Source organism: Nyctibius grandis, chromosome 3 (genome assembly GCF_013368605.1).
Source record: "Nyctibius grandis isolate bNycGra1 chromosome 3, bNycGra1.pri, whole genome shotgun sequence".
Classification (NCBI taxonomy): Eukaryota; Metazoa; Chordata; class Aves; order Nyctibiiformes; family Nyctibiidae; genus Nyctibius; species Nyctibius grandis.
In genome coordinates, this window is record NC_090660.1 from 51,128,108 (window position 1) to 51,272,286 (window position 144,179).

The window sequence follows — 144,179 nt, forward strand, 5'->3', positions numbered from 1 at the left end:
AATTTATAATGCTGATTTTTTGAAATAATCCAAATTCTGGTATTTAGAAGACACAGTGGTTTCTTCTGAAGATCTCTCTGCCATTTTACATTTTTCCCTGTTTAGTAAAATTTGAAGTGTTTTGCCAACAGTATAGCACAACAATACAAATAAACTAGAATATACATGACAGTTTCTTCACAAAGTAAATATTGATCTTTCCTTTAAATCTATTACAGTAAACCAAAAGGAATAAGAAATATCAGAAACACCAGAATACCAGCACTGACAATAGTTTGAAACTTAAAACATAGAGAGAATCTGAAACAAGTTTTTTAGGGAAATGATCTTTTACAAATGAAAATGTAAATTTCCTACTTAGAGAATGTAAAAGTAGAATGCTTTGACAATTTAAAATTTGCTCTCAATTTTTTTACTGTTTTTAATCAAGACAATAGTTTTCTGGGAATAATTTCAATTTTGACAATTTAGTGTCAGAAAAATTTCAGTGAAAACTTTCCAATCACTTCCTAAGCTCTTTTCTAAATGCTAGCATCTAATTTCCCTATAATATGGTGTCCATCAAAAACATAAGTGCTAGTTTCTGTCTTTAGCTAAAAATCAATATTTTTTTTGTAATAAAAGTTTCAAGATTAGATTAAGAATCTCTGAAATAAGATGTTATGCTCATTTTTCACAGCTTACAGGCTCTATGCAAGATTTGGCTTGTTCTTGTCCTTGTGATCCCCATCCATGAAATTTCTGGATAAAAAATTTGCTGTCGTGCTATTGCCTCTTTACATCATTTCTGGCTGCATGCCTGCTTGATCTTCTTTCTATTTTCTGAAGGTTTATGTGGTAGTTCAGACACTTCCAGTGTGTAGATAGAATGAAGCATCCCACCCGTCATCTTACATTGTCTGTCTAAATATCAGGGAGCAGTGAGGGCAGGTAGCTCCATGAGGGAGGTAAGCCAGCAGCCATGGGTGACAGCATGGCTGTCAGGGCAGGGACCTCATGGAGGTGGGAAATGGTCCCACAGCTCCCAAGCAAGGGAGACAGAGCAGGAATGGTGCCAGAAATCAGGGGCCGATGCAGCTCCATGATGGCTGGGCAAGCCTGTGGGGACCACAGCAGTGAGCAGCTGTCCAGGTCAGCAGAGGCACCCCTACAGTGCAGTCTTGGTGAGGGCCAGGGCTGAGGGCCTGAGCTCCAGCGCAGTCCCCACTGAAGGAGGAGAGGTCCTATGGAGGTTGATCCCAGACTTTGCTCACTGCAACCCTTCCCCAGGTCACTGCTGCACTGCAGCAGAGATGACCCTCATCTTTTTCATAGACAGTTATTTTTCTCATCTTTTTCATAGACAGTTATTTTTCTATTCATACAGTTCCATGTATAATTTTCTTAGTTATTATTGTTTTCTCAAAGTCTCTCTTTCAAAAACTTTTTCTAGAGAAACCATAACAGAAGTCCAGCTGAGGATGACTGGCAGTCAGGTGGGGGTTTGTTAGTGACAGTACACTGTCTTCCTAGTCCCCAAGACAGACTTTCCAAAACTCTCCCTTCAGAAAAACCTCATGTCATTCTCCCATCTCTTCTTGCTGTACTAGAAAGGAGGAAAAATGAGCAAAAAAAATGCGCAAAAAAAATGCAAGTTTTTCACATTTTCTCTGTGCTGTAACCATATGAGTGACAGCTAATCCTTTTCTACAGCTGAATTCAGTGTGAATATTTCTATTTTTCTATAAACTGATGAAGTGGGTACTTGAAGGATCATAGTTAGTGTATAGTCTTTCTCCAACTGTAACAGGAAGAAAAAAGATATTTGGGAAAGGGTAGGTAGGTAGCTTCACACTACCAAAAGTATTCCACATACTCATGGAGGCATTAAATGTTTCTCCTGCTTTCCTACTCACTCTTGAAGGCATTATGAGTAACTGTTAAGGTTTTTTTTCAGGAGCTTTGCACTAGAGAAAAATCACAACTGTCCAAGAGAGAAAAAAGAAAATATCCCTAATATTTTAGGAAGTAATTAAAATATTGGGAATTGATCAGACCAGTACATAAAGAAAGCAGAGTGAGAACCACAAAATCACAAATCTGAATTCCTTTTCCTATGACATTCCAAAATTTCAGGAGAAAAATACCTATTTTCTAAGAGTGAATTTCAAAAATAATTTGAAAAAGGACATTGGAAAATAATGTCTAAAAAAAAGTTTCATCTTAAAAAATGTTGGCACAAAATCCTTTATATAGGTAGTTCTCTGAGACTCTTGACTTTTTTTTTTTTACCTCATTAACGCATTGGGAGACAGAGGGTATCTGGCCAATATTCTATAGCACAGGGCTTAGAAAATCAAGTCTCTCCAGGGTTTAAGGCACTCTGCAGCAGAGTCAGAAACCTAAATTTTGAAAACCTCACTGCAAGCTTGTATCGATCAGGATCTCAGGGAGTCCAGCTGTGCTACAAGGGCCCTACCTTTAGACAGCTTAGACATCACGACTGTTTCCCTGTAACTGACAATGAAAGCCACAGCTACCCAAATCAAAGGCATTGCTGAAGTGATAGATTAGCAGAAACTGGTGGATGTTACTGAAGCCTGGTTGTGGCTAATTAAAAAAAGTCAAAAATTCAGGCCAGCCCATGGAAACTTTAAATTACGGTTACCCTATATTTTCTAGCAGAAAATCAGTCATTTGAAAAGTTACAGACACATTCATATTTTGCCATTAATTTTATCCCTACGATTCATATTCTATCATACAGTAGAAAGTATTTGGGGAAAAAAAAACAAACAAAAAACTAGAAAATAATGCCTATCTGGTTTGGTGCAGAGAATCATTGGCAAGCATAAATTGTACATGAAGGTCCTGCACAAAACACCCAGAACTTAGTGACAGGATACTTCCCATCTTCTCTTTGCAAAACTCGGGCCAACACTCACAGATAGAAAAGATGTCATGTCTTCATTATAAGTACTAGTACAGTAACAGTTAATATCACACTGAATGGAACAGTTTGCTCCTCATGTTACCCTGGAAATTTCACAAGTATCTGTTCAAACACAATGAATATAATGCATTTCTTATATACTGAGGAAAGATGCAATAATCTTTAAGAAACTACATCTCTGATGTTCCTTATTTGAAGGACTTGACCTACTCATCCTTTGCTGTGAAGCCACCCTATGTGATATGATTGGTACTGCATATTTAAGAGAGTTTCTCAGAAGGTAACTAACTGATCCATTTGATAGAAGTTAAAATACATACAGTGGATGATGTACTTTCAGATGCCATGGAACCTGATGTCTGTATATGAGGTGTAATAACGATTGGCTTATAAAAGATGCACACAGTGTGGACTCAAGCTGAAAGCTAAACTAAAAATAAACATTTGGTTTCCAACAAGTGTGTTGAGTGCAGATTGGCTAGTCTTTTATACTAGGCTTGAGTGGCTGCCATACAATAGTCACTCTCAGCAGATATATTAGTCAATGGTTATGTGGGAAAGGGATTTTTAAATAGGCATTTCTTTTAGTATAGATGAGAGCGAAACACATTTAATAGAAGAAATATTTCTCCTTTGTGGGGGAAACAAACAGCCTTTCTCTGCCCATTATTGTTTTGGTGAAATTTCTTACATAAGCCAAAATTTTCATAAGTTTTGATGAACGTAATACTACCAATAATGCATAAAGATCTTAGAATGTCAATTAGTCAGAAAAATCTCCAGAAAACCAATACTTGGTCCAGTAGACCAATGCAAGTACTTGGAAAGATTTATTCCTTACCTGAGATTTTCCAAAAGTGGAAAAAATTTTTGTTATATTTGTGAAGCTATATAATATTCTATGAGTATTCACTATGTTACTCTTTTCTCAAGAAATATTCTATTTTTTTTTTTTGTGTTCTGCAAACAGCAAAAAAATAAACATATGTGGATGAATACGGTTTCCCTGTAATAGAAAAAGCGGGGTAAAAATAGATATTTCTTAAGAACAGCAATAGCTGTTAAAATTATATTTTTGAAGAACAATACAAATCAACCTGCAGTGAGCAAGATTCATATTTGTTGAATAAGAGCCACTTACAGTATGAATTGAAACTAGTCCTTTTTTTATCTTAGAAGATGTGGCTTATGCGTTCATAAGAATATTTTAGGTGTTACTTAAATATAATGTGGTTTGCATTATGAATGCATAAAAGAAGAGACAAGGTTGCAGGAATCTACTAATTCTGTGGCAGCCAATTTGTTTGTTTATTAAAATGTTTCTATTTATTCTATCAGAACATGAATATTCACACAGTCTCTTTCTCCCTCTCTTTCTTCCTCTCTTCCTCCCTCCATCTCTCTCCCTCTCCCCACTCTATTTCTCGTCATTTGAATGACAGTGTTTGGCAATATAATGCTAACTAGTAGGCAATAAGCCACTATGAGATATCTCTATGATGTGATCTGATGTTCACATTTTATAGCTAAATTTCATATGAATATTCCCTGCTGTACAAACATATGATTCTATTTAGCATACAGTATTTTTTTTTTTAAAGTTCTCTTTACCATGCTGGTACCCCTCAGTAGAAAATACATTTCCTTTGATTGACCACTAATGCAAGTCTGGAATTCAAGTTTCATTCTCTCTGTCTGTGCTGATCTCCCCCCTTTCATATTCAGGTGAAGTTAAAATTATTAGCATGGTGCTGACAGAGATGCTGACATCAGGTGTTTGAAACAAAAGTTTTTGAATTATTAACGAAATTACAGGGACAAAATCAGATGATTCAATGGAAGTCGAGATCTTAAAAAGACCAATAATGGGTACAAAATTTTAATGAAGTTCCAAAGTAACCATTTCGTTTGCCGTTAACCTTTTTGATATGCTGCTCTTTGCACTTTAACTTCTTTAATACAGGGTGCCTCTTAATGACAAGGACAGGTGGCTGTTCCATTTAAGTGAACATGCTTAACTGAAGCATGGCAGGGGAGTTAAAATAAATGGGGGCTAAATATGAAGGGATATAGCAGGTCTAGAAGATATCACCAAAGCCAGAAAGGAGAAGGAAGAGCTGTGTAGAAATAGGTAACACTGGGTCTCCTGAAAAAAAAAAATCACTCCAAAACAGAACAAATGTATCTTGAGAGATAATAGACAGGTCTAGATGTCTTCACTGAAGAGGTGCTGAGGACACTCAGTTCTTAAAAGTTTTCGTGAGCAAATACGGCTAGCCCTGATGGGGAAGAGACCACACACTCTAACGTCACTTGAAGGCTTAAGACTGGGAGCTAATCTCATGCTGTGTCACAGGACCTGGGATCTGAATTAAAATTCTTGCCTTTCTGTGTGTCTTTAAGCAATAAATAAGAACTATTTGTATGTTTAGGGAGACTGGTATACCTAGTAAGCAATGCAGTTAAGACTTAAAAAAAAAAGAGGAGGTTATAATATTGGTGGAATGCTCTCCTACTGAATGAGTCCAACTTGGTTAAGTTTTTAAAGCAAAACTGTAGGGAATTTTATGAAAGTTTATAAATGAAATTACAAAGGATATTTCAACAACTGGCACAAAACAAGAGAGTTCTCACTGCCTGAAGTTTTTCTGAACAAAAAATACCTAAGGTTTCAACTGCTCCCACAGAGTTGTTTAATAGTCCTCTGATTTCTGCTGGGGATTTTGTTGAGCCTGTGATTTGGGGAGCTTTTGGGGATGATACTTTTCTTCATGGGAACAGCATGAAAAATTGCTGACAGACTAGTAAGAATAGTCTTACCTGAGACTAACGTCTATCCTTCAAAAATGTACTCACAGAATCACAGAATCACAGAATGTTAGGGATTGGAAGGGACCTCGAAAGATCATCTAGTCCAATCCCCCTGCCGGAGCAGGATTGCCTAGACCATATCACACAGGAACGCGTCCAGGCGGGTTTTGAATGTCTCCAGAGAAGGAGACTCCACAACCTCTCTGGGCAGCCTGTTCCAGTGTTCGGTCACCCTCACCGTAAAGAAGTTTTTCCTCATATTTAAGTGGAACCTCCTGTGCTCCAGCTTGCACACATTGCCCCTTGTCCTGTCAAGGGATGTCACTGAGAAGAGCCTGGCTCCATCCTCATGACACTTGCCCTTTACATATTTATAAACATTAATGAGGTCACCCCTCAGTCTCCTCTTCTCTAAGCTAAAGAGACCCAGCTCCCTCAGCCTCTCCTCATAAGGGAGATGTTCCACTCCCTTAATCATCTTCGTGGCTCTGCGCTGGACTCTCTCTAGCAGTTCCCTGTCCTTCTTGAACTGAGGGGCCCAGAACTGGACACAATACTCCAGATGCGGCCTCACCAGGACAGAGTAGACGGGGAGGAGAACCTCTCTTGACCTGCTGACCACACCCCTTCTAATACACCCCAGGATGCCATTGGCCTTCTTGGCCACAAGGGCACACTGCTGCCTCATGGTCATCCTGCTGTCCACTAGGACCCCCAGGTCCCTTTCCCCTACGCTGGTCTCCAACAGCTCTGTCCCCAACTTGTACTGGTACATGGGGTTGTTCTTGCCCAGATGCAGGACTCTACACTTGCCCTTGTTATATTTCATTAAATTTCTCCCCGCCCAACTCTCCAGCCTGTCCAGGTCTCTCTGAATGGCTGCGCAGCCTTCCGGAGCGTCAGCCACTCCTCCCAGTTTTGTGTCATCAGTGAACTTGCTGACAGTGCACTCTAATCCCTCATCCAAGTCATTAATGAATATATTGAATAGAACTGGTCCCAGTACCGACCCTTGCGGGACTCCGCTAGACACAGACCTCCAACTGGACTCTGTCCCATTGACCACCACTCTCTGGCTTCTTTCCTTCAGCCAGTTCAAAATCCACCTCACTACCCGATCATCCAGACCACACTTCCTCAGTTTAGCTGCGAGGATGCTGTGGGAGACCGTGTCAAACGCTTTACTGAAATCAAGATAGACCACATTCACAGCTTTACCATCATCTATCCACCGGGTAACATCCTCGTAAAAGGCTATCAAGTTGGTTGAGCATGACTTCCCCTTGGTGAAGCCATGCTGAGTGCCCCTAATGATCCCCCTATCCTTGATGTGCCTAGAGACAGCACCAAGGACAAGTTGTTCCATCACCTTTCCGGGGATGGAGGTGAGGCTGACCGGTCTATAATTACCCAGGTCCTCCTTCTTGCCCTTTTTGAAGACTGGAGTGACATTCGCTTTCCTCCAGTCCTCAGGCACCTCTCCCGTTGCCCACGACTTAGCAAAGATGATGGAGAGTGGCCTAGCAATGACTTCCGCCAGCTCCCTCAGCACCCGCGGGTGCATCCCATCAGGGCCCATGGATTTATGGACGTCCAGATTGCTTAACTGGTCCCTGACCCAGCCCTTATCAACCAAGACAGATTCCTCCTCTATCTGATTCTTCTGAGGCCGCAGGGGTCCGGGGCTCCTCAGGACAGCCTCCAACAGTATAGACAGAGGCAAAGAAGGCTTTCAGTAACTCCGCCTTCTTTTTATTCTCTGTCTCCAGGGCCCCCACCTCATTCATCAGTGGGCCTACATTGCCTCTAGTGTTGGCTTTACCTGCAATGTATTTGAAGAAGCCCTTTCTGTTGTCCTTGACCTCTCTTGCAAGGTTGAATTCCAAGGAGGCCTTAGCTTTCCTAGTTGCCTCCCTACATCCTCTGACAACAGACTTCTATTCCTCCCAAGTGGCCAGCCCCTCCTTCCATGATCTGTACACCCTCTTCTTCCACTTGAGTTTGCCCAGCAGTTCCCTGTTTAACCATGCAGGTCTCCTGGTACCCTTCCTTGACTTCCTACCTGTTGGGATGCTCTGATCTTGAGCTCGGAAGAAGCAGTCCTTGAATGCTAACCAACTATCTTGGGCCCCCTTACCTTCTAGTACCCTGTCCCATGGGATTTCCCCTAGCAATTGCTTGAAAAGGCCAAAGTTGGTCCTCCTGAAGTTCAGCGTTGCGATTCTGCTAGCTATTCTGTTCCTGCCACATGAGATCCTGAACTCTACCAACTCATGGTCACTACAACCAAGGCTGCCCTCAACCTTCACCTCTTCAACCAGACCCTCCTTGTTAGTGAGGATCAGATCCAGCAGCGCTCCTCTCCTAGTTGGCTCATCCACCATTTGCATCAGAAAGTTATCATCAGTGCACTGGAGGAACCTCCTGGACTGAGGATGGCTGGCTGAGTAGGCCTCCCAGCAAATATCAGGGTAGTTGAAATCCCCCACAACAACCAGGCCCTGTAATTGCGAGACTGCTCTCAGCTGCCTGTAGAAGGCCTCATCACCCTCCTCATCCTGATCCGGTGGCCTATAATAGACACCCACAACAGTATTACCCCTGCCAGCCTGCCCCTTAATTCGCACCCACAAACTCTCAACTCGTTCCTGATCCGCCCCTGGACAGAACTCAATACATTCTAGCTGCTCACTCACATAAAGAGCAACTCCACCACCTCTCCTTACTGGCCTGTCTTTCCTGAACAAGACATAGCCATCCATGACCACATTCCAGTCATGCGAGGCGTCCCACCAAGTCTCTGTAATTGCCACTAAATCATATCCCCCCGACCGAACACGGATTTCCAACTCCTCCTGCTTATTCCCCATGCTGCGTGCATTGGTGTACAGGCATTTCAGGGAGCGAGCTGAGCACACCGATTTCACCCCAGGGGGATGGGAGGCCTCCTGGTCTACCTCAACACTAGAGCGTTGCCCCAGTGGTGCAAGCCCAGCTACTACCCCATCCCCCTTCGAATCTAGTTTAAAGCTCTCTGAATGAGCCCTGCTAATTCCTGTCCCAGAACCCTTTTGCCCCTACGACATAAACCTTTCCCATGTATTACCGTCACGCCTGTGTAGTACGGGGAAAACCGGGGGAGGCGCGCTCGCGGGTGCTGGGGAACGGTCTGGAGTAAACTTCACGATCTCAATGTGAGTATGGAAGCTTCTCGTTTATTAACAAAGAAAGCAGTAGTTATATAGACTATGCATATGTTAATCGCGCGCCCCGATCGCACTTGTGATTGGTCCATAGGTTTACATATTCAGAGCCGTGACCGCCCCCTCCCCTCCCGGATGTAGTTTTGCTTCCCGCGAAGCAGGCACCATGAGGTTCTTTGTTCTGCTCCGTGCAAGGGGAGTGCAAGGTCGCTAGCTCTGGGCTTAACCCTTGCTCAAAGCCTGGGTTGCTCAGACTGCTCGGTGACTGACACAGGATCGTGCCCCTTCTCACTCAACCAAACCTCTACAATTCCCCCTTCTTGTTTGTGAGCAAGCCAGGCCTGATTCACAAGTTTCATTAACGCTTTCTGCAAACAAGAAAATAAACATGGTAACATTAACAAGATAACTGCAATCACAAGAACTCCTGTAAGAACCATTTTTACCAGTTCCATCACCCATCCGATCTCTCGGGGAGGTGTGGTTTTACTGATCGGCTCGGCACCCAAAGTGGTCCCTGGTCAGTGGCCACGCACATATATCCCCGGCCACTAAGGATCACTGGCACCGGTCCTTTCCACTCCCCTGTAGCAGGTTCCCGATAAATCACCTGTAACTGAGGTATAATGGTGTTGTTATTAAATTTCAACTGCTGGTGATGTACAACAACCGGTGGTTCTTCTCCGTCCCCTGTTAAACACAGAAAATTCAAAGTAAACAACACTTTATGCAACCGCGATGTTGGATCAGTATCTACCTCCTTCTGTCTCCTTAAATATTCCTTTATGGTTCTATGGGTGCGTTCGATGATCCCTTGACCTGTCGGGGAGTGTGGTATACCAGTAACATGTTTCACTCCCCAGCGTGTTAAAAATACACGAAACTTTTGGCTGGTGTATGCTGGCCCATTATCTGTTTTGATCTGTTCTGGCACCCCCATAACGGCAAAACACGCCAACAAATGTTTACAAACCTGTTGCGCCTTTTCTCCAGACATTGCAGATGCCCAGATTAACCTCGAGAAGGTATCTACTGTGACATGTACATATTTTTGTCTCCCAAACTCTGGAATATGTGTTACATCCATCTGCCATAGCTCAAGTGCTGCCAAGCCCTTCGGGTTTACACCAATACCAATGCCTGGTCCCTGAGCCCCACACCTCGGACATGCCTGAACAATAGATTTTGCTTCATTTTCTGTTATTCCAAATTGTCTCTGTATTCCTTTTGCATTTTGATGGAAATGCTCATGACTTTGTCTAGCTTGTTGAAATTTGTCTAAAGGAGGAATATGGCAAGCAGGGCTAACTAGAGAGTCTGCCACCCGATTGCCCTTCCCCAGACCAAGATCCCATTGATGACTCCTCACATGTATTATGCAACAAGGCGCACTGCGTTGTCGCATAATAGACCGTAATTGCAAGAATAACTGCCCAAGGCGGGGATTTTGTGTGTTTCGGAGCAATGCCTCCTCCAATCGTGGGATGACACCTGCTACGTACATAGAATCTGTGACTATATTTATAGCCCCATCCAGCCAATTTGTTAAGGCCCAGCCTACGGCAGATAGTTCCAGAGTCTGTAAGGTATCATCGGTCTGACCATACAGCATGTGGTGTACCCAATTCCCTTTTTCCTGCCACACACACACCGCTTTGCGCTGTTTCTTTCCCGCATCTGTATAGACCGTTAACCCTTCCACTACTGGTGTTTTCTGTACTTTAGATTTTTCTGTACTTTAGATTTTTCTGTAATATCTGCCATAATTTACCTTTCGGTTGCTGTGAATGGACTCTTCCTTCGTACCCCAAAAACGCCTCCTGAATGGGTCGAGAATTGCGGAACCACCATTCTAGGTCTACAGCATTAACAGGAATACTAATGTCCGCTGGATCCAGTCCTGTTAATTCTACAATCCTAGATCTACCCTTTCTCACTAGTTCCCCTATGGCTTCTGGTCTAGTCTGTATGCTTGTCTTTGGTTGTACACTAAGAAATACCCATTCCAACACCCAAAAAGCTTCATCTTTATCGTGGCATTTGTAGTGGCATTGGTTGTAACCCTGGGGGAGTTCCCCCTTTTTGTTTTGCCACTGACAAATGACACCACAAACCATATTTTCACTGTTAATTACAAGCAGAGACACAGGTAGTTCACGAATGCGTCGCGACGACCATGCAGTTTGTAATTTGGCGATGACTGACCGCAACGCGCTTTGTTGAGTCTCAGACAGCTGTATGGTGTCAGCAGGGTGTGATCGTCGCAGCAGTTCGGTGAGGGGGGCAATCTCGGTGTTCGAGATACCGACACGGTTACGGACCCACTGAATATCTCCGAGAAGTGTTTGTACATCCCTCAGGTTCTTCAAATCTGTATGTAGCTCCACCTTTTGAGGCCGGATTTGAGCATCCGAAATTGTCCATCCTAAGTATTTCCAGGGATCAGTTCATTGAATCTTTTCTGGTGCAATCACGAGACCTTTCTCCGCCAACGTTGTTGTTAGTTTGTGGAGACTTTCTTCTGAAAAAGGATCAGCCTGACATAACAAAATATCATCCATATAATGATAGATGATAGTCTGTGGCCATAGCTGGCGCAATGGTTTCAGTGCCCATGCCACATAAAGCTGACATAACGTAGGTGAATTTTTCATGCCCTGCGGCAGAACTACCCATTCATACCTTTGAGCTGGTTCCGCTTTGTTGATAACAGGAACAGAAAAGGCAAACCTCATGGTGTCCTGGTTGCAATGCTCCCATTGCTTGCATTTGCTCATTAATTTTCCGTAAATCATGTAATAATCTCCACTTTCCACTTTTCTTAGGGATGACAAAAATGGGTGTATTCCAAGGACTAACTGAGGGTTTGATATGTCCTGCTTTTAACTGTTCCTCCACCAGTCCCTTAGTAATCTGCAGTCGCTCTTCAGTCATAGGCCACCTCAAAGCAGTTGTAACATTAGGTTGGTAAATTTAAATACTGTGTCTCCCTGTTGGATATACACACAATCTTTACACCCAAACATTAATGCATACAAAGCAACAAGGCATTGTTGAATAAATCAGCAACAAGTTAATTACTGCAACTTAGGCCCTATAACCAATTACACATGACTAAAATTACTTCCCACATTCACATCCACAGTACTCCTCCACCATTTAACATCTCAACCAAAACCTTACACATGTAAAACATTCACTAACAGGCAAAAAAAGTACTAAACCTGTATATTTGGTATTGCTACAGCGTCTGATTTTACTCCATACTGTGTAGCTGCAGCTTTTGTTTGTTAAAGAATTTTCCAATCACGTGATTCCCATGCCGGGAATCGAACCCGCGCCGCCGGGGTGAAAACCGAGAAAGCTAGCCGCTAAACCACTTTCGCAACGGCGCTTGGCGATTTTGATTGACAGGGCCAAGGCGGGAGGGGCGGGTACTCTGGCGGCGCGGAGGGGAGGGGCCGGCCCCCCCTCTCCGGACGCAGGCTGAGCAGGGTGAGGGGCTGACCACCCCTCCCCCTCCTGTTTCCGCTCCCTTTGCCACGCGGTCCTAGGAGCGCCACGTGGTTCTTTGTTCGCAGCCTCCTCCTGTAAATTCTTACTGCGCCATTTCTCCCGGGAGTTCGCCGCTTCTACCGCCGTACGAACCTCCGCCACGGATGGCTTTATGTTTGCCGACATGCCCTTAACCACCGGTAACCCGAAGAAACGAGCCAGAACCCCAGGTTTTTCTGTTTTAGCGGGGGGGTTGGGCTCCGGCAGCGCCGGCCGCATCTCAGCAGCCGCGCGGGCGACCTCTCCTTCTGCCCTCATAGTTTTTAAAGTCTCTATCACGTTTTGCCAGAGTTCACGCACCTCCTCAATTTCTTCTTCCTCGGGGTCCCTCTCAACAGTCTTTTCCCACATAATGTCTCCCACTTCTTTCCATTCCTCCACAGAAAATACAAGCGCTGTGTCTTTAAAATGTCCCCAGCGCTGGCCCAACTTTATCAGCTTAATTAGCTGTTTCTCCGCTGTCTTGCTCCTTCTCTTAGAGAAGATATATGCAATCAGCACGACTGCAGCCTCTATTTCCATGGCTGCCCTTTTTCCAGTGTCTGCTCTGCCCTTTTGACCTGAACAGCACCTGAACTCTGGGAGCTGGGTGGCCAACCCTTCCAGTGTCTGTTCTGCCCTATTTGACCCGAACATCACCGCTCCCAGCCGTTTTTTTCCCAACACCTCCTTTTCGCTGCTTACCGCAGTCTCGGAGAGAGCACGCCGAAGGGAACCATCCTCCGCTACCAGTTGTAGTACGGGGAAAACCGGGGGAGGCGCGCTCGCGGGTGCTGGGGAACGGTCTGGAGTAAACTTCACGATCTCAATGTGAGTATGGAAGCTTCTCGTTTATTAACAAAGAAAGCAGTAGTTATATAGACTATGCATATGTTAATCGCGCGCCCCGATCGCACTTGTGATTGGTCCATAGGTTTACATATTCAGAGCCGTGACCGCCCCCTCCCCTCCCGGATGTAGTTTTGCTTCCCGTGAAGCAGGCACCACGAGGTTCTTTGTTCTGCTCCGTGCAAGGGGAGTGCAAGGTCGCTAGCTCTGGGCTTAACCCTTGCTCAAAGCCTGGGTTGCTCAGACTGCTCGGTGACTGACACAGGATCGTGCCCCTTCTCACTCAACCAAACCTCTACACGCCTGTTGTCTAATAAAACCAGCCATTATCAAAGAACCCAAAGCCCTGCCTGTAGCACCAGTCTCGTAGCCAGGCATTAATAGAGAGAATCCTACTATTCCATCCCACGTCATCACCTGAAAATGGAAGGAGGGAGGAGAAAACAACTTGTGCCCCAGACTCTTTCACCAACCGTCCTAGGGCCTTGTAATCTTTCTTCATCCCCCTCAGACTACGGGATGCAGCTTCTTCCCCACCTGTCTGGAAGATGAGCAGGGGGTAGTAGTCTGTGGCCTTCACCAGGTTGGGGAGTTGCCTGGTGATATCCCTGATTCGGGCTCCAGGCAGGCTGCAGACCTCCCTGTGATGGGGGTCAGCTCTGCATATTGGGCCCTCAGATCCCTTTAGGAAGGAGCCTCCAACCACTAAAACTCTTCTCTTCTTCCTTGTGGAGGAGGTAGCTATACACCTGTCAGGTTTTTCTGACTGTGGTGGGACCTCTGATATAGGTTGCCTCTCCACCACATCCCCATTGGACCACATACTCATTATAGGATAGTTGCTGCTGGTCCTTCAAACTGCAGGCATATATACATAGCTACAGTCAGCAGCCCCAGAGACAGCTTATTTTCACTTCTTAGTCACTGGCTTCAAAAAGTACCCTATCGTCATGTTGGGTTATCTCTAATCCTTCACAGATGAACATTTTGTAATAATTCATTTTATATTTGGGTCACTAGCTCACAAACCTTTTTATCTAGGGTCTTTGGGGAAAACTTGTGATGCTTGCACCATGTTTTTAATTCCCACTAATAATATCCTGACAAATTTTATCATCATTCCTTCTTTATTCTCCATTTTTTCCTCTTGGTTCTTTTGTGTATATCTCCTTTTCCCCTTTTGTTCCTTTTTTTACAAAATACAATTTTACAAAAAAAATTATACACAAGAAAATTATGTCGGAAAACCCTCTCACTAAACTGCTAAGGAATTATGTTCAATTTTTATTTTTTTTTTTTTTCTATTTCATTCAATAATTCCAGCTTTTCTGCCATTGGAAAATCATGAACTCTTGACCTATACTGTTTATACACTTCATAATCTTGCTGATGGGTTTGAAAAACCTAGTTACTCGAAAGGGACAAATAAAATTAAATTTTCTCCAGCAGAAGTAATTAAGAAGAATCTAAGTTTATACATGGATATAATTTCTTACACAATATGAATGAGCAGAAATAAGAACAACTAGGAAGACAGTCTCTGCTGGAGCTGTGTGTGGTGATTGAAAGGCAAATGACTATGAGACATACTTGGAAACAGAAAGGAGTGTTCAAAGCATCTGTTTCTTAAAATCTCCTCTCTTTTGTGATTCTTTTTTTAATAGTTATAGTTCCCATCGTGCACCTGGAGATGAGAAGTTGCCTGCTTTGTATAAGTGTATCATAGAATCACAGAATGGTTTGGCTTGGAAGGGACCATAAAGGTCACCTAGTTCCAAATCCCCTGCCATGGGCAGGGACACCTTTCCACTAGACCACGTTGCTCAAAGCCCCATCCAGTCTGGCCTTAAGCACTGCCAGGGAGGGAGCATCCACAGCTTCTCTGGGCCACCTGTTCCAGTGTCTCACCACCCTCACAGGAAACAATTTCTTTCTAACAGCTAATCTAAATCTGCCCTCTTTCAGTTTAGAACTGTTACCCCTTGTCCTATCACTACTTGCCCTTGTAAAAAGCCCCTCTCCCACCTTCCTGTAGGCCCCCTTCAGGTACTGGAAGGCTGCTAGAAGGTCTCCCCAGAGCCTTCTCTTCTCCAGGCTGAACAGCCCCAACTCTCTCAGCCTGTCTTCATAGGAGAGGTGCTCCAGCCCTCTGATCATCATCATGGCCCTCCTCTGGACTTGCTCCAACAGTTCCATGTCCTTCTTATGCTGGGGGCCCCAGAGCTGGACGCAGTACTCCAGGTGGGGTCTCACGAGAACAAAGGGGCAGAATCACCTCCCTCGACCTGCTGGCCACGCTTCTTTTGATGCAGCCCAGGATACGATTTGCCTTCTGGCTGCAAGTGCACACTCCTGGCTCGTGTTGAGCTTCTCATCAACGACCACCCCTAATTCCTTCTCCTCAGGGCTGCTCTAAATCCGTTCTCCACCCAGCCTGTATCTGTGCTTGTGATTGCCCTGACCCACATGCAAGATCTTGCACTTGGCCTTGTTGAATGTCATGCGGTTTGCACAGGCCCACCTCTCAAGCCTGTCAAGGTCCCTCCGAATGGCATCCCTTCCCTCCTATGTGTCAACCACACCACACAGCTTGGTGTCGTCAGCAAACTTGCTGAGGGTGCACTCAATCCCACCGTCCATGTCACCAACAAAGTTGTTAAACAGGATCGGTCCCAATACCGACCCCTGAGGAACGCCACTCATCACTGGTGTCCACTTGGACATCGAGCCGTTGACTGTAACTCTTGAGTGCGACCATCCAGCCAATTCTTTATCTACCGAGTGGTCCATCTGTCAAGTCCATGTCTCTCCAATTTAGAGACAAGGATGTCATGCGTGACAGTGTCAAATGCTTTGCAGAAGTTCAGTTAGATGACATCAGTTGCTCTTCTCCTATTCACCAGCACTGTAACCCCATCATAGACGGTCACCAAATTTGTCAGGCATATGTGTAGATATGGATTAGTTTAAAATGTCCATATAAAGTCAATTAAATATTTAACAACAAAAGGATTTTAATTTTTTTTTATCTTTCTAGGAACAGTGAATCAGAGCATTTACAGCTTCTGACCAGAAACCAGTGAAAGTGATACAGGAGGGGAATATGCTAAATGAGGAGAGGCTATGAGTCCAGAGGTTGAATAGAGGACGGATTCAATCACAAATATGGATTTGTCTTGGATTATAATTATTACTCACTCTGTTAAAAATATCTCTTGAAAATTATTTTGAAAAATTAATCTGAACAGTTGCTAAGTGGGGAAGATTTAATAGAAAATCTGTAAGATTCTCTGCTCCAAACCTATCACTGTTAATACTTACTGTAGGTGGTTTTAATCAATAGACACTTACATAAATATCCCTTACAGGAATTTACTATAGCACCTAGACACAGGAAACTTTATTACTGTATTAAACGCTGATGCTGCCTAATAAGAACATTTGTCTACCTCACATCACTTTTACAGGACATCAATATTTAACTATTTGCATAGTGTTCCTTTTATTGCATAGTCATATGAGCCTTATCCAGAAACCCTTCAGTTCTTGTTCAGTGACTATGAGCATGAGAACTGAAAAGTGCTGTTAAGAAAATATGTAGCATTCACAGCTTCTACACATTTGGAAGGAACTGTTTTGTAAGATTAGAAATCTAAGCAAAATTAAAAGATCCTCTCTAAAATATGTCTATAGTCAAATGCAAGCACTTTTATTTTATAAAAATGTATTTAATGCCTTGTAGACACATCAAATCAATAGTGATTTTCCAATGCTGAGAACTAACAGAAGGTCAGAAGTAACAGTAAATAAGGTGGGATTATAACTGCTAAGAAGTCCAAGAGGTGGTACTCTCTGCTCTCCACATGTACACACTGCATCTTGCAACTGGAAAGTGAAAATTATTAAAAAAACATGACATGTTGCACTTAGATGCAGCTTTATCACTTTATCATCTTTTTATTGCTTGCACCTAGAACAAACAGTAGCCTTTCCTGCCAGCCTTAAGTTATTTAACATATTTGCTTATTTTTTGCACCTAAAAATTGTCATTGCGAACACAACTACTGCATGTGACTATGTAGGAGGATGGCTACTTGTTAAAAGTATGGACATCTGCAAAACTGACGAAGCAATAAGGCAGTGCATAAATAAGAGGATTTGCAGTCTTGGGCTCCTGCCTGTGTTTACTGTCCCAAACAAGTAGCCTACCTTCCAAAATCTTTGAATCCCAATGATTTTACTGGGAAGTACAAGAAACCTAATCATCTTGATATTCACTGAAGATTAACATTTATCCTGTACCTTTTACTAAAAACTAAACATAACACTGATTTCTACTAATCCTATATTAAATGAGGGTTTCTTCATACCCAGATCATGTGTAAGAACCTCTTCAATATTTATCTCTAACAAAGGAAATGTCTTTTTTTCTTACATATCTTTAGGAGTGTAATCAAACATTAGATAGTTATCTGCTTTGTGTAATAAGATATTATAACATAAAAAATAAGATATTAAAACATACAAAATAAGATTACTTAATATTCTTGTTTGGGGAAATAAATTAATGAGCTCTTTGGCTTTATTTCCTCCTAACCTAATACTACAGCATATTTGCTCCAATTTTAAAAAGGTTTAGACAATAACCCTAAACTGTCATTAATAGGTGTGTCCCAAAAGGAGAAGTCAGTGATGTTCTTTCAGTATCTCTAGGGCTTTTAAAGGCTTATGCATTCAAAGGAGACTTCATTGCTTGGCAAAGGTAGTGTTAAAAAGGAGTTGAAAGGCTTAGGAGCATTCGGGAGGCTGAAATGGAGATAGACTGGTGGAGACAAGCTTTGCCCTCCCTGCAACAAAAATGGGAGCACCTGCCAGAGAGCTCCCAGGATCGAGGGACCCCTGTACTCTGCCCCTCTCTGGTGCAAAACAATAACCTAGAGGAGAGGAGTGAGTGGAGGCAAGTCTATGGCCGTGGCAATAGGCGAGTGCCCTTGCCTACTTTGCCTCCACAGGTGCCTCTGAGCAATAGATATGAAGCCCTAGTGGAATACAGCCGGTCCAATGGGGATGTGGTGGAGAGGCAACCTATATCAGAGGTCCCACCACAGTCAGAAAAACCTGACAGGCGTATAGCTACCTCCTCCACAAGGAAGAAGAGAAGAGTTTTAGTGGTTGGAGACTCCTTCCTAAAGGGATCTGAGGGCCCAATATGCAGAGCTGACCCCCATCACAGGGAGGTCTGCAGCCTGCCTGGAGCCCGAATCAGGGATATCACCAGGCAACTCCCCAACCTGGTGAAGGCCACAGACTACTACCCCCTGCTCATCTTCCAGACAGGTGGGGAAGAAGCTGCATCCCGTAGTCTGAGGGGGATGAAGAAAGACTACAAGGCCCTAGGACGGTTGGTGAAAGAGTCTGGGGCACAAGTTGTTTTCTCCTCCCTCCTTCCATTTTCAGGTGATGACGTGGGATGGAATAGTAGGATTCTCTCTATTAACGCCTGGCTACGAGACTGGTGCTACAGGCAGGGCTTTGGGTTCTTTGATAATGGCTGGTTTTATTAGACAACAGGCGTGACTGTAATACATGGGAAAGGTTTATGTCGTAGGGGCAAAAGGGTTCTGGGACAGGAATTAGCAGGGCTCATTCAGAGAGCTTTAAACTAGATTCGAAGGGGGATGGGGTAGTAGCTGGGCTTGCACCACTGGGGCAACGCTCTAGTGTTGAGGTAGACCAGGAGGCCTCCCATCCCCCTGGGGTGAAATCGGTGTGCTCAGCTCGCTCCCTGAAATGCCTGTACACCAATGCACGCAGCATGGGGAATAAGCAGGAGGAGTTGGAAATCCGTGTTCGGTCGGGGGGGCTATGATCTAGTGGCAATTACAGAGACTTGGTGGGACGCCTCGCATGACTGGAATGTGGTCATGGATGGCTATGTCCTATTCAGGAAAGACAGGCCGCTAAGGAGAGGTGGTGGAGTTGCTCTTTATGTGAGTGAGCAGCTAGAAAGTATTGAGTTCTGTCCAGGGGCGGATCAGGAACGAGTTGAGAGTTTGTGGGTGCGAATTAAGGGGCAGGCTGGCAGGGGTAATACTGTTGTGGGTGTCTATTACAGGCCACCGGATCAGGATGAGGAGGGTGATGAGGCCTTCTACAGGCAGCTGAGAGCAGTCTCGCAATTACAGGGCCTGGTTGTTGTGGGGGATTTCAACTACCCTGATATTTGCTGGGAGGCCTACTCAGCCAGCCATCCTCAGTCCAGGAGGTTCCTCCAGTGCATTGATGATAACTTTCTGATGCAAATGGTGGATGAGCCAACTAGGAGAGGAGCGCTGCTGGATCTTATCCTTACTAACAAGGAGGGTCTGGTTGAAGAGGTGAAGGTTGAGGGCAGCCTTGGTTGTAGTGACCATGAGATGGTAGAGTTCAGGATCTCATGTGGCAGGAACAGAATAGCTAGCAGAATCACAACCCTGGACTTCAGGAGGGCCAACTTTGGCCTTTTCAAGCAATTGCTAGGGAAAATCCTATGGGACAGGGTACTAGAAGGTAAGGGGGCCCAAGACAGTTGGTTAGCATTCAAGGACTGCTTCTTCCGAGCTCAAGATCAGAGCATCCCAACAGGTAGGAAGTCAAGGAAGGGTACCAGGAGACCTGCATGGTTAAACAGGGAACTGCTGGGCAAACTCAAGTGGAAGAAGAGGGTGTACAGATCATGGAAGGAGGGGCTGGCCACTTGGGAGGAATAGAAGTCTGTTGTCAGAGGATGTAGGGAGGCAACTAGGAAAGCTAAGGCCTCCTTGGAATTCAACCTTGCAAGAGAGGTCAAGGACAACAGAAAGGGCTTCTTCAAATACATTGCAGGTAAAGCCAACACTAGAGGCAATGTAGGCCCACTGATGAATGAGGTGGGGGCCCTGGAGACAGAGGATAAAAAGAAGGCGGAGTTACTGAAAGCCTTCTTTGCCTCTGTCTATACTGTTGGAGGCTGTCCTGAGGAGCCCCGGACCCCTGCGGCCCCAGAAGAAGTCAGGATAGAGGAGGAATCTGTCTTGGTAGATGAGGGCTGGGTCAGGGACCAATTAAGCAACCTGGACCTCCATAAATCCATGGGCCCTGATGGGATGCACCCGCGGGTGCTGAGGGAGCTGGCGGAAGTCATTGCTAGGCCACTCTCCATCATCTTTGCTAAGTCGTGGGCAACGGGAGAGGTGCCTGAGGACTGGAGGAAAGCGAATGTCACTCCAGTCTTCAAAAAGGGCAAGAAGGAGGACCTGGGTAACTATAGACCGGTCAGCCTCACCTCCATCCCCGGAAAGGTGATGGAACAACTTGTCCTTGGTGCTGTCTCTAGGCACATCAAGGATAGGAGGATCATTAGGGGCACTCAGCATGGCTTCACTGTCCTGGTTTGGCCTAAACCAGGCCGATTTTCCTTTCAGTGATTTTTACTTTCAGCTAAGTCTCCTCTAAGTAACTGCACTTTCTGAAACTAACTGCACGTTTTTGCAGACAGTGTCTGCTTCCAGGACGGATAACGCTCGAAGTTTGTAGTTATCACTGAGGCACCGGTAGGGATGTTGTGCAGAAAGGCTCTTGCTGTACTTGTTCTTGAGAGAAACCAAGGTCACTGCTGAATTCCTCACTGCTTACGAGTGAAGAGCTGAAGGGGGGTTGCAGCTGCAGGGGGGAGCGGACAGGGCAGGTGACCCAAAATTGACCAACGAAGGTATTCCATTCCATACACATCATTCTCAGTATAAAGCGGGGGGATCACGAGGGTCTCGCTCTCTTTCTGCTATGGCCGGTGTCCAGGGAGGACTCCGTCTGTTTTCCTGCTGCCCCCGATCCCGATCCGTGCATCCCTGAATCCAGCTCTCGACCGTCGCTAGGCCCAGGCTGGGCCTTCCCGGAGCCTGCCCTGCAGTGCCGGTGGTGACGTGGCTGACTTCAGGGGAGCTCAGTCTTCGTTTTGTATATATATTTGTATATATTTGATTATTTCTATTATTGTTACTATACTCTTTTTCATTATTACAGTTTATTAAAACTGTTTTAACTTTCCAACCCAGAAGTCTCTCTCCCTTTTCCCTTTCCCTTTCCCTCTGGGGGAACGGGGGGGGATAACAGAGAGCATCTGCCGCAGGTTTAATAGCCGGCCCAGCTTTAAACCGTGACAGATTTATTGGCGCCCAACGTGGGGCTCAAGAGAAGCTCCGACAGGTTGCTCTGATAAGTCGAATCCCAGCTCCAGTGGGAGGAGACCCGGAGAGCTCAGCCAAGAGAGTATCAGATTTCTTCCTTTGAGATTTACGAGGGGCTGGAAATTAAAACAGATAGTGAAGATGGTAATGTCATTTGTGAACCTTGTGTTACCTCTTTTCTTTATAAAGCTTGTTTTACAGTTAAGTGTAATGATACCTTACTTGCCATATGCACTGTGTGTTAGTGCTTACATGTGGTTTAACAGGGCGTGCTGGTCAAAATGTGTCTTTTCGGTATGGGTTGTGATACTGATTTATTTCGTGATAAACTGGGCAGTTATTATTCCGATCTCTTATCTCTATGATACAATGATGGGCAGCTTTAATCGCGAATCCGTAGCTGCGCACACCGGGCGTCTTTTAACTGATTTTGATAGTATCTGCTCCTTTTTTGCCAAGCTGATTCCTGCAAAATTCGAACAGGGCATGTCGTTATTTTCGTGTGTCCTGAATGTGTTACTGGTGTGCTATGTGATTAGATGTCAGTGCAGCAACAGCGGGAGGTATCATGCTGCCCCTGTAACCAGGAGAAAACACCGAAAGAAATCAGCCAGTAAAGTGAAGGATGATGACTCAGAGGCTTCTAAAGCAGAACAATCACAGGAGGACTCGGACTCGGAAGTAGAGATAACCTACCACTCCTTATCCCTGAAAGAACTGCGAAATATAAGAGAAGATTTTAGTCGTTATGACGGTGAGCCAATTATTACCTGGTTGCTCCGATGCTGGGATAATGGGGCAGACAACATGCAATTGGATGGCAGAGAAGCCAGACAGCTGGGATCCCTGTCCAGAGATGGTGGTATTGATAAGATGCTTCCAAGAAGGTCGAACAGTATCAGTCTCTGGAGGCGACTCTTGTCAGCTGTAAAGAGCAGGTATCCCTATAAAGATGATGTTATGAGCCACCTGAGCAAATGGACCACTATAGAAAAAGGTATTAACTACCTTAGAGAACTGGCTGTGCAAGAGATCATTTATAAACACCCTCAGGACATTGTAGATCCTGTAAATCCTGATGAAGTGGAATGCAACCGATCCATGTTCCGGAAGGTTGTGAAGAGTGCTCCACCAACACATGCCCATACATTGTCAATATTAGTCTGGGGAGAAGATGCTATGGCACGACCTAGTGTGGGCGAAATGGCTAACTATATGCGACAGTATGAAGATAGTATTTCTTCCCCACTGCAGGCCCGTGTCTTGGCTGTGGAAAAACTGACTAAGGAGAACAAGGACTCATTTAAACAACTGTCAGACAAACTGTCCAGGATCGAGAATAAACTTGACTCTCTACCTACACAGGCCCGCATTGCAGCCTTTAGGAGGAAACGCCCTCCTACTGGACCGGCTCAAAGGAAACGGAACACGTCACGAGGTATCCTGTGGTTTACCCTGCGTGATTATGGGGAGGACATGAACAGATGGCATGGACAACCTACCAGTACCCTACAGGCACGAGTACGTGAGTTGCAAGCTAACAGAAATACCAGAGAGAATTTTCCTAGGAGGATGGCTGCTCCAGCTACCAATGAGCAGGACCCCAGTCAGGGTAGATGGGCCTCAAATCCCTTTTTTCCAAGAGTGAATAGGGGAAATGAAGGTCCAATCCCCGTGAGCTGCACGAATCCATTTTTTAATTAGAGGGGCCCTGCCTCCAGCCAGGAGGAGGAGAGGGATAACCGGATTTATTGGACTGTGTGGATTCGATGGCCTGGCACATTAGAACCGCAAAAGTATCGAGCCCTGGTAGACACTGGTGCACAGTGCACCCTCATGCCATCGAATCATAAAGGGACAGAATCTGTCAGTATTTTGGGAATAACAGGGTGTCCTGGTTTGGCCCAAACCAGGCCAATTAGTCTTAGAGAAACCAAGGTCACTGCTAAATTCCTCACTGCTTATGAGTGAAGAGCCGAAGGGGGGTCGCACCTGCAGGGAGGAGCAGACAGGGCAGGTGACCCAAGATTGACCAACGAGGTATTCCATCCCATACACGTCATTCTCACTTTCCTATTTATCACTAACCCACTGCCTCCTGGAGGTGGGGCCCAGGAGGGAGGGGCCCTCCTGTCTCCCACTGATTGGTACCAGCTTTGCCAATTCTCCAGTTAAAAGCCTGCAGGTGTGATGGCAGGGGAGCTACTGCATTTTCCCATCTGCCTGTGCTGGGGGAGCAACTTTGCCTGAGAAGGATTTCCAAGCTCTCAGTCTTGGTTTTGTATATATTTGTATATATTTGATTATTTCTATTATTATTGTTATTATACTCTTTTTTTCATTATTATAGTTTATTAAAACTGTTTTAACTTTCCAACCCATAAGTCTCTCTCCCTTTTCCCTTTCCCTTTCCCTTGGGGGGGGGAGAGGGTTAACAGAGAGCATCTGCCACCTGGTTAATAGCCAGCCCAGCTTTAAACTGTGACAGATTAATTGGTGCCCAACGTGGGGCAAGAGAGAAGCTCCAACAGGTTGCTCTGATAAGTTGAATCCTGGCTCTGGTGGGAGGAGACCCGGAGAGCTCAGCTGAGAGAATATCAGATTTCTTCCTTTGAGATTTACGAGGGGTTGGAAAGTTAAAACAGATAGTGAAGATGGTGATGTCATTTTTGAATGCTGTGTTATCTCATCTTTTATGGAGTTTCTTTCACAGTTGAGTATTGCAATGATGCCTTACCTGCCGTGGGCACTGTGTTATTGCTTGCTTCTTATGAATGTTTACATGCAGTTTAGCAGTGGGCGCTGGTCGAAATGTATTGTTTTGGTATGGGGTTTGATACTGATTTATGCTGTGATGAACTGGGCAGTTAATATTCCGATCTCTTATCTCTGTGACACAATGATGGGCAGCTTTAATCGCGAATCAGTAGCAGCAACTTCATCTGCACGTTCCAGGCATCCTTTAGCAGATTCTGTTAATGATTACACTTCTAGTTTTACTTTGGGAAATAGTACCTTCTCCTTTTCTGCCAAGCTGATTCCACTACATTTTGCGAAATTAGGATGGTGCTGTCTAGGTGGCATGTTTTTATTTTTGGTTGTCCTGAATGTGTTTCTGATGTGGGATAAGATTAAATATCGGTGCAGGGACAGTTGTAGGTGTTATGCAGCCACCTCAGATCCTACAGTGTGTACTGCTGCTACAGCCACTAAACCCACTGAAGCCTTGGCAGCCTGTACCACAGCTGCTACACCCCCCAAGATGGCCACTGCAGCTACTCAGACTCTCAGCACTCCCACGACAGCCACTGCATTTACTCAGACTCCAGCATCTATCTAATCTGTACCAATTGCTCCTGTAACCAGGAAGAAATACCAAAAGAAATCAGCTCGTGAAGAGAAGGATGATGACTCAGAGCCTTCTAAGGCAGAGCCATCATATGACCCAGGTGAGGGCCCTTCTCAGGCAGAGTTAGGGCCTGACACAGATGGGGGTTTCCTCGATCGTCCTTTTAAAGCAGACCCATCACAGAAGAAAGGTCCTTCTAAAGCAGAACTATCACAAGAGGAGGACTCAGACGTAGAGATAACCTACCACTCCTTATCCCTGAAGGACCTGAGAAATATAAGGAAAGACTTCAGCCGTTATGACAGTGAACCTATTATTACCTGGTTGCTCTGATGCTGGGATAATGGGGCAGACAACATGCAATTGGATGGCAGAGAAGCCAGACAGCTGGGATCCCTGTCCAGAGATGGTGGTATTGATAAGGCGCTCGCAAGAAAGTCAAACACTATCAGTCTCTGGAGGCGACTCTTGTCAGCTGTAAAGAGCAGGTATCCCTATAAAGATGATGTTATGAGCCACCTGAGCAAATGGACCACTATAGAAAAAGGTATTAACTACCTTAGAGAACTAGCGGTGCAAGAGATTATTTATAGACACCCACGGGAAGTTGTAGATCCTGTAGATCCTGATGAAGTGGAATGCAACCGATCCATGTTCCGGAAGGTTGTGAAGAATGCTCCACCGACATATACCCATACATTGTCAATATTAGTATGGGGAGAAGATGCTATGGCAAGATCTACTGTGGGTGAAATGGCTAACTGTATGCGACAGTATGAAGATAGTATTTCTTCCCCACTGCAGGCACGCATCTCGGCTGTGGAAAAACTGACTAAGGAGAACAAGGACTCATTTAAACAACTGTCAGACAAACTGTCCAAGATCGAGAATAAACTTGGCTCTCTACCTACGCAGGCGCGCGTTGCAGCCGTTAAGAGAAAACGTTCTCCTACAGGACCAGCTCAAAGGAAACGGAACACATCACGAGGTATCCTGTGGTTTGCCCTGTGTGGTTATGGGGAGGACATGAGCAGATGGCATGGACAACCTACCAGTACCCTACAGGCACGAGTACGTGAGTTGCAAGCTAAAAGAAATACCAGAGAGAATTTTTCTAGAAGGATGGCTGCTCCAGTTACCAGTGAGCAGGACCCCAGTCAGGGGAGATGGGCCTCAAATCACTTTTTCCCAAGTGTGAACAGGAGAAATGAAGGTCCAGTCCCTGTGAGCAGCACGAATCCATTTCTTAATTAGGGGGGCCCTGCCTCCAGCCAGGTGGAGGAGAGGGACAACCGAGTTTATTGGACTGTGTGGATTCGATGGCCTGGCACATTAAAACCACAAAGGTATCGAGCCCTAGTAGACACTGGTGCACAGTGCACCCTAATGCCATCGGATCATAAAGGGGCAGAACCTATCAGTATTTCAGGAGTAACAGGAGGATCTCAAGTGTTATCTGTATTGGAGGCCGAAGTGAGCCTAACTAAAAATGAATGGAAAAAGCACCCCATTGTGACTGGCCCAGATGCTCCGTGCATCCTTGGCATAGACTACCTCAAGAGAGGGTATTTTAAGGACCCAAAAGGGTATAGATGGGCCTTTGGTATAGCAGCTGTAGAGACTGAGGACATTAAACAGCTGTTTACCTTGCCTGGCCTCTCAGAAGATCCTTCTGTTGTGGGGTTGCTGAAGGCTGAAGAACAACAGGTGCCAATTGCTACTACCACAGTGCACCGACGACAATATCGCACCAGTCGAGACTCCCTGATCCCCATTCATAAACTGATTAGACAATTAGAAAATCAAGGAGTGATTGCCAAGACTCGCTCACCCTTTAATAGTCCTATATGGCCAGTGCGAAAGTCTAATGGAAAATGGAGATTAACTGTGGACTATCGTGGCCTAAATGAAGTTACGCCACCGCTGAGTGCTGCTGTGCCAGACATGCTAGAACTTCAATACGAACTGGAGTCAAAGGCAGCCAAGTGGTACGCCACCATAGACATTGCTAATGCATTTTTCTCTATTCCTTTGGCACCAAAGTGCAGGCCACAGTTTGCTTTTACCTGGAGAGGTATCCAGTATACCTGGAATCGACTGCCCCAGGGGTGGAAACACAGTCCTACTATTTGCCACGGACTGATCCAGACTGCACTAGAAAAGGGTGGAGCTCCAGAACATTTGCAATATATTGATGACATCATTGTGTGGGGTGATACAGCAGCAGAAGTTTTTGACAAAGGGGAGAAAATAATCCAAATTCTTCTGCAAGCTGGTTTTGCCATAAAAAGAGGCAAGGTCAAGGGACCTGCCTGGGAGATCCAGTTTTTAGGGATTAAATGATTATTTGATTATTTCTATTATTGTTATTATACTCTTTTTCATTATTATAGTTTATTAAAACTGTTTTAACTTTCCAACCCAGAAGTCTCTCTCCCTTTTCCCTTTCCCTTTCCCTCTGGGGGGAGGGGGGGGAATAACAGAGAGCATCTGCCGCAGGTTTAATAGCCGGCCCAGCTTTAAACCGTGACATTCACCAAGGGGAAGTCATGCTTAACCAACTTGATAGCCTTTTATGAGGATGTAACCCGGTGGATAGATGATGGTAAAGCTGTGGATGTGGTCTATCTCGATTTCAGTAAAGCGTTTGACACGGTCTCCCACAGCACCCTCGCAGCTAAACTGAGGAAGTGTGGTCTGGATGATCGGGTAGTGAGGTGGATTGTGAACTGGCTGAAGGAAAGAAGCCAGAGAGTGGTGGTTAATGGGACTGAGTCCAGTTGGAGGTCTGTGTCTAACGGAGTCCCTCAAGGATCGGTACTGGGACCAGTACTATTCAATATATTCATTAATGACTTGGATGAGGGATTAGAGTGCGCTGTCAGCAAGTTCGCTGATGACACAAAACTGGGAGGAGTGGCTGAGATGCCGGAAGGCTGCGCAGCCATTCAGAGAGACCTGGACAGGCTGGAGAGTTGGGCGGGGAGAAATTTAATGAAATATAACAAGGGCAAGTGTAGAGTCCTGCATCTGGGCAAGAACAACCCCATGTACCAGTACAAGTTGGGGACAGAGCTGTTGGAGACCAGCGTAGGGGAAAGGGACCTGGGGGTCCTAGTGGACAGCAGGATGACCATGAGGCAGCAGTGTGCCCTTGTGGCCAAGAAGGCCAATGGCATCCTGGGGTGTATTAGAAGGGGTGTGGTTAGCAGGTCAAGAGAGGTTCTCCTCCCCCTCTACTCTGCCCTGGTGAGGCCGCATCTGGAATATTGTGTCCAGTTCTGGGCCCCTCAGTTCAAGAAGGACAGGGAACTGCTAGAGAGAGTCCAGCTCAGAGCCACGAAGATGATTAAGGGAGTGGAATATCTCCCTTATGAGGAGAGGCTGAGGGAGCTGGGTCTCTTTAGCTTAGAGAAGAGGAGACTGAGGGGTGACCTCATTAATGTTTATAAATATGTAAAGGGCAAGTGTCATGAGGATGGAGCCAGGCTCTTCTCAGTGACATCCCTTGACAGGACAAGGGGCAATGGGTGCAAGCTGGAACACAGGAGGTTCCACATAAATATGAGGAAAAACTTCTTTATGGTGAGGGTGACTGAACACTGGAACAGGCTGCCCAGAGAGGTTGTGGAGTCTCCTTCTCTGGAGATATTCAAAACCCGCCTGGACACGTTCCTGTGTGATATGGTCTAGGCAATCCTGCCCCGGCAGGGGGATTGGACTAGATGATCTTTCGACGTCCCTTCCAATGCCTAACATTCTGTGATTCTGTGATTCTGTGAAAAACTCATAGAAACTTAAGGTCATGAATGGGGAAATCTGGTGAAAAAAATACCTGCTTCACTGTTCTCCTAGTTACAGTATCTTCGAAAGTATGAAGCTTCTATGCCTGATGTGGAGAGAAAAGCACAAGAAAATCAATAGCTTGTTAAGAAAATTGTTGGGATGTCAGTTAGTTTCCCAAAGGATAATTCTTTATGAAAGATTTTGTGAATGACAGCTGTTCTTATCATCAGTAACTGATGAAATGGAGATGACTGCTCGCAGAACAGTAACAGCAGTATTAGTTTCAAAGGAAAAGACACGGCAAAATGTATAAGTAATATAATTTTGGGAAATCAGAAGTAGAAAAAAGTGGTAAACATACTAATTATTACTGTCTCAACTCTTTCTATTCTTCAGTTACTTTTTAAGCAAAAGAAAATAATGAATCAGATGAGATACCAGATGAAAAATGTAGTAGAATTTCAGTGAGTTATTTAAAACTTAAGATAAAAATAAATTAAAAATAGCTAAGGTCACAGGGTTTTGAGAATGAGCATTAAATTCACTACTGAACAGAGGCCTGTCCTCATCAAGTTCATTATAATTCATAGGAGCATAGATAAGTTTAGGTTCAAAGGAAACTCTGAAGCTCACCTAGCCCAGCCTTCTGCTGAAAGCAGGGTTAAATTCAAACTGATATCAAGATGCTGAGAATCTTGTCCAGCTGAGTTCTGAAAAAGTGTCATTAATTATAGCAATAATGATAGCAGACAGATTGGGAAATTCCAAAACTATAAACATGAATTTTGACAGCTTGAGCTAAAAAGCCAATCTTTTAACAAGTCTTTTGTACTTATATATATATATTCATATTTTTTGTGAATTGAGGAAGGTTGGATGCTTAGCCCACATTCACCAGTCTGCTATACTTGTAATTCATCTTTAAAAGAGATTAGGTTATCTCCAGCCTCTACTGTGTAATAAAAAGTCTTGTGCCATACAACTAGGTTTCATAATGCTGAGAGTTATGCTGATGAGGGCAACATCAAGTGTGTCTGTACCTGACACTGTATACTAAAGAAACAGAAGCCCAGCACCATACCAGCTGATTGGAGGATATACTCTGATTCAGAATGAAATTTGGGAAATAAATTAAAGGAATTGAAGGACAGGAGAAAGTAATTTACATTTTAAAAGTGAGGAAGACCTGATGAGATGGTAAGTATCCAGTAGAGAAAATTCTTTGCTCAGACATTTCAAAAAGCAAGAGGTAGAGGATAAGCTATTGCTAAGGAACACTCCACGTTCTGTTGCCAGCACAGGCATAACATTAACAATAGCAGATGGGGAAAGATATTGGTTATAGAAGAAACCTGAGAAACCTAAAAAGAAAAATTAATATTTTGGGAAGTGCTGATCCAGACCCAGGTTTGGTAAATTTTTTTCTTTTTTTTTTTTCACTTTCAGTGAAAATTTTTCCCTTCAAAACCTTTTTTCTTTCCCTGAAAATTAATATTAAAAATCAAAGCCTCAAGAGGGCTATTCTTTTTCTGCTGTATGCATTTTCCCCCATCCTTTCTTTAGTGAAGTTTTTAATGTTTCTCAGGTGATAATTGGCTCTCCCTCTTCCACAGACTAAAACACCTTTCTTACTTCTATACCTAACATTTTTTTCTGCTTGACACAAATGAAGTCTGAAAGCATATAAAAACAGTAAACATAAGTAAGTTAAATTCAGGGTGTGATCTGATGTAGTTCTTTCCACATTTGTTAGTTCCCAAGGCTTATAATTATTCTGGATCATTTGACTCATCTGGTTTACACTGGTGGCCTACAAGCATTTACTGTTACAGCTGAGGTACCCACAAGTTGTATGAGGGACCCTGGGAAGTAAAAGCCAGGGGCACGAGATGCCAGGGGAAGGCGTATGAACCTTAACAGTCACTACTAGCCTGGCCTTAGTCTGAGGTTTGCTCCTTTTCTTTTAGATAAAAAGAAGAGGTGATGGGTTCAAAAGTTTAGTTTTCACAACTCCATTGCTTTTTCTAATTAAGAATATTAGTTGTCACTACAGCCTTGTCTCACTTTCTTCTACTAAGTGTTTTTGTTTAGAAAGTGCTGTCTTCTCCTCCCCCGTTTTAACTTCAGAATAAATATTTTGATTTTCAGTTGCTAAAATCCTAGTTGGAAAACAGAAGAATTGAACAGTGTTCAGTTGTTAAAAGCAAGGAGGACAGACTTCTTTTACGGTTATGACTATGTCTTGATTGTGCTTGGATTCTTGTAATTAATAAGAAAAAAAATGTTTGCTATCAAAATTTCCTGAAATATAACTTCCTGGAAAGCTTCTGCTTTTCCATATCTGGGTTTTTATGGAGGTAGGGGTCCCTGGGCTGGACGATGATCACAAACTGCACTGTCCTTGTTCTGCTGAGCGCCCTGGGACACTAGGGACCTTCACGTGGAGCAGCTACCTCATGCTGGCAGAGACCGGTCTTGCCTTGTAAGTCCAGACCCTCCATAGGTGGAGGAGAGGAGATGAAATGGGAAAAGGGGGCCTCATATCACACCTGCCCGAAGCAGGGATGGAAGGCAGCCTTCCTGGACCTTGAGTAAAAGCCTACAGATATACCTCTCTTTGAAATGGTCACAGCAGGGCCTGGAGTGCAGGCCAGCTCAGTCCTGTCCCTCTGGAGCCCTGAGGAGAGGCCCTGATGCCCTCTGGGAACACCCTGGCCTGGCCTCAGACCATCCTTGTCCCCACAGTCCATCCACAGGCTCATGTCCCAGCCCAGCCTTGGTCTGTCCCTATCCCCAGGGAGGTGCCCGATGCCCAGGGCTGCCCTGCTCCTGGCTGGGGTGGTAGGATGGGCCTTGGCTGCCAGGCCCTGCCATGACACAGCCCCCGGCCCCCACAGTGCCCTGGCATGCTCCTGCAAAGAAAGAGGAAGGAAACTGCAGATCACTTTCAGCTTGTTTTCAGCCCATGCATAAATTTACTATAGTAGTAATACCACAATTAAATGAACACTGAAGAGGGAAAAGAAGATGGGAGTTACTTAATTATTTTCAGTTAATTTTAGCTGCTGACATTTTGAGCAGCAAGTTAGTTTTCTGAGCTCTTGCCTTCCCCCTCTCTGGATTACATTGTGACTTCTGCCAGTTTTTTATTGCTTTGAGTTCCCTCCGTGCTGTTTGAAAAAGAAGAGCTTTAACAGGTGAAAAGTTTAAAATCCATTTTAGTCAAGTGACTGCATGGAGGCAGGATAGCATTTGACAGCTCAGCAGTTTATTTCAGGGAGGGACGAGGGATAAAAGGAGCCAGCTCATCAGCAGTAGGCTGAAATCCACCTTGCCAGTTTTGTGTACTTATGTTATATATAGCCACTTGCAGCCGCACACACATAATACACTATACAAAAAAAGCCTCTGGAAATGTTTGGACTAATAAAAATAAAGAGGTTTGTCTGGCATAAAAAGGGGGTTGATTGTTTTTCTTCTCTTTGGCTTCTGCTGCAGTTGTTAAAATAAGATAAAAATTTTAAGGTAAATCTTATTAGACAAGATGGAAGAAGACCAGCTGCCAGAACTGACAATAAAAGGCATGTGGAGTTTTAGATACCATAATCCATTTATAAGTATAGTAATTTTCAGATTAATATTTCTTAAGAAGCCACTTGCAAACACTTGCAAAACTCCCTGCAGTTGTCAGCTAGATTGGGCCCACATACTCTCCTACCCTTCACTGCATAAATGCTGACACCCTGTTTTTTTCTTAAATCCACAAGCCATTAATTACTGACAACTTGCCTTCTGCCTCTGAGGTACCTTGGTGACTATAAGATCTATTCCAAGTTCAAAGTTAACCATCTTATGTTATGTCAAGGTTTTGCTCCTGATGTGGTGGTTTGCCGATAAATAATTGAAATGTTCCACCTATCATCTCATCTGAATAACATCTCTGATTTATTCTACCAGTATAGCTCCACATTGCTGATTGATAGATTTCTTGGTGCCAGTGTTTCCAGCATTATAGCCAGCACAGTCATTGACTATGTACATTAGCCATCATGATCGAAAACTTCATTAATCTTCTTGTTTCCTGTCAAGACATACAGCTAAAAAAAACCTCCTGTATAGCTCTCATGGTCAAAAATTGCTAAAAGATCAGTGATGGGCTCACTGAAAATGGCAATGACTCATATTGATTTTCCTGAAAGAGAGTGCTTTTTTGTATTAAACATAAATAAATAAATTACTGAACATTCCTAAACTTAATCCTGCATTTTAGCAGTTACAAAATGCTTCTACCAAATGTCCATATTTATAGAAAACAGTCACATATTTTACTTAGACAAAAGCACAGCTGGATATTTATGAGGCACCAGTTTTCTATAAATATAAAAATTCGGTAATTATCACTGTTGTGCAGTAGCAATAAGTACAGCTGGGGAATGCTGCTGCTGTTGTTTCATTGGCTACAAAGCTAAATTTCATACTTGCAGGTCCTCTCTTGTTCTCGTCTGCTTTTTTATTCTACATGATAAAAAACAACTTCAGGACACCAGAGTTAAATCTCTGCCTGGTCCATACATCTGGCTGTCAATGGCATGTTCCAAGGCAAGTGGAGTCAGCATGAATGCTTCTGTGCCTTTGGATCAAGCCATGGACAGTCTGAATCACTTAAATGTCTAAGCAAAAAGCTGAAACTGAAAACAACAGTACTTCCCACCCCCCAATATATAAGCTTCCTAGCTGTTATAATAAAAAACTGGAATTACCTCATGGATCTTAAGTCTTGCATGCTTGCTTCCTTCCTTTCTGTCTCCTTTCCTTTCCTCCTTCCCTCTTTTTTACTGAGCAATCAAATACCAGTGGTGTTGAAACTAATGGGCAGTATAGTATGGAAGAACACTAAATATACAGTGATAAACAGCTAATCTGAACTAATATTCAGGAGGTTCTAATTGCTTTGAAATTATCTGGACACATAGGCAGCTGGTGGTTAACATGCCAAATTGTCAACTAATTAAATGTGAGACATTCAAGTACAGACTTCATTTATAGCTTGTAGGTCTTGGAACTACCTGACTTCATAGAAATGGCAGTATGGTTTTGTTGTGGTTTTTTTTTTTAAAAAAAATGCTTTTAATTGAGGTATTTCATTTTATTTTCTCTCACTTTGGACTTCCAGAACTAACAGGGGACTGGTGTCTTTTGTCTACTTCCTCCAACATGCTGTGATACTTAAGAGCATCAAATAGCCCTTTTTTGGAGTACATCCTTCATGACCTGATACAATTATCCTTAACATCAGAATTTACTTATCTATGCACCCCCCTTTAGAAACAAGATGTCCCCAAAAGCTGATTGGAACAGTGGCCTTTGATGCCCCTTTGCACTGGCCTTCCAAGCTGGCTGGCTGTGCAGAGCACAGCTGCACTTCACACTGTGAAAGCCATTGTAGATGTGTTTCATTCCACTTCCTTTTCTACTTTTATAACCAAGAAATACTTTTTCCTTCTTGAATCTGTGCCTTTGACACATTTTCAATTTTCTGTGAACTACATAGATGGAGAAGTTATGTAACCACCAAGTCAGACTAACCACTGAACCTCTATTGGATTCCACACAATGATTTTCAAGACAGTCCTACAGTATCTATGAAGTGCCAAAAGTCATAATGAATTGGATCCTCTTGACGGAAGGCATCTTGTTTAAAGGCTGTTAAAGAAGACATTTTTGGAACTTTTTCGTAGTCTGGCTGTACTTCAGTTTTTGTCATTCTTTCCCGTAAAGCTCTATGGCTGGAAAGTGCTATCTGTGAAACAAATGTTTAGGGACCACATCTTGATTGGTTATTTGGGGTGTTTGGGGTTTTGTTTTTGTTTGCTTTGTTTTGTTTTCAGCTCATGTAAAAGGAGGATATACGATAAAATAGAAAACAAGCAAAACAAAAGAGAAATAGAGAAGGTAGGAAGTAATGTCATAACGTAGTAACAAAAATGCAGCAAAACTTAGTGCAGGTCTAGGAGGGAAAGGCAGTTTTATTAAAAACCAAACGAAGCCAAACAAAAAAAACCCAACTAATTTAACTCATTAATGCTCACACTTACACTTACATACTCATAGGCATCAAGATCTTTGTGTCCTAGCAGCCTCTTCAGCATACAGTGACCAACTTCTTGTACAATGGCAATTGGTTCCAGGATGATACAGGTTCCAGGGAACACCAGCTACTCATCATCTCCTCAGTTTTTCTTAGGTTGGTGATTATGTGCTAGTCTTGTATGTGTCTGTGAGACTCTTCAGAGATTAATCTCTCCATGCAGTCCAGCCTCTACGAGTCTTCAGAATTTACTCAATTATTTGTCTATTGTCACGAATGTTTTGAGAATCAACATGTAGATGTGTGTGGGTCTTGATGACCACCTGATAATCTACGTGCAATCAGCACAATCTGTTCTTATAGGCCTCACTTTCTTCTGCTTTTCCTTCCATTGTTTCTATAGCCGAAAAATCCTGTTCATTCTCCATTCACACTAATCTTAATGATTTTACTGCAGTTCCCTACAAATGAAAGTTGCAGAACCAGTTTCCTTTGTTTCTGTTTGTTTCTCTTGTGTCAACTAATAGATTAAAGCCATTTATCTAAATGCAATGGTATGTTTTTTACATAGTTTGCAAGCAAACTATGCAAATCAGTAAGTATTACGGTCTGGTCAGATGTGACGGCTGAGGAATATGAGTGAACTGGTAATGGTCCATGGTTCACTGACTAGTAAACTGATCGTTACCAAGGAATATGAAGTCCTGTTTAACTTGTTTATCAATGAGCTGGACGAAGGGACAGAGTGTACCCTCAGCAAGTTTGCTGATGACACCAAACTGGGAGGGGTGGCTGATACACCAGAAGGTTGTGCTGCCATTCATGAGACCTGGACAGGCTGGAGAGCTGGGCGGAGAGGAACCTCATGAAGTTCAACAAAGGCAAGTGTAAGGTTCTGCACCTAGGGAGGAATAACCCCACACACCAGTACAGGTTAGCGGTTGACCTGCTGGAAAGCAGCTCTGTGGAGAAGGACCTGGGAGTTCTGGTGGAAAACAAGTTCGCAATGAGCCAACAATGTGCCCTCGTGACCAGGAAGGCCAATGGTATCCTGGGGTGCATTAGGAAGTGTGTGGCCAACAGGCCAAGGGAGGTTATCCTGCCCCTCTACACTGCCCTAGCGAGGCCACACCTGGAGCACTGTGTCCAGTTCTGGGCCCCTCAGTTCAAGAAAGATAAGGTTCTACTGGAGAGAGTCCAGCGGAGGGCTAAAAAGATGATCAGAGGACTGGAGCATTTGTCTTATGAGGAGAGGCTGAGCGCGCTGGGTCTGTTTAGTCTGGAGAAGAGAAGACTGAGGGGGGATCTTATCAATACTTACAAATACCTCAGGGGTGGGTGTCAAGGGGATGGGGCCATACTCTTCTCAGTGGTTCCCAGCGATGGGACAAGGGGCAATGGACACAAACTAAAACACGGGAAGTTCCATCTGAATATGAGGAAAAACTTCTTTACTTTGAGGGTGACAGAGCACTGGAACAGGCTGCCCAGGCAGGTTGTGGGGTCTCCTTCTCTGGAGATATTCAAAACCCGCCTGGACACTACCCTGTGCAACGTGCTCTAGGAGAACCTGTTTTGGCAGGGGGTTGGACTAGATGATCTCCAGAGGTCTCTGCCAGCCCTAACCATTCAGTGATTCTGTGAAGTCTCTGAAGCACAGTATGTTTGTACAATGACGAGCAGATTGTCTTTAGGAAAACAAAGTCTGACTGGGATAAAAGGCAAGAAAAACATACCTGTGTAGAGACGTGAAACCACTTCCCTCTCCCAGCTTTCATTTGCGTAGTACAGACAAGCACATATCAGCTGCCTTGAGTCCTGGAACTGCAATTCTTATTGCAAGGCTGGGAAAACCTTTTGAGAACATTTCAGCACATCCTCTCCTTCCTAGATTTCTTCTGTATTCATTCTTCACATTTGATTTTAGGGCCTTTAGCCTGAACTATGGCCATTCTTATGTCCTTGTGGATATTAACTTCTTATCTCATCTGTGTCCTGACATACCTCTCCAAATTTTCAAGGCTTCTTTGAATGACATTTTACCTAAAATGCTGGTGTAATATTAAAAATTATTCACATACATATATTATAATTTCTCAAAAATACAGCAGAACATGGATATTTTATATTCTCTGCAGTTTCTTCTAGACTACAATTATTGCCACGTAAGAACAAGAGCGTGTGAGGGGGGAGGGAGGAGGATATAAAGGATAGATGATTACTCTCCATTATAGTGCTGAAAGTCAACCAGTCACATCACAGTCCTCTGCTTTCAATATGTGAATGAAAAATATAGGTATGAATGAGAAACAAATAGTTAATCACATCTTGAAAAGCTTTTGTGGGACTTCATGCAATAATAAGCCCATAAAAACCATTAAAATTGTAAATCTGCAGTCCTTCAGTGTAAACTACCCTTAGAGTATGTGACAAATTGACTAAAGTGCAGCAAGATATACTCAAAGACTACAAAAGACTAACAAGTAGATGTTCCATATTCATTCCATGTATTGTTAGATATTTCAGTCCACCAGCACGCTGAGCAAAGGACTAATTAAAGGTACATTATAACACCCAAAAGTGATACAGCAGGAACCTAGTTTTCTAAATCTGTGCATAGGTTTTAAATAGATCTTCTTCAGAGATGTTAAGTAACAGTTTTTGTAGGTATGCTACAAAAATGTAATTTTAAGTGGTTTGAATGCATTGGTAATCCATTAGAAAATTTTATACAGTTTGAATATTTTAACACCTGCCTGAATTCATAATTAAAAATTGATTAATGCTATTGCAAACACTGGAAAAGAGGTAAAAGCTCATGCAAATGCATGTGTTTGTTATTATTCTGTATTTTCTCACTTAAATATCGATCACAAGGAAAGAGTCCGCTTCCTTGTCTTTCTTGGTTTGATTCCACACTGCCTTAGGTAATCACTATCTTGTGTGCTAAAAAGTGTAAGCACAATCAGAATAGTGATATTTTACATGCACTCTGAAAAGCTATAGGAAATTACACAGGCTTCAGCCAGTAGAGAAGTAGATTCCCTGTCTACGGAGCATTGTACACTACTGGTTAGTGCCCAGTTTTGCAAAGGTAAAAGATGCACAAAAGATTTACAGCCAGCTGTTCTGTCAAGCAGTGAAGCCTTAATCAAATACTCTTTCTTGCTCCTCCTGAATTTCTTATCAACTTATTTTTCTTCTTATTTTTACCAACATACACAAGAACAGATCAGTCTACAGGAAGCAGAGACAGAGATTGCCAGAAGACTGCACTTATTTTCCTGGCAAACTTTTGCTAGTGATTATATAAAAGCCTGTGACAAGGAAAAATTCACCTAAAATGACTAACTGCTGGTGTTAGAAATGTTATGGGTCTGATTTTTTTTCTCCACTGACTCATCCCTTGAAAGTTACACCTGCTTTTGGGAATTGCTGTTCAGAAAAGCACATTGTGTTACCTCGGAAACAGCTGCGACTGCATGTGTATATTTAGATAGAAGGTATTTCACTTCCTTCGCATTTCTGTCTGATATGCCATTTACTTTTTATTTAAGCTGTTAACGCAGTCAGTCCTTTGCTATCACATCTGCTCGCTTTTACCCTTAAGTCTACGCAGCTGCAAAAGATGATGTTGTAAGAATGCACCTCTGGTGACACTGCCACATTTCTGTTCTATCCAAAATTCCTACAGGAAAAAGAGTAAAAGAATATTATTAACATATTTTGGACCAGAAAGATAAATTCTATGCACCATCTTCAGTGGATTCAATATTTCATCAAGACAATTCAGCTAATAAAATCACACAAGGTGACTTCATTCCCTTTCATTTCACTTCACCATTGAGAAGAAGGGTATTTGTCTATAAGACAGGTGCTTGGCAGGAATAAGGTGTAGCTAGGAAAAAATGAAACTTAAATTATGGAATTGTATTTTTGGTACTGGAATTGAATTGTTGTGTGGTCTTGGGTAAGTCACTTAAGTTGTCTATGCCCTGATTCTTAGCTGCTTCTGTGTAAACAGACCTCTAATACTTAGCTAAATGATATTAAGCTTGAAAAATACTACATTCATTCTACACTGATCTTTCCCTAATTAGGGGAAACAATTGCATTACTGATTTAAAGGTAGCATGATTCATCTGTCAGTGAATCTAATATTATAAGGCATTCTTTTTTTCTGTAGATGAATGATATTAATTTCAAAAATACATACTTTATAAAGCTATTATGTATAAATTACTAAACACTGCTTTAAAACAGACAACAAAAGAATTCAGAATATAACCTATAATTTGTCTTGATAGAGCAGAGAAATTAGTGGGGAAGACAAAGATTAAGAACCAAAAAAAATATTGTCATACAAGCCTGTTTCCATACTGATATACTTTTGTTTATTTTTGCATATAAGAATAGTAAAACTGCTGATTGAAATTAGGAAAATCTTACGTTTCCTCCTCAATATTAAATATATCAATTTCCCTTTGCTTAATCTCAATTTATCAATTATTTTTCTTTCTAACAAAACCTCTTTACTTTTTCAACCATTTCTCGTCTGGACCACCGTACAAAAAAAATGCTGGAGATGCCTTCTGAATTTCTTGCTCTTTTCTGTACATGATATATGTACAGAAATAACATCAGCCATGATAACTGAGTGATAAAGACCCCTGTGTGCAAATATCATGAGGCTAGAGCCTGACAGAGTGAGCTCACTTTTCTCAATTAACTACTGGGAAAATGGTCTTGAGTGACATACAGTAAGGGAATGATAACAGATAGTTTCAGATACTCAGCCAGAAATGACAGAAATTAGGAAAGGTGAGATAAGTATCAGTAAAGTGAGAAAAATATAAGTCAAAGTTGCTTAACTAAAACAAGTGATTTTGTAGGTGTATACATATCCATTTTTTAAGACACTCTAACAACTAGAATTTTGTTCTTCACAATATCAATCCTAAATTTTAAAATATTACATGGATTTCATCTAATCCCAAATCAGATTTATACCCATTCAGTAACACAGAGTCAGCATGTTGCTTTAATACCTCAAAGAACAAGCATTACACAAAATTTGGTATGACTTCTGTTATCAAGTTGGAAAAACAGTCAACGACACAGCTTAAACGCATAAATAAATACAAACTAATAAGGAAATAGAGCTTGTGAGGAAAAGAAAAAAAAAAGAGGTATAGCAATAGAGCCCAGTGCTCACCAGTTATAGATTAAAGAACATCTATTTGGATAGGCACCAAAAAACCTTAGCTGAAGGTCTCACAAGTCACAGCACTGTGTTCTTTCAACATACCGAAGACTTCAGTATTTCAACATCAGATCAAAAGCTACAAAATGCATCAAAACATAGCTGAGATCATCAAAGGCATTGACACTGTCCTAGATTCCTGGAAGAATGTGATTATTTGTCAGTTGAAGCCATCCAGGTAGGGACACTGCATAGCAAATTAAAACAACTTTCCAACGATTTCTGCCAGTCAGTCTGAGATGACTTCCTGACTACTAATTTAATGATATGTGACAATCACTTGAATATCTAAGCAAGAAATACCATGTAGGCACTTGAAAAATTTTCAATATTGCTAGAGCCACTTGTGTACCTGTACAGTAGCCTGTGATCGGTCTCCAAGTCTTTTTCAGGATGGAGAGTAAAAAACAGAACACAAAAAAAGAGCCAATTTATTCATCTAGGAGGCAATCTCAGTGACATGTAACTTCTGTGTAGTACCAAATAAATAGGCTCCATTTTTTGTGATCAATGAAACATTTAAGTTTATTTCAACAGCCTTTGAAAATTCATATGAATTGAATACACATAGTCTTTCATCATGACACTTATTAGGACTGATATGTTTTTGTCTTATGTGATCCCTTCTTCTATAATCTTTTCAACTTTTGTGTTAAAGCCAAAAACACTAGAAAGGCTATCCCAGGACCTTACTTAGAAACAACTTCCTAACTGTGGTAACAGCATTATTCATGACTATTTTATATCCATATGGTCATGCATAGCACTGTCTTCTAAAGCAGATCATTCTTGTCCTTCTTATATTTGCTCACTTAAAAAGAAAGTCATCTTCTCTCAACATTTATTATCTTTTCTAACATGATTTCACAGGGATTTTTCCATTCTCATAGTCACCCTTATAGTCTTTTTCTGCACCTAATTTGGGTTAATTTCATCATTATCAGATGAGTAATACCGTACAGAAGTAAGATCTTGCCAACATGTTACAAAATGGGAGCAATGTTTTCCTATCTGTACTGAGAATACCTTGCTTGATGCATCCAAGGATATCATTAGCATTTTCACAGTGATGTCACAGTGTCATCTTATTGCTGACCAATATATTCAGATTTTTCCTTTCCTTTGTCATATAAAAATTTATGTACTTTACATTTATAGGCTCAAATTCTCATTAATCCTGAAGTATATATCTTTGTACTTTGTATTATTAAATTTAATTTAATTTCCATTGCTTTAGTCCACAAGTTCATCTGATTCTTCCACTTTTTGATCCGGTCTTGCGGAGTATGGATAACACTTTCCACTTTGTATCACCTGCACATTTCAGAGCACCCATTTAATTCCTGCATGAAGGTCTCCGATGAAAATATTAGACAAATCTACCCCAAGAATAATGACTGAGGAAAATCACTGTCTAATCTCTTTCCAGCCTGATCTGTTTGATGTAACTTGTGTCACTTTCCTGTTACCTAGCTATTTATAATTTCTGATGAATGTAAGTCCATTTGAAATATCACTTTCTATAGGGAGCTGTATGAAGTGCTTTTGCCAGTCTAAATAGATTGGACTGACTTGACTACGATGATCTAATAGATCAGCTGTCAGGAAATATGCATATATATGTACTGGCAAACATATATATACGGAGTGAATCTAATGTGATGTCTCTTCAATACAATTTTGTAACTTACTCAAGGGTCTGCGGAGTTTCATGGATTTGGTATTTTTTTCTCCAAAATACATTCTAAGCCATTATGCAGCACTGAGGCCTATTATGTACATACAACTGATGTATATGCAGTGCTGTATTTGCTGCTCTCCACTCAGAGAGCATTGCCATCATTCATTCATAATACTGGACTTTCAATTTCAAGTGATGATTCTTTTAAAGAACAGATTCTTCAGGGGTAGATACTAATGGACTATCTTGATTTTGTTAGAATATGTAGTCTAAGCTTTGTTTCCATTTCAGATATCCTTATTTCTGTACATATTTCTTTTTTGTTTGTTTGTTTGTTTGTTTTATGATAGGTTACCATTATTTTCTCTGTATAGCAGTCATTAAAAAAAATCTGATGCAAAAATACTCCTTTGGCAACTAGAATAAATTAATGTTGATCTTTACTCTTTTATGAGCACATATTAGTACCACTTTTCTTGTTTCCTGTCTCTGCTGACCCTTTTCTGTTTTTATATTTGTCACTGACATTTGTAATTTTCTTTAAAAAGTTCAGCTTAACTGTATTTTGACTATTTTCACTTTGTTTCTGTACTTCCTTGCAATGGTGTCATAGGCATCCTTCCTGCAGATTCTTTTTCCGTACTTTGTGCTTGCCTTCTTAATATTCATTTGGACATGTTTGAGGTTGTTTTGTTTTTTTTTTCATTCAGTAAGCCTTGTGCTTCTTCCATATCGCTTATTTTGTTCTCCTGCTTTGAATAAAAGATCCTTTTCAAAATTGCCCTTTTTATAGAAAATAATTGTTTGCTTGTTCCACATTCAAATCCTTGTCTTCCTCGTTTAAGCCAATCGACATCACCAATTAGAAGAAAGTAAGAAGTCAGAGGCTTAGTTTTGCCTTGCAACACGTCAGTCACAGGTTACATTCTGTGCCTAATTCTGTTATAAAAATACTTTCTGATCTAAAAGAATTTATTTCACTGTTTCATTCCAGTATTTGGTAGCGACATCTGACAGCTCCATGTACAAGAATATCTTGTCCCTACAGTTATTATGATATCTATTTCACAGTATATGTGTCCTAAAAACTCTAGAGTTTCACAATTATGTTACTTATTACTTCCAGAATTTTACTGAGATTATTACATACTGAACATCGGCAATTTCATATAGGTTGAAGGAAAAAAAATGTAAGAAAGAAGGAAGACATTGTAACTTTGTCAAAAATTGAATCTAAGTTCTATCTAAATACACCCCTGTTTTTTTGACCTGATTTGAACGTAACTGCTAGAAGATGCAGATTGTAGTTTCTAGAAAGGGAAAGTCAGTAGAAGAGATTGTGTAAAAACGAAAGTGTATCCAGCTCAAATTAACAATCTCTCATCTTCCTACTGTAAGTGGTCATTTATCAGTCTCCCCTAACAATGTATAAATCTTTACACTTCTTGAAAGCCATAGGGAGGTCTGCCAAGTACTTCAACATGATCAAGATTTCACCTAGCATTTTTTAGGTGCATCAGTAAACACTTATTTCGCCATATAATTTCAACAGTGTGATAATAATAAAGGATGTTTTGATCATTAAGGAAATATAAGGACATTAAAATTCAGACTGACCATTCTTGTCAGACTCAAGCGGTCTAATGTGGCTTGAATGTCTGGCTGGATATCACACTGTTCGTACTTGATGAGTAGTTAGTTTCAATGAGAGGAAAAGCTATCAATGTATTAGGGAGTACTATGGTAGAGCAATAATTAAAACACTGCATGAAAAGTCAGTACACATAGGGGCATTTTATACTTGTGCTGTTCTACTTTTGTAACTTTTCCCTCTTTTTCTGTGCATCAAGACCATGATATGAATAATAATGATGAAACTGAGCTACAGGTAACAAACCCTGACAATTCTAAAATTTTATTTTGCTAAATGTGTAAAAATTGCTGATGGTAGTGCCAGAAAACGACAGTATATTTTAAAGTTGTAAGATTAGACCCATGTCATGATTTGAATGGTGTTAATGGCAGCTTAACTATAGTGTTTGCGAGCTCGTGTTTAATGAAAATGACAGATTAGTTTCACTGCAGTCTGTTGATGCTATGTTTAGCTTTTTTTCCATAGCTTCTTGACATCAGAGAGAAGGAACGTCTATCGACTTTCTTTTGTGTTATTAACAGAAGAGAAAAAGGTGGGTTTGAAGTCAAAACTGAAGAAAAGCCAGGATATACCTGCCTGGTATGTTTTTGACCAAAGAAAAAGAAAAAGAAAAAATCCAATGAAAAGTCAACTCATCCAAACATAAGCTTTTCACCAAGAATACCAGTTTTAACAATAACAAAAAAAAAGAAAAAAAGCCCAACAATTTCACAGGTCTCAGCTAGCGTGACCTAGGAGTCAAGACATCATCAGACAGGAATAATTGAATAGAATGACCTAGTAAATAATCTTTTAGCCTTTGTGAGGAGGAGAGAAAGATCCAGTTCCCTACTGTGTCTAACTTAGACTCAACATGGTTTTGGTTTGATGTACAAAGAAAAGAAATTCTGACTTTGGCAGAGACGGTGGGGAGTAGAAGGAGAAAATAAAATCCTTGACTTTTTTCTAGCCCTGGTTTAGCATTCAGGTTGCTGTTACGATGCACAATAGGTTTATGATCTTAGTTAATCAACCAAATATTAAACTCTATTAAACTTTACAAATTTCTAGGAACAGGAATTTCAATCTGATATTTTATTATAAAATAACCTATGGCTTTAAAACACTGTGGAAATAGCAGTCCTTGCAACACTTCTAGCAGCTTCTAAACTACTTTGGGTCAAAATAGCAAAACAACTTGCTTTTATTGTGGGGGCAATCTTAAAAGTTTTGCCTGAGTCTAAACTATATTTTTCTACATCAGACATTAATAGGGATAGACAAAGTTTTTGAGAGTAGGGTTAATTTTTTTCAGATACTCTCTGGTTAAATAAGGTGTTTTAAAATAAACAGTGTGTGGGTGGAATGTTTAAATATACATACAGTTTTAGGAAATATGTTTCACATACGAGATAAGAGAAGCAGCATGCATATGATACACCACTGTAGCTTCAAATCATATTTTCTTCTTATTTCCCAGAAATTCCTATGCTGTTTTCTGCTTTCGTTGTGTTTCATTAGATACGTAAAGACTCCATAACAATCTTGTGTCATATAACGCTTAAGCAAATCAAGTTTTTTCAACCAATATATTTCTGTCTGCAATTGTATGGTCTAAGGTTTCACAGATTTTATGTACCACACTGAAAGATTTTTTCTCTTTTGTGAGAAATGATAAACTATAGTCACAAAGCAAAGTATAGCATTCATATGTGGATTTGTTTTTATTCCCTTCATCTAGGAAAAAGATTATTCCTCTTACGTACCGAGATTCTCCTAGTTCAAAGACCAAAACTGCAGGTAGATATCCCTAAAAAAATTCTCAATAAACAATACAACATGTTTTTAGCTGCATTGATACTGAGCAGAGGAAGAATTCTTGGTGTGGAAGAAATGGTGCTGGGGTGTAACTATATTTCAGGATATATGTGGGAAACTTAGTGATGTCACAGTTAAGACTGTAACTTGTAGACCTCTGGTTATCCTGTAGACTTTCCTGTTTCTGTCAAATAAATAAAATGACATTTCTATCTATCTATCTTTTGCAATTCACTTTTAGAGTCACAGACCAATAAAAATATACTTGACTCCATCTAACTGTAAGTAATGAGGTGAATACAATGTTGTCTCAAAGCAATATTGCTTTAGATAGATTCTAAAGTAGAGGAAAACTCTACATATAGAAAAATAAATTCAGCTACATGACAGGCTGCAACCAAGAATTTAATACTAGATTTGATATAGGTAATTGTGTTAGCCTTTCAACTCTTTAATGATCTTAAAAGTCTATGTAATTGTGCGTTTTATAGTACATTTATTTCTTTTTCAGAATGACAAACTACTACTTTTCTTTATATTATACAAGAGTACTTGTCCATAAAAATAAGATGCTGCCATTTCATATTTCATATTTCATACCATGCTTTCATCCAAATGTCTAAAAAAGAAAAAACGACATGAAATATTTTGTTCTTGATGAGTGCCAGCACCTGAAGGATAAATAGGATAAAATAACTGAGAAAAGACCTTAACTTTAAAGGGAAATTCCCTTTTCAAAACAACAAAGAAAACAAGTAAAAAGGAAGCTTTTTTTTTTCCCCTCTTAATTCTGAGGGAGGAGGAGAGGTTTCGGTTGGTATCGTCAAATTTCATGAGTCCTGCAGTGATTGTATTAACCCAGCCATCAGAATTAGCAGGCTTAGGAAGGCCTGTGTTGTGTCTTAGTGGGCATATAACTTGCTAGAGTAGTACACTAAGTTTATTCTTTTGAATGTAACTCAGAATGTCCACTGCAACTCTGTTGAACTTTGTAGATTTTACACTGGTGAAAGCAGAGTAAGGAGTCCTGCCTTAAATTTTCTTCAAACGGGTTAACTTTACATCAGTTTTTTTAGCAGCACTCTTAAAATCATGTGCTTTTCAAGGTGGTTGGAAATTTCAATTTAAAATAAACCTATTCAATTGTCATATGGTGGAAGGAAAGAGGTGTTGGCATTTCCCTATAAGATGGTAGTGGTTGCAATGTTTGACATAGTTTTTAAGGAAGTCTGGTGGCCTCTAGTTAGATACTGGAGCTCTTCAGAAAGTTAAATAAATAAATAAAATGGGAAGCCTTTTTAAAAGGTCTTTCTAATTAATTTGCTCAAATAATTTCAAAACCTTTCCAGGACAGAGAAGATGTTTCTTATATTTTACACTATTATTTAGTCAGTAGAATATACTTTATGACATCAGGCTATGCAATATAAATAACACTCAAATAAAGAATTTGAAACAGATTATAAGCTGTGAAAATCTATAGTCATGGTAATTTATGGAGAGCATTATACAGTATGTGTATTATGCAGACCATAAGTATATACTATAGTAATATCTGTCATCAAACATAAGGGAATTCCACCTTTCTTTCTTACTGCAATAATATAATCAATAGGTAAGCATATATAACGTAACAACAAATTTACTCAATTATTTTAGTACTGTGCAACAGAAAACATATATATGCAAGGGTTTTTATGGCATTAGAGTAAATCATATTTCTTTCCACAGAAAACACAACAAAAAAAAAATAACTTAACATAGTTTCATAACAGGGGAGCTTTTTGTTTTTGTACAGATATAGGAGGTGGAAAAGCAAGGGAATTGTGCTGTGTACTCTAAATCACATTTAAATCTCCTTTGAGTGTTACTTGCTAAAATCAACATTTTTGATATATTAATACAGATGCATGAATTATCTTCCCACAAACAACAAAGAGATTAATAAAAAACTGTTCTCTCAGCACCTTGCTGATTTAATACCTGCTTAACTCCTGCAGCATATCTCGCTCTCATTAAACTGGATACACATGGTTCATTTTCTTTTTTTTTTTTTATTTTTTTATTGAAAATCTTACATGTATGACTAAAAGTCATGGGCGATATCTTTCAGTTCCATTACAAAATCTGTCATATATATATACTTATATATATATATATATTTAATACAACTAGAAGCAAATCTACTGAATTATGAAACAATGATTGTCTACCAAAATGTAACTCAAATATGTTGCAGATTATTAAAATTATTTTGTTTTCTCTGATGGAGCTGAAGGTGACTTTCACATAATTGATAATGCTGGGCTGCAAAAATTACAAAGCCTTAATTATAATTTCCCATCTCTCAGCCTGGTGTCACCCATACATTAGGATTTTAGTACAAGGATCCTTCTTTCAGAAAGAAGTACTTTTAGAGTGAGCATCATCCTCTATGGAGTACCTTCTATTCACAAATACAGTCCTGCAAACAATTCTGTATGCCTCTCAGTAACTGCAGGCAAACCAAGTCATTTCAAGTTAGGTACAAGTGAAAAATTTGCAGGAGCAAAGTCTAAATTAGGATCTCATCTACAGCTTATCTAAAATAAAACAATCTGAAATAATACTTAAACCCACTATTTTACTTGAATATATGCCTTATTATCTAGTAATAAATCATGAAAGATGAAGTATAAATATTGTCAGAATCATAAAAAAGTTGTCTTATTCTAAGAAATCCTACTTCAGAATCTTACGGTATTTTAACCAACAGCAGTTGCCCTTCTGTTTTGGCACTCCTGAACCAGTGTAGAAATTATGTGTAGTGAGTTAATACCTTTGGGGAAAAATACTTATATGCAGCAGGATCTAAAGATGACTTCTGAAGTTAACAGCATTACATTGCTTAACACAAAAAAGAAATTGAAAAGAGTCTTTTACTGTGATCCATCAGCAGCAAAAGAGAGGGGGAAGGAGAAAAGCAAGGTGTTTACAGTCTTTGAAGCACATAGCATGTTTAACCTTGAAAATTAAATCTTGCATTAAAGACACTCCCAGCTACCTCTGTAGTCTTCTTTCCAAAAAGTCAATGTACAAATATTTTATTTAAATGTCTCAGACTTTGTAATGGCTCAGAAGAACAACTGCATGTCCTTGTAGTTGCTCTCCTTTCTGAGAAATGAACGGTGGGTGAGATTGCTTTACTGTAATTTCTCCATTTCCATGCTTCATTTCCTACATTTATCTGAGACTGGGGAAAAATCAGCATGTTCTGACAAGTCTAACACCATGAGGCAGTAAAATGGACCTGAATTTAGTGGAGAATGGAGCTCCAAAATAAATACAACACTTTATGTCAAATAATAATAAAAAAGGATAAATTCTCCTGTACAAATCAGAAGAGATAATAAAAAATAGCAAATAGATAGCAACAACTTTTCTATACCTCCATGGGCATCACAAAACTTTTCAACCATAAGAATACCCCTCCATATTTCTCATTTTATGTGGTTTGTAAACTATTTCAGTCAGTTGATGACAAACATTGAGGAATTTCTTAGTACAAACAGTAATTTTTCATAAACTACCCAGAAAATTACAGAGACTTCTAATTAAATAGCTCTGAGAACAAACAAGGAGAAGAAAAAAATTATCTGCTGGGCTTTTTTTTGGTTTCATGTCTGTCCTGCTTTTGGCGTAGCAAGCTGCATGCAACACTGTAACGAAAATTTGTTAAAAAAACCTTGCATCTGTAGATACTATATATTGCAATGTTGTATCGAATTATATATTATATTTGTCAATTTGTTTCTTCTTACACTTATCTCATACCAGAGACTCTGTGTTCTAGATACAGCAATACTGCAAAGCCATCTACAGAGTATTATTGGCTCATTGCGGTCACAGTGCATAACATACTCTTGAAAGTGAGTTGCCTCTGCACGTATCTGAGGGTTGCTATCTATTTGAACGTGGCTGAGCATTTCATTTTATCAAAAATGCAACCAAATGCTCATATTCTGTGTGGTCAGTGCAGTCCCTAGGACAAGTCTAATGAAGATATATTCCACCAAGGCAAAAAAACCTAAAAGGTTAAAAATGGAGAAATATTTACAACTTTCTTCAGTCTGTAAGGTTGAGTTTTCTGTTTAAGTATTCATCAGTGCATTTTCAGAGAAAGGTTCCAAGGCTATGAGTATAAGCAGTCTGGTCCAGTCCCATACATATCCGCAAGCCTTTTAAAGCGAGGGCCCCAGTCACTGAGGTAATCGTAGTTCTGGTCAGAGTTTGAGCTGATTGAATCTAAAGAACTGAGTGACTCTGCCACCGAGTCGTTCCCCTCAAATGCGTATGTCTGCAGGGAGTCGTAGGGTGGCGCGCAGGGGTCCACGTCAGCTTCTTTTAGTCTTTCCCAGATAAACTCCCTAAAAATGACATTATCTGGAATGCTTTTAAAAGTTGGTCTGCTCAAGAACTGAATCTCAGGTGTCACATCCCTTCTGGTCTTGGTGTCTCGGATAATGTTGAGGTTTCTCAAGGCAGCCATGTCAAAAGCCTCGGTATCTTCTTCTCCACCACCCTCATCATCGTACCTGACAATGTTCTCTCTGATATCTCTCTCTTCATCAAAAATGAGGGGCTCTTTTTTCCGTCGTCTCATGGTGACAATCAGCAAGACAAGAACTGGAATACAGAAAAACTGGAGTTTTAGCAATGCTAAAATTTCCTCATATTTTTCCTAGTGGTAGAAGTACTCATTAATACACATGGCAAACACCCAAGGAAATAGCAGGCAGTTTACATAGTTAGATTTGAAACTTATCAGGCTCTGAAACAGCTTTTAAACCATAAGCTTTTTAGACATTAAAGAATCTATTTTCAAAACCATCACAGAATCACAGAATCACAGAATGTTAGGGATTGGAAGGGACCTCGAAAGATCATCTAGTCCAATCCCCCTGCCGGGGCAGGATTGCCTAGACCATATCACACAGGAACGCGTCCAGGCGGGTTTTGAATGTCTCCAGAGAAGGAGACTCCACAACCTCTCTGGGCAGCCTGTTCCAGTGTTCAGTCACCCTCACCATAAAGAAGTTTTTCCTCAAATGTAAGTGGAACCTCCTGTGTTCCAGCTTGCACCCATTGCCCCTTGTCCTGTCAAGGGATGTCACTGAGAAGAGCCTGGCTCCATCCTCTTGACACTTGCCCTTTACATATTTAAAAACATTAATGAGGTCACCCCTCAGTATCCTCTTCTCTAAGCTAAAGAGACCCAGCTCCCTCAGCCTCTCCTCATAAGGGAGATGTTCCACTCCCTTAATCATCTTCGTGGCTCTGCGCTGGACTCTCTCTAGCAGTTCCCTGTCCTTCTTGAACTGAGGGGCCCAGAACTGGACACAATATTCCAGATGCAGCCTCACCAGGGCAGAGTAGAGGGGAAGGAGAACCTCTCTTGACCTGCTGACCACACCCCTTCTAATACACCCCAGGATGCCATTGGCCTTCTTGGCCACAAGGGCACCACTGCTGCCTCATGGTCATCTGTTGTCCACTAGGACCCCCAAGTCCCTGTCCCCTACCTGGTCTCCAACAGCTCTGTCCCCAACTTGTACTGGGACATGGGGTTGTTCTTGCCCAGATGCAGGACTCTACACTTGCCCTTGTTATATTTCATTAAATTTCTCCCCGCCCAACTCTCCAGCCTGTCCAGGTCTCTCTGAATGGCTGCGCAGCCTTCCGGCGCATCAGCCACTCCTCCCAGTTTTGTGTCATCAGCGAACTTGACTGACAGCGCACTCTAATCCCTCATCCAAGTCAATTAATGAAGTATATTGAATAGAACTGGTCCAGAAACCGATCTTTGGCGGGACTCCGCTAGACACAGACCTCCAACTGGACTCTGTCCCACTGACCACTACTCTCTGGCTTCTTTCCTTCAGCCAGTTCACAATCCACCTCACTACCCGATCATCCAGACCACACTTCCCCAGTTTAGCTGCGAGGATGCTGTGGGAGACCGTGTCAAACGCTTTACTGAAATCGAGATAGACCACATCCACAGCTTTACCATCATCTATCCACCGGGTAACATCCTCATAAAAGGCTATCAATTGGTTGAGCAAGACTTCCCGTTGGTGAAAACAATTCTGGATTAACGTCTTCATCTCTAATTCTATATCCTATGTTGTCTGCTAACCATAAATTTTAGGACTGGTTCAGTCTGACTATTACTATCTCACAGCCATGAAATAAAAAAAAAAGACCTTTTCCTGAACTCTTAATTGCCCAAGTGATAAAAGCACATTCACAAAGTAACTGAATAGAATTTAACAACCATGGTTTGAGAAGTGACTGAATTAAAGTATATGGCAAATCTCTGCTGAAAGAAAAATTAAAAAATCATAGATTGGAGAACACTGAATTTTTAAGCAGCGTGTAAAATAAGACTGCCTTAGTTCATGGATTAAAAGTATCTCTATATAAGACCTCACTTTCCTATAAAGTGGAAAGTACTGTACTTGAGGTTTATGAATTACATCTAATGATAACTGCTTGGGCTGGAGTTTATTGGATCAGCCAGTACTAGAAAGTACTTTTAATCCTTAAAGGTTTCTTTCAGCTTGAAAGCTAATACTAAATTGCAGTGACAGCCAAAGAACTGGGAGAAACTAACTCAGGCTTCTCTTGCTCAAGATACAGTTTTCATAGAGAAACATCATTGCTGACACACAAATATGGAACCAGTAATATGAATATTGCATCCATCTGTGGGACATGATGGAGTCTGAATCATTCTCCTAGAAAATGATTAATACTATATTGTAGCATCTGGATAACATTGATGAGCTAATGATAATCCTAGAAAATAGCAAGTATCATGACTGTAAAATAACAAGTACGTTGAAAAGTAGGTGTCATTCCACATTCAATTAATCTCCCTCTGATTTTATGTTTTATTTTTAATCTTAAGAATATGCGATTATATGCATTCATATGTCTACGGTTTACAATTTACTTACAGTACTTTGAGTATGCCAAATAAATGCTGTACAAACATCTGGAGAAAGCAAAAAGATGATATAGATAAAATTAATCTTGAGCTTCCTTACGTAGTCTCAAAAGTGGCCACCATAAGTTGTATGTTGCAGGACTGCCATTCTTGAAAGTCCTTCTTTTCGTGGAGGAATTTTTAATATCAATAACAATCTAGTCATTGTGAGGTATGATTTAATATTGGGCTCACTGGGTTAAAACAAATAAGTCATTCAGAGACTGTACATGCAGAAAACTATCATACGTCTACAGATGTTATGGAATTGGCTAAAGCATAAGGTAACTTTAAAGGCGGACTTTCTGCAATTCCTTTTACTTTCCTTTGGAGCCATGTATGTCTAAAAATAAAGCTGGAACAAGTTCATTTTTTTTCTAAACTTTTTGACAAATATATTAGGCAATATTTTTCCCCCTTTTTTCAGTAGCTACCAGGCACGCATCTAATGATCTATCTATCAACAGATGCCTTGTGACTCTATATTACTGCAGCATCAGCATCACTCTCACTTTTTTACCCCCAGCATCTCCCTGATTCATGCTTTATGTACTGAATTCAGAAGCCACTAGTTTGGGGCATTTTGCTTTGAACAATATTTACATAAGCAGTTTGACAAGATAAGATTTTGACCTTTAAAGTGGCTTTTGTGAAATTTCAAAACATTCTGATATTTGTATAATACAAACTGAGCTGTAAATTATACAGCAGAGAACAAAAAATTGTCATCATAGAGACAACAATTGCACTCCACTCCTAATGTTTTTCCTTAGTATGAAAGATATTTTAAAGTGAAAGACAAATTAGGTTGCTGACAGTACAAATATACACTTAAGCCAAGATTTCTATTGACATAACTTTTTAATTATTATTTTTAGCATTACTGCCACAAGTTTTATTGCCACATAAGTAAGCAGCTAATCATTTCCTTTACTGAAGTGTAAATGCATTTTCACACCACTGTCCCTCTTAACATACTTCATTTTGAAAGTTAAATACCTTCTAATAAGTGAAAAATATGAAACTTAGTAGGCAGGTCCGCCTAAAGATATGATAAAAATCAAGATACAATGAATGTTTTATATAGTATTCGTTGTACATCTCACACTTGCTTGAAGCCAAGAAAAACACAGTCTTTCTAAAGGTTAAATATTTTAGCATTTAGATGGCTTTATGAGATTATTAATTTCTAGCCTTTCCAATAGCTATGAACAATAAAGTTTAACCTCTAAATGAACAAAGTTTTAGTTGCATTGCAGGAACTGCAGAGACGAACACAAGCCCAAAACAAATTTCCCTGATATCTAACTGCAAATGGTTTTAAAGCTTATCCATTTCTCATTTTCATGGTGGTTTTCTTTTTCTACATTTATCACAAAAGCAGAGATTAAGTCACTAATTAGTGACTGGCTAAACATGTAGAAATCCTAATTTTATGCATTTTAGAGAAGAAATAATACAATGAAAAAGCTTTAGGGACATATATATTGCATATTGAGGCCACTAGTTTGGCTCCATACTGGTACACAGAACTTATGCTAAAGAGATGAAATGGCAATACTGATTTCATATGTGATTTAACAAATAAATAAACCAATCAATATTAGAAGTAACTAATTATAAAGACTAAATAACCAGAATTAGTAAAGATAGATCTAAACTAACCTTTTTGTTCTGATTTACGTGAATTGTTAGAAATGTTGATTTTGTTTAACAGGTACAATAGCCAAGAGAAAATGTTATATGTATTTATATTTATGTATATTTATATGATGGCTCCTATGACTGGAGTGTTGGAATGGGAGGATACAGGATTTTTAGGAAGGACGGGCAGGGGAGATGAGGAGGGGGTGCCGTCCTCTATGTCAATGACCAGCTGGAGTGCATGGAGCTCCTCCTGGGAATTGAGGAGAAGCCAACCAAGAGCTTATGGGTCAGGATTAAAGGGAGGGCAGGGACTGGAGACATTATAGTGGGGGTCTGCTACAGGCCACTCGACCAGGAAGACCAAGCGGATGAGACCCTCTCCAGACAGATAGGTGCAGCCTAACGTTCACAAGCCCTGGTCCTCATGGGGGACTCCAACCAGCCCGATATCTGTTGGAAAACCAACTGTATCCTCGGCTGTATCAAAAGAAGCATGACCAGCAGTCAAAGGAGGTGAATCTCCCCCTCTACTCAGCTCTCATGAGATCCCACCTGGAGTATTGTGTCAGGATCTGGGGCCCCCAGCAGAAGAAGGACATGGAACTGTTGGAACAAGTCCAGAGGAAGGTCACAAAGATGATCAGAGGGCTGGAGCACCTCTGCTATGAAGACAGGCTGAGAGAGTTGGGGTTGTTCAGCCTGGAGAAGAGAAGGCTCCAGGGAAACCTTCTAGCAGCCTTCCAGTACCTGAAGGGGGCCTACAGGAAGGTGGGAGAGGGGCTTTTTACAAGGGCATGTAGTGATAGGACAAGGAGCAATGGTTTTAAACTGAAAGAGGGTAGATTCAGATTAGATATTAGGAAGAAATTGTTTCCTGTGAGGGTAGTGAGACACTGGAACAGGTTGCCCAGAGAAGCTGGGGGTGCCCCCTCCCTGGCTGTGTTTAAGGCCAGGTTGGATGGGGCTTTGAGCAATGTGGTCTAGTCGAAAGGTGTCGCTGCCCACGGCAGGGGGGTTGGAACTAGATGATCTTTAAGGTCCCTTCCAAGCCAAACCATTCTATGATTCTATGATATTAGCTGTGATAATATGTAGTTTTATCCTTATATCAATATACATGTAATGATAATATCAGTAGTTTCAGTTCACCTAAATCAGTCTTTAAACAAACATTTTTGAATACAAGAGTGGATTTTTGCTTTGCCATCTTGCAGTGTGTTTTATGGAATTATTATGAAACTTCCATTTTTGTATGATTTGGTAAAAAGTCAGGTTTAGGTCACCTGAACATAATTCTCTGTTTTAGTATTAATCTTTCCTTTTGTACTCAAGGCAACTGCAATATAACTGCAAGGAAGCCATAAAAGCCCTGAAACAACCTGAGGGAGAAGACTATATGCAGAGCTATATAGTAAGGGGCAGAGCTAAATCACAAGCATTATCATGCCTTGTATATGCTACACCCCTAAGCCTGGCATTTACTATAGCAATAAGCTGCATCAGCTGTGAGCAAATCTGCACATTGGTTTATGCCTTAGGTGTGTCATGATTCATAAAACTGAAGACTGAAGAACCTGAGCCATCTAAGCAGCACACTAATAAGCTATTTAGTAATACCTTGCAGTTGCCAGGGCACTCAGCTGAGATTCAGGGATTATAGAGGCCAAGACTCAGGAAACTCGCATTTAATTCCCAGTTAACAAGCTTCATATATAACTGTTGTTTAGTTAGTTTGGATTGATATTTGCAAAGTGACCTTTAAATGCCCACACTGAATGACCCTAACAAGCTCTATAACTTTCAGAAAACAGCTTCGGCATTGCATACTCAATCACCTTTTAAATTAATTAATTTGGATACCCCCAAATTAAAACAGTTATAGATTTATCACCTTGTTAAAACTTCAAGATCAAACCCCACACATACTAAATAGTCATATTCTGTACACATTTTACCTATTTAGAGAATGAGATCCTTATGACTAGGGCTGTTTCTTCTTGTTTACAAAACACAGTTATGTGTGCTGATTTAATTGTGTTCTTGTAGGTATTGTGACAATAATAACAAATTCCTCGTCTTCCAACTGAAAAAATAATAATTTGAAATCTGTGTTTTTGAAGCATAATCAATGTATTATTAACTTTGTAAACCTAGTACCACACTAACAGAAGGCCTTCTCTAGTGTTCTAAGAAAATAGGTGGTACTAATAGATTAATATTCAGATGTATGAAAGACTAAAATCATGAAAAGCATTATGTCAATCTAGCTTTCCATTGTTTCAATACAAACAAAATCTTTAACCTCATCCAATATGATTGGGTTATCCAGAGGTGAACATTCTTTTTCTTGTGATTTTCTGTACACATTTTATGTTTAAACACTTGTTACAAAAGCAATTATTGTGTCTTGAAGATGCTAACTGAAAACCAAATTACCTTGAATTAAATTACATATAATTCTCAGAGGAGTTAAAAAAATCCTTCTTACTTTTCTAAAAATTATGTAAAGTCTAAAATGAATACAAACTAACTAGCTTTCATATGCTTTTTATAGGAATCAATTGCAAGCATTTTTTTTTTTAGGGTTTTTTTTTCTTTAAAACATAGCCTCACTGCAGAGCTGATAATTATAAAGCTCTTTTCAGTAATTAACAAAGTACTGGAATTTTCTTGTGGAATAAAATTTAGAATTTAGTCTCAGTCAATATGAGGAGGGGAGAAAAGATCTTGGTTAAATGTTTTTAACTTTTTAAAAATATTTTAGCTTGAAAAATAGTATACACCATGTTATATGTAATTATAACCGATTGTATGATTTAGTAACATTCTTCCTTTCTTAATGCCAGTGAAAACATTGTGTATATCTAAAATTAATTGGTGGCTTAAGTAAAAAATGATAACACTAAGAAATCCCACTGAGACAATCTGAGCCTTGCCAAGACAAATGGTTTATATTTATAGGACAAAGGTAGTTACGGGGCAGAGAAAAAATACCAAAGTACATCATACAAACTTTAACAAGAATTAAAGAAGTTGAGAATTCAAGATACTAGTGCCAGAATGCATGTGCCCATGACACCAAGGCAAAGCTCATGCCTCCTCTGCTTTACAACTGGCATTCACGTTGAGATGACATTGATGAATGTGACTGGATTTGGCACTGCATGTTAATCTTGGGTCAGAAAAAAAATTTTGATCCGCTAGCCTGTCTCCTTTTTTCACAGATAGATAAACTCTTACACAAATAGGTGCATCCCTTGGTCCCGGGCTCTGGAACCACTTGCCAACAGCTGAAGCCTATTTGTTACGCTGTACTTAGTAGTGGATCTTCAGGATTTTTTCTCAGGAATGGATGTGAAAAGAAAAAGGGAAAAAGGAGAAAAATAAGTTCCTAACAGTACTACCATTCAGCTGATCCCAGAAAATGTCTTCTAGGAACAAATGAGAAAGGCTCTGGGACCAGACAAGCAACAACACTTGGCTGGGGTTTCACTGGGCAGCAGTGATGCTTAGGCACCTCTTTCTTGTGAAGACTGGCACCTGGCTGGGAACAAAACAGCAGAAGGATACAGTACCAAAACGCAGAACTCAAAGTCAGGGTTAGCATACAAAACGCAGCCTAAACTGTGCCTGCAGCTTTGAAACTGTACCCAAAAGGAACAGTTTAGATTGGAAGTGATGAGAGCACATACAAATGTCTATTCAGATAAACAGCGGTGATGCATTCAGACAGCTGTATTTGAAGTCCAATTCTTTGACAATAAAATCAATGGTAAGGTTGGTCATATGTCAGATTCCTCTTCAGTGCACAGCCCATTATTCAAATACTATGTTCAGAGAGCTTATCCTCAGTTCTTTACCAAATGCTTGTTTAGCACATTCTAAAAATGACCAGAATAAAAAACTCAGGTTCTTGGTTTATTGGTTGTATTTGAACCCTGGTGTACTGAGTAGCATAAGCAAGTTATTGCCTGGTAACATGCTGTGTCTCCATTCAATGCTCTTCTTCAAGACATATGGTTCCTATTTAAGAAAAAGCATATGCCCAGCCAGGCTACATTGTATCTACAGTAGTTTCTTACTTAATCTTTAGAAACTATCTTTTTATATATATAACAGAAATGGTGACATTTCAATTTGAGATGAAGTGAATTGCTACTGTTACAGAACTTTTCTTCTTAAGGACATTGGACCAAGGTTTAAAATGGGTTGTTTTTGCGCTAATGCCAATGCCAATGCAGTTATATGACAGACTCTTTTGTATTCCTTTTTGAAACCCTATCGTTTAGCTTCATGTCCAAATAAAGTTCATTTGGGTGTATAATGGCCTAGAAATGCTACTAGGAAAATGGTTATCAAAAATATTCATTAAAATTTTGGCAATCATTCCCTTCTATTTCTCTTTAAACCTAGGCCTAACCATGTGTTGAAGCAAGTGCTTATGTTGTTAGGTTTTTTTGTCACAAGGATGGAAAACTCTGGAAATGCACTCCTATACATAGCTATTGAGTAAGTTGGTTAGGTTCATTGCAGAGGTAGTGATTTTTCTTACTGTGGTAACAACAGTGCAAGGAGGATTTCCTTTTTGAGTCCTTTAGAAATGCTTGTAGCAGAAGGGACATTTCCTTCTAATGGTTTACAGTGAGGTGAATCAAAGTCAATAAGAAGAGAAGTCTATACATTGTTGGAATACTGGCACGAACAGAGGTGTAGACAAAAGTCTCTTGATTTGACTTATTCAAATTACTTGGATAACAATGACAGACGAATCACCACTGGGAATATACCAGCCTGAGAAGGCTATGGTCTTCCCCTTTCTCATAGACTGGTATGTACAGCCAGGGAATAGAAAAATCTCTCCATTGATAACAACACTCAAGAAAATTCTTGTGTTGCTGAACAGTACCCTTGTTAACATGGGATCTGACAGTAAGTAAAACTGCACTTTTTTCTCCACCTGCAATGATACAGGATGATCCTTCATCTTTACTCCTCGAATTAGGCCTTTTTTACTACTACCATGTAGTCATTTTGTTTAAAGACTAGGCATGAAAGGAGAAATGCTAACCAAACCCGGATGTGACACTGTTCCAATGTTTTCCACTATCTTTATCTAGTTGCAGTTCTTCACTGCACAACTAAAATTCAACTGTGCCTACCAGTTTGCAGAAGTAACAAAAGATCATTCTGCAGAAGATGTTCACATTAAACATGAGATTCCCTTTAGTAAAATTACATCTGTCGTATTTTCTGTATGTCTTTTGTTCTATGCAAACCAATAAAGGTTTAAAAATAGTTATATCTCTAGAAAAAGGCACACACACTGATAGTGGTTTATACAGTGAGTATGCTAAACCAAATACTCCATAAACTGTATTGTCTATCTCTTAAATATTGCATCTGATGCAAGTGATCTTTTCTTATTTATTATTATTTCATATATACATCTGGAGGCAGCTTGACATAGAAATAACGTCATCTGAAACTTGAAAATGCCAACTAAAGGTTTTGTGTGGCTCCTGATACAAAATGCTGTTCTGCCTGGAATGTTAGTTGTCACCTGTTCACAGAAATCTGTGGTGGAAGGGGACACATGATGATGAAGCTTATATACATACATATATCTATCTTTTGCTACTATACATTGGATGGAAAATAAGGGTAACAGGAAGAAGACGTACCTAGCAGTGTCAAGACACAAGCCAATATTGCTATCAGGGCTCCAGTGCTAAGTCCTGCAGGCAAGATATATGCTTCTGCATTGCATGTCTGAGCAATACCATCTGCATCACAATCACAGACTCTGATGGTGAGGGTATTAGTGCTACTAAGTGAAGGTGATCCACTGTCCACAATGAATATGGGCAAGTAGAAAACAGACTGTTCCTGTCTTCGGAACCCATTTCTCCTGGTTAATACTGTTGCAGTGTTATCTAGATAAAGGAATAAAAAGATAAATATAAAATACATGATCTTTCTAAAACACGAGCCTACAAATAATAGAGTTTTTCACATAAAAGACTCTATAAACACATTTATATTATTTCAACAAGTTTATCTTTCCTGATCATACATTTTTCAAGCTGCAGAGATAGGAACAGCTGAGAAATGATACCCAACTAAAAAAAAAAGATTTCTATTTTCCATGAAAGACTGCTTCAAAATTGCAGAAATCTACTTAGTTTTAGTTAAGCTCATAGTTCCACACTCTTGATATATAGTTGAAGATGAGATCATTATAAAAAAAGAAAAATTTCACACTTCAGTGATCAGATTAAGTATCTATATACCTGTTTCAGGTATAATTTCTAAGGGTCTGTTGCAATTATTTACAAATATAGATAACATATTAATGGAAGGGATGAACATACTAATAGGAGAATAAGTTATGAAGACCAATGAAATATTTTTTGAATGCAAAAAAAATCCAGTTGGTGCACAAATACAGGTAATTGCACATGTAACGAAGACATGTGCTTGTTTTCAGTCTCATCTGAGAGTCAAAATGACTAATATAATCAATCTAAAATGTGTAGTTCGATACTGCTCTGAGTTGGGTGATTAAAAAGTCCATGTGTTCCAGAAAATATGTGCAAAACTCACTGTGTTCAATACAGGTTGACAGCTCCTGAGAGGCTGGGAGTTACATCTCCTAGAATGTATAGAAAAGGTCGGTCGGTCGGTCTGTCTATCTGTCTGTCTACTTATCTATCTATATACAGACAGATATATTGATAGTCCTGTAAAGTTTTCTTATTGTGTCATCTATTATGACATATCTGGCAAAAATATGCAAGCATTTCTTCATATAGCATCATATGAGATATGCATAAAATTAACATCGAAAGAGGTAACTGTTGCTATCTCTTGTAACTCCATTAATTTTACTGGCATTGTAAAAGTCTATTATTACTTTTTCCAAATGATAAGTTCTCTGGAAGAGGGTCTGTCTTTTCATTAAATACTTTACAGTACTTGTAACAATGTCAGATTTCCGAATAGAGTCTTATTCTAATGCATTTTTATTATTTTGATCATTATTACTATTACAGTCTTTAGTTTCAAACTGCAAGCTGCTCATTTGAAGAAAATTAAGCATGTCAGTAACTACAGGCAGGGTAAGGCGATAAATAGCTGGGTGAGAGAGCTTTATTAGGGCACATGTTATACTTAGTGAATGTTGTTCAAAGTCTGTCTGTACAAACAGTATCCTTTAGTCCACCATATGTCTGTTTTTCTTATTTTATTAAAAAGGATGACTTTGTCTCTCTGGTTTAGCACTGATCCATAAAAGAGCAGTGCAAGAGTAACATAGTGTCTATTTAGTTCTACTTGCTTCAGCTAATAGCTAAACTAACTGATAAATGCCCACGTGCCAGACTATGCAGTGCAACTAACGAGAACACTAATTAGAAGCGTGTTCTCAGATATTTTAACTAACAGAAATGTGATGTCAATGGGAGTCTTTGCGTAAGTCTTTGGGGAAACAGTCGAAAGAAGTCTGTGTAAATATTGTAGGCAGTTTCCACTACCAAAAGCATTCTTCAATAAGTGGTATACTTCCTGAAAATATGTGTTTTTCTAAAAAAAACCCACCACCCTCTTGATTTACCGTGCACTCATTATTTTACGCTCTGAGTTATATTAATAAAACATGAATTCCTGGACATTTTTCAGTCACTGCCCCAAGGTAAAATCTAATTTAGATAAAACCCTATAAATACAAAGAAAAAATGTGAGAAGAGTGACTTCTAGGAAAAAAAAAAAGAAAGATTCGAAGTTGCTCTGTTTGGCTCAAGGCTTTAAACGATTCAAACAGCAGCTTAATTCCCTTGACAAATAATCTACAGATCAAATTATTTTGCTGGCTGATTGTTGTTTAATTTACCTCCTTACCAGAACAGAAGTTTATGTAGGTCGTAATCAACATGATATATTCAAAATGAAAGGTGTTAGTGGTGAATATTTACCCAAACAAAATGTCCTTACCTTTGTTGTCCTGCAGTGTGAAATTGTGGTTATTTGCTGCCTCTGTTGTTAAACTGAAGTAGAACTGATGGCCATTTGGTGGGTCATCTTTATCAATTGCGCTGATTTTCTGGATCACCTGTTTTGAGATACATCGAGGTTTCATTGTTTGAAATGGTAAGACGCATAAATACATATACATTGTATAACCTCTCTATCCTATCAAAGTATCAACACTTCCTTGAGTCCCGCTCATATTGCATTTTGGTTTTCTAATCTCATAAGCATGTACAGACACTATTAAAACTAAAATGTGACTCAACTCTACTTTCCCTGTACCAAATTTATTGGCCAAAAGCAATGATCTGCAGGGCCTGTGAGAAAGTTAGGTCCTGTCATTCACCAGAGTTTGGAGTATAAACTACATAGCAGTGGAAGAAGTGTATCTTCTGGGTGGCCCTTAATGTAGTTAGCAGTGGCTGCAATCAATGCTGTAAACTTTTGCAATGAGACAATTATGGTTTTGAGCATATTAATTCATGAACTTTTTTTAAAAAAAAATCATGAAAAATAATAAGTCAAGTCATAAGTATATTAATTTTTTCTGGGATTTCTTTTTTATTATTATAATTATTTTTTCCAATTTTATTTTCTAAAATTCTGTCAAAATCTGCCTCTAAACAAGTGTCACCATTGATTAAAATCCATGAAGAACGAATACTCAGAGCTAACAGTTCTGACTAGATTACAGGGAAAACAAACAGGTACTCCAGTAAGAGTAGGCATATTCTCTGTTTCTCAGGAACACAAGCAAATAATCTTAGTGTTTTCTGTTAAGGTTTTAAATTATGCTATGATTTTGAAATGTGCAATAAACAACATCTGCCACAGGAAGGACAATATTCTGGGAGAAGGCACAAAAGTGCAAAGTCTCCCAGGGAATATGTGGGTTCTATGTGGCTGAAGTATCTAGTCTTCTAGGAGAGAGAAGAGAGAATGAGAAAATATATATTTTTTTCTGAGGTCTTATAAAGTAGAGAGGAAAAGTAGAGAGACATCAAGGATAAACAACACAAAGCACTTTTAGTTGAGTCTAGGACTACTTGGAAGATATTTGGGCAGTTAAAAACACTGAGGAATATGATAAGAATACATCTCCCTTGGGAAATTGTGGCCTTATGGCCCATACTTCTTAAGGGAAATAAAAGTGTGTACTCCTTTTAGGAATAGTAGGCCTTTAGTCTCAGGATAACCTTCATGTTATGACTTCCCAATTCCCACCAAAATTAGGAGGAAGTATGCATTCTTAATATTATTCAAAATTAGGTGAGTTTAGCAAAATGCGTCAGTTAGTAAGAAAGAGATTTTAACAGTACTGTCAACAAGTAATTTTTACACCTGAGTCTTTCTGTTCAGAGGTATGGTGAAGATGCTAGGGTTTGATTAATATTTGCTTGTGCTGCACATCAAAGCGTCATTTTTACTGCCATAAGCTGGTTATATTTTATCTTAAAGATGGCAGGTTTTCATAAGGAATGGCTGCCTATCTGATAAAAATAAACATAAAAACCCTATCAAACCGTACCTGACCAGGTTGAGCATTTTCACAGACAGTTGTCTCATACTCCATGGCAAACTCAGGGGCATTGTCATTGATGTCAAGGATAGTGATGGCTACATAGCCTCTCCCAATCTGTGCTGGATTCTCTATAGGGAAAGCAGCCAACAAAACAATCAAGAAGAGCTCCTTGCAAATTATTCTTTGTGTCAGTACCTTTTTCATTTGCTTTCTTCTTTCTCATATACATGTCAAATCAATTACAATCGCTCCTAGAAAGACAAAGGAAGCTCTTGGCTTGATCTTCTAGACCTAGTGGAAACAATATTTATGTTTTCCAGTCACTTCAATTAAACTAACATTCTACTCTCAGGGATAAACTGAAAATCTAACTCACTAATCACAGCATTGAATCACATAATATGGAAGGAAAAGAGCAAGATGATGTAAAAACATCGCCAAGGGGTATAGCTAGCCAGAACAGCACTAATCATATCGGGAATAGCATGATTATTATGGGTTAAATAATTTTTTGTTGCAATTCAGATTGATCAGGCTATTAAGAAGGTAAAAACAGAATTCCATTAGCTATGTAAAACAGAAAAAAGAGGAAGCTGTATTCCCAAACAAATCCCAAAGTATTTAAAGTACACACACAACTAAGTATTTCAGCACTGTCATTAACATGTTGAACACCTTAAATATGAATGACATTCTTAAGCTGATGCACATCTCTAGCTAAAATATGACTCTGTTCAGGGTCCAATGTCATCATTTAATCTTAAACAGTAGACATATTTGGACTAAGCATAAAGGACATCAGTGTGTGCTATACTTATTTTGCTAGATAACACTTCTGTTTTGGAGCAGGGAAAAGAGGGATTGCATTATTTTTTTACCACAAATGGTGATACTAGCGATAGAGCAGGACAGAATGGAAAACTATATAAACCTTCAAATATGTATCTATCTTTTTATAGCATATTGCAACCACATTTTAGTAAATATTGTAAGTATTTAAAGCAATGCATTCAAATGTTGATCATTAAGTGTTTTGGTTTGGTTTTGTTTTTTTATTCCACATGTGAAATACCAGAGGAGGAAGCAATTTTGACACCAGCTTTTTCCTCTGCTGATCTAAGCTTATTGAAAACCAAGCAGGCCATGAACCTAAAGCACTGTAAGGTATTACTTGTGCTCCTAGATTCTCACTTGTGTCAGGTATGCCCCTTGGCTACCTTGTCAGTTTTGTTACTACCCAGGAAAATTTCTGATTTCCATGCTGGCCTCCTAGACCAAAACACTCCTGAGAATACAAGATAAATTCATACAGACGCTAAGTGATAAATGTTAGCTTCCAGGTTAAACATTAAATTAACCTCACTGAAAACAAGAAGTGAGGATTTTTAAAGTAGCAGGCCAGAGAACTAATAACTCTTTTATTATCACAGCCCAACAGAGTAGTAATAAGGATGAAATTTGAAGAAATAAATTCTTCCACTATAAAGGCAAAAATGTATAGTTTTTCACAGAATGTATTCAGAGCTGAACAAGTTTAGTTTGAAACCTGCATTAACAGAATTCTTGTTGTATGCGCTTGAAGGGTTCAATTCTTCAACAATTTTCATCTCACACCAGAAAAGTTACGAAGTACAAAATATCCTCTACAGTCTTACCTTACAATCAGGAAAGTGAAACCACAGAAGCATTCACATCCCCTGTCATTCATACCTTTCAAGAATGCTGTGGCTGACCAAAAGTAATGAACTCTAAGTGAGTGCCATCACCAAGACGGGCTAACTGATCTCCTCTATACTCCATATCACTTTTCCTCTAATGATACTTGGTCTGAGACTGCTGACTTAACATACTTCAACCTCCTTTGTACTTGTTTTTTCACAAGTCAAAAGATTACACAAGGTGTGAGGCAAAGGAAAGAGCAAATACTTAATCTGTTGTATTTCTTAATTTTTATCAGATAGGTGTCTTTTACATTTAGTAAGAAGTTATTTTTATCATCTGCCATGGTTTGAAACCGTCATAATTTCTCTCAATGCAGCTGGTCACAATGAAGCCTGAAGTTTTACACATAAAGAGCCAATAAAATCTTTAAATTGTTACTTACGACTCTCCATAGCCAAAACTGTGATATTATGAACAGCATTAGTTTCCCTGTCCAAAGATTTGGCAGTTGTAATGACTCCACTGTTGGCATCAATATTGAAATACCTCTCCAGGTCTGTGTTTCGATCTATTGAGTACCTAGGTGAAGGATGAAAGAATTTTTTAAATTTATGTTCAATTACAGCTTATAAAAATGTTTCATTGATTTCTTATTAGAGAGAAAGAGTTTCCACTGTTTCCCCATTTCGAGCTGTGTTTTGTGCAGTTTCTCTGGGGTGTTGAAAGAAACAAAGGCAAGAGAGTTACACAGCGACCTGTGCTGACACTGGTGGGCTCCATTCCCACAGTGTCCTCTTGAGTGAGGTTATAGGTATTGCCCTCTCTTTTGTTTCTTTCTCTCTGTTGTAAGGTAAACTTTCATTTATTCATGGAATAGCATCGTCCTGAACTCCAGCTAAGGAGAAGGCAGGTTGGAAGTTTACTACATGGCTGTACCAGCCAGGTGCTGCTCCCATGGGGGATGGCACTCTGAGCACAGAGATTTCTATCACCAGCAGAAGAGCCTCTGAGTCACCCAGAGCTGCAGAGGCAGGGAAAAAAGGAGACATGATGCAGAGTAGGTCAAGGGATTGCATGTCATCACTGTCAGCTCCTGGTGCTTTACTGTCATTAAACAAACACAGGCTCATGCCCTTAACTCTTTGGCTTAACATATCTTTTACCTTCAAATTTGTTTTTGGAAGGGGAAATGAGCTCCTTAGCAAACAGAAAATAGCATAAGAGAAAAGGTCAAAATGCCTCTTGGTGTTTTGCTTATAACCCTTTTGAGAGAAAGGGATAGTTGATTAGGCAGACTTAGATTTAGAACTGGAATATTCTTGACATTCAATTTAATCTTGGGTCGGATTCTTGCACTCTCATTTAGATCAAGTATGTACACCAGAGCGCTTCCCTACACTCAGGATGAATTAAAATGTCTGAATCAGACCAAGTGTTATCATTACAACTACTGTCACACTGATGGTATATTAGATTATTGATATAACATTAACCAAATCCTTTGAACAATGTGGAAGGAAAGAATTATGGAAGATGATAGTTAAAAAACAGGACTTCCCATATATAATGATCTTATGACACTATTCATTTGTTCTGTGTTGTAATATACCATCTTCTACTTTGTTGTATTACTGTGGTTTTACCCATCCTTCTCGGCTGCAAAAGCTTAGAGCAGAGACTTGTTACATAATTAGAATTGTTTTACCATATTATGTGACAGTGAGAGAAAGAACAGAGTAAGGAGTTGTAACAACAACAGTAACAGCAGTTTTCCTGGATTAAGGCTCGCTCTCCTTCACTTTTTTTCCCCCCATTATATGTTACCTGTAGTTCATTTTTTACTTTATTTCATGCCAACACTGTTGTTTATTTATTTGGTCAACAGTGTTCTTCAGCTGTTTTGTGGCTGGCAAGTTTTCCCATGAGACTATGCCTGTCACCTCTGCTATGTAGTCAATCTTGGCAGGCCCTGTAGCTGGGATTCAATCTCCTGCCAGCCCTTAGATGTCCCAGTTATTAACACTATGCAATTTGAAGAGCCAAAGACCTTTCTCAAAAAAATAGTAAGAAAGAAAGAAAGAGAGAGAAGGAGACGGAGAAGAAGGAGAAGGAGAGACGTAAGAAAGACAGAAAAGGAAAAGAAAGCAAGAAGGCAATAAGAAGAAAGTAATAAAAAGGAGGGAGGGAGGGAGGGAGGGAAGGAAGGAAGGGAGGGAGGGAGGAGGGAAGAAGGCAAGGAAGGAAGGAAGGGAGGGAGGAGGGAAGAAGGCAAGGAAGGAAGGAAGGGAGGAAAGGAAGGAAGGAAAGGAAGGAAGGAGGAATGGAGAGGAGAAGGGGGGGAGGGAAAGCAAACAAGTTATATAAATTGGATGACATTCTTATGAAACTAGAAAAAAAATAATTTTTATGCATAGGAAGCAAGCAGTTTCCCTTAATTTATTTACAAGTGTTGTATCCATATTCAAATTCTAAAAAAACTACTTTAAATACCTTTAATCCTTTAATTCCTTGCAGCCATTAATATTTGAAAAACTTCGAGCTGCCGGAGTTTTAAATCCTTTAAGTTACTTCGAACATCAATAGTTCCCCGGTCCATAAGAGATAACCTCTTATTTTCAAAATATTTACTACTTCGCCCCCCCCTCCCCTGTATTGTCAAGGTTTTAACTGGGTCTGACCTTGTCATTTCAACATTTTCTGAATTGTAACAAATCTAATTTTTAATCAATATCACTATAATCCAATGTTTGGAATTTGGAATACTGATTTATAGATTAATAATTTAAATTTCTTAAATAGATCACGAAAAGTATTATGCATTAATCCTCCTTAACACATTCCAATTTTAGGTGAATCTGGCTCTGATGTATATCATAGCAGATGCAGGACAGCTTTAAATTATAGCATCTGCCAGTACCCCCGACATTATACATAGCAGGTTCGCAAGAATATAGATTTGGTTAGCATTCAAGGACTGCTTCTTCCGAGCTCAAGATCAGAGCATCCCAGCAGGTAGGAAGTCAAGGAAAGGTACCAGGAGACCTGCATGGTTAAACAGGGAACTGCTGGGCAAACTCAAGTGGAAGAAGAGGGTGTACAGATCATGGAAGGAGGGGCTGGCCACTTGGGAGGAATAGAAGTCTGTTGTCAGAGGATGTAGGGAGGCAACTAGGAAAGCTAAGGCCTCCTTGGAATTCAACCTTGCAAGAGAGGTCAAGGACAACAGAAAGGGCTTCTTCAAATACATTGCAGGTAAAGCCAACACTAGAGGCAATGTAGGCCCACGGATGAATGAGGTGGGGGCCCTGGAGACAGAGGATAAAAAGAAGGCAGAGTTACTGAATGCCTTCTTTGCCTCTGTCTATACTGTTGGAGGCTGTCCTGAGGAGCCCCGGACCCCTGCGGCCCCAGAAGAAGTCAGGATAGAGGAGGAATCTGTCTTGGTAGATGAGGGCTGGGTCAGGGACCAATTAAGCAACCTGGACCTCCATAAATCCATGGGCCCTGATGGGATGCACCAGCGGGTGCTGAGGGAGCTGGCGGAAGTCATTGCTAGGCCACTCTCCATCATCTTTGCTAAGTCGTGGGCAACGGGAGAGGTGCCTGAGGACTGGAGGAAAGCGAATGTCACTCCAGTCTTCAAAAAGGGCAAGAAGGAGGACCCGGGTAACTATAGACCGGTCAGCCTCACCTCCATCCCCGGAAAGATGATGGAACAACTTGTCCTTGGTGCTGTCTCTAGGCACATCAAGGATAGGGGGATCATTAGGGGCACTCAGCATGGCTTCACCAACGGGAAGTCATGCTCAACCAACTTGATAGCCTTTTATGAGGACGTAACACGGTGGATAGATGATGGTAAAGCTGTGGATGTGGTCTATCTTGATTTCAGTAAAGCGTTTGACACGGTCTCCCACAGCATCCTCGCAGCTAAACTGAGGAAGTGTGGTCTGGATGATCGGGTAGTGAGGTGGATTGTGAACTGGCTGAAGGAAAGAAGCCAGAGAGTGGTGATCAATGGGACTGAGTCCAGTTGGAGGTCTGTGTCTAGCGGAGTCCCGCAAGGGTCAGTACTGGGACCAGTACTATTCAATATATTCATTAATGACTTGGATGAGGGATTAGAGTGCACTGTCAGCAAGTTCGCTGATGACACAAAACTGGGAGGAGTGGCTGATGTGCCGGAAGGCTGCGCAGCCATTCAGAGAGACCTGGACAGGCTGGAGAGTTGGGCGGGGAGATATTTAATGAAATATAACAAGGGCAAGTGTAGAGTCCTGCATCTGGGCAAGAACAACCCCATGTACCAGTACAAGTTGGGGACAGAGCTGTTGGAGACCAGCGTAGGGGAAAGGGACCTGGGGGTCCTAGTGGACAGCAGGATGACCATGAGGCAGCAGTGTGCCCTTGTGGCCAAGAAGGCCAATGGCATCCTGGGGTGTATTAGAAGGGGTGTAGTCAGCAGGTCAAGAGAGGTTCTCCTCCCCCTCTACTCTGTCCTGGTGAGGCCGCATCTGGAATATTGTGTCCAGTTCTGGGCCCCTCAGTTCAAGAAGGACAGGGAACTGCTAGAGAGAGTCCAGCGCAGAGCCACGAAGATGATTAAGGGAGTGGAACATCTCCCTTATGAGGAGAGGCTGAGGGAGCTGGGTCTCTTTAGCTTAGAGAAGAGGAGACTGAGGGGTGACCTCATTAATGTTTTTAAATATGTAAAGGGCAAGTGTCATGAGGATGGAGCCAGGCTCTTCTCAGTGACATCCCTTGACAGGACAAGGGGCAATGGGTGCAAGCTGGAACACAGGAGGTTCCACATAAATATGAGGAAAAACTTCTTTACGGTGAGGGTGACTGAACACTGGAACAGGCTGCCCAGAGAGGTTGTGGAGTCTCCTTCTCTGGAGACATTCAAAACCTGCCTGGACGCGTTCCTGTGTGATATGGTCTAGGCAATCCTGCTCTGGCAGGGGGATTGGACTAGATGATCTTTCGAGGTCCCTTCCAATCCCTAACATTCTGTGATTCTGTGATTCTGTGAGATAAACCCTCACTGTTTTTCTTTTTCATCACTCTCAAATTCCAAACAATTTTGAAGCAGAAGAAATCTTCACAATGTTAGTTAAGTTGGTGACAGAAGTATTTTTTTATCTGGAATTGTAAAAATTAACCAGATCAAGGCCAATAAACTCATCCTTATGTTTACACAGGAATCAAAAGCATTCTGAGCATGGACTGCATTTATGGAACTGGATTTAATCCTACTCTACATGATACTGCAAAACCAGATATTATACACCAGATGCTAACATCACTGCCAGAAAATACTGCCACAGCAAAGAAAGAGCTCAGCAAAGATAAGTGTCACAAGTAAATCCATGCCAACCATCCATTTAGGATTTGTTTATACATGATAGGAATCAGCTATTTTGAATATGTTGCAAATATGTAACGGAAGAGAGAGAGAACACTTACGTCACCTCTAGGAGTGAAACATATGCTTTATTTTCACAATTTAAGATTGCTGCTTTAGAAACTACAGAGCTACACTAGAATCCTAAGTTTATCTTCAATGAATGAAAGTAAAAATTTAACATCACCAAAAAAGGTGACATCCAAATGAGTTCTGTACCTGTGACTTTCTTTTCTATGTATGCCCTAAACGAACAATAACAATAAATGAAACTTAGCACTAACTTTTAATTGTGTACGTGTTCCTCCTCCTGCAGGTGTTTAAGTTTACAAAATTCCTCAGTCGGAAGTATTACCCCTCTAGATGCTCTGCAAGTTCCTTTGACAATTAATATTACTACTCTTCATAAGAAAAGTAACAAGTAACTCATTCCTGGTTTAGGTGGTGAGTCTTTGTCCTTAAGCTTTGACCTTAGATACAGGCAAATATAAGATCAATACTTTGTGTTTTCTTATGGTTTCTTTATGATCCTGGACTTCAGATTGTGGAAGAGTTGCAGGTTCTTCACACACTAAAGACAAAGGAAGAGGCCCTCGACAGTTTCCATGCGTCTGTAGTGTTCATATCTCTTCCCTTTCCAATGGAAGACATTTGGCTGCAGCAGAATTTACAAAAGCCAAAAGGTTATTGCTTTAACCACCCTGACTAGGACAGGACACGTCTTGTCCTATCCATTTCTTTAAGCAAAGAGTTTTTTCTAATGTTTTTTCTGTGGGACCTCATCTCTGGTTTCCCATGCAAGAGTCTATGTGCTATTACATTCTCACGCATAATGCACGCAGAATATGAATCATTATGCACACACACACAGGAGTATAAGAGTCAACATATGAAAACTCTTAGAACATATCAGTCTCCCTCTGCAAGGGGAAAAGGATAACTAATTTCTTTCAGTGTAACCAAAGACCCTCCCACAACAAAATGAAAAACTTCAATACAAAGGCTAAACAAATAAACAATTAAGACAGCTTATAATTACCTGACAGGACTATTTGAGGCATCTGGATCATGGGCCGCTACAGTTCCAATGATAGTGCCCACCTTCGCTGCTTCAGACACCACCATGGAGTACAAACGTGAAGTAAACACAGGCGGCTCATCAACATCTTCTACGATTATCTTCAGTGTTGTCATGTCACTGAAGGGTCCCAGACTCAGGAAGCGAGGGTCAACATGCATATTGGCTGCTTCTATCCTCAGGGTATAGCTTGTTTTAGCTTCAAAATCCAGTTCCTGTACAGGTAAAGTTATTTGGAAATTTTATTATCCAGTGACGTTGCCGTAAAATTGTTTCACTTACAACTGTTAGTAAGTACAAAATGAACTTCGCTATTTGTATCCATGCATGGTTAAACAGGGAACTGCTGGGCAAACTCAAGTGGAAGAAAAGGGTGTACAGATCATGGAAGGAGGGGCTGGCCACTTGGGAGGAATAGAAGTCTGTTGTCAGAGGATGTAGGGAGGCAACTAGGAAAGCTAAGGCCTCCTTGGAATTCAACCTTGCAAGAGAGGTCAAGGACAACAGAAAGGGCTTCTTCAAATACATTGCAGGTAAAGCCAACACTAGAGGCAATGTAGGCCCACGGATGAATGAGGTGGGGGCCCTGGAGACAGAGGATAAAAAGAAGGCAGAGTTACTGAATGCCTTCTTTGCCTCTGTCTATACTGTTTGGAGGCTGTCCTGAGGAGCCCCGGACCCCTGCGGCCCCAGAAGAAGTCAGGATAGAGGAGGAATCTGTCTTGGTAGATGAGGGCTGGGTCAGGGACCAATTAAGCAACCTGGACCTCCATAAATCCATGGGCCCTGATGGGATGCATCCGCGGGTGCTGAGGGAGCTGGCAGAAGTCATTGCTAGGCCACTCTCCATCATCTTTGCTAAGTCGTGGGCAACGGGAGAGGTGCCTGAGGACTGGAGGAAAGCGAATGTCACTCCAGTCTTCAAAAAGGGCAAGAAGGAGGACCTGGGTAACTATAGACCAGTCAGCCTCACCTCCATCCCCGGAAAGGTGATGGAACAACTTGTCCTTGGTGCTGTCTCTAGGCACATCAAGGATAGGGGGATCATTAGGGGCACTCAGCATGGCTTCACCAATGGGAAGTCTTGCTCAACCAACTTGGTAGCCTTTTATGAGGATGTAACACGGTGGATAGATGATGGTAAAGCTGTGGATGTGGCCTATCTCGATTTCAGTAAAGCGTTTGACACGGTCTCCCACAGCATCCTCGCAGCTAAACTGAGGAAGTGTGGTCTGGATGATCGGGTAGTGAGGTGGATTGTGAACTGGCTGAAGGAAAGAAGCCAGAGAGTGGTGGTCAATGGGACAGAGTCCAGTTGGAGGTCTGTGTCTAGCGGAGTCCCTCAAGGGTCGGTACTGGGACCAGTTCTATTCAATATATTCATTAATGACTTGGATGAGGGAATAGAGTGCACTGTCAGCAAGTTCGCTGATGGTAAGAATTTTACCCTGTCTGAAGGAAGTTACAAAACAAGTCATCTATATTACGGAGGCTGGATATGAAGTTATCATTCACAGGAAGCCCCTTTTTGTAATGTTGATTTTTTTGTTGTATGGTAACTTTGTAATAATGTACTTTTCAGAGGTTAAAATCTCATTTTTAAGCACAGTTGAGGTTTTATATTAAAAACTGCAGTACATCAAACAGATGCACATTATCTCTCAAAGGAACCATGGAAGCCTCGAGTTCTTACATTGTAAACTCTGATATAGAATTGAAAGAAAATTCTCTAGCTGCAAAAAAAAAAAAGTGAAATGTTAAGAGTAATAGAAAGATAGCTTTTCACTCAGAAGCTTATGCATAAAGCCCTCATTTTTATAATTGCTAGTATTACTCTTAGAATGAACTCAGGTTTTAGAATAATCTCTTAGCAGTCCATTTCTACAAAAAGTACTTTGCAACACTATTTTCACATTCTTCCCTCTAACATTCAAATTGGTCGGTGATATTGGTGATAGAGCTGCGTATTGGGGGGAGAAATGAAGGCAAAGTGAGAAAGAACTGTACCATGGGAAATCTTCTTAATGAGTGTCACTTTCTAGAGTAAGACATGACAACCCTCTCTCTATAGGGTCTTCAGCCTTTTTATTTTTTTTGCATGTAAGTCCTCTAAAAATCTCTCCATAGACTTCAAAAGGGATTGAATCAGATCTCATAACCTTCCAAAACATCACATATGATACACATAATAAAAATACACCTTGCAGCTTTTTTATTATTAAATTACCATTACTACTTTAAACACCAAGTATTTGATAAAGGTGTAGGTGGATACAGATCATCTATCAGGTTTTTATCTTAAGATGTTTTGCTACTAAGATATTATTATTACAGAAGTCTAACTATAGCCTGCAACTTTGTGAATAAAGTGAGATCTGTACTTATATGATGCTTTCTTGAGTACATTACTTTTAGGAACAGTACTTTGGAAACTACAAACAATATGGTCTTGTGTATGCATTTTGCTTAGAAAGTGAAGCCAAGATTCCATTCACAGAATAGCTGGAGTTGAAAGGGACCTCTGGAGATCATCTAGTCCAATCTCCTGCCAAAGCAGGTTCACCTAGAGCATGTTGCACAGGGTTAGGTCCAGGTGGGTTTTGAATATCTACAGAGAAGGAGACTCCACAAGCTCCCTGGGCAGCCTGTTCCAGTGCTCTACCACCCTCAAAGTAAAGAAGTTTTTCCTCATATTCAGATGGAACTTCCCATGTTTCAGTTTGTGCCCGTTAATTCCATTCATGTGTATTACAATCAGGATTCTGTGAAGAGTCAGCATGAATTCACTTTGAAATGGTACACACACAGGTTTGCCTGGACACTTCAGAATTTGTTGTATTAAATGACTGAATCACCACTCACTTCCACAAACATTTCTTCAATTCTGAGGTTGCTACTGCAGAGACAAGTCCAACACATTTTTTTAAAACTCCAATATATGCAGAAAAATTACACTTTTCTTCCAAACACCCTCACCACTGTGAAATGCAGCTATGCAAATGATCTGAGTCCTTACTAACAGAGCATTGATAGCAGAATGTAAATTACAAATGAAACAGAAAAAAATTGATCCTACTCTACAGATGGAGAACTGAGTCACAGTGTGAACCAGGATAAAATTTTCAAATACTTCTAAGAAATATAAATGCACAGTTTGTTTTCAAAACCTTTTTTTTCTGAAAAGATCACCTAAGATGGATGCTTTCCTGAATGCTGCTGAAAAGTAACTTGCATATCTAATTTAGCTTTACTTAGGAATTCACTACAAGAGTGTGCCTGTGGGGTGGAGAATGGCCAAACCCTCCCATTATTTGCAACATCAGAACTCTAGCATGACGTTTGAGTGGGTGGTATCTTTAGACTGCTCTGTATGGGACAAAAATAAAGGAAGAGCTTTCTTTCGTTCGTTTGACAAATAAGAACTTTTCATTTATTTATTATTATTCAATAAAATAGAAAATGGGAAAATAAAAAATGGGAAGGTTTGCACAGTGACTTGAAACTACTAGGCAACAAATTGTATGAACATAGCAGGTTACAGAAAAAGACCCCCACTGGTTTTCCCACTACTTTCCCACCCATCTTGTAAGCTGAGAATAAGGCTCTGAACTGTGCTCAAGGGTCCCATTCACTTGTTATTTATACCAGCTTCTGGAAAATAAAGTTTGTCTTCTAGCATTTTTCATATCCTGTTGCAGGTGGGAAACAGAGCACGGCACCTTAAAAACAACATATGGACTTTTATATACAGTCCTAGATACATGCTGGATAAAATTTTTGCATATGAATTCAGTCAGTGAATTCAGTTAATGTGTTGCAGAAGAAGGTAGACTATTTTTTAGTGCTAATAACCATGTAGATTGTTCAGTACTGTTTTTACTAGCTCTTGTCATAAGATGAAATTCTAGTTTCACTGATCTCACAAAAAATCAATTCTACCCAGGCTTGACCTTTTGTTATTATTTAAGCCATAAATTCATGAACAAAAGTTAGTCCTTGTCTCAAAGAGTATTCTGAAAAAGTTGTTTTTTTGTTTTGTTTTTCTAGAATGAACTTAAGCAACTTGCTGGAATACATGAACTTCACATCTCATTCATTTTATGCTCCCTACGTGTTAAAAAAAAAGTCTTAGTTCTTATTGATGATGTCAACTTTTCAAATTCTCTCAAAACGGTTATTCTTCTAAAAACAGAATGTAAAATTCTCAGTTTGTGTGTGGAACTCTGATAACCAGGTGTCAAACTTTCTCCACAACACCCAGCACAAAAATGAATGAATCGAGCAGTGCCTTCAGCTGCTCAGAGATACTGGTGGTGATTTTCATGCCTAGCCTGCCGATTTGTATGTATGATTGCAGCAAAAGTATGCAAAGCTAAAGCATGCATTTGCATTTAGAACCAAAGCATGCCTTTTTGGAATTCTTTGCCTTGGTGTTTTACTGCTTGATGTGTACACAGACATGTCATCTGAGCATATAAATACACACGAGTTTAAAATGGTGGGCATGCATTTTGATGCTGAGCTGTTTCTCAATGCCTCAGCTGCTTTCAGGGGCATGAAAAGGAGAGAGCTAATTGCACTCAGAGGTGTACAGAACATCATGAGCTGGATAGTAAAATGTTTAGGCAGATTCCAGGCTACAGACTTAATTTCTTCCCTGATTCTTTACTAACAAGCACACATTATCATGCAGAGATAACCTCTGTCCCACTCCATGGTGATCTGGCAGGTAAGGCTCAGTGGTTAAAGCCTATTTAACCTGCACACATTGTCATTAATGGTCTTCTATGTACTTATTCTCCATAGAAGAACAAGATGCCATTGCCCGTTAGCCAATGTGCTTGAGCTCTTCACTTACTTTCTTCCCTCCTAGCCAATGTTCTCTGCAGGGTTGGCAGGGAGGACCTTTCAGCCTTGGGCAAGGCACCAAGTTCCCTGGAGTCCAAATGAAGAGCTAAGGGCATCCAGAGGCTTGGGAGGTGCCCCTCAACATAGGGACTCACCTTTACGTATGGCAGAGGAAAGAGAGTTGATAATAGTAGGAAAATGAAAGAAAAGTTCTAATGCTGCAGAGAAAAAAGTCTGAATTCCTGTGTCAAAATATAGCAGCATCTAGGTTTAAGAATGATTAACAAATTGGAGCATTTCTTTGGGTCAAAATTTTGTAACCTTTTTAATTTAGTGCAATAGCTATTTCATAGAGCACTTCTGAGGATTTCAGTACTGAAAAGTCCAGTCCATCTCCCTAGCTAAACTGATTATAGAAATAATAAATGACAATTATTTGGTCCACTATACAACACTGGAATCAGGATATTCCAGGAACAAACATCATGACTACAAGAGCATACTAAAAATTAAAATGAACTCATCAGTTCTCAAATTAGAGTGCTGAAGCCCCCAACTGATTCAGTGTTGTTCGCTGTGACACTGACAAAACCTCTCCCTCTAGGATAGGCATATTTTTCCAGATCTTTGCTCAAAAACCTTAAATGAGCAAACTGAAGGAGCCACATTGAATTTGGCTGTTGAACAGAGACGACTAACTTTTCATCACTTGTATTTCAAACGTGCTAACAGAAATTAGCAGTTTGCAAAAAGCCAAAGATATATGTTTTTGCCTTGAAAAAAAGATGATTCATGTTACATATATTAGAGCCTGATCTTTCAAGGGTGCTGAACATCCTCCATTTTCTGTGACATCTGTGGATGCTTACCAGCTCTCAGCAGGTGTTCAGGGCATCAGAGAATCAGCCCATTGCTTTGCAAGATCATGCACTATTAACTTCTTTCAAAGGAGAAATGTTACCGAAGTTGTATATTGCTTTAGAAAGGAATTGATGTATCAGAGGAGAAAAAAAAAAACAAAACAACAAAAAAACCCCACAACTGGTAGATGAAGTTTACAGAGATTAAAGAGTATATAGGGAAGGAAAATATGTTATGGAATCATATTATCTACAAACATAGGTCCTTGTTCAGGAACATACTTACACATATTCTAAAATATCAAGTCAGTTCCACACTTTGGAGAGTATTAAGTGTTTAGCAGAGTTAGGGCCGTAGATTCAGTATTGTCATTGCCAAGCACTTACTTACACATTAAGAGTATGAAATTATATGAGAAGAGATTCTTCTAATGTGTTGGGTATTTTTTCTGTTCTCAAAATTTAAATTTTCTTGTAAAATATCTCAGCACACTTTTATTTTGTAAAAGGATACTCTTTAAAATATGTTGCAGCAAGATAAGAATGCTGAGTTTTAATATTTTTATATAAACATGATTTTTCGATTTTAAAATATTAGTTTTCTAACTGTACATATAGAAAGCTAAGAAGAAAAAATATTTCTTTAAATACTTTCATTTTTTTAATTTTTTTTTATAATATATGATCTTGTAAAACAATTAGTCTTACTGATACATAATTTTAACATTAGTAATGTATGCCTTCTGAATAAAACATCAGCCAAAGACAATTAGATTTTTTTTATTACATTTGGGATCCATTTTGTATTTAGAGTTTGCATTTTTACTGTAAGATATATTTTCATATTTTCTCTTTAATACAAGGACAAAAGAGACTAAAGCTTAGATTCCCATCCAAACTTGTATGTGCAGGAGCTTTAAAAAAACCTCACAAAACAATACAGCTATTGCAAAAAAAGCCACAAGAATTTTCAGTGCAAGTCATTAAAAAGCTCAAAATCACACACACATGCATATACTGAAGTCAAGATAAAATATGCCAACGGAAACTTTTTCAGCAGATAAGGCTCTTAGAAACAAAAGCTCATGCTCTCATTACATGCCCTCATCTTGCGGATCCAAAAAGAACCAGTGAGAAAAATCAGTCTTACCTTCTGAATTGTTATGATTCCCTCCTGTGTGTCTTTATCGACGGAAATTTTGAATACTCCCAAACCATCACCATCCACAATCTTATACTCCATTTCAGCATTAGGTCCCACATCTGCATCTGCAGCTTTTATTCTGGCCACCACGGAAGCCACTGGCAAAGACTCAGGGACATTATACTGATACGATCCTGTGAAATTTAAAAATTTAATGAATTCAGAGTCTCCTGGGACCGTAGGCTAAAAAAAATCTAGCCTTCTTAAAATCTACCTTCCTTCACATTGTACACTTGAATATTTACTCAGGCTACCAGAATATATTCAGTTTAAAATAGAATTGCCCCTTTTTTGCTAGGTTTTCCTTGTGATGGTCTCTACCTTAAGTACTACGGGCATAATTTCTTCCTACGACGAGAGAAGTACAAGGCAAAGATTCAAAAACATAATCCAAAACTTAAGTGCAAATCATGAGGTGCACGCCTGCTACAGAATTCCAATGCAGAAAATACTTCACTTTGTTTTCCACAAAAGAGGAAAAAAAGCAAGTCAGTCAAATAATATCAATATAAACTCTTATTCTTTTATAACTGTGTATCTTGCTTAGGTAGTTTGCAATCTGAATATGATTAGAAACTGATATATATTAATTTCTTTATCAGTAAGCACACCATCTGCATTCTTGAAAATTCCAGCTTTTTCATTCAAGTAGAAAATGATATATGTGTTGTCAAAAGGGTATCTGAGTGCAGTCTGTAGCCAATAACACCCTCACCTTCAAAAATAACTTCAGTTACTCTATTATTATTTCAAACAGTTGGTGGCTTAAAATAACAGGAAATCTATTATGTACAGATCTATTTTTCACATCATTGGAGGTTAGGCTGGAGTGGATGTGAATATATTCTTCACATTATTTTAATTCTACTTAGCAAGGACTTTTTTTTTTTTTTTTACAAAAAAAACACCCCAGACAGAATGTTATTAATAAACAGAGGTCTTCAGGTTTGAGCATACAACTGTGTACTCCTTTCTTTGGTTAGGATGAGAGCCACCTTGGTCAAACAAATTAAATAGAGGGAAGATGACTTTCCAGCTCTTCTGTGATTGACTCCTTCAGAAATACTGTATGTACAAGAGAAATCCTGCTAAAATGCCAAAGGAATATGAAGGATTAAGTAAAGAACTATGCATCCTGAGGTCAAACTGGCAAGAGCTAAATATCTATTCAGGTGTATCTTTTTTTGTCTTTTTATTCATAGAGAGGAAGTAAAGTACATTAATAAATGTACCTGTTGTACACCATTTCAACTGATCTGAAACCTATGAGGTAAAGAAAAAAGATTCTTCCAATGTAATAATAATAATAATAAACCTTGCCATCGGTGATTCTCAAAGTACTTAACACAGAAGCTGAGCACTTTTACTCTTTGTTTATAAATAGCATGGCATGTAAAGAAAATAATGTTTAGAAATAATATTACAAGTCATATTTTTACAAAGTAACTTACGTCGTGGAAAGCGGGGTGGGTTGTCATTAACATCAGTCAGGGTGACAGTTACAGATGTAGTCCCTGATAAGCCACCATTCTGCCCAACCATGTCCTTTGCTTGAATAACTAGTAAGTATTGGTCCTTGGCTTCTCTATCCATATTTGGAAGGGCAGTCTTGATAACACCTGCAGTAAGACAAGATACATCAATGGTTGCGTAAGCAGATACGTTACCATGAAAGCTGAGTTTGCCTTTAAAAGGTAGCAGCAGATCAATGACTGCAACTAGAGAGGAAAGAAATAATTTCAACACTAATACCACAGTTTTTGACTAGGAGCTGAACTGACGTACTACAAGCTTATTTTAAGTAGTCATAAAACCCCACCAATTTTTATTTAGTACTGGCCTCTTTGGGTAATGACTATTTTTCCCAAATATCTTCTCCCTGAACTATAGACTTCATAATATCTTGGGTAACCCTCCTTTCCCTGGAAGATCTCATCTTCTGTGTTTGATTTCCCACTCTTTTAGAGCTAGGAAGAACAGAATATTCTTCATTCATTTTTAAGATTCCAAGGTCAAGATTCATTTCACAATGTCTTGAATAGTCATTCACCACATTAACTCTTACTAATATTGATATTATGCCATACTCCACATATATATATGAAATTATCTTATTTTACCATATATTTGCTTTAACAATACCCAATTCTAAAGCATTAGTGCAATTAAGAGATTTTTGATTTATTAATGGAAATACTGTAATATCTGAAGTACTTTTTCTTATATCCATTTGATGATCTGCATACAATTTGTAATTGATTGATTTGAAATGAAAACCAGAATAAAGCTCCACGTTTCATCGTTTCAGTTCTGTTGATATAGATCAGAAAATAAATATGCTTTCTCAAAACATGATGACTTTATGAATATTTCATGCTCAGTATACATACAGTACACCGCTAACTCTGATTTCCAGAGAGGCAGCCTTTTACTCCACCAGCACTTAGTGTCAGCAGCAAAGGAAACATAAACAAACTAAATAAAGGAGAGGCACATTGGGACACATATCTCTTCATCTGATATTTGTTGAATGTTTAGTTAGAGTTTTATTTCTTTCTTCCCTTATGAATGCAGGACTTGCCATTTATCATCTCTGGGTTGAAACACTTATTTCACAAACAGACTGTCTAGCACTATTTCATCAATTTTACAAGACATGTTAAAATACAACTAATATACAATTTCATAATGTTATTGTTTCTACATTGCTTTTCCTGGCCTGCTTGTTTCCCTATCATAGTTAAATTGCCAGGCAATGTTAACCAATCATTTGGAAGCTAATTATCATGCACACAGGAAATCTGAATATCACATCAAAGTGAAAATATATGGAAACATTTCAATATGAATCCTTAAAGATTTGTATTTAGCAGAAACTACCATATTACTGTCCAAGGGCTGTCTGCAGTCATTATGACAATATACATTATACATACATATACATGGGGAGGGGGGAGAGAGAGAGAGAAACACTATAAATCATACTCATTCTGGAGAAAAAGGAAGTGCTGTATAACCCTGCTGAGGATGGACCTGTTGCAATATGAAGATAATTATAGTACCTATTTCTGCAAATTTAGATGTTGCTAAATAGAGTGTGACCTTTTGTCATAGCATCGAGATTCAGGTATGACTCACATTCACAGATTGTTTACGACAATTAGGGTAAATAGTTTGTTTCTGTTTCGTCGCAACTTCTCCATCTCTGAAATGAGGATTATAACTCTTCTCCATGTTGGTGTAAGTGAAGGCTTAGGCACCAAACTGAACTGAGTAGAGCGAGAACTTATTTTCCCACCCTATGAAATGATACAGTAGAATGGGTAACGTTTATTAAACTGACAGAGGATTAAAGGTTGCATCTTGTTGTGGCTTAAAATATTCACAAGTTTTCATGAAAATAGTAAAAAAAAAGTTCCACCAGTAATTTGTTCTGAAAGTGGCAGCAAAATGTTATATTAGGTAAGGATAGGAAGCACAGTGCTTTCTTCTTCAAACTAATAAAGAAAAGATACATTTCCCACAACAAAACTTCAGTTTAAAAAGTAGAATGGAGAGGTGATCATGCTGTAAATCTACACTTAAGGAAATACGGCTATGTGACATTTAGATATTACTAAAACAAACATCTGCAAAAAGACTTGTTAACAGCATCTTGAAATTTTCATTGACCAGAAAGACAGCAACAGGCAGCAGACCAGGGAGCTGGTAGAATGACAAGAAGATACGAATTCCCATTCCAGCAATGTCTGCTTATCACATAGCTCAGATGTGTGGTCTTCATAATCTATGCTGAAGAATAAGAGATTAAATACCAACAAAATCCAAATGTATTCATTTAACCAAGAGACCACATTAATACATTCTTATCAAGTTTTAATGCACATTTTCTTTTTCCTCAGCATTACTGCAGAGAGTTTACGGAAAGTTACCTGTTTTTGGCTCCACAGAAAAGTAAGGTTGTCCTTGCAATATACTGTAAACCACTCGAGCACTGTTGCCGTAAGTAGGATCATCTGCATCAGTTGCTGTCACTTGGACCACAGAGGTACCTGCAAAATGTTTAAGGGACTATTGTACATAAAAGATCCAAATTCTGAACTATGCTTATCCAATATGCTGTGCCAATATGTATCTGAAACAGTGTGAGGTGGCTTTTTCACAACTGTTCATAATTTCCATGCCGATTCAGCTTAGAGTATAAGGCCCGCTATGTAGCATCAGCTATTAGAAAGTTCCATCTTCCCAAGTAGTCTCAGCCTTTGACTCACAGCAATAAAAACCATCTCAGTAGCTCCCCCTCTCTATCTCTGCCTTTGGTTGGTGGAGGGTATGTGAACAATATTTCTTAAATGATTGTGATGCCTGAAGTATGCTTAAGTATGAAATATAGTAATAGTTTCCCTTTGAAGAGAAGTCTGCATGCTAAAATTGTAATAACAGTTAGAAATTCAAATATACATACATATATAAGTATTATATATTTTGATAATTGTACACATATATATAAAATTAATTTTAGCCTATAAAATTATTTACCCTTTTATAAAGAGATGGCTGAAGAGTTTCTGCTTCAGGTCAGAGAAAAACTGGTGAGAGCTGTCTCTAAATTCCTTTAAAAAGTACTAATTTCCTTCAATAATCTGCGATGCTTTAGTATCAGTTGTGGTAATAATCTGCTGCATAAACATTTCTTGAGCAAGAAATATCTCTATGTGGACAGGAAAAAGAAAGCGAAATGTCTAACTGGCTAGCAAGAAGGGTATACTTTGTGAGGATCTCATTCTGCATCCAGCTTCTATTCATTATGTTCTCCACGTCAGCTCCCATTTGTTTTGTTCTGTACAACAGCTTCTATGATGTATGGTGACAGCAGAATAAAATCATACTTGGGAGCCAGGGCCTTGGCCATGGTCACCACCCTTTGATAGCCAGAAAGGATTATTTTTTCTCACTGGCAGATTGTTTGGAACATTGAGACCTTCCATTCAACAGCCCAGGGACCCATTTGGAGGTTAGGTTGCAAATTAATATTGTAGCAATCTGGCAGATGCCCAGTGAAGGTCTTCAACAGAGGATCAGACTCCTTCATAAACTGGATTTAGACATAAGATTAGAGAAAAGTATTTGTTAAAGAAAGTGTTCGTTTTCCAAATGAACACATTTTTGACATGCGAAAATGAGAGCAGCAAGTTTAGAAATAACTCTTTAAGAACAAACTGCAATCACAAGCATCCAGGGTAAACTTAACATAAGTTATATTCTGGTCAGTTTTATTTGGATTTTTTCAGGAAATGGGTGGGAGAAAGTTCTGTTATTCTTCATATTTGATATAGCACATCCCCCGTCCATTTTCCTCAGCTTTTCAATTCTCAGTTAAGTAGAGGATCATAAATGGGTCCTGGGACTAGGCTGGAGGTTTGGAGAGAGAGAGGATTTAGTGCAGCCCTCCATAAAATGGTATAGATTACAAAGGATGGGACTTGCTTGAATGAATTCTGACCAGAAATGATCATTCATAAGATAACTTTATTCACTTAAGTTATGGCCTAGCTAACCCACATTCCTGATCTCTATTCCTGAACTATCCATGACGAAGTATTATGATGGTAATTCTATTTAAAATGCAATTTTTCTCTCCTGTGCACTGTCTAATACTTTTGGACAGGGAAAAGGCTATTCTCAACCTGAAATTTCACATGCAACTATTAAGTAGATGGGAAGTTTAAAAAGAAAATTGGTAGTTAATCCATCAAGTCATTTATCAGTTACAGGACTTAAAATACATCAATTTTCTGTTCACCAGTAACTAAGAGCTTTGATTCAGTATGTCAAACATTTTACAGATTACTCTTTAATGTAATTTCATACAGGGACCTATTTTAAACTTGCGAGAGTCTCTCCAGCTTTTGAGTACAAGGGTATCATAATGACTATTGGACATCCTGTGTTCTTTGTGAAAACCAGGCTTACCACATTTACAAAGTCCCTAAGCCCTGCCAATGAAGCTTACAATGTCTGCAAATATTGGCAAAAGTGCTTATAAACCTCACACACAGTTACATCTTTGCTCCTTGCTCTTGCCACTTACAAGGACTCCTGACCAATACAAGATCAAAGAAATTACAGGCTCGGCAACCTCAACACAGACATTTTGGAAATCCTACAAGCTTAGAAGTGTTTGTTTGCTGTAAAAATCTATTGATGTAGCAAACAAACCCTCTACATTCCGAGAGATGAATAGAGTCAGTATCTGAATCTAATTGGCTCTCTCTTAAAACACATAGATCCTTTAGAAAAGTTTTTTATTTATGTAGAAATTCTAACACCAAATCTTTCTGCACTCATCCCACTTCAGTGTAATCAGCAACTAAAAAGCAATGATACTTTTCTAGTCCCTTTGTGCTAATCAGCTTCTCTCAAACCTCATAGGGGCAAGATCTTTTAAAACAACTGCTATTGTCATTATTTCTTCACCAGTTGCACAAAAAAACTTTGAGCTTCCAGAAGTCCCATACCGAGAGGGAGATTTCTGCACAACATATTTTTTAAAATGAATATGAAAGCTAACATAAGGTATGCTAACTATGTGAAAAGTCCTATGTGTAGGAAATCAGTTCCAAGGAAACATAATGCATGGAAAGATCAGGATGCGAAGATTTCCAGAGATTTTCCGAGAGGAAGCAGATTTCTCTTGAAGAATAGGAATTCCTTCAGAGGATGATCATTGCAACATAGAGCTGTCCTAATTTTTCTTGCAATGGATTGATGTCAAATTCATATGCTTATTTTCCCTAAAAAAAAAATGTAACCAATAAAGCTCTATGGATACTCACAGATAGTCAATAAATCTATAGGTTGAGGGAAAATGGGTAGTCGCATCGTAGTTCCAACTACATCATCTTACAAAAGGAGAGTTTGTGTTCCTGCACTGAAATTAAATCTTCCTTTTATTCCTGAACACTTCGCCCTACCTCATAACACAGGCGGTCAGCTGTCATACATGCATTCACGATTAGGACTTACAGGTAACATGGGACAGTCAACAAATACCACCACACCTTCATCCAACAAAATGAGTGTCCCACGGAATCTTGTTTATGGCAGCATTGTTCAGAGCCCTAGACTGCAGGTGTAAACAGGACACTAACTCTACACCAAACTCCCATTAGTGACTTGTTATAACCTGTAGCTTCACAACTACAACTTCAAATATTTCTTACAGTTTGTGTATCTGATATGGGTTAAAAAAACAAATAGGGGCTATTTACTGAAAAAGTGTCTTTCCCTCTCAGATATGGTTTCCTCTACAATTATTTTTCTCTACAACTACATCTTCGTAACAAAGATTGAATATCAATTCATTAAAAAGAATTCTACGTGTAGCAACTTCATAAATATTTTCAGCAATTGCAGAGAATACTGAGAGAAAATCCGTGCTGCTAATCGAACGGTAGGCCACATATTTCTTTAGTGATACTAGATAATAGCACACTGAATTTTGTGCGGCTGGCACAGATTTCTGTGTTTTTTCCAGAATGTTTCAGCTATCGTTTTTAATCTAATCTTTAATAAACACTGGCAGATATTACAGAATTGCAGTAATCTTAGAACTAGACCTATTTAAGTTCTGGTATTAGGGCAAAAGGAAGGGAGGTGTTTTTGCAGAGAGGACCTTGAATTTAGAACATTATTTGTGCTTTAATTTACCCAAGTCAAGATTCAGCAATGTTTCTGACATGTTGCGGAGACCAACCTTTTCTGTGATAGGGTCAGATAAAGGTAAACTGGTTGCTGAAGTTTATTTTGAGTTGGAGATCCTTCAAAGGGATCCTTTTTAAATTTCTGAGTTTATTGTTTTAGAAACTTCCGCACAGAGCTTTTTAAAAAGCTAGTAACTTGTGTGGTATTTTGCCAAAGTTTTTAAATGTGTTTATATGAGAAATGCTGTGACTTCTGTTTTTAACATTGATGAAATCATTTAAGGGAAAATTGATTTCTAAAACTAGATGAACATAACAAATACTTATTTTTGAAACTGCACAAACCCTTATCAACTGAACTGTAGCCACAGTAACAACATAAAAACAAACTATTAAAGGCAGTCAGTTATTAAAGGCATTAACTGATAGCAATTAAAGATGTGTAATATGTGTAATATACAAAACAATTTCATGATGGCATCACATTTCTACCTTATATCAGCTGTTAATGGAAATATTAAACACCTTTACTATCAAGTTATCCATAATATCTGCTTAATCCTTACATGTAACAGCCCAGCCTGGTTCTGCTCCATACTACCTGGTATTTCTGTGCTTGTGCCACTGGCCCTCACCCAGAGCTGATGCAGCAATGCCTCCACAGCCTTTCCCCTCCAGGAGTGTGAAGGGAGAGACAGCACCTGGAGGCAGGTTCTACTCTCTTCACTGCCTCCCTCTCTTCCCACAGCTTCATTAGGTTGCCCTCACTTGGGGACAAAGCCCAAGACTGGTCCCAGCCCAGCAGCAAGGTCAGATAAAGTGAAGCAGAGAGGGCTTGTGACTGGAGACACACTCCCTTCATTGAGGCTCTCGAAACCCATTACTCACTTGTACCAAAGTTTTAAGCATGATATAAAGATTTTTTTAATTTTTTTTTTCCTTTGGCATAAAAATCAAATGTTTCTATCCATCTCAATCACAAATAATAAACATGGCAAGAAAGATATTTGTTGTGCTGGGTAACAAGCAAAGTTGTTAATATGTCTAGAGAGTAGAGAAGATTAAACAAAACCAAAACTATTTTGGGTATTGGAATTTTTATCCCCAGTTCCCTTGGCTATAAGCCAAACAGATCGGTATCTCACATCAGCTATTTTTTTGGTCAACAACACAGGAACACTCTTTTAACATGCTTTTAACTATAATATGCAATATTTTTGTTTGAAATATAACACTGCTAGATTTTTTTAATAGACATAAATTAAAAAAAAAAAGTGCCCTATGATTTTCCAATAACCCATATCTTTTGAGGTTTTTGCTATTAAGAGACTTACAAACCATCAAGATATTTACCCTATCCAGGATAATCAATATAATTGGGCCTGACCCAAATATAATTTGAACCTGACCCAAAGTTATTTCAAATAACAGAAAAGAATGATTTCAATTAGCCTTAGATAATGTCCTAAAATATTTGTCAAAATATAGAATCATTATACTTGCATAACCGCCCTTTAGGTTAAAGGTTATAGTTCTCCTAGCTTTATAGTTAATTTGTGTTTATAATCCTGTGATCTCTTTCATTTTGTTTAATATCCAATTAAAAATCCTTGTCATGGATATAATTTTTAACAAAATAGGAGAGAGATACTTTGTTTCTCCTTAATATTTCATGAATGCTGTAGGTGATTATTTAAAAATTGTGTTATATGAATAAACTATTAATCGATATGACTATGTAAGACAAGTGTCACACAGGCATTTCATGGTAATCCTTAATTCAGCAACAATGCATTATTCAGTAGTTGTGTGATACAAACCTTGAAGATGCTTAAAACGTACTGTTTCGGGAAGCCCATGAAGATGAAACCGCTCTTAGTCAACGCAAATCCCAGAGAGTGCACAAGTCTCAGTTAATAATTTTGCACAATATTACACCTAAGTTGAATATATACTTGGTGCTGCAGTCCTTATGGGAGAGAATTTCTTCCAGTCATGTGTGTGCTAAAGATTAAACAACATTTGCAAAAGCAGCTCCTTTTGAAAAACAGTCATGTGCTCTACTGAACACTGTGCACTGCCCACAGATTGATTCCCAATATATTTTTGGAACAAATGGAGCATGGGTGAGGGATGGAGGCATGGATTTGTGTGTATAGGTAAACCTCATATATCTGTAGCATTTGTCCATATGTCAATACGCCAGTACAGGGCAAGACAGAGGTAAGTCATGCAAAAGGGAAATGTGGATATACTGCTTTTCAGCACGCAAGACAAAGATGCAAAAATCTAATCATTTCTGCATACTACAGCTCACTTAAATAATCTAACTCTCAAATAAAACAGCAATTTAAAAATATATATATATTTTTACAGAACATACTTTTGAAGTGCTGAATATTTAGGTTTTACAGTCTTAGGTTATTTGATTGTCTGTTTTTCCGAAGTGCAGCAGTAAAAAGATCTCAGCAATGTATCACAACTTCATCTCATCCCTGATACTCCTCAAAAACTGTGGCATCCATCTTTCTTTCCAAGGCTACTATTGCCTCTTCAGCCATCCACATAGTTTTCAAGTGACAATGAACAAGTGCCAAGCATCAAATGAGAAATAGCGTCGATGCTTACTGCTTAGTGAAATAAACACATAGAAAACTCATTAGTCATGTTTTACTTATCTCCTATTGGCTCCTAAGCTGAGTTTCAAATGTAAAAGTAATGTTGACTAATGATTGCTGCAGGGCACTTAGGCAGGGAAGATTCTTTTTCTCTCTAGCTCTAATTTAGAGGCATTGTTTAACGTCCAAAACCACAGGAGATGGTACTGAGGAAACTATAGCAAATTCTATATGGGCAGTCTTACTGTGAGTATCAAATTTTGATATGATTTAAAATCAGTCAAGCAAAGAAAATTCTAATTTCAATCACCACATAGCTCTCTTAACCTGAAGTGAGACTTCCCATACATGTATTTCGCATTAAGTAGGTTAAGTTCTTCTCCTTTTTTTTAGCTTCATGCTTGCATTTATAATTTCAGGTTAAAGTAAAGTTTACCAAAATGTCTGCAGGCCAAACTCCTATCTGTTCTCAATTAGTCAGCTTTCAAAGGAACAGTGGCACCTGACAACAGATGAGCATTTGATCTCTTCAAAATGAAGAGATAGTGGATTTGATGTTGAAATTCTTCCCTAATTCAAACTCAGGAAAAATTAGTATATTTTCTTTTCCGACAGAGGGTCTGAAGCTTCTAAAAGCCATTCTTCTCTGATTCCACTGGAATTTTGAAACTATCTCAAGTTGTACCCCAGTCCCTGCTGCTTGCATATATTTCCCAGAGAGCTGGATTGCAGTATTAGAAAATACATCCAATAAACTGTTACTGATATATGCAAAACTTACCAAAAAAAATATGTTATGCATTAGCAAGAATTTGAAGATTTCATTAAGAACGGACTTTATCTGAACAAAATGATATATTATCACCTCTCAGTACCATAGCATAGGTGTGAAACTTACTATTGTTAATGAGAATTATAAAACAAACCCTCTGGGCACTGGAATGAGAAATACACCATAAAATGCTTATCCCTACGTAGCTATTTGAGTTTCACAACGTTTTTGAAAGTGTAAACACTTAATCTAGCATGTTATTTCCAGTTAAGTCTTGAAATATCTAACCGTTGCAGGTGCCTCATAGATAATTAAGTAGCTTAGTGTGATACAGTAAAAAATAATGAAATTTTTAAAAAGGCAATAGGAAGAAATTTCCCACAACACCAAAAGTGTATTTTCCACTTACCCACAGGAGACATTTCGGGAACTCCAGCAGTGTAAGGACCGTCCAGAAATTTTGGCTCATTGTCATTGATGTCCTGAATCTTAATGATGAACTCAGATTCTGGTTCCACAGGTTTATTAGTCAGCCTATCTAGTGCTTGTGCTCGGAGTGTGTAGTAGGCCTGCTCTTCTCGATCCAGCCTCTTTGTAGCATGAATATCCCCCGTGTTCTCATCAATAATGAAAATGGAACTTGCCCCTTCGCCTGACAAGATGTATTTGATGGAACCATCTCCTTTATCAACATCAGAGTGAAGCTGGTGAAAAATTGATGATAGATGAGATTAACTTACAAGAGAGTCAGTGGCATGGAGACATGTAAAAATAATTCTTATGTCAAGAAGTAATACATGAATTTTTATTGGTTTTGGAAAGATAAGCTGAATGTTTATCGTCCACGGCATGTGAGGGACTATTAGAATCTTTCAGCTTGCTCTTTTGAGCAAGGTAATTTCATTCTTTCCTGTAAACAACCTCATTTTCAAATGCATTTGGTATTGTCTTACAGTCTTATACCAGTTTTACATAGCCACACACATACACACATATGATTATAACCATGAATTTATTCCTACCTGAATTTAACTACATTGTTGGTTTCAGCTTATTGTCCTACTGAACGGTGAGACTTCAAACAAATGTCACTATAAACTGTGTGTGTGACTATAAATGTCAGTGTGTGTTTCCTCCTGTGCATGTATGGGAAACGACATACTGATTTCCACAGTGTTTACTGTGTAGAGCAGTAAAACATATCAAATTAATTAAAATGGATTGGTTGATAGATTGCTCACTACTATCTGATGGGCTGGTAACTACGCTTCCATATCTTGTTTTCCATTATCTAACTTCAGAAAAATGCAGAGTCTGAGAAAAACCAAGGAGTGTCCTGGCACCGCCTGAACTACACAGCATCGAAAGTCAGGTGTAGTTTCCCTGGGACCACTCGTAGCAGGCACAGAACAAATGTATCTCAGTAGTTCAAAATGTATCTTCCATTAGAACTGCAAGACAGATTTACAGAAACTTTCTTCCTCATCACATAAACTATTTTAAGTTACAAAGCAAGATTCCACAGGTTTTGTAGCTCTTTTATGTCTACTGAGTCTCACCTTCCTGTTACAGAACACAGACTCAAACAATTCTCCCATACTTTTCAAACTGGTATCAGCAATGTAATCAATCTGGATATCATGTTAAAGTAACACACATACATGATATATTTAATATGGTGCAAGTGAAAAGAACATCACTGAAATTCAAAGTACCTTGCTCGCTTTTTAAAAGTGCATTATTACTTGTAAATAGCTGAGGACAATGTTAAAGATATTTGGATTCTTTATGTCTCTTATCTACTTTTTACCTGTCCTAACTCCATGACATGTTGAGTTTGGAGGTAACTGTACTGTCATCATCATCATCATAATTTCCTCCACAAACATTTTTGTTCTCACAGCTGGGAGTGTCACTGAGATAGTAATCGCTTCCAGAATACATGCAGAAAATTGCTATCCCAGGCATAACTTAGCACAGCTGCAAAATCTTTTCGTGTTTCAGCAGGGAAATATTTGTGATCAGTTTTGAATTTTTCAGCTGGATAAAAAGCTGCCTATTTCTTACATATTATTTCACTTACACTGTCTGGATACCTCATACTTATGCAATTACAGTGCACTCCCTCTCTCTTTTAAGACGGGAATGGAGTGTGAGCTTTGGACTGGATCAAAAAAAACAGAACTAGGATGTCTAAATCAGATTAGCTACAATATTTCAAAATATGGCTTCTCCTCATTCTGCTGCTACCTAACTCCTGCGATATCTAAACAAGCCTGAGATTTCTTTGGTGGAGTTCCCTGAACATTTAAAGTCCTGATTCTCAGCACACTCTGGAATAGTCAATGCTGACACTGTGGGCAGATCAAGGTAAAATGTATCTCACATGCAGGTTCTTTCAAAATCCACAGCATTGCATATTCCTCAGCCCTAATGGCTGGGGGTTTATTCAATAAATCATACATCTCACAAATCTGGCAGTTGGGACTGTTGCTGCTTTTTCAAACTGACTGGAAGAAGAAGTACCCATCTTCCCTACAAAGGAACAGTGGTCTGTGCAAGTAAGAATCTATCTGGCTTGTGTTTGATTTTGCTTTACTTTTTTCTTTTTTCCTCTTTTCTTTTTCTAAGACCTACTCCAGGAAGCATGTCTCCTATGTGCTACATAGGCATTGTGTGGGTTCCCCTACATAACCAGAATCCTACAGTCTAGACTGAAATGCTAAGCATCATATTACCCCAGAACTGAAGTTACGGGATACAAAGATTCAACGCCTCTGTCTTCTTGAAGTGATTCAGTTTCCTCCATATCCCATATTCTAGCAGAGCATTGGTCTTTCTGTGGAGGCCGAGACTCTTCCATTCTCCCTGTAAAAGTTATTCCACCTTTTGTGGCATACTTAAGGATGGGCTAGATGAGAGAAAAGTAGATGACATCAGCATACCCAGCAGTTTATCAGGCAGACCAGTTTTCTGAAGGTTGGAAATGCGCAAGTAGACCTCTTCGGGCAGTGAAGGGAAGGGATTCCATGTCTCTTGCTGAGAAACATAGCCCTCTTCGTGGGTGAAGCAGAGCCCATCAGCACACCAGAATGCAGCACTCACACCCTGGGTCTCACGCTGCAAGGGCTGCACAGCCTCCGTTTCACCTTGTATTTAGATTCAGTCTATCCTGAATAACTTCTAGCAGTGTTTTGAAATAAAAGAGACCTTCAGGGGAGAGGCCTGAAGTGTAAATCCTCAAAGACGTGCTGAGTAAGGCTTTCACATCCCAGAGAAAAAAGAAATTCCTGTAGCTTCAGCATTTCCCATTTGCTCACATCAGTGGCTTGCTGATTAACACATTGTTTTTTAAGGAGTCCCACTCTGAGGTCCATAAATCTCCTCATGGATTACACTACAGTGGCTGGTGCCCTGGAGTAAAATGCTGAACAGAAGCCACTTTTTGGAGCGATTGCCTTGGTAGAAAACTGCTACCCGCATGGATTAGTAAAGTGATTAGCAATGACCTTTGTTACTCCAAGTTGAGGCTCTGGGAGAGTAAACTTCTTTGATCTTTTATTAAAACTTTGTTCTACTAAGCCTTTAAAAAACAATGCTGGCCCGTGCTCAAGTTAGTAACCCAGGAAGGTGATATAGCTCAAGATATTAGTTTATCTTTGGCATTACAGTACAATCAATTCTGTGTAAAGCACTCTAAAGAATTTTTTTCAATATTTTATGTGTATTTTAATGTCAATCTGAGATAACTTAAAAGTATAATACAAGAGAACAATGCAGAAATAAACTAGGCTTACAGAATGCAGATGTATGTTTTGTGCAGTTTTCAGATCACTGTTATTCCAGTGCCACCCAAATATAATCCTTCTAAACAGTGATCTTCAAAGCCATTAACGTAGAGGCATCACTGATTTGCAAGTAAGAATGAAATTTTTGAATGCAGCAGTCTTGTACCATATTTACAGCTCTGCTACTACCAAATGTGACTTCAGACTACCTATACTTCCAGCTATTCAGTTTCACATCCTAGGAAGTGAGAAGTAATATTTTCCTTATAATGTCGGCTTTAGAAAACACTTTGCACATTCTTTTTTTGTTGTTGTTGGTTTTTGGGGGGTTTTGTTTTGGGTTTTTTTCACCCTTTTTTTAAGAAGTAGTACATTTAAGAATGAGACCTGGGATTTTTATTTGTTCTTGTGATTAATTTGGCAACAATTATACAGATGATATTAGTCCTCAGGACACTTGTACTTTACAGGAAGGCTCCAGAAAACATCTATGGCAGTGCCATCTACTAGCTTGTCTATCACTCCTCCCACTTTCTACAGAGACATTCATGTAGGAGAAGGAACTGCAGCTCAGTCTATAGCTGCACATGGGGACTATGACTTTAGAAGCAGAGAGAATCAATACAAAGGCAGTTTCCAATTCTTGTTTCAAGAGACATGAAAGATTCAAGTATTCACTGAGTAAATATCATCTGATCCCATTCCGGAACAACCCAGACAAATTTCCTTTCAGAAGTAGTTTGCAATAAATATTGTAAATAAAATTTCTCCCTCTGTTTTCTGAAAGAGGAATGCTATAGGCAAAGATGGTTATATACTTCCAATTCATTTCATCCATTACCACCTCCATGCAATACCCATGATGGTCAATCTCCAGTTTGCTTTGGCTTTCAAGCAACCTTATTTCTAGTATGAGATTCATGATCCAATTATTATGTGCTGATCTTATTGCTTCTTTGTTCCATTCCACATACATTTAACCTGAAGATTTTAAGAGTTTTGGTGTTGAGTGTTCCCTGCATTACACCATATACAAGAAAGAGTACATGCAAACAGAAAAGGGAAGTAGCAAGCTTCTGCAGAGAGACGATGCATTTTTACCAGGAGGATAACTTTTGATGCTCTAGGAAAGTTAGCAGAGAGTGAATAAATCTAATAAGAAAAGCCACACAAGCCTTGCGGAGGCAGAGGGCCAGTGCTGTACAAGTCACTTTTTTTTTTTACGAAGGTAATTTACTAAGTGTTCTCCACTGTCTCTGAAACTCACCTAAAAATGAGGGCACTCCTATCTTCTTAGGCCCAACTCCTAAGACTCTTCTCAGTTTTAGAAAATGCTTGTTTGGATATGTGTAAGAGAAGCAAGCAGTCAGCTTCACTCAGCAGCAAAGGCACTATTACCCTAACTCCTTTAATGAATGTAATTTTGTCCTCACATTTTTTGGCCCTGCAACAATATAGCTTAGTATAGGGTCTCGCCTAATGCATTTGTGTTTATATGGACCCTTAGGATGATGATTATTCTAGGGAAACCTAAATAATATATTTCCTTCAAGATCTCTAATACTGAATAGTTTCTGGATTTTGTCTATTTGTAGGTTCAGATCTGTACAAACAAAGATGATGTCATTTTGCATCACTCGCCATTAAAGTATTCTAATGCAGTATTTTCAATAGAGAAGGACATTTATTTTTATCAGTAAGCAGAGATACGGCATTGCATTAAAAGCAACTTATCTGGCCACCACCAATCTGTTTGAGGTCTGAATGAGAGGTTTGCTATTTCTCCAATTTTCAGTTCAGGCTCCCTTAAAGGAGGTGCAATATTCATATGCTTCTCTTCTCCATTTTTTTCTTCCCCAAAAACCTGTCTTTGCAGTTGTTCCTCCCTGTGGCAGCACGGCTAATGTTTCATTGCAGAGTTTACAGATTCTGGGTGAAGAAGAAAAGCACAGGGAGAACATGAGGAGCTGCCAGGTTTTCAGCACCAGCAGGATCACAGAGGTAACAGTGAGAAAGAGACAGACAGAGCAAACATGAGATGCTCCGATACAACCTGGCTCCAGAGCTCCCTGAGACCATACGAAATGTTCACTCCTTTGCAGAACAACTGAAAAGTTTCCTCAAGGAGGAGTTATCTTGCCTGCACACTTTCCTTTCTCGCTGTGAAATTAATGAGAAAGGGAGGAGAGGAATGAAAACTGCCTCCTCACGACTGTGCAGGCATCCACACTGTTCTTGGTGACACGGAACTGATGTAACTGCAGCTTTATTCCTGCCTTCTCACTAAAAGCAACAAGGGACTAGAAAGCAAAAAAGGACAAAAGGAAGAAAGAACACCAAGCCAGGAGCAATGTTCTTGTCCATTTTATAACCACAACTTACTACCACAAAATGACTGAGAATTGACTGAGGGAGGAAGACACTTTTGTCTTCATATACAACATGTCCCCCCTGCTTTCTGGGAAGACTTAGAAAGGGAACATGTCAGATGTATAAAAATTAAACATGTAATTACCAGAAGATGAAAGAAAGTAGGTGATTTGAAACAAAGACTTAATTTGGCTATTTCTATTAAATCTTGCTCATCACAACAGCCAGGTTCTTAACATTTCTGTTCTTGGATTCGGTATTTACTGTGGTTACACCTAGAAGGTTTTGAAATCCCTTTTCCCCTCAGATATAACTGCTGTAAGTGAATTGAATTTGAATTGTGGTGAATCTAAAGTACTAGATATTTGGTATTTTTTTTTGTCTTTTTTAAAAATATAACACTATATTGGTTAACTATCAGGATAACTAAGGGTTCAACATTGCTAATTTGGAATAATTTTAATGCAAATAATAACTAATATTTAAAATTCAGCATAGACAATGGAGTTAATATTTAAGTAAAATCCCATGTGCACACATACCACATTTCTTCAATGTTTAAGGGCCTCACAAACACATTAGTTACTAATACAATTGTTGTTTTCAGAGGGAGCTGTGAAACTCTCACTCTTGTAAACTGTAACCACTTTTCAATATCAACAGCTTAAGACATTATTTTAAATTTCCTTTTCAGTCTTATTACAAAAGTCGTGGGACAAAAACAGACTCTTCAACATTTTATGGATGTCAGCAAAGGCTTGTGATCCATATAGCTGACTTCACATTCAGGCATTACTGAAAGTATTATTCAGCAGGTAATGATTTCTTATAAAAATCTTTTTTTCCAAGAAACATCGAGAAAGTGATAAAGGAGCTCCTGGAAAGCTTTTGTTTGCTTTTGATTTTATTAATTTATGTAAAATTATAGTACAAGCCTGGGCTCAGAAATAAATATGCTGGTCTATGTTCTGTGCTTTCAGCATAACAGATAATACTGAGGACAAGAGATCAAGTCAATATAAATGGCTATACCCAAAACCCTAACATTTTTAATTAGAGTTTGAAAAGAAGGAATACGCTTGTAATGCTGCCAGAGTTTCCTTGTCTCAGCAATGTTTTCAGTATAGTAGGGAACCAGCATAGACAACTGTGCCACAGTGGCACAATTTGCCATTTTGACATACTAGCAATTTCACGCACCGTTTTGTTGCCTCCAGACTTTCTCCTTGTCAGGCAAGTGCAGAGATAGTCACGTGGGAATACAACAAGGTCCCATGTTGTAGACCACAGTATAACCACATTATATTTATCTAACACAAGCAGCTGGTGACAGGCTTGCTCAAAACCCAATTAGCCAAAACAAGACTTCTATTCTGTGTTGATCTAGAACTCCCAAAATTGTGTCTAGAGTGCTCAGAGCTGACCAAAGACCTAAGAGCTCCCCAGACAACCGAAGTCCGAGACATTCCTGAGATCTTTTCACATCCAGCACTGTCCTTATAGGCTGCCTGAACTCAGACTGTCTCCAAATCCTCTTTTGTCTTGCTACGGGTAATACTAGAGTCCTACAAATGACCACAAACCAATATATCTACTCAGGATCACCACCAAGGCAATGAGATAATGAGAGGTTACCTATTACATGAGTGCATTTCACATTCAAGGTAAAACCAGGGCACATCCCTTTGGAAGTACCAGCTGTGTCATCCCACAGCTTGTCCTTAATAGCCCTCCTGCAGGAAAATTGTATGTCATTTGGTATATTCTGACCTCAGAGATCTTCATATTCAACAGCATATATAAAGCCGGTGAGAACAGAGCTCCATCTACAATCAAGGTATTCATGCAGGTGCATGAGTAAGAAAGTATAGGATAAGAGAGAAAATAAATAAGAAGGATAAAGAGGGAAGAGAGCAAAGTGAGCTTAAAAAAAAAAAAAATAAAAAAAATCACAAACCAGAAAATCAAATTGGATGAGGACATGGACAGGTCTGAAGGACCAGGAGAGAACTGGAATGGGAAACAGACTAATGAAAGACCTCAAATGAATGTGATGAGGCAGAGGAGATGGGGTAAGAAGAAGACAAAAGGAGACAGGCAAAAGGAAGAATGACAAGTTGAAATGGGAGAAACAGCAAAGAAAAAAAAAAGTACAGATGAAAGAAAATGCTGAAGTAGTTAAGTGGAGCTGATCTTCAGTGATTGACCACTGTTAGGCAAGAAAAGTATTTGAGAGGCAAGCTATATAACTTCATCGGCTTCTTCTTTTCGTGCTCTGTTTAATGCAACAGGAATAAAAAGGCTGATAATCCGAATCTGGTCATGTGTCATTTTACTGAAGGTGTGTATTACTACTACCTCAAGTTCACTAAAAGAAGCCTACTCTAGAGGAGGGGAAAAAAAAAAAGAAAAAAAAAGAATATACAGAATGTATGTTCCTGTGCCTAAGAAATTAAAACAGTAAGAATTTTTTAAATTTACTCAGACTTATTCTCTCCCATCATCAAACTTGGAATCAGCAGTTAGGCTTTACTATCCCCTCCTTCCCCCATGTTGTTTCCCCAGTAAAAGGTTCAGAAATATTGGTGGAAGAGTTTAGTGAAAAATATATAGCCCTTACACACTTAAATGACCGATCAGTGCTCCAGGAGGATAATAACCTTACCACCTCAGCAATATGAAGTGAAGTGAATATTTAATTTTGCCAACCTTTTGAAAAAGGGGGGGAGAAATGAGCAAGAGAACTGTGAAGCTTCTTTGGTTCCTTGACAGTTATTGTTCAAACAAAATTCAAAATAGAAGTATCAAAATTCTAAAACTTACACTTCATAACATTCCAGTTAGTACCTAAGTAAGCCCTCAAGACTTCTAAGTGGAAGACAAAGTTCAGATGAAAGGTTCCTCTAGGAATAAGAGATACTGTCATCTAAAGGCTAGTGAGTTGAATAATTAATAGGAAATACTGAAAACTGGATGTGATAAGAGCAACTATGTCACATTTTTACGACATTTTTTCTCTTAATAACACTCAATTGTGTCTATAGTGTTCTCTCTCTCTCTGTATACTTATATAATTTAGCTCTTTATACAGACAGTGATATGGTGATTGTATATATGTATACATTGTATGCATATATTTAAGTGTACGTATGTATGCACACACACACACTCACAGAGGTTCATTTCCTTATTCTGTCCTCTTCTTTTCTGATCTCTGCAGATGCTGTACTCACAAATCTGTGCCTTCTGCCCCCCCAGTTTTAATAAGAACACGAAATGCCCTGTGGCGACAGGGAATTGTGCAGCCAGCCCATTAAGATTAGTGCAGCTACAGGAGGAACTCAGAAGCATGGAGCTGAGTGGGCATATGTACCCGGCTGAGTATTCTTGAGGAGTTTTAATGGGCCATCATCATGACATGTCACTCTCCAAAATTACTATTTGTCATTGACACTCTTAAAAAGACAGTTTGGCAGCTTTCGGAGGTAAAAGCCATCTGTATACTGTGCATCATCACGTACTAATTACATAATATTTATTGGGGGTGGGGGGACAGCAATACTGTATTGCAGCACCACCAAGAGCCTGCAGGCAACATAACATGTTCAGGATAGGAATGAAAAAAAAAGACCTGCTTTCCTCTCACACACATACTTCAAGCTTTTCAGGAATTATCGTGCTAGAATTTAGAATGGGGAAACAGACCACAGTGTTTGCAAACAATATGCACACTGGAATCCTTACAGATCTGTTCAGTATTCAGCTTTGAGGTTTTTTTGGTTTTTTTCCCAAACCACTCTCAGTCCATCAGTATTTATTCCTTGGAGTACTCTTTCCAAGTACTTCAGTAACAAAACTGCATCACTGACAAACCAAGCCATAGAGTAGTGGACTTTCTATCTGATTTACTATATAAAAACTGCTTCTGTTTTTACCCAAATGGATTTAATTTTGATTAAAGAAACCAATGACTCAAACCTCATTTATACAAGTGCCTCAAACAAATCATGTGAAAATACCACTGGATTGAAATTTTATTTACAAATTCCTGAATGTTTATTCTTACTAGTTGTAGTTGGGTACCTGCAGTTACTTATTCTCCAGCGAAGGGACTAAGTTCTCTTCCATACATACCAATAGTATTTTCACATGATCCATATCTATTCATAATGCACCATACTACTTGCTGTTACATACTAAACCAACATATTTACTGGTCCAGTGATTTGATTTATTTTGTTGCAAAGAATCACTGAAGCAGTAAGACAAAATTCTCTTAAAGTCACTACTCTATTTCAGTAGTGTAATAAAATTGCAGGTGTAGCAGCTTACAGAAACAGAGCCTTCAAGAAACTTCACTCATTCTTCTTCTCAAATTACTTCCTCACTACACATGAAACAATCTCTGCTTGCACTATATTAATATACATACAATACTGTTTCTTGAGCATACACTTTTCTAGAATGCAATACATATATGTATATATATGCATAAATACATACATACATATTTACAGTGATATGAATATTTTCTGTTCTTATACCACTGTACATTTTAAAAAGTATATTATTCCTTTTATTAATTGTTTATTATTCTTAAGTCTTATTTATTTCTATGACCAGAGAATGCATGAATGCATTTTGCCTTACGGCACGGGAAAGAGGAAAACAGAGGAGATGAAACAAGAAAGGCAATAGCAGAATTTATATACCTGCAATAATGCAAACTGAATGCTTTTACTTTTTTCCTGGTTGTTGAAATAAGAGAAAAGAATACAAATATGCTGATTGGAAAGCTGTTTCCCCCATATTGCTTTTTCTTCTTAGCTGTGATAATTCAGGCCCAGGATTTCAATCATGGAAAATGACAGCATATTAGAGGATCTATTTTTTTATAACTAACTCTATAATCTAAAGAATTTCCTGTAATAGCACTGAGCAGGAAAAATAATACTACACACTTCTTGTTTGACTACCATATCAATAATACCAAATTTGCAAACAAAACTTCATTTGGTATTAAAGTCTTTTCTGAGATAAGATATACACTTATACTGAATGTCTTTCTTTTAGAGTGGAAATTACACTTCCCGTATTGTCTCTTCTTTGTCAGACGACTGATCTATAGTTTAAAGTGATTATCCTGTTTCTGCTTCAACTATCCAAAATAGCTTGCAGCATTGCTTGGTTGATAATGATTTTTCTCATAGGAACCTGCTTCCAAAGAACATTAGTACTAAGGAATAGGTACCCAGAGGGTGCGGAGCTTTTTTCTGTTGTTTTTGGTTTGGTTTTATGTTGTATCAATTCCTCAAATTTCATTTCCTCTTGAAAGTTTAATGCTACTAAAAATCCACTTATAATCTTACCTTGTGTGTTAGTGGGAAGTGCTGAAACTCTGACAGACTAGAAGATAATGGTAAAATACGTAACTGTGAAGCAGTTACATATTGTGACTAGTTGTGTCTGAGAAGCTTATAAAGTACTGGACTGGAGAAGACAGCATGATCTGATCATTTTAATGATGACAGATATACAATACAGAAAAAAAAAAATAATTACTGGGTCTACAGCCTTATTAACCTATAATTCCCTGAAAAAAGTTAAGGACTTGTTACATAAAGTGTATAAAAATGTTAAAACAAAGCAGAATTAGCATGTTGGCTTACATGTCCATTTTTAACGTACATAAATGATAATATACATGTCAGGGCATTGGTGTTTGTTACTGTGTTTTGCTGCTTAAAAGTTAAATTCCTATTGTCTTTCTTTATAAAGTTTTATATGTTTGGATAAATTCAATACTTAGTGCTGACTTTCCTGAAAGATTTATAGGCAACTTGAAATTGACAATTCTTCATATGATCATATTGGTTATATGTTATAAAATGTTTCACACCACCCAGCTATTTCTCAAAGCATTTCCACAAATCTAATCCCATAAGTATTCCCACTAACATCAATGGGACTACTCCTGGATTTAAAGTGTAAAATTAAGAATTTGACACAACGCCCAAATCCTACGTAATTAGTCCCTGGGAAGCTATGTTGGGGAGAGAGTCATAACTGCTCAGAGCTGACAGTGGGTCAAGGAAATTAAGCAAGAACAGAGAAGTTTGAATGTAAAATTTTACTGTAACATTTTAATATGAGTAGATTATTTCATATGAAAAGGGCAGCAATGAAAACCTATAGCAAAGCATTACAGTTTCATTGCTGGTGTGATAATATAACATGAAAAAATAATGCATGACCAAATAAAGCGCAGTATTATGTATCTTCCTGTAGACACTTGTCTTGTGTCTTAAAATGAGTTCACTTAGAGCATAAGAATCCCTTGGTTAACTTATTATCTTAAAATGCAAGTTACTGTTGTCAGTATGTTTACATTTCATTTAGAAACTCTTTTTCAGTCTGGCTTGATTAAACACCCTAACATTTCTGGAGTGCTTTCTGTTAACTGCTATGACCGATTACTAACACTGCAGTTCAGTAAAGGTAAAACACTGAATGCCAAATAAATTGTTCTTTTCTCAGTAAGCTATAGGACAATTTCTTTTATTTTTTTTTTTCTTTTTTCCCCTACTCATATGTATTTCACAGAAGATGGTTTATCACATTGATTTTTACCCAAAAGTGATTCTAAAATACATCACAGAATCACAGAATGTTAGGGATTGGAAGGGACCTCGAAAGATCATCTAGTCCAATCCTCCTGCCGGAGCAGGATTGCCTAGATCATATCACACAGGAACGCGTCCAGGCGGGTTTTGAATGTCTCCAGAGAAGGAGACTCCACAACCTCTCCGGGCAGCCTGTTCCAGTGTTCGGTCACCCTCACCGTAAAGAAGTTTTTCCTCATATTTATGCAGAACCTCCTGTGTTCCAGCTTGCACACATTGCCCCTTGTCCTGTCAAGGGATGTCACTGAGAAGAGCCTGGCTCCATCCTCATGACACTTGCCCTTTACATATTTATAAACATTAATGAGGTCACCCCTCAGTCTCCTCTTCTCTAAGCTAAAGAGACTCAGTTCCATCAGCCTCTCCTCATAAGGGAGATGTTCCACTCCCTTAATCATCTTCGTGGCTCTGCGCTGGACTCTCTCTAGCAGTTCCCTGTCCTTCTTGAACTGAGGGGCCCAGAACTGGACACAATATTCCAGATGCGGCCTCACCAGGGCAGAGTAGAGGGGGAGGAGAACCTCTCTTGACCTGCTAACCATTCCCCTTCTAATACACCCCAGGATGCCATTGGCCTTCTTGGCCACAAGGGCACACTGCTGCCTCATGGTCATCCTGCTGTCTACTAGGACCCCCAGGTCCCTTTCCCCTACACTGCTCTCCAACAGGTCTGTACATATCCATCCATCTGTATATACTGCCTAGTTAATTAACAGCACATTGTTCAAAATTTACTCCAAAGAGCAGGGAAATTTAACCCTGTGCTACATCAAATGAAATCTCTGGTTTAGAACCCTCCAAGTTCAGAAATCATCCTTATCCATGTACAGCATGTCAGGACTTGATTAATTAGACATTGGAACGGGCTGCCCAAGGAGGTGGTGGAGTCACCATCTCTGGATGTGTTTAAGAAAAGACTGGACATGGCACTTAGTGCCATGGTCTAGTTGACATGGTGGTGTCAGGGCAATGGTTGGACTCGATGATCCCAGAGGTCTCTTCCAACCTGAATGATAAAAATGCTCATGAAAGTTGGTAGCAAGCATATGCCTAAGAGCCTTTCTGAAATAGAACCTTAAACCCTGTGCAAAAGAAGGGTGCTTTAATGAACAGCAACGTGTATCACATAGACTAATTGTAAGAACCAGAACTGAAAGCTTAAGTGATCCATTACATAAATTCACACTGTAGCTCTTCAGTATTCAGAACAAGCTGAAGTAGGGCATGCACCGTAAATACGGACATTTGAAAGTCTGCCTTAAACTGTTCAGATCACTTAAAGTGATCCTTTGCAAATAAATACTTTAAAAGGTTTGATTTCTTCTTAACTTTTTTTTAACCATTCAAATGTGCAGGTTTGCCCGGGCTTTCAGATATAGAATCATAGAATCATAGAATGGTTTCGGTTGGAAGGGACCTTAAAGATCATCTAGTTCCAACCCCCCTGTCACGGGCAGGGACACCTTCCACTAGACCAGGTTGCTCAAAGCCTCATTCAATATGGCCTTAAACACTGCCAGGGACGGGGAATCCACAACTTCTCTGGGCAACCTGTTCCAGTGTCTCACCACCCTCACAGTAAAGAATTTCTTCCTAATATCTAACCTCTATCTACCCTGTTTCAGTTTAAAACCATTCCCCCTTGTCCTGTCACTACTTGCCCTTGCAAAAAGCCCCTCTCCCACTTTCCTATAACAGACCGATCTCAAGAACAGTAATTCATATTTTGATAGGCATTTTTACTCTATAGGATTAAGGGCTGGGAAATAAATGCTTTTAATGCCCATGTTTTTGCTGTTTTTCAGAAAACATTTGAGGGGGAGGATAATGCATTAGTATTTCAAAACCATAACAAACTGCCTTAACATGAATAATACTAGGTTAACTGTGCAGTCTTCCAGCTTAGAAGGATTTTAACAGCTATATGTAAAGGGCAGTGCTCTCCTGCTGCCTTTTTCTATTTTGGTAAATACGATGAGTGTTTAGTAAAGACAATCTCATCAAATTCCTATGCAGTCATTACACCTTGTTTCCTTAAATCATATTTTGACATTTCAAATTATGAGATGATATCTATGGATTAAAATTGAAATTCACCCATTGTTTTTCAAAATGTATCCATAGATAATGAGTTTTGCTATGTACAATGCTGATCCCAACCCAGGTATTTTTCATTTGTTCTTCGTGTTTTCACCAGAACATATTCTTGCTGTTTCTTACTCACTGCCATTAAATGCTGGCAATACAATCAATTTATGTGCCATTGATAAACAAATGATGAGAAAATATTGAAATGGCAGGTGTTACTTTACGTTGGTCACGTATACTTGCTGAATATACATTAAAATTCAAATTGTGCAGACCTGTTTCTGATTCTGAAAGCCATCTGGATTCTACTGAAAATGTTCAAAGTCTTCCTTCATAAACTCATTTCTGAAGGTTCCAGTACTTCACATATATTGAGAACTTTCAATTTACATGAAGACTTCTCTGATTATCTGGAATGTGTCCTTTTGCCGCTATAAAAGACGTCGCATAGGGTACATAATTCAAGTTCTTAGATGGTCCCTGATGAAATTAGAGCACTCTTATCTAACGATCATTTTCATGTAGCTCCCCTTCTGAGTGAGTTCTAGTTCAACAAAAATAGAGCACACGACAAGTTCCTTATGAGAACACTTCCTGCTTCTGAAGCATTGTGGTCAACACGAAGGTACAAGAGTTATTAGTATTGTGCATTTCGTTAACTGCAAACAAGATCAGTCATCTGATTTTACTCTCATCTACCTCAAATGTTTCAACTCAGATGACTGTTACTAATTTGTCTGTCGTACTTCTTGTGTATACCATCAAACGTCTCCTAAAGGGATCTTTTATTATAGTATCTGATTGTTTTATTATAGTATCTGAACAGTTTTATAACCGAATCAGAAAACAATGAATTACTCTTGGAGATTAGAGTTTAAATCACTATAATACTTGCCCCCAGCATTCAAGGCTGATCTTTGCTAAGTTTCACTTGACACAGCATGTAAACTTCTCTACCAGATTGTCTGAGCACTCTCAAAGCTTAATTGATCCAATTTGCATGTCTCATCCTGGCAGAATTGTGCATCATTTCTATCCTCTTGGACTAAGTGATCACAATCTAATCACTTTGTATACAAAGCAGATGGAAAGTTTCCAGCTCCTTTGCTATCCCCTTGCATGCATCCATATTAAAGCAATTCTAATTCAACAAGCAATCTGATCTTTCTGTATTTTTATAGGATTACTGTCTCATTGATAGGCCTTCTGTCACCGATTGTAATGTTCAGAACTTTATACTCAAGGCATTTTCACTTTTGTCTCACACTTTCTGTGTGGTCCATTAAAATGATCACTTAATTTAACAAACTATGCTAAATATCTCCCCTTAGGGAAGTTCTGTATGGCTTGGTGTAAATCAGCAGAACTCTGTGCACTGGAAGGAGAGAGCAATTTCCATTCACTGAGGATCTGCTCCTATATTTTTAAGGGAAAACAAATAATTAATTATATCCCCATTCATAAAGTTCTGAGCCTTGTACATTAATAGATACTGCCAAAATTTGATACTTTTTAAAAGGAAAATGTTATTTTAAATTCAGTAAAAATTTTCCAAATAGTAACTATTTCCGAATATGAAACAGAAATCTCTTACTTATGTTATTTTTCTGTACTTTTTCACTTCAAAAATGTGCAAATTGTCATTTAAATACAATGGCAGTTTAGTAAAAAGTTGTATTACTTATGAATATGTGAAATCTAGCTTGTGAAAATAACACAAATAAATAAAAGCCTCTGCAAGAAAAGTCACAAGCAGATCAGTCAAATTAATAAAGATTTGGGAGTATAAATTTCAAATATCATTAAAATCAAACTTTCTGAAGTGAACAGAAGCTTCTACTTAATAATCTCACTTGTCATTCACAGCTGGAATGTGTATTCTCCACCTGTCTCTAGTTTATGTACATCTTCAGAGGTCAATGTTTCTCCAACCATACTCTATTCCTCACATTCCTAACTGGTGAATCCTTTGTCCTCCTAATGGTCCCACAGATCCTCTGCTCTTCTGGGAGTCTGCGGCTGGCTAGCATTGGGTTATTTTTTTCCTACATATATCCTCTTTATTGCTTCTTCCTCTTTTGTTTTCTCCATTAATCTCTACTTGTATTTGCTCAATAAGATTTATGAGAAGGCAAAAAGATTGTTTGGGGTTTTTTTAAATTTGTTTTCAGTGAAGAATATATGAGAAACTCTAAAGCATGTTGTTCACAGAAGTGATCAAACACTGGTGGTCAGTGCTCATGACAGCACAAGATAAGGAATACCCTGAAGTTTGCTCTGCAGCTACTTGTAAAACAAGTGGAAGACTGGAAGGCAAAAACAATGGCTATGTAAGAGAATAAAGGAAACAGAATGCACTATTAAATTCTCCAATTTTTATCACAGAGAAAGCATGCCAGTTCACTAATAGAGCCATGTTGTTGTGTCCATATAGACACAAAAATAGCAGTACAAGTGGAAGGGTAGTAGTTGTTCAATAGCGAATCTAGCAAATTCAATGTTAACTGGCAAAAAACAAACTGAATTAACCATGTAAATCAATTTGATAATAAAAAAGGCATTAAGACAGTAAACAGGCTTTCTATTAATGTGCTGCATGCTGAAAAGTGGTAGTATAAAACCAGTAATGCTTTTCTTGACTTCCATTTCAAATAGACTCAGTGGACAAGTCATGTGTAAGCTGTTCATATTGCAAACTTGGCTGAGTCTTGTAAAGACAAGCTCTTTCTTTCCAGGAGACGATTTAAGCCTCTGGTTACATAAGTAAGTAAAACCCCTTCTATCTTCAGATTCTGTTCTCACTGTAAAAAGGTATGGTCCCATAGCTTACAACTGGGTTGTGCAGGTGTAAGTCAATGGAACATAGCAAACACGTCTGTGGATGACACTCAGGAAATAATAGAATGCAGTTTGCTGCCTCTCAGCTCTGTTAGCCCAGCAGGACTAATAGCAATAATAAGTAGGAAAAAAATTATCGCCAGAACAGGCAGGTGTGACTAACACATAGAATTCATCTACTGAGTAATGAAGTATAATTTTATATAGTCTCTTTTAAGAGCAAATTTTCTGCTATTCTGTAAACAATCAGACATGTATTAGACTGTCGTTTTACTTAGTGAAGACGCTCAGGGTTTCTAAGCCAACATGGAGACTCATGGCCCTGAGCTGCCTTTCCCATGTAGCAACCTGCTGCTGCTTCTGACAGTCCCACACTCCACCCTGAAGGCATTTAAATCTTCAGCTGAGGTAAAAAAATTAACAGTATTGAATGTTTTCCTTGAGCCCAACCTTACAGCAAAACATGAGGAAGGGTCTATTGATTAACGAGACACACAGCTTCAGGAGTACGAAGAACAGAACAACTCTTACTTTGCCTTCCAAAACATCATTCATAAAATAATATTATCCTCTACCAAACATTATTAAATAGTATCTTAATATTTTGGGGTTTAAGAAAATCTATCTTATTTTATTGCAATTACTTCCGTTGCCACGAACAAAACCAATAGTGTACTTTGATTTTGAGAATAGATTAGGAAAGCATTGAATGTAATGCTCATCATCAGTTGTATTTATCTTTCCAACAGATCCAAGTAATTATGGGAAAAAAAGATTTGGTTTCACCCCATTACTCTCTACAATGGCACTTGTATCGGTTCTGTCAGAGTTCTGTTATTGGTAAAGGTTATTTACAGGTGCTAGTGTGTTTGACTTCAGGAAAATTCAGGGTACTACTGATCACTTTGTTCATTGTAATAAACTTAACTCTTCTGACCTTGATGGTTAAGCTGCAGTATGTTTCCCTTGTATCTCACTAATTACCTTACAAAGTAATCTTCCGGAGAATTGAATCTGATCCACAACCTGTTAGCTCATCCTGCTACAGTCCAAAACTGTGTTCCAAATTGATATTTGCAGTTTAAGCATAGTACAAAGCATGCATGAAATGGTCAGAACTGGAATGTGGGCCACAGTATTTAATACACAGAAACTAAAATTATTTCAGAAGCAAAGGTAAATATCTTGAATTTTTAGTGTACTCTACAGATACAGACCCTTATATCTCTAAAGGTATCAGAAGGATCTGTCATCAAGGTGGACATCTTAATATTCCTGTCTTCCTCATAGCCTCATTGCCTGCTTGGCAGATATTTTGGAAGCAAGACAAAGCACCTGGGCCCTCAGTCTGTACCATCCCACATGAAAAGCAGTCATTGATTTCATTTTGTGCTACTAGAAGTAAAATTGTCAAAAAAAAACCTTCTGGAAAAATGATTTTGCCATCAGACTAGCAGAATGGACCATCACCTTCTACCCAGCTCTACTTACTAAAATAATAGATGAAAGGAAATTGTTGAATGTGATACTGTGGCTTACATAGTATGGAACAAAATCTAACTTTGACAGGACACTGAAATTAGTCTACAGGAAAAAAATCTCATGTAGCCTGCAAATAGATTGAAGGAAATACAGTTACATTAAATGATGAATGTCAAAATACCAGTCTAGAAGGAAAGGTGTCTGCTGAGGTTCTGAAAGACCTAGAAAATCCACAAGTGTCATTAGTTCATCCCCTTAACTCCAAACACAAATTTACTTCGTAAGGTGTGGGCTGCCCTCCTTAGCGGCAGACCAGAGCATTAATCTTTTTGATTTTTAGCTCTTAATTTGGAAACAGTCAGGACATGGCCCAGTTGCTGCCCTGACAGCTGCACATATTCGCATCCTTCTATCCATCTGCTGAGAGTTCAGGCTTACTTGGACTCCTCCAGACCTGCATGTTGCTTTTCTGCTTATCCACACTCTATCTTGATACAGTAATTCTTGGAACCTCTACACATGGAAGGCTTTTCTTTCTTGTCCTATGTTGTTTAGCACCATGTTGCTCATGTTTTAGGCTTTTTTTGATCAAATTCCAAATTCTCTAGCCCTCTCCAGTTATGTTTTATAAGAAATATTTACATCTTTCCTTTTCTATCCTTTGCTGTCCTGTCACCGGAAAAGAAACAGAAAATCACTTTTATACTAGTTTTTGTCTAGATGACATTTGTTTTGCTCCTGTCTTGTATCATGGATTACTTTGTTGTACATGGCATCTTCCTCTTCCAATTACAAATGATCTTTACTTACCTTTTTGTCCCTTTCAATTGCATCTGCTAGTTAACAGACCTAGTCTCCTGCAAATTTCTCAAACCTGGGTGTTACTGGATCTCTGGCTAGCTGCCCTCCTTTCCCATTTGTGTTACCATAACTAAGTCAGTTAGCATTGGTATCTACAAGACCTTCTTTCTAGAATCGCTGTGTGGTGGGTTGATGTGACTTAAACCAATGCATGTCCCATATACACACGCATATAGCATCCTCAGCAAAGAGCAAAGGGAATCAAGACCTATACATGTGATTGTTATACCTTAATCTAAATTCATCTTTTCATTGATTGCTTTGGTATGTTCTTTGCAGCTTTACATCAGCCTCTGGAGTGAGAAAAACATAGCATATTGCTTCGTCATGGTCCTTGCATTCTCACATTTACTCTTTGGGATTCTTTTTCTTCTCTTAAACTTTTTCAGTCTTTTTTTTCTTGTACTAAAATAGTTAAGAGTAGAATCTTTACATTTTCTTTCAATCTTAAAATAAATCTGAATTGAATAAATGTGTCAGTACAAGTGGGAATTATTCCTCAATGTAAGATACCTTCATTGTTTCCTATACATATACACATATGCACACATTTATGTATATGCTCCATCACTGCTATCACTCCAGTTCCTGCTGTTTTCTCCCAGAAAGCCTCCTTTGACATGGCTTTGTTCAGTTTATCAGTCAAAAGATAAACTGAAACAACTTTTTAAACAACTGATATTTCCTTCGCTCTCCAAATTTTTCAAGAGACATTGACAGCACTCAAGAGTACACTTGATTGAGCAGAAAGAATAAAAGAGAAAAGCAGTAAGGCTTTAAGATCCTCAGAGTAGTAGCAGACATGAGCTTGCAAAGAAAGAAACAAACAACAAATTGTGCAATTTGAATCATACAATGACACAGGAAATAACAGTTTCACTTGGCTTATTTCCTGTTTAGCTGAAGGTACAACAGAGTGCTTTTGTTCATGGCTTTTTATTGTCATGAAGATATTGAAAAAATAGAGGGAATGAATAAAAAAGCAGTAAAGATGAACACAAGACTGCAGTGCTGACTAATGAGAACTTTTAAAAAGTGTGAAATATGTGTCGCTTGGCTAAGAAACAGTTAAGTGGTACAGGATGAAAGATGGGTGGGGAGACAACAGTCTACATATGCATGAAGAATATGAACGTCCAGGAGCAAAAGGAATTATTTAACAGTTTTTAATATAAACATTATGCAGTATTATAGCCCTGCAAGTTAAAAAAGAAACATAAAAATATGCCAAGTACTTTCCCAAACGCCTATTCTGCCCATATAATGTGTGTAAATTGTATAAGAAAGACAAGTTTAGTATTTTGCTAATTTATGGCATTGCATTTATACCATGATTATGAAAACGTAAGAAATGACCATCTGCTTTTCCCAACCGTGTCTGAAAACTTTTCATTGTTACAGAATAACAAGCTAAACTTTGCCTAATACAGCACCTGCCTACCTTGTAAGGAAAATAAATTGCTTGATTGCCTAGTCAGCAGGGTTACAATTTGGTACCTCAGTATGAAATGTTTAAGCAGCTTATCATCCTTACACATGTATCCAAGATTCTCCATTTTTTGGAAGCACTTCAAATGGAAAATAACTTTGTGGGCTCAACTCTTCTCACACACACTCCACAGCAACAAAATTGCATGCCTCTATAGCCCTCAAGACAATTTCTCACGATTTACAGAAACAGGAAAACTAAATGGGACAGTATGACTATGGTAACATTTTGTGGAATTCATGCAGTAAAATCTCCTTATATCACCTGCAAAATGACATTAAATTTATTTCTTTCTAGTCAGAGAGGGCCAAAGAATTTCTTGTGATGTAGGTAGAACATTAAGACGGATCGTTCTTAGCTGTTCTCAATATATACCCTATTCACCCATATGAAATACCATAATGCAGGCCTTCAGTGCTCTATAATATTTCAGTGCTCTAAGAATACTATATGACTATATGAAAGGAAGGCACTATTTTTTCACTGTCAAGATGTGGAACATGTTGCTACCTGTTGTCAATCAGTCCTCAGTACTCCTCTTTTACTAACCTACAAAATAAAATATCAGTTAAAAATTTGATTTTAAAATGGCCAAATAGTTGTATTCCAAAATTAATATTATCAAATGGTCTACTAGGGTTGGTAAAACTGATCTTAAGATTCTGGATTGAATCTTCAGTTACTCTATAAACAGCACAACTTAATAAACAACACGTATTAAAAAACTTTTGCTTTCTTCTCAAATGTTTAGAACTACCTTCTTCTCCCAGGGGAGCATTCTGAAAAAGACAGCCTGAGACTAGGCCAGTAAGGCATATTTTGTATTTTCTGGTACACAAATAATTGCACATGTACTACTATATGCAAAAGAGCTATATTTCTCTTAGTATTCCTATTTATCTGAAAAATAAAATAACGTTTATTCTTTGCTATATTGTTTATTATATAGAGAGTGCTACTACCATACTACATGCTTTACCCCCACGTAAATTACAATATTACTTTTGCAATAGCACAGTGCTGTAGCACCAGCAAATACTTGAATATGGAAGGAACTATCAATGGTAGTAATTTTTCAGCTGAGTCAAAAACATCTGCAAGAATTAATCCTAAATATATTGTATAATTTTACTAGCATATTTATTGATTTTGGTGATCAGCATCATGATGTGTTCTTCTGTTGTCAATGAGCTTCTTCATTGGCTAAGTTTACACTTAGCCTGGGAAAGTTAAGATGGTTCCCATTGAGTTCCTCACTTGATTGAGGTCAAGTGATCTATAGTTAGGTGTTGACAACATATTTTTAATAACATGTATACAAAAACCATCTATTTTTAACTGGCTGATCCTCCTTCTTACAGTCTTGAAGCTATGAGATTAAACATTACAACCTCCTCAAACTTCTGCTCCTGGTGTAGGCTAGTATTCATACCACAACCATGGTTTGGACAGTTGAGGCAGAATTAGAGTTCTCCTAATGGCATAAACTCCACTGCTTTTTCTAAGAGCTACTTGTGTCTAATTTACGTGACAGTGATGTCTCTTCCAGTGCAAATGTGACAGAGAAGATGCTGGTAGCATAAGGTAGCTAATAGTTATTCTGAGAGAAGAGAGCAACCTAGTGTATTAACTTCTTTCTTCTCTCAGCACTTCCACCATTAGCACTTACCTCATCTGCCTCTTCCAGAGCAATGCATAATGCTGAGAGAAAAAGATTATACCATAGAGATTTTCCAGGACTTATCACCAGTATATTTATGTAAAAGCCAACTTAATGGACATGAAGGAATTATTCCCTGATTTTTTTCAGGATCTCTAAATACGTTGTCCCAGGTACTCCCCTTAACTGGTAAAAGTTAGCACTGAAAAACTGACATGTGTACACAGGTACTATTTTATTAAGTGATGACTGAAAAAAACTAAAAAAAGAGACAAGGAATTTGAGAAGTACAGTGTGATATTAAAGAAAAGAAAACAATAGTGTGGAGCAAAGAAGAAATTCAGCAGAAGAATTGTGACAAGGCAGCAATAGTCCTGGCAGCACTTTTAGACTGTGACACATGGAAAATACTAAATACATGGAATGAATGCCCAATGAGTCTGTAGACACGTAGTTCTTACAGTACAGGTAGAACAAAAAAGGCAACATAGAAAAGGTAGTGTGATAGCAGGCTACAAGATGTAAAACTTCAAAGCATATGCAGTTTGATCTTGTGAAAGCAATGGAAAAATATCCTGTATCTTCACTGGTCTGAAAGAAGAAGTAGCCTTGTACTAACATAGATATCAAATAGATCTGCACTTAGGAATTTCAACTAACTTGTCATCCACAAATGGTGGAAAATAAAGGCAGGAAAGAACTCCCTGTTGTCTGTTCACAATGTTTAAAAATTTTGCATGATTCTCATTTTCAGAAGAAATCATATTGTATCTTGGTAGTAAAGAACAATAGTGCGCTATTTTTCTCAAGTTATTTTTGTGATGTTGACTAATGTCTCCATATTTCTCTGGATTCTGTCATTGCTTCTTAATCTTCTATTGCCTCTTGTCTTAGAAGAGCACTCCCTCAGGGCAGGGGTTGTGTTTGCTTGCACTGTGCCTAGCACAGTGGGAATTTGGTTCAGGACTGGACTTCCTTAGCCCTAGAATAATTCAAATACTCACTCTTGGTAGCCCTAGTTACACAGTGCTGTAATTCCAATGTCATTAATACACAACAGTGAGACTAGAGGACGGAGGTAAAACTGGATGTTGAGTGACAGCCAATAGCATGAACTAGAGGACTGAAAACAAGCTCAGCAGATGAAAAGGAGAAGGTATGTAGGAACACGGCTAAAAGAAGTCAGCTGAAGCAGCATGGGCTTGACTGGCATCAAAACTGTGAATCTCATGCTCTTATGAAAAGAAGGCATTTTCTCATAACCAGCCAAGCATACAGGAGACTTGCATCTACATATTGTTGCAAAATTAGCTTTTACTCATGCTTTTCTATTTTTTCAGAGACCCATAAAATATAGTTTTAAATAATGCGCAGAAGAAATTTAGAGCAGGTAGAGCCTATTAGTCTACTGAAACACAGAACTAGTATTACAAGACTATATAAATAGCATGGCTGTGCCATTGAATAAAAAGCTGCGATGAGGGTTACTTATTTTATGGATGTTGTCATCTCCTTCACTAACCTTCCTCTTCTGTAATGCCTCATGCTAAGGATCAATGTTCTATATCATACTAAAAGATCAAACAGCTGCAGATTCTGGTTCAGTATCCAACCATAAGTCTCTCAACTCTATTATTGCTTCTAATAATGAAATTATATACAAATTGTCTTTTAGTGCTTGAACATGTGAAATTGTCATCACTTTAAGTCCCCAGCATAATGCCGATTTCTGTATCTGTTCACCTATGTGAGAAGATGACTTCCTATAAAGAAGGAAAGAGGAAATTACACCACAGTTGTGCAGGCTAATGAAATCAACCAGGAAAAAGCAGTAGATCTTAGGTTATCCCTTTCGATAATTCTTCCTGTGTGCCTTAATCTCACTGTTCTCCTCAGAGCCCTGCATGCTGAGTAGGAAACATTCAGATTGTCAGTCAGCTCTCAGTTATTTGGGGTAATCCAAATAATGTAAAGCATGGAGTAAAGCAAAGCCCACAGTGACTATCCAGTGAAGAGAAATGTGTGCTACTAGTGACGACATAGTACAACCTGAGTTGGTAAATTCATACCACTGCTGCACAGTTGAAGCATCCCTTCACCAAGACCTATTCAACCCACAAAGCAGATAAGCAGGCCTTGACAATTATGTCTGTTCATTTGTTTCATTTGCAGCACTTGTGGTAGAAAAACATTGAGAGGAATGGCATGTCCCATTTTACTTAAAAGGTCAACTGTTATCAATTTTCATAGCACAGAACAACAACGAGTTCCTGAGATGGATAAATATCAGAAATGCAGCAGATTTGCTTTTTGACTTTCATAAATGGCCTTTTGGGAGTATATAAAACAAACAACAGTGCTTCAAAGATTATGTTAAAAGTAAAGATATCATAAATAGAAAAGGAGAAAAAAAATATAACAAAGGGGAAGTTTCTCTCTGAGTTATTATGCCATCTTTGCTTTCCATATAGTGTCCACAAAGACAGATGAAGAATAGTTGGTTTGGGTTGGGTTTGTTTATTTTTTTCCCAAAAGTACCTGGGGGGAAAAAAAAGAAAAGAAAAAGTCTGTGCAGAGCTGTAGCTACTCTCAGCCAGGAACTTATTTGCAGAGCAGATGTGAACATTTATTTTGCGCAGGATGCTTGGAGGGGCAAGACCCCAGGTTGAGGCTGGGCAGAGAGTACAGAACCCCATGGGTTGTCTCCAGAGGCAGCAGAAGGGATAGAGCTCTCCATGGAATCGCACCCAACCCACCTCATGCTCCGTTATCTGCGAATGGGGCAGCCTAGCCTTTTACCTACATTTAGCCTTCGTAATTTCACCCCATCTCCTCTCCATTTCCTAAGGCGTCAGTAAAACTGCTGTGGTGTAGTTTCTAGAGAGATGAAAAGCTATTTGGGCTAATTTCTATTCAGATATCCTCAGCTCTTACATCACAGATGAAGTTCCCTCAGTTTCTCAGCAGCTGATATTCCTGCATATCAGTCTGAGTTTGACTGAGTGGCCAGCACTTCCACAGTACTCACCACCTTAAAGAATTTTAGAAAAGACACTTATTATCCAAGTCAGTCAAAAAGTCATCAGCTGCATCTGAAAGTACCGGGCTATGATCTAGAAAGAGAGTCCTACTTCTGGCTACCTCTGTATGGCTTGATATAAGGTCACACCACAGAAAAATATCATATGTGGATAATTCTGTCACCCTATTGACACGTTCACCAACACCTTTAAAAAACAAAAAACAAACACAAAAAAACAGTATCCTCCCCTTTCTGGCCTCCTTCCCTCCAAAATGATGAGGCTGGAAAAAACAACCCACTCTCTGTGCTGACAATAACATACACTTCTTGTTATTTTTCTGCTTGAAAAGCCCTTTCCCCACCCTGCCTTGGCGCAAACCTGTAAATTCTCTTAAATGCACCAATTTTCTACAAAAAGTTTAAGTTGGCTGCATTTTTTTTATGCTTTACCCATTCTGTACTACTCCAGAAAATAATAATGCAAATATTAGCTTTTGTGCACTTTGGTCCATGTTTGAAAATTGAATCCAACAAGACTTTGTATCTTAAAACAGTCAGAAGAAAAACAGAGGCAGGTAAAATGGAATTGGAAGGCAATGACTGTGAGCTCTAACAAACCACATGCTCTCAGTCCACTCATTTAACCTTTTTTTCTTGATTTTACCACCTAGAAAATGCAGGTTAGGATTTATGCTTTCCTTCCCCATACATTATAAATAACAACTACATGCAGGGCACCTTACAAGTTCCAAGCGTTGTTTTTGAGAAGTACCAGTGAGCCTCTCAAAGTTAAATATCAACTTCTTGGGTTTGTGCTCAATCAAGCCTATGTCTTTTTCTTTTTTATTTTCAGTCCTTCATATCTTAGCAAAGTTTCAGGGAAAATAGAGTTGAACTCAGCAAAGAGCTCGAAACTATCCCTGTCTTTATACCTAAATGTAGGGCCACTGGAAAAGGAACTTTGGTTTGGATCCAAAAAGAAAACAGTGAAGCCAGCCATCAGTCAGCATCTCACATGGTGTTCACAGCCTTGTTTCACTTCTGCAGGTTTATTTGTGGCAGGTTTATTTGTGGCAGGTTTTTTAAATTTTTTTTTTTACAAGAAAAATGAAAGTATTACTGGCTGAGACTTTGTGTCATTATAACGCTTTTGAGGAGACTGACACTCTTGCAGCAGAACATGTAAAATGAAATTAAAAACAAAAAAGAAGCAAAAAAAACCACATCAGGACCAAAAGCAAAAACCACCGAACAAAAACAAACCCTGGATATCTGATAGTTATGTAACAAAACAGAAAAAGATACCAACAAAATTTTAAAGTTCACCTTTAACTACACCCCTTTTTGCAAATGTGTACCCATGTAGACTTTAATTACAAGATTGTATACACCTTTTCTAATATTCAATATAGTAGCACACACTTTTTCCTAATTTTAGGTGTTTATGCATTGAATCATTTAAAACTGCTCTGTACTATTATTTTTTATGCCCAAATAGATTCCATTGAAGTCATTTATATGGAAAACTACAGAGTAAGGCATTTCACAAAACATATTACCAAGCAATAGTAAACATTTTCTGGAAAACAGAAGTCACCTATGCCTCTAGCTAAATTAGTATCATAGTTAACTGCCTCATCTCCTACATGGCATGTCTGGAAGATAACAGTGCCAATCTGAACAGGTAAATGGGCTAAATAGTTAAACGCTTCAGCCCTTTAAGTGAATGTAACATATGCTGTGCTGACAGACAGAAAGAAATTGTATATGGTTCAGTCCACAATCTGATTACATGGTAAGCACCTCCCAAGAGGCACTCAGAATTACTCAGGATTGAATCTGAGATGATTAAAATTCATCCCATAGAGAGGAAAGACCTACATTAAAAAAAAAAAAAAGGCAAAAAAACCTCAGTCATCTCTGGCTCCTATTAGTGTAAAACTAATGGAACTCCTCCAGACGTTTCTCCAGAGTGACCAGAGAAACAGGCCCCTGCTGTCTTAAGAAAATAAATAATTTTTTTTTAAAAAAGAAACAAACAAAAAACATTCTGCCAATAAATGGATGTCAAGGATGCAAAAAGGAAGGCTGCAATATACCTCAGGTATGGATCTGAAGTCTTGTTAAACAAACATGAAAGCACTGAAAAAATATTTTAAGTGAGACTCGTCTTACTGAGTTGAATAGGAATCCTGTTATATTATTTAAAAGGAATAGGATTATACCCTGCATGATCATGTAATTAAAGTGTCAGAATGCACACACCCAGGACGACAGAGTTAATGCTGAACATGGAATTAACATTGGTATTTCATGACTCTTGAACGATTTACCATGTAACCCTAACATTCTCTGAATGCTGCCTTCCAAACAGAATTGCCTAGGGCTTTGTAAAATTGAATAGTGGCGGGGAGAAAATATTCCCTATTGAAGCTCCATTTGCCTGAGTGTTTCTGAAGCATTTTTATCTCACAGCCCATAAAATCTGGAGGAAGGTTCCTCCTTCCTGGATGGGCAGTTAGATTGGCACCCTGCAAAGCATCCGAATGTAAGCCAGTGCCAGACTGACCTCCCCAGCAGCAGAGCACTCTTCAGAACATGAGGCAGAGTCTGGTTGCTGCTTCTACTTCACTTGATAAGAGAAGTGAGTTATGTCAGCCCTTTGCTTGCCATAGCTTCCTCACCAAGGGGAAAAAAAAAAAAAAAAAACACAAAAGAAAAAAAAAACCCACAACCTTCCTATCCAAATCTCAGTCTTCTCAGTCCCTACCTGCCAGCAAAGGACTTGAAACAAGAACAGCAATATTTTTAAGGGGAGAAGAGGGGGAGGAAGGTGACTGCTGCTCACTTCAGAGTGGTGCTACACATAATATGTTAACATACAGAAAGAAAATCACTTCTTCACCTCTGCTCCCCTGCATGGGAATGCACCATCGGTCATGATTGCACCTCAGGAACCACACAGTAAAGAGCCTCTCCAGTGAGAAGGTTAGGAACTGGGCAGATCTTATCTTATAAGATGCTCAGCAAGGGCTCCCAGGAAGATGGGCTTCCTTTTGTAAGGGCAAATTTTTATCTGCTTTTCCTACAAAATGAATTGCTGATACAAACGTGAGTTCTTGAGCCAACAATTCATACTGCTGATACAAAAGCAGGCTGGGCACAGATTGTTTCAGAAAAAAAGGTTTGCTTTTCAGAAGATATCTGCTTATGAATGCCAGGACTCCTGTAAAGGACAGGAAAGAGCAGACTGTGAAGCTAAAAATAACCACACACATGCAAATATCTTGTACTCTAGCGCTACCACAGCATCTTTGGCCATAATATAGCAATCGAACAAATATGAGAATTGCTACAGATCAAAAGCAGTCTTCAGTGGAGTATTTAAAGACACTTCTTTTCCAGGAGAGAAATTCTAATTTGTAAGCCACAATTCCCTTTTTATCACCGGGCAAGAAGGCCAAATATGCCATTTTCCAGAAGCACAGGAGAAGCTCCAGTCAGAGAACAAATCTGTCTAAAAGACAAAACTTAAAAAGCCAAGCAGCAGCTGCATGGCATCAGAATGGAAACTGCTACATAACCTAAAATTTTTAAAACTTTCAGGACCGCTGTAATAAGAGATGATATTTCTGATTCTAGCACATCTTTCTTAAGGGCTCAATTGTGCAAAATAAGAGTCCCAGTTCAGAAAAGCACCTAAACACAAGCATAGCTGTAATCATGAGAGCAGTTCCCCATTTAACTTGATTATCCAGTTGGCATGATTAAATTATAAGTGCTTAAATGTGTTAACACAAACATCAAGGTTTTTGTCTCAGTAGGACGAATTAAGTAACCTGAAATTCATTGCACTAGTATATTTGAAGTAGTGGACTTCAGATTACTTCGTCTCCTTTGCTGTAAGCATGCCATTTTGCCAAAAGCTGTCACTCCCTTGTTTTCTATCCATTTGTGACATTTTAATGAGAAACTCTATTTATTGATTCTGATATTACATAGAAAAATGGGCTTTTCTTTCAATAAGATGACTACACATAAAAGTTACATAGAAACACAAGAAGGTTTTTCTGTTCGGGTTTTCTGTTTTCCCTTCATAATTGCTGAAGGAAGCGTATTACCCACCAGCACACGGCAGTGAATGAGCTAAGGCCCGGGTTCACAGCTGTGCTCAGTGTGCTCCACGTGCAGCGACAGCCGCGCGAAACGAGCCATTCGGGATGCCCTGAGGTAAGGGCTTGCTCTGTGCTGGCCTGGTGCCCGTCAGAGGGAAGGTAAGATAAAGCCACAAGGCTGCGCAATGCACGGGGGGCAGAGAGGCCTCAAGGTGCCAATCTGCCAGGCAGGAAATGTCAAAGCAAAGCAGTAATGCAGACATGCCCTCCTTTTTACTTGTCACACCCCCAGATGCCCGATTCTTTCTCTCTTGCCTTCAGTACTGCTGATCTTTAGGGAGCAAACAACATAACACAGAATTTCTATTTTCTCGGACTAGCTGTGAGCTCTTATAAAAAAAAAAAATCATCATTATGTTTCTCTATTCCTATGCAAAAAAATAGACCTAATATTAGTAATAAAATATTTTCTTTGTATCAGTGGTGGTAAAACACTGTCATTATCACAGTCTTTTAAAGAAGGATAGATTCTTAAAGAAAAGCTGCTTCTTAAAGAAAATTGCAAGAGGAATCAGGAGTGTAATGTGTTGCTGTTTAAGTGCTAAACATTTTTCTTTTTCAAACTACAAAACTTTGTCCCATCCTAGCTTAAGTCAACCATGCTGACAGAATTACAATTTTCAGGTTGCACCATACAAACACATCAAAAAGCAAGCATCTACACCCTCCAAAGTTTGTTTAAATCCCCTACCTTTCCTACATAGAGTGGGTCTGTACCCATGTATTCTTCCAGCACAAAGAATTGATTCCACACCCAGCTGCGTTTGGTTCTTGTCCTCCCTGATTGAAAGTAGGGCTTTGACCTGGACCTCGAGAACTCTGCTTGGTTCATCCCAGAAAGACACAGAAAAAGAGCTAGTATCTGCAGAAAATGGCAGAACTCCACTTTGCCCAACTTCATCTTTTTTTTTTTTCTTTCCCGTGAAAGAAAAAACCTTGACGAGAGCAGGAACAATTCCAGTTGTCTCTGTAGCTCTAGCCTCTGGCAGGGTGTCAGCTGGGAGTCCAGGGATAATAATTTGTGGACTGGTTGGTTGGAAGAAGTCACCACTGCTGAATAGCCTTCACCAAAGAAATGGTGTAACAGGTACCTATCCAGGAAAAAGAAAAGAACTGTTGTCAGAACTTTTTTTTTTAAAGAATGCAAATTCTTTGTAGCTTTCACATAATGCATCAAAAAATGTTTACTTATGATTTTTCTCATCATCAAAACAGTTGAGTTTACATAATAAGTCTGAGAGCTTAGAGTACATTCCTTGGATGGCATTGCTACTGCTGATACCTCTGTATTTATAGCTATAAAGTTTTCCCGTGACTGTTCTCTTAATACACCAGTTTCCCCAGTACAAATGCTGAAAGTTTTTCTCTTTAAAATAATAAAAGTAAGGGTAGTTATTTACAGTTATTTGGTTTGAGTTTTCCTCCTCTGTCTGCTACATTTTGCTTTACTTGCCATTACTATGATATAATTACAAACCAGCTACAGGCAGGAATTTATATTAATGGCAAGGACATATGCTAGCTTAACTCTCTTCCATATAAATGAAAAGTAAAATAAAGGAGTATCAGATGAATCGGAACAATTTGATTGATTCTGAGTCACAGTACACCAGATGTTATGATTGTTCTGATCTGAATCTGACCCACTAAAAAGCCCTCAGAGTCTCCCCACTTGTTTTTACTACATTCCTAAAGCAAATGTCAGGCACGGTAAGAAGCATGTTAGACTAGTTTATATACTCATACACAAATATGTTCAGAAAGATCACAGGATAAAGTGATTTTGTGTTTTCAATGAAACCCTGATTTAATGACGAATGATTTTTCAGCACTAACACATACAATTTTTATCTTTTTGTGCATCTCGTCCATTTTTATTTCAAAATCCTGATCATTTAATAACTGGCAGAACTCACTAAACAAAATAATAACTTACAAAAAAAAAACACCTTCAAGCCTTTTTTTCTGCCTTTTACAATTGTGAGCTTTCTCTGGCCTAGTAAAAATGTATACTTAGTATAATGTTTTTAAAAGTATAAGTTCTGTCAGTCAGAACCAAACGTAGCTTTGCCTTTTAGGGGAATCACCTGCATTAACCCCAGGTAAGCAATACTCCCTCTGAAACAGGCATCCTCCTTGTCTGAGGGAGCAATGAGGCAGACGAGAGGTATTTAAGAAGTGTCAAACATAAGGTGAAAATGAGGATGAAATTAAAACAGATAACGAGGCATTCATTTGGAGTGAGCCGCTGCTACTTAGGAAGCCAAGGAAGAAAGAAGATTTCATCCTTTCTACATTTAATTAATCTAAAAAGGCTAGACATTAAATCACACACACATTAAATGCTCTAGATAGATTATCATTATACCCCTACCCACTACTGTTAAAACTGAGTGAAATGTGATCTCTGCTATCTGTTTTCAGTACGTCAGACTCTTAGCTGCAGAACCCCTATGCCTCGTGCTGTCAAAGGTACCTAGAGGGCAGAAACATGAAACAAATAAAAAGCTCTTCTGATTACAGACTGTATTTAAAGCCTTTTTATAGTAATCCCTTCTGTGGTACTGCCCTGCACCAGAAAGGCTTTGCTTAGAGACTGGTGGGATAAACCACAAACCCACTGAGCGTGTTTGCTAAGCAGCAGCAATTTGAAAGCTTCAGTATGTGAAAATCCAGTGTCTCCCTACAGGCAAAACAAAGAGAATAGGCAATGTCTTACCTAGAGACCCTAATTTCCAAACATAATGCTATGGCTATAAAAGACATCTCTCCAACACTGACCAAGATTCCTTTCATAGTGGGATCAACACGCAGGTGTCATCCTCGGTAGCAGAGCACAGTTTACAATGATTTATCCCAACTAGTCATAGCTCAGTTTTGATCTGGCCCTTTGGGTAAATCATGTCCATATGACATAGTAATTACTGAGAGGGCTGCCATGAGTGTTAAGGAGAGCAGCTGTGCTTCCTCGATGCCATGTTCACTTCCTACCGCTCAGTTCAAATAAGACAAGTGTTGTTTGTAGTAGAAGCTGTTTATGCACCCTTTACTTTCCCTCTCTGCATCTAAGTTATATCAGGTTAAAGACATCTGATATTGATAAACTGTCAGTTTATTTCAAAGAGGCAGCAGATTGTTATTTAACAGAGATAAAAATACGAAATGGATTTTCTTAAGAAATGTCAGTAAAACATTTACAATATGTTAGAGTCTTTCCACTAAGCAGTTTCAAATGTCTTGTTCTTGCTCTGAACAGACATTTCAAACCTAGAATTGCTCTAACCTTTATCTCGAAGAGTGTTCTCTTATATTCTTTCTTTTACACCTGCAGGAAAGCATGAAAGCCACCATATGGAGTGCCATGATCCCCAGCCACACACCACAGCACAGAACTGAAAAACGCACCCAAAATACCAACTGAAAACCAGTCCATATGCTAGACAGCACAATCTGATGAAAAGCAGAATACTCACACACCCTGGAAAAAAATTGTTGTCGTTTACTCATTCTCAAATACTTTCACCACACAGTCTCCAGAATTCCAATTATTTTTATTCAGCTGTGTGGCAGCACTTTCTTCTCTGAAACACTCTTCCCTTCCTTCCTCCCCTTCTTCAGGATAAGTCTTCCTATTCCTCTTAGAACCCTTTTTTTTCAGGTTTTTATTTATAGTTCTTTCAGCACATTGCCTTTTGAGTGTGATACTTCCCAAAGGAGAAGTAAGTGTCTGGTATTTAAAAATCTTTTCTGTTTTGGGAATAATTACTTATTAAATTGCATTTCATTACCTTTCTTACTGATATAGATATACATATTTATATGGATTTTTTTATTAAAAAGTTATTATATTTCTGTCCAAGGATAACTAGCACTTCAACATTACCTGTTCTGTGAAGTCCGTAAGTATGAAGTCCACAAATCCACATAAGCAACATCACATCATTCATAAAACTAAAAACTAAAAGGTGCTGTTGGTGGGGTTTTTTTCCTCGTCGTCAAGACATAACTTCAGTGTTCAGGGTTGCACTTGCAGCAGTGGATATGACTTAACACTGACAGCAATAGAGGGAATGCAGTGCTCTGATTCCAGTGCCTTTTCTTTCATCTGCATTTACAGGCTTGAGTGTGAAGTGAAGGCAAAACTGACCTGCAACCATTTTATATTTTGTGTTTAAAGATGCTCTTTTACAAAATGGTATCACTTTCTGCACAAACAGGACTCAGAGCAGAACTGAGAAATATTTGCACTTGTAACTGATGTCATTAACTACCCTAGGACGTAAGTGCACCTTTACATCTTGTTTCTGGATCTCCAAAATGCTACTCCCGTCCCCAAACAGGGGCAAAATGCAATCATGTCTCCTCACTCACGCTTTGCCTACGTAAAAAGTAATTTAGGATTTAAAAATAAAATTAATTTGTCTGCTGGTAAATTTATTTAAAGCACTAGGCTCTACCTTTCACATCTAAGCTTGTATTCTCTATTTACTTTGCATATTGTCCTGACAATCACAAATATCAAAAATATAAAGTATAAAGACTGGTGTGTAATTCAAAGAGTACGTTATGCGATCTGGACTGTACATGTAGTATGTCTTACTAGAGCAGTAACATGCTGTCTATGTGGACAGCTATAAGAATCAAAAAAAAAAAAATCATAAAAAATATCCACTAAATACCTAATCTCCCATGTTTGTGTTCTTAAATAGCTGGTTGATATACAAAACATCAGACTGAAGAATATACATTTGAAAGAATAATACCCTCCTTATTCAATATATGCCATAAAACTTACATTTTCTCCCATCTGCTGTATAGAAATTGAACTATATTTAAACCACAGTCTAGTAGCAGAAGTGTTCTGGTGAACACTGCTAATCTGAAAAATGTTACTACTCTACTTCGCCAAAACAATCTGCTAGTGTCAAAAAGACACTATTACACACTGTCTCCGAGGGGCAATCTTGATTTGTTGAAAACATTCAGATCATGAATAAGATCCTCAGCTTCAAGGAATAGTTCCCCTCACTGCAAGCAATTAAGGGTAATTTACACCCACTGAAAATCTCTCTGAATATTTTGCTTTGCTCCATAATTTCTAAAACAATGCATCAAAACTAGTCCTTGCTGTTTGTGTGTGTAATAGTGAGCACCAGTAGATATGGACAAAACTCCTAGATATCCTCATGGAAGCCCTCTTTCCCCACACCTGAGATTTCCACGGCCTTGTAGGGCCATTTGCTGAAGGCTCTTGAGATCATCTTCGTACCACCTAAACTTTGCAGCCAAAGTGCAAATTCCTGCAGACTTCCACTCACACATTGCTACCAGTGTCACAGTGCCAGCTTAATCTGTGAACCATATAATTTCCCTGTCAACCTCTTCAACGTAACAGGGAAATTTGTCCTTCACAGTATATTGTCCTAAAGTATTTCCAATGTGCAAAATTCTTCAGGAAGAAGTGGAAATCCAAAACATTTTCCATTACTAAACTCCTCAAGTCTGGATTATATTTCTGTTTGAAATCTTGCTGTCAGCTCAGGGCATCCATTGAAGGTGTAACTGAAGAGTTTTCCACTCCTGTTGCCTTCTTCCCCCCATTATTCTCCTCTCACCAGATTGCTTCCATTTTTGATACCATTGCAAAATTTACTGTGTAAAGCTGCACCTCACTGTCTCTGAAAGTGCAGCCCAGACAACACCTGCTAGTAAATCTTGCTTCAGCTTGGTCAATAGTGCACAGTTATCCCGTGTTTGGGTTTGGGTTTTTTTGTCTACTTTAGTCATTCAATAAAATAAGACCCTGTGTGTTGAGATAATTGGAGGGTAACTGCTGCCACTGGATCTCGAACCATGGTCCCTTGAACACAGTAGAATCAGCAGGTGAGCCCCCTGACAGCTGAACTACCCTCACTGAAATATTTACGTTTTGACATTCAATTTTACAATGCCCATTGGAAAGGGTGTCACTTTCTGTGGCAGAGAAAATGCCCCTTTGTTATGAGCCTGCAGCTCTATGCCACACATCCTAAACATCACGGGAGACTCCTTCACAGGCACAGGAACTCCCTGATCCTTGAGACAAAGGGTTTAGGGGAGATAACGTGTCTAATTATGGTGTAGATTGCCATGTCTGATTATCACTTTTTTCAGGGAAAGAAAAAAAGAAAAAAGGAAGGTGCCTTGAAGCGAGTAAGGTAGGGACCCTTCCATGAAACGAAGCTCTGCGAGCCAAGGCAGTACGATGAAACCTATTAACTCCCTGTGCCAGATGACATTACAGCTACAGACCACAACCTCCTGCCGCTAACTGGCCTAAATATTCACATGGGAGATCTGTAAATGTAGCGCACATCCTGTAGTCTGCATCTGGTTATCAAGCAAAAAACTATCACTGCTCCAAACATATGGCGCTGTTACACTAAACTGGCTCCCATACCCTCTGACTCAGGTGAAAGGACCTGATGAGACAACAGAAAAACACTAGGCACACTTCAGTAAATTATACGGCTTAAAAAAAAAATGCATAAAGAAAACCAGGAAACAGTCTTTCATACTGCTCTGCAGTTGATCCTAAGACTGTATGTGGCTAGAGTGCTAAGTTGTTTGGGTTGTTGGTAGGTTTCTTTTTTTCCCCAAGAAAAATTAACAAAAGAAAGTTGTTTTTTTTCTCTACTATATTTTTCTCCATGTGAAAGTGCTTTGTTGGTTTTTCACCTTGCTATGGTACATTTTATAGATCTAAATTGCTGGAAAGGATTATGCTAATTTGATCAGTTATTGAAAAGAAACGCTAGCAGTATTTGCGTCTATGACCAATCAAGTCAAATATTTAAATTTCCACAAGCTCAATTTCTGCAGCCTCATTTAAGCTGAGGAACTTCACATAATATCAAGGGATGACTTCCTTGCAGAACCGCTGAATTCCCAGAGGAGGCACTCCTGCATTACTGCTCAGAGTTAAGCCTGGTTTGACAGGAAGAACCGAATCATCTATTTTATGCACCCTTCCTCAGCTAGAATTTAATTATTTTTACTGCCACAAGAAAACAATACCCAGTAGTAGCATGAAAGCGTACAAGAAAAAAAATGTGCATGATAAACTAAAGGAAACTGGCTCAAGAAAGGCCTTCATTGAAGAACCGCTGAACAGATCAGATATTGAAGGCAATGGCCAAAAACATACACAGAAACTTTCTAGCCAACCTGTCACTAAAACTGACTCCCAAGCAGTATATTCATCTGCAAACCATTTGAAGGTTAAATTTTTTTCTGTTTTCATTGCACACTGGAGTCAATTTGTGAGTTTAACACCTTTGAGAAGAGGCTTAGCCAGGTTTATAGCAAAGTAGGACTTTAACTTAGAGTAAAACAACCTAAGGTTTTGCATTGATAATGATTTTCTTCAGTCAAGTCTCCGGCTGCTGAAGAAACATAGAAAATATAGACAAAACATGCACACACACAGAGTTATACATGGACAGGATAGGTAAAAATCTGCATGGGTGCTATATCCATATTTCTCATCAGATAATTCATGGATAATCTGCAGTTATACAAATGCTGTACAATTACCCTTTTATATGGAAAGATAAGAATGCTTTGCTATTAAATCAATAGCAAATAATCAAGAGTGTTTTGCTATTAAATCAATAAAAGTAGACTTAAGAGAGCTGTGAGCCTGTCATCTGACTCTTAACACAATTCTAATGACCTACATCAGCCTTTAATTACAGTAAAGTCTCCCATTATAAGGGTGAAATGCCCTCTGATTAAAACTGCAATCTTTAATGGCTTTTCTGCAAGAAAATACTCTACATTACTGATGTTTGTGTTTTTATTCACATTAACTGACACGCACTTCTAGCATGCAGTGGTAGCTCAGATTATTGCCTTTGATATTTCCCTAATATTCCAGGTAGTTTTTAATCTACATTAACTACTAAAACCCAAGATATTTCACATACTTAACATTAAAAGTTGTCAGGGTCAGCTTTTAGCTCCTTTGCTGTTCTCCCTTTGCTGTGGATTTTGCTGCAATTGTTTTTTAAATCTTACTTAGCCTTTCTTTACGACCCTAAAAAAAGAAGTGTGTCTAGATTAGATCCCCTGGTAGTTGCAGGCTGGAGAGCTGTAAGAGTGTGTACAAGGACTTTAAACAGGATGTCACATTTGGTCCCTAGATAGTTCTTCTGGATTTCTTTAGTGGGCTTTTTGTTCTTTTTTCCCCCAGATGATAACACACCCGTTGCACTGAACTAGCTCTAATGAGGCACAGTTGTATTATTCCTAAACATCCCCACTTCACTTTTGCATCTTTAAAACTGTTACGATACTGCTAAGAACATATCAGCATCATTTCCCAACTGATCTTTATCTGTTGACCTGTTGTACCATCAGAAGCTATATTCTAAGCAAACTTAATTTACTTAGGCAACTTTCATGCTATTGACCATCTGAATAGCTCTTCACCTGAGACTATGTAGACCTATCTTTTTCAGAATCAGAATAAGTATCTAGCTTTCACCAATAACAATTCCCTGCAGAATTCAAATAACATAACAGAGGAATAATTAGTAAATGTAATAAGGGTAAAAAAGTAAAGTCACGCATCACTGCCAAGGAAAGACTGTTTCAGAAACTGGCATTCTTAAGAGTTTGGCTCCATTATGTATTTACTTATTTGTCCTAGAAAAGTGATTTATTTTCTGCAAAGCTGTGCAATCACTTATGTTTTAGCTGAAAAATGGCAAGGCAGTATGTCTTGTTAGAGGGACTATGAAGTATACGCTGCCCTTTCAAGTCTCTTCTTTGACTTGAGAAGTTATCTATCAGAACACAAGATTTTATCCTTGCAACGGGAAAAGATTAAAAGTATCAATTCCCAGAAGTATTTCAGTTCCCAGAACCAGAGTGCCTCACTAGTCTCCATCTCTCATCCCTCCCTAAATGCCCCAATTTGCCAGGGAAGACATTGTTTGCAGCATCCTGGCTCACCTGAACTACCTCACCTTTTGAAAGCAAGAGTATAAAGGCTAAATCTTATCTCAAAAAAAAGGATATTGTCTTCCTCCATTCAGCAACTAGAAATCTGAGGATGCAGATCACAAACCACTCGCTACCGGTGCACACAACCTATTACAGGAAAACAGGACGTGCCCGCGTGTGCGAATATGTGGATAGATGGGGGGACGGGGCTGAGGGGGAAGGGTCAGTATCAAACAGCCAAGCACTGCAGAGCTAGCCTTACCAGCTGAATACTAATCAAAGAAATAAGCTCCCATCATTTCAACACTTGCAAACTCTAGAACGTCCTCGACATAAAAGGAGGAAAGCTCTGGAAAATAACTCAGGAAATTTCCTGGCCTCGGTAATCTTTTGCTCTGTAGCATCAGTGCCAGACTGAGACCAAGCCAGACAGCCGCTTTGGCTCGGCAGAAAGGACCGAGGTAGTCAGGACTTAGTGCTGCCTGTATTTTGCAGAAGTCTGTGGTCCTCCCTTCCCCCTCCCCACCTCCCCGCTTGTCTGTGAGACTTCTCCAAAAAGTCAGAGAGATGCTATTGTTCTCTTATTTATCAGAAGGTGCACACACGCCTATAGCATTAGTGCTCTTATTTTCCACGGTTTCCCCGCCACATCTGGTGCCGCTGCCAGACCGTTCCCAGCCGCGCTGCCCGGGCCGCCCGCAGCCGCTGACCGGGCCGACCCGCCGGCCCCTTCCCCGCCGCCCCCGAGCACGGGGGAAAGCAAACGTGCGGCTGCGCCGCCCTGCTGACTCCGCAGAGCCACAGCCCCACTGCCCAGCAGGAGCAGTTTAGGGGGCAAGAGGGGGAAGACGAACCGCACGCAGTCCTTTCCTGCAACTACTCCGATCTCTACCTACATGGGAGGGAAGGGGGAAGAGGAAAGCAAAGAAAGGCACAAGTGCAGCCGGCACTTACCTGCTCCCCCTCTCCCTCGGCTGCCCAGCGCAGTGAGTATTTTAATCCCAAAGGCCGATGGTGACTCCGCGGCGAAGTGCTGGCGGGATGCTGCCAGGCGGCGGCCGGGCTGCGGGGCGCCCGCCTGACATGGGGGCTGCGCGCCCGTCCGCCCACTCGCCCGCACCCGCGGAGGCAGGAGCGCCGCCGCCGCTCCGCTCCTCCTCCTCGGCACGGCACGGCACGGCACGGCACGGCACGGCGCGGTCAGCCGCTGGGCATACGGTGGGAGAAGTGGGTGCCGGTGCCAAGCCTAGCTCCGACTGGGTGCGGATCGTGGCTGCGGGTGGAGGAGGAAGAGGAGGGAGGGAAGAAGGGGGAGGGAGGGAAGAAGACAGAGGAGGTGGAGATGCTGCTCAGGGCAGGGGATATCACGGCTCAGGCGGCCGGAGCCGGCTGCCAGCTCCCTCGGAGGGCGCGCAGAGGAAGCACCGGGACTCTTTGTACCTCCCAAAGAGCCAGCGGTGGCTATTGAAAAGGGATCCAGGGAGCAAGCAGCCTGCCCGGCCCCACTCCCCCCCGCCTCTCCTCCTCCTCCTTGACAGGATATACAGATGGAGTCCTTTGGATAAAAATCAGGAGCCGGGCTAGGGGGTGGGGCGGGAGCCAATCTATCTCCCGATTTGCATTTGAAACGCGGAGCTGAAGGAGAGAGTTTAAGAATTTATTTTTTTTTTATTTCACCCCCAACTTGTCCTAGAAGCTGTGATCAGTTGAGCTCCCGAGGCGTGAAGGCAAAGTTGCAAAACTAATCCGAACTTGCGGGGTCCCTCCTTTACAGTTTTGTCCTTTCAGTCTCCCCACCCTGCCCTACGTCCACTTGCAAAACCCACACCTCCTCCCCCAGCCCGTTCGCCCGGCCGGCCGTGGGGAAGTCGGGGGCCGCGGGGCAGCGAGCGGGCCGGGCCGGGGTCGCCTCTCCAGGTCCCGGGGCCGCGGGGTGCAACGAGGCTCTCCTGGGGCAGGGCAGGGACCTGCCACCGACCTGCTCAAGGGACCTCAAACCCCGTCACCCCTGCTGCCCTCGTCTCCCCAGTGCTGCTGTCCCTCCTACCCGGCCCCTGATTAAACCGGGAGGAGGGAGCGGGGAGGAGAGGGTTAAAAAAAAATACATGGAATAAATAAACCAGGTGTTTTCATAGAATAAACATCGGAGAGGGGCGACTGTGCCCAGGCTCTGCTCACCGGTAGGAGCACAAGGCGCAGTGTCACGCTGGGGCTGGTGCCTGGCAGCATCCAGGCACAGCCCCGCAACCCCAGCGCTGCCCAGAGAAGCTACTCTGGGAATTGAATATCTGCTTTGTTTGGACTTGGTCCGGCTGGGAAAGCGGCAGCGCAAACTTTCTGCCTCATTTCAGCACTGCTGAAACCTTTTGGGTCTGCAGAATGAGAGAGGTCTACAACTGAAAGGTGATCACCCAGGAGTCAGGACGCCTCCTGCACAAAAAAAAAAAAAAAGAGAGGTTCCAAGTGTTGGCAGAGCTGCTGAACTGACATTTTCCACGGACAAAAATATTTTTAACACCTACTGTTTTTAGAACAATGGATTGTACCAAGGGCAACTGTAAGAAATGAGCCTTAGACAATGTCTTTTGATTTATAGCTTTACCCGAAAAGCACTCTCAACACACTATGAGCAAACTAATAATGTGCATTTATAATTAATTTTCATTCCTATTATACATTATACTATGAAGTGTGGTGGTAATAATAATAAAGTAATATGAGGATAAACTCACTTCTTAAAAAAAACAACAAAATAATTGGTGTAGATCACAAAGGTGGTGGGGTTTTTGATAATTTTATTTTCTGGATTTGTTTGTAGCCTTTGAATACACAAGTGCAAACATGCATGAGTATTTTAATAAATGTAATACGTAACTGTTATGTGTTCCTTGTCTTTTAGCTTCATTTTCAGACATGTGATTTCCAATGTCACCCTTCTAATCAGAGAGAGGCAATTCAGCATCATGCCATTTGTGCATTGAAGAAGTAGTTTAAAGAGGGCAACTAGAAGCAATCTTCATTCTCCGAGTTATGGAGTGTCTGAGTGCATGGTTACAACTTAATAAGGTGTATTCAGGCAAGAAAATCCTGAAACATGATTGCACACAGTTGCTTAAGATTGTAATTAAGGATTCTTCTTTCCTTTGTCCTCCTTCCCCCAATCCCTAATTCATCTTTCACAAGTTAATCAAAATAAGACTCTTTGCACTGATCCTTAGAGGACAAGGTTCAAGGACAGATTATCTTTTTTCATCACTAAATATCACCAACACCTCTGCTTTATCTTCTTTCATATTCATTCTGAGATGTAACCAGTACTTGGAAACCTTATCTTTTCCTACTTAATTCAGTAACTATGACTTCAATGGTGAAAATAGAACAGTTGTTTAAAAAGAGAAAAAAAAATCAATGGGGTAATAAAAAAAAAAGAGTCTACAAGGGGTCACAAGCTTCATAAACTTTACCTAACATCTTCAAATTTTTCTTTGCTCTTCAGGTTCAAAATATGGACTAAACAGTTTTACAATCACTTAAAATCTTTATAAAGGAAGGATTCTTTCTCATTAATTTTGATTCAGATCCAGATATTACTAATGGAGACTTGGAATAGCCAATTATCACCCGATTAAAAAGCTTTCATGTGTAGACCTTCACAGAGTATTTCATGATGTTCTTACTAACTTAACAGACCTCTCTCAAGGATGTGCTTTATGTTCCAAAAATATATATTCTCTCAAGTAAAACCTTTCATTAAACTGTATGTCTGTGAAAACATTTGAACTTATTTTTACTGTGTTGAAAATAGGATAGATATTTTTATCTGATTATTTTTCTAAACGCTTATGCTGTCATATCAAAATAAAATGTATTAAAGTCCTTGACTTTCATGGAAGCAAAACAGCGCAGTGACTCCAAGCAAAAAAGTGTGACTAAGCAGACCAATTTAATTTCATTGCACAGGCAGAATAAAATGTAAAGAAGCAATTATTCTTAGTCACTTTTGGCAATCTACCATTTTTAGTAACGTAAGCAAATGTATATTTTTTAATACAATTTGTTCTTGACTGTCTTGGTGGTGGGTTTTTGCCAATGAGTCAGTCCATTCCAATACATTGATTGGATCATTTTGGCTGTAATCCATACCTACAGTGCTTTTGTATTTCTTTCTAATATGTTTTGTAGTGCCTTTAGTCATCGTGAGAGGTAAGGGTGTACAGTTTCCAGAGGAAAATCTACAGTTTGTAAAAACAAACTTTGGACCATACTAGACTGTCTCTTAGGTAGGCCCTGTAAAGACTGACTGCAGGCATCAAAGAGTGCATTGGTACGGGCACCTTTCCCATCTTTTGACTTCTGATAGCATTAAGGATGCCTCTTCACAATGCACGTTGTGATGCTGTTCTGTATAGTGGATCCGTAGGCAGATTTAAGACCACAAAACCTGCTCTGAAACACGCTCTCAAATGCTTCTTAGACAATGAGAGCTTTGGTGGCCACTGCTAACGGGGGGGGGGGGGTTGACCTGAGGCAGAAAACGTAAAAGTTTTACAGTCGTCCTCAGTCCCCTGAGCCACTGACAGTCTCTCAGCATAAACATTTCTACCTGTACACTCAAAGTATACATCCTGAAAAAAGCAATGTCTGGTAACTGCTACCTGGATGTTGATAACTCATTGACTGTGTGGGCAGAAATAAATTCCATTATGCACTCAGTAACAGCTTGCAGAGTTCCTACGATATGAGAATGTATTACACTCAGAGGCAAAATGCTAACTTTTCCTTACTTTTCCTGAAAATTTATATGGATATTAGGCTTTCATGAGGCAAGTAGGAGAGCTTGCAGTTTAAGATCTTTTTTAAAGGAAAATACTTCTTACCACCATTAGCACATGGTTGCCCTGTACAAGTACTAACGCCTCTATAAATGACTCTTAGGCAGGGACTTCTGCTGTCCAGAGATATAATTTACAGGTGGCTATAATTCTGATGTGCTTTTCTCACTTTCTGTATCACATGGGAAATCACTGTCCATTACAGTAGCTCTGATTCAAATCTAGAACCAAACGTTGCTTGTCTTCAGTCTTCTTTTATTCTCATTTCTACAAATAGCAGAAGGAAAATCAAAAGGCCTATTGAAACTGAAGACACTCGCTGCCTTTAACAAGATACTCAACACAGGAATGTCTCTGCCTTTCTATGTCCTACCAGTTATGACATAATTCCCTATTCAAACTGAGGTTTTGAGGCAATTACATTGTTGTCTATTTTCCATTTTTTTCCACTCCCTGTGGAGCCACAGTAATTATAGGGACATACCTAATAGTCCCCAAAAATTCAGCAACCTGTTCTTTAGAAGATACTTTCCAGAATATCCTCTAAAGATCTGTCATCCCAAAAGATGTAATAGTATGAACTAAATTATAGAAAATAATAATAGTGATGACTCAGTTGGTCAATTTATTAGGTCTCTTTATGTATCCACAATCACCCATTCCACTTAGGAAGTGTTATCTTATCAATTCAGTGTTATCACCATGACTCCACCTGTTCCTCTCTGATTCCTCTGTATCTTCTCTTGAGTTTCCACAGTCTTTTGATGACATATTTGGTCCACATATGCTGGCAAATCTGGATAACTGGTATCTTTGCAAGAACGGTATTCTTCAGAAGTAAACCTAGTTAATCTAAGGCAATGCAACTCTAAAAGTAATATGAAGTTACTGTTGCCTAAGGTATAAATGTGAATGCAGATAACAATGGAGTTTATGTTGTAAGGAGGAACGGAGAAAAGCAACAGAGGGAGTTGTAGGAAAGGAACCTGTAAAGTTAAGAAACTGTAGATAGAAAACAGTCTCATTTAATGAAAAGGAGGCTGCAAAATTAAAAGAAAAAGATTCTGCCATTGAGGGTAATTTATTAGTCACACAGCAGTAAGAACAGCACGAGGAGAAATCAATTGAAAAACAACTGCATGGAAAGAATTTTGAAAATCTCTCAAGAAGACTGTGGCAAATGGCAGGTAGGCTGTCAGAAGACTGAAAAGAGAAATGGGGAATTTCATTATGGCCACACAGGAATGGGCTATTTGTACAAGTAAGGATAGATAGCTTAAAAAAGCCCTAAGACCAGAATGTAGACTGTGTGGCCAGGCTCCAGTTGCTATCCATCATATTATAAGTGGATGTACCAAGCTGGCCAGCACTGAGATAGAATACGGCAGGACAAAGCTGGCAGTGTTACGCACTGAGCGCTCTGCAAGAAGTATGGATTACTAATAGGGGAAGGAAAAAAAAAAGCAGCAGCAGCCAAAGAAAGGTGTTGAGAATAAAAGCATTAAAATTATTTTAAAAACATTAGAATTAAAAAAAAAAAAGAGCTAGGAATAAGAGCTAGGAAATGAGATGTTATAAGACAATTGAAAGGGAGGAAGAATACTTTAAATAAAGCCTTTTTTCTGTTTCATTCAAGGAGGTTTCAGACAAAAATGCTAGGAAAGGCACAGTCAGGGCAGGAGTAGAAGAAAATCCAGTTTCTGAGAAGTTCAAACAAAGTGCCAACTGCTTGTGTATCCTTGGACTTGCACTAGCATTGCAATGGTACTTGGTAGGTTAACCAGTAGCTCTGTAACAGACTTCACATACCTACATGTATGACCATCTCTTGATGAAAACTATAGTTCAGATTTTAAATAAAGAAATCCAGAAATACTTGGGTCTCAGACTAATGCTTCATGCCAGCAAGGTCCTGCTGGTGGAGAAGCAGCATCACCGTTTTTATAATCAGCACCCCTCTCTTTTCTCATGTATGCAGAAAAAAAATAGGTTAGATGAGTTTCTCGTGGATATTAAGCTTAATTCTGCAGAGCATTCACACTGTGGCACAACTAAGGTCGATTTTTCAGAGGAATTGCAATCTAGACTGAAAACATTTGTCTGATCCTGTGAAAAGTTATACATAGGAGTTCAATTGACTTCAGGGAGTTTTGCATGCTTCAAGGGGCTGCTACTGTGCAGCAGTCATCTGAAAATCTGCAGCTAAGTTACTTGTGAAAAATGCCAATATATTCACAAAGAAACAGTAAATGCCCATACACAGCAAGATGTATCACTTCAGGTCAGAGTCTATACTCTGCATCAACTATACAAAATTAATGTGGATAACTCCTCCACTGACCTCGAAACCCAAACCAGATTTCAGTGTTCCAGTGTAGCTTGTCAATACAGGCATGAATACTTGCATGAACAAAACCAGAGATTACAGCTGCAATTTTAGGAGACTTTTCTGAATAATTGGCCCAAATTATGTATTCTCCTCCATCATGACTGCTTATAACCTTCCCTGTGTGAACACATTAGCTAAGTAAGCAAATTTTATTTATTTGTATGTTTTTCTCCTGTCCACAGCAATAATTGGACAAGCTCTCTCTCTCTCTTTCACCCCCCCGCCCCCCAAAAACCAAAGACAAAAACAAGCCAAAAAAAAAAACAACCCCAAAACACTAAACATTTACAAAATGTACAATCCAAGAATTATAAGCACAAGAAACACTACAAGCAAGGAGCATGCTGGTGACCCTTCTTTTTCACCTTCAGGCAGTCAAACTTTTCATGTCTGAACGTTAACCTAAATGCTGAACTTGGATACCTGAATATTTATGGGGAAATAATTAAAAAATGGCACATAAGCAGTTGTATAGGAAGCAGATGGAAATATCTTCTAAGTGAGCTAGAGAAAAAAAATGTGACTATCTTCATCATCTTGAACTGCCCACTCTCACAATTACTTGGTGTGAGTGCCAAAGGAGACATAGTTTAATATATCAATTTTTCACCCAGCTAATGTATCCATCAATTTTTTTATTCCTTAGGAATGACAACTCAGACACTACATTTATACTTAAAATGTTAAAAGCATTATAAATCCCTTAATCCTATCCAGCTTTTACCTGTTCTTGGGATAGATTCTTTATTCATGAAAATCAGTGGGAAAACATCTTTTGATTCAATGAGAGAAGAATAAGTTTTATGAAAGATCTAAGACATTGTTGGGTAGAAAATTAGCTCAGAGTATGGAGCATAGCACTGTGTCCCACTCCCACAGAAGATGGTAGAAATCTTTGCCCATTGCTATGAAGATGCAGGTCCCAAGGCATTACACCAATGGTTGTGCTGCAAGAATAAAAACAGAGGTTTATCTCTTCCTATTTCCCCCTACTTCTACCCGTGCTTGTATGTGTAAGAAGAAAAAAAAAGGGCTGTGGACAGGTGAAAGAAAATAGCAGTTCTCTGGAACCTGCTTCCTCCCACACTTAGCAGGTTAATGGTATAGCGCCCTAGCATCGGAAGTAAGAACCATTCAATTCCCTTCACTCTCTTAGTGTATTTCCTCCAGTCTGGCCTTTGGAGACATCAGTCAGTGCTCACTAGGATGCTGTGTCTAATCATTTGGCAACACTGACCTTAGTGTTACCAGTCCTTGATTTTTCCATAAAAATACTGCTTTTGGGTTTTTTTTGAGTCACTGAAGTTTGTCATATGTATTTCTGTTATAAACTTTCTGAGACAAGGTTTTTTTAGGTCAATCATGGGGCGCAGACAGAGCACAAGCACCCTGATCTCAGTGTGAAGTACCAGCATACAGATAATATTAATAATTTACTACACACATGCATACGATACACACATAAGTCAGCTACTTTAAGTAATCTCATGTCATGGAGTTTGGTTCATCCATACTTATTCATGTTGCTTTGAACATAATGACTGTGAGCTGGTCAACCAAAATTCAGTAAAACTGGAGGCACCGCAGGATTTCTTCTTGAGGATTCTAGTACTGTCTTCTTTGTCTAAGAATTTGTACTTATATAAAGCTTTATTGCTAATCTATGTAACTGAATAAATCTACTAAACTTCTTTTGAGTAGCTTTTATTTAACTTACCATGGTTACCTTCAAAATAGCAGAAGGCTGATAAGACTGGCTTCATGTATGGGATGCAATATACATCCTCAGTCTCAAGGCTAACAAAAGAATAGATGCCTTTTGAGCAGCAGATGCCTGCAGGAGGATAATATACCCACCAGTTACTCAGCTGCTTCATCTGTCATTTTTATGAAGGCATGTCGTGGTTGGACAGAGCAAAATTGCCTGTGAAAAGCTATGTGAGGAAAAAGGTAGAGAGAAACAGGTAACTGCCTCTTCCTAAGTGCTGGATGAAATTAATGTTTATGGCAGGAGGGAGAGCACACAGGAAAACAAACATAACAAATAACTTTATAAAATATATCATCGTACAATATCAGTCATCGCAATAGTGCTAAAATGATGCAGCTGCTCCACTGCTATTACTAGTTGTTTTAAAAGAAAAATTAATGTGGAAATTAGAAAGTAACAGATGAGAAACAATCTTAAGCATAAATTCCTTCACAATTCTTATTAAGTGTGGTTAAGATTTGGGTTGTCAAACACCCTTTCATTCAGAGAATAAAAGCAAACAAGGGAAAATTTAACTGTTCTTCAGTGTTGTAAGTCCACTGAGCTCTCTAATTTGGAGAAGATGTGTTTTCTGACACTTTCACCAGAAAAGGGAGAGAAAGGGTGGGGGAAAAGTGTTTCTCCGAAAGCATTCTGACTCATAAAAAGACCCAACTGTGTGTGTTGGGAAACATGTCCAAACGCTTCTCTATTTAAGGCTTTTTTCTCTTTCAATAAAATGTCAGTATCTCTTTGAATAGATATTGTCCTTGGCCAAGACCCTAGTGAAAGGCAACAGATGTTGCTAAGATTGTACTGAGGCTATCCTCTATCCTGTTTCATTTCTGAAAGGGAAAAAGAGAGAAAGAGAGAAGAAAACTTGCTTTAAATCACTGGACCATTTTGTACTTCAGCAAATCTGTTTGCACATGCTCGACTGGCCTCACAGAAAAGGCTGAGGCTTTTGCATTCAGCCTGAGGTCAGTCCTAATGCTCTGTTCAGTGGTCCACACTCCTTTCACATAGAGCAGCTGCCTCTGATTGCTAGAACAAATTGAGGTGATTCAGGCCACCAGCAGGGCCATGGTACAAGTGCTTTTCACCAGAAAGGGAGGAAAAGCCTTAGAACAGGACCAACTGGGGCTGCCCACAATAAACCGTAGGATTAGATTTGATACACTCAATATTAAGACATGCTCTTGCTGAAAAGTAGGCCAGAGTGACATAAATACAAGACAGTTGGACTGAAAGAAGAGGGGAAAAAATGATGTTCAAACATTTATTAAGTTCCACCTAATTATTTAATTGGGGAACATTTAAAATAGTAACACTGACAGTTCAGGCTCAGGAACATCTTGCTGTTTAACCCTTGGTAGAATATTCTTGATGTAAGTGTGATTTGAGATCAGTTGTCCCCCTGCCCCCGCAATATTCTTTGTAACATTGTCTGCAAGTTCTCTAAACTATTTCTGAGATCAATTTACAGAAAGGAATAGTCACCATCACCATTTCCTACCATCTTATCAACCTGTTTCAGTGACTGGAAGCTGTTACATAGCTGTTATCCAACGGGGAAAAAAAAAGGAAATTTAAAGAAAAAAAAAAAGAAAAACAAAGATGAAGATTTGGTATTTACCTCTTTTTAAATTCTTTCTAATCTACCAAATGCGATAAGAGCACACAGCAGGCATTAACAGGGAAAGATGGAGGCATAACCCTCCCCCTTTCCCTGGTGCAGCCAAGCTACTGCAATTACTTGGTTCAGTCCCAGATATCAGATCACAGTATTTTCTGCTGTGTGAAGGATCAGACCAACAGCTCTCTGAGGCTGAGGCCAAACAAAACAATACAGTGCTGCATTAAGCCATGATACCAAGCACTTACCACTTCAAAAGGAAGCACTCTTTGATGCTTCTGAAAGGAAAGCAAAATCTCTACGGATATGTAGGTAATTTTACCAGACTGGTCAGAAGTGGATTTTTATGTTAATTCATAAAACCATGGATTTAAGATCAGGGGAAATTAGGAATTACAGCATTTACTCTGGCTCTTCATATAGATGGAATGGCTGCGTATAACACATGGCCTTTGAAGTACAGTTATCCATGACGTAGCTTAGTAAGCTGGAGGAGAAAGGAAAAAGATCTTACTATTTACTCAATTAGCAGGTATAGAAACAGAAGCTGAAGGAAAACATACGTACAAATCTGCCTGTTGCCTGAGAAACATTGAGATGTAGAAAAGAAAGTGTCCAAATGTTATGTTAGAGTCTCTGATACATGACTTCACATTAAAAAAAAAACTTTTTACTCCTTGAATTACAGACACAAAACTGAGGTGCATCTCATTTTTTCTTTATTAGTATTTCATTCTATTACTTGCTGCAGTTTTCACACAGAAAATAGAAAAAAAAGTGCTGTATGTTACAAAAAAAAGTTTTAAAACAAAAGACCAGGAAGAGTTTGTATCTTCAACAGAAAATTCACTTGTTTTTCTCCATAAAAACAATGAGTAAATAAATTCATGTATCATGAAATCTCCTTCATAGTGCTTGTTAAAACTTTCTTTTCTTTAAGGTACTGGATATACTAAGTGTATGAGTTTTGAAGAGCTGCATCTGAAAACTCATTCCTTTTTGTAAGACGTGGTTTTCAGCTAGACAAGGGGTGGAATTGTGTGTTTCAGTGTCACTGGCAACAAAGCCAGCTGAGACATTCCTGTTCTCCCTCCTTCCTACCCTCCAGCTGCCACTCACCATCCCATCAGCTGAGGTGACATCATGTGTGTGAGACTACTTTGCAAAATAGATCAGTTCAATGATTCAAGCTAAATCAAGCAATAAAAAAGAGAAATTTCCAGTTTGCTTTATTTAACATATGTCACTTCCCTGATCAACTTTACAGAACAAAAAAATAGGGACAAGAAGGCAGAAGCAAGCAAATGAAACCTACACTTTAAGTTTCCTTCAGAACCTTTATACATACTTCATTGAGAAGCTCAATATAAAAGGTATTTGGGCATATCTGCTGGTATATTATCTGGGTTTTATCTCATTCTGCTAGTGAGGTATATGTTCTTCTTGCTGGTCTTCTCCCAAGCCAAGTCATAGTTTTCCAAAGTATACATGTTGAATGAGAAAGGGGAAGGAATTGAACTTTACCAAGCTCTTCAACGGCAAGTTCTGGAGATGGAAATGGGGCCTTCTGCGATTAATCTGACAAGAAAGGTCAGAGTCATTTCAGTGTGCTTCTGCCTACACTTGCCAGGTTTGTACAGCATGTAAGCAGGAATGTATGACTGACAGTGTCAAACACTGCTGAGGAGACCCGTAGAAATGGTGTGGGCATTTGCCAGTTGTCAGTTTGAGGCAATATGCACTTTAATAAGCTAGGCACCAGGGAACAGAAATGGACTGAGAAAGAAGCAAGTTCTCATTTGGGCTTCTGCAAGGATTCTTCTTGTGCACAAAAAAGTAAAATAATATTGAGTGTCCAAAAGCTTGTGCCTGCCCTTTCTGGGTAGTGAATTCTCTTGCAAAAAACTTGCATCAGGTCCTATATATTCATTTTGAGGGTACAAGTCTTAATATTCAGGTGTGCTGTCCTGATTTCCTGGGGATAAAACTTATAGAATCAAGTTTCTGTTAGATTTTCTTTCAGTTTGTGGCCAGCCATGGTGATCAGGGCCATTGGCAGCTAAATCCAGAGCAGCTGACCCAGGCTGGCCTACAGGTGTATTCTATATCATTAACATCAAGTTCACTATAAAAGCGAAACTTGCTGGGGAGGGGTGGGGTTTTTTTTGCTCTTTTATCCTTTCCTCATTCTCAATGATTGCAATTCCTGGAGCAACTTGCTGTATCTCTGTGGGCTAAGTATAATTTTGTGTGTTTGTGTTACCATTGATGGTGGTTTCTTTCTTTTATTAAATCTGTTTAAATTTAACCCATGAGTCTCCCTCATTTTCCCAATTCCCTTCCTTGGTTGGGGAAGGGACACTGGGTGAGAGAACAACTGTTATTGTTTAGCCCTGGGTGTGGGCTAAATGAAGACATGTGCACAAATTATTTGGTGACGTCTAAAAAAAAAATCATATATATACACACACATATACGTAGGCCTCAGATGGATGTAGCCTAAACCCCAAATACTCGAGCTGTTAAAATTTAAGCAGATGATAGGTTACTAAAGAAATTTTAAAAACCTCACCATTAGAGAGAATTCATGGATGGTTATTGCTATGCCATATTTTAATAGAGGTACTATTCATATCACATTAGTTGTACTCCAGGCACTTTCAGTACTGATAGGAACAGGCAAGAACTGTACGAAGCTAAGTCTGATCTTCTGTGTGAGTATGGCTCCTAATTGGTATCACTGACCGAGGGTCTGTAAGAATCTCTGACGAGTATAACGTGAAAAGGAAAAACTACAAAGCTTATTGTTATAGAGATTTTTACATTGTTAAAGGGTTAGTGCTACTTGAGGTAGTTAACAAAATGCATCATAGAAGCAGGAAATATAACTGATTTAGAATTTCAAGAGCCTTTTGAAAAATTTCTTCTTTTGAAGATATTAAGCAATGAGAGGGGATGATGCACAGTCATGTTATGGATAAAAACCTAATTAGGAGACAGAAAACAGAGTAGGAATGTATTCCAGCTCACAACCCAAAAAAAAAGTGTCTTTCCACAGCAGTGCCAGAGCACAAACTGCATTCATTGCTCTCCAGTATCCTTACAAATTAAAGGAAAAACAAATCAAAACACTATTTCAAATCTTTCTTCTTTCCTTTTTCACTAGGACTGGATACAGTGTGTTATAGTTTTGTTCTTGACTATTTACCTGTAAGAAAGAAGTTGTAAGGAAATTACAACATTCACAGTCTTTCTACCTGAAGCAAGCTGACAGAAATTGAAGGGGAGTATTCAGCTCTGAAGTGGCTGCTTCTTCTGTGGAGGCCACGGTATTCACTGACTGTAGTTGGCATGAAGGATGATCACCTGCCTAATTTAGTGTTTGTGTGAGATGCCTACATTTAGTAGGTTGGCAGTCTCAGGCAAACCAAGGACATTCAAGAAGACAGCAATTCAGAGATTTAGCCCACTATGGATCCATGGAAACCCTTCAGGGCAAACTGTGCTCATGCCATTCATTTCTAGCCTTTCATGGGGCTCCCTTCAGTTATGATTGTTTGCTAACCAGAACCTCTGGCATCCATTTGCATATGGCCATGCTGAAGGGATGGGTGATCCTCGTAACGCCATGCCGGCTGCAGAACACACCCCTGTGAGAACACATTATCTCAGTTTAGTCCACAAGTCTCACTGTTGGGGCCTTGAGGCCACCAACTGCAGTTAGTCTCCTAATGAAGTTAGGAGCCTAAGGTAACCAACTTCTCTACAAAGTAAAGAGTCTTCTGCTGCACAGGAATCTGCTGTCCTCCATCTTGTTTAGATTGAATAGAGACTGATAAGAGATATAGTGAATATAAATGGAAATGTCAACTGGGAACATAATCAAGGATTTAGTATCAACTCCAGTCATATTTTCACAGACAAGGGGCTTCACTCATTCCCACTTGTGCAGTATCCTTTTACTCTTTGGACAGTATCTAAAAGATCTATTAAAAAATTATCCAAATGAAACACAAACCAAAAGATTATGAAGATTTTTGATCTTGGTTTAGTTTTAAGCCCAGAATAAAGAAATGACTTACGAGTGAGAGGATTAGCACATACAGAAAGTTACACTGCACTATAATCCCCAGATAGTGCAATAAAACATCAGAGAAGTAAAATCAGAACATGGATGCAAATTAGTTGACTGAAAATGAGATGATGGATAATGCAGGTGGTGATGTTTTTAGCAAATGAAAAGCAGCTAAGGGTTGGAGTTTGCTTGCACACACTGTTATTCCTTGAGCATTCTTCACTTGATTATGAGTTATAGCAGCCCACTGTTTCACTCAATTGCCTCTATGTACAACTGCCAAAACCTTTTCTTCATCCACCTCTACCTGGAGAACCTTGCTTTTTTGCAAACAAGATATCAAGTATTAGATTTTTGTATATTGAGACATATTAAAGTACTGTATGCTTAGGAGTTGAATCTCTGCTTGCAACCAACAAAATGTCAAAAGTGGGGACAGACTATATGATATGGAGTGCCTATGGAGAGGGCTCCAGGACTTTAAAGCATCCGACACCAGCCACTTTCTCAGAGGCACTGCTCAGGA

At 39.4% G+C, this 144,179-nt stretch overlaps 1 protein-coding gene across 2 annotated transcripts; it reads right to left on the reverse strand.

Moving 5' to 3' along the window:
* Positions 1 to 49,322: 49,322 nt before the first annotated feature.
* On the reverse strand, positions 49,323 to 120,884 carry CDH7 (cadherin 7). 2 transcript variants are annotated; one of them, XM_068397262.1, is made up of 11 exons: positions 120,675 to 120,884; positions 89,937 to 90,231; positions 82,367 to 82,486; positions 79,886 to 80,053; positions 78,381 to 78,568; positions 71,484 to 71,737; positions 65,480 to 65,616; positions 63,382 to 63,503; positions 61,818 to 61,935; positions 59,510 to 59,761; positions 49,323 to 49,816 (listed from the first exon to the last, which is right to left on the reverse strand). In XM_068397262.1, exons 1-11 carry the CDS (start codon positions 120,882 to 120,884, stop codon positions 49,323 to 49,325), a joined length of 2,358 nt encoding a protein of 785 aa, XP_068253363.1. The 2 variants fall into 2 exon arrangements, with proteins under 2 accessions (XP_068253363.1, XP_068253364.1); XM_068397263.1 differs by lacking the exons at positions 49,323 to 49,816; positions 59,510 to 59,761 and adding an exon at positions 60,437 to 60,480.
* Positions 120,885 to 144,179: the final 23,295 nt, after the last annotated feature.

Coding starts and splice junctions, on each gene's coding strand:
- CDH7 (XM_068397262.1), bottom strand. CDS start 120,884: ATGAAGTTGGGCAAAGTGGAGTTCTGCCATTTTCTGCAGATACTAGCT. Junction 82,487..89,936: donor TCCCGAAATGTCTCCTGTGG/GTAAGTGGAAAA, acceptor AACATTTTGCAG/GTACCTCTGTGGTCCAAGTG. Junction 49,817..59,509: donor TTGTGTCTTGACACTGCTAG/GTACGTCTTCTT, acceptor TCTGTATTCCAG/TTCTTGTCTTGCTGATTGTC.